The sequence below is a fragment of the Pogoniulus pusillus genome, chromosome Z (genome assembly GCF_015220805.1).
Source record: "Pogoniulus pusillus isolate bPogPus1 chromosome Z, bPogPus1.pri, whole genome shotgun sequence".
Lineage (NCBI taxonomy): Eukaryota > Metazoa > Chordata > Aves > Piciformes > Lybiidae > Pogoniulus > Pogoniulus pusillus.
In genome coordinates this window covers 87,467,437-87,610,997 of record NC_087309.1, presented here as the reverse complement: position 1 = coordinate 87,610,997, position 143,561 = coordinate 87,467,437, and the positions used below count along the sequence as shown (strand labels likewise).

General features: G+C 41.8%; 3 protein-coding genes across 11 annotated transcripts in view; all 3 read left to right on the top strand.

The window, feature by feature from the left end:
- Positions 1-43,702, top strand: part of SLC44A1 (solute carrier family 44 member 1) — a 79,957-nt gene extending 36,255 nt beyond the window's left edge. The window contains exons 5-17 of one of the 4 annotated variants that reach the window (XR_010301412.1): positions 10,574-10,667; positions 14,882-15,051; positions 16,746-16,835; positions 18,859-18,986; positions 19,848-20,034; positions 24,112-24,277; positions 29,796-29,952; positions 30,177-30,260; positions 31,233-31,370; positions 33,058-33,294; positions 35,069-35,149; positions 35,802-35,955; positions 37,410-43,702. Coding sequence is in view for 3 of the 4 variants with exons in the window: in XM_064140911.1 (XP_063996981.1) it covers positions 10,574-10,667; positions 14,882-15,051; positions 16,746-16,835; positions 18,859-18,986; positions 19,848-20,034; positions 24,112-24,277; positions 29,796-29,952; positions 30,177-30,260; positions 31,233-31,370; positions 33,058-33,294; positions 35,069-35,359 (1,742 nt within the window). In the remaining variant the exon portion in view is untranslated. Of the gene's footprint in view, positions 1-10,573; positions 10,668-14,881; positions 15,052-16,745; positions 16,836-18,858; positions 18,987-19,847; positions 20,035-24,111; positions 24,278-29,795; positions 29,953-30,176; positions 30,261-31,232; positions 31,371-33,057; positions 33,295-35,068; positions 35,779-35,801; positions 35,956-37,409 lie in introns of those variants that run through there. The other 3 variants (XM_064140912.1, XM_064140913.1, XM_064140911.1) reach the window with 3 other exon arrangements.
- Positions 43,703-61,156: 17,454 nt separating this feature from the next.
- FSD1L (fibronectin type III and SPRY domain containing 1 like) lies at positions 61,157-96,047 on the top strand. 5 transcript variants are annotated; one of them, XM_064176875.1, is made up of 15 exons: positions 61,157-61,260; positions 65,370-65,465; positions 66,280-66,411; positions 69,614-69,715; positions 73,101-73,123; positions 75,481-75,602; positions 76,997-77,206; positions 77,522-77,620; positions 79,487-79,610; positions 84,425-84,457; positions 88,204-88,301; positions 88,727-88,978; positions 89,311-89,399; positions 91,618-91,687; positions 91,778-96,047. In XM_064176875.1, the coding sequence occupies exons 1-15, from the start codon at positions 61,246-61,248 to the stop codon at positions 91,849-91,851; spliced, it is 1,539 nt and encodes a 512-aa protein (XP_064032945.1). In that variant the 5' UTR covers positions 61,157-61,245; the 3' UTR covers positions 91,852-96,047. The 5 variants fall into 5 exon arrangements, with proteins under 5 accessions (XP_064032945.1, XP_064032948.1, XP_064032947.1 ...); XM_064176878.1 differs by lacking the exon at positions 84,425-84,457 and having other exon boundaries at positions 88,207-88,301; XM_064176877.1 differs by lacking the exon at positions 84,425-84,457.
- A 189-nt stretch (positions 96,048-96,236) lies between these two features.
- FKTN (fukutin) lies at positions 96,237-122,147 on the top strand. Of its 2 annotated transcripts, XM_064139918.1 has the most exons (10): positions 96,237-96,256; positions 96,503-96,684; positions 97,792-97,851; positions 100,236-100,439; positions 101,783-102,060; positions 103,470-103,602; positions 106,368-106,497; positions 108,063-108,196; positions 112,745-112,872; positions 119,929-122,147. In XM_064139918.1, exons 2-10 carry the CDS (start codon positions 96,580-96,582, stop codon positions 120,140-120,142), a joined length of 1,386 nt encoding a protein of 461 aa, XP_063995988.1. In that variant the 5' UTR covers positions 96,237-96,256; positions 96,503-96,579; the 3' UTR covers positions 120,143-122,147. The 2 variants fall into 2 exon arrangements, with proteins under 2 accessions (XP_063995988.1, XP_063995987.1); XM_064139917.1 differs by lacking the exon at positions 96,237-96,256 and having other exon boundaries at positions 96,307-96,684.
- Positions 122,148-143,561: the final 21,414 nt, after the last annotated feature.

The following is a 143,561-nucleotide window of genomic DNA, read 5'->3' as shown; positions in this document are numbered from 1 at the left end:
CCTGTCTATGTACCTTGAAATTCTTTCACAAATTGCTGCTTAAGAACCTCTCCATTCCACAGAAACCCTCTTTTGTGCTTCAGTTCATCAGGGTATGGTATAGTAAAATCAAATACAGTTGTTTGCTTGATTGGTTTGTTTTTTAAATCTAAACAGCTTTATCAATAGCTGTAACATATTAAAACATACTTCAGCATCCTTACATTGATTAAGGAGGTATGATCCTTCAGCTAACTCAGCACTTTTAGTTCCTTTCCCAAATTGTGGCAGGCACTTGATTGGCTACACACAACATAACAGAGCTGCCAACGCCTCAGATTCAGAGCAGTTGTGGCAGAGCTCTTACTTAATTGTGCAGTACAGTTTGTATTTTTTAATAGGCAAGATTATTAATAAGCATTTTGGACAGACAAAATGCTTGCCTAAGTCATGAAGATAATTTCATGATAAAGCAGCCTTTTGGCTTTCTGAGTCAGTAATGATGTACTTGCTATTCTGCTGTAATTTGTAGAAAGAATCTGATTTGGTGAATGGTGCTGCACCATTTCAGGACAGTAACTTTATTCCAACTCCTTCCCCGCTTGCTGTGCCACAGTCAGGTCTGACCTTTACAGTATCTTCCTATCTCAGAAGAGGGGTCTGTCCCTCACAAAGCTTGCCTGACTTTTAAGAAAACAAGAACATGTGTACCCTCAGAATAGTTGATACTCTGAACACTGGGAACCAGCTGGAAATTTTTACAAGAAGGGAGAAGAGGGGAAGGATACATATGGGCAGTTGACCAGTCAGATCTTCAGCCTGTGCAGAGATGCAGGTTTTTAAATACAGGCATGTTCTGGAGCACTTCCTGGAGGTGATGCAGAAAGGTGAAGTGCTGGCTGAGAATATTAGCAAGTATAATGCCATTCTCACAACAGACATGCTGGTAATCGAATTGTAGAGCTATGGTTTGGACGTAATTTGAGAGTGGTGTATGTTGTGAACTGGCTGCTGCTAACCTCCCCAGGATTTTATCACCCATTAGAACACCTCAGGCGGGGAGTACTTGGAATTCAATGCTTTTGATGCTTTTGGCACTTAAAAAAAAAGATGTAATATGGCTGAAAAATGTTTTTTCCCAGAAAAATGGTTTGTGCAAAACTTTATGTCCAAAACACATTGATTGGCTATTTTCAAGGGCCTGACAAAGTGTTTTGAAATGTCATTGAAGATGTAATTCATACATGGCTGCGCCAAATGAACAGTGAAATGCCATTATTAGAAAGAAACACTCAACTGGTGATGATAATTTCTGTTGTGATTAATTCACTTATAATTGGTAACTGTGGGAACTAATATTCCTGTCTTTTGTGTAAATGACTGCTTGCAGATTTAGGAACCTAATGTGAAAAGTTCTATTTCCTAACATGTTGGCAGGTATCTTAGCTGTCAGGATTTTGTAGCTGGCTTGGGCTTGCTGAGATCTGGGTGCACTTTGAGTCAGAGATAAGGCTACATTGTCTGCTGTGAACATTGACCTGAAAGAAATCAATAAAAGAAATCATTCTGGCTGACTTGTAGCTCTCTCTGAGGTGCGTGAAAGAACAATAGCTGTCTGCAGATAATAATATCTTCGTGTGCAGTAATCAGAGCGTATCTTTGTAGTTATTCTTGGTAATTTGTCATGGGTTTAGCCAATTGAATCTGCTGATGAGTATTCAATACCATGGGGCCATCATGCCAGTTCTAAAATGAAACTGTTGGCTGGAGCAAGATATCTTGGGGCATGTAGCTGGAACATGAGAGACTTCCTGCTTTTGATTGTTGCTTCCTGTTTCCAGTTTGAGGATGCTGGTCTTTTCTGCTGGGCTGCCTGCAGACTTAGGGGCTTCTGCTGCTGCTCCTGCTTTTGTTTTTCTGTGAAATAGCAACAGTGGTTGTATATTGTGTTGTTTCTGTTAGGTTCTTATCTCAATCCATGGGGCTTTTTGTTTCTTTCACTCTCTTGATCATAGACATGAGTCTTGTTTAGAACAGACTGAGCTAAACCAGGGCAGTGCTATTTTGGTACCCCAATATGCAGCATGAAAGGGTTGAGCTAATAAGTGAGATAACAGGAAGATTCAGTTAAGGCTTAACAAGGAAATTGTCTTTTGAAGAATGCTGCCCCAGTTCCCAGTGAAAAATTGCCCAGAAAGTGCAGAAGAACTGATACTGCTTCTGATCCTCCTAAGGGGAGCTTTGCAGCATTGTCACATGGCACAAGTGATTCCACTTAGAATTAGAGGGACCCTGTCCTCAGCAGAATGGAGGAGGACAGTTGGATTTATTAGACTGTGTGGATTCCGTGGCTTGGCAAGTTGAACCCATAAAGCTGTAGTAGATACAGGCACACAGTGTGCTCTGCCATCAAACCAAGAGGAGTGGAGCAGAGCCTATTGCTATTTGTGATGTGACAGGGGTCAACACAGCTGAGTGTGCTAGAAGCTAAGCATTGAAGTGCAGGCCACCATTTGCTTTCACTTGCAGGGATAGAAGAAGTCACTGGAATTGACTGTCTTAGTGGTGGAAACGCAGCCTCTCCATTTGAATTGATCATAGGCTGATCCAGACTGTACTGGAAACAGGGTGGAGCTTCAGAACATCTGCAGTAATAAATCCGATGTATGATGTATATTGTTCAGTGTTAATTGCTGCTGGGCATAACATAGATGGTATAGTGGAAAATGTCTAGCCAGTTGAATCTGCTCATATGTATTCAACAGCATGCTGATGTTATGCCAGATTTAAAATCAAAGTGCTGGTTGGAGCAAAGTATCATGGGGCTTGAAGTTCAGATTCTAACATGAGAGACTTCCTGCTTCTGATTGCTCTTTCTGGATTTCAATTTGGGGGTGTTGGCCTTTTCCACTCATCTGGCTGTGGGCTTGGATAGTGGGGTTTGTATTATAGCTGGCTGCTGCTTCTGCTTCTGCTGTTCTGTGAAATAGCTAAGGTAACTGTATGTTGTATTTACATTTCCATTAAACTCCCCTTATCTCAACTTTTTGAGATCGACCTGTGGGGATTTTTGTGTGTGTCATTCATTCTCAATTGTGGGCATGTATCTTGTTTAGAACAGACTGTATTAAACCAAGATGTACTTTCCTTAGAGCAAATACACCAATTGCTAACAGCTTTTGAAGTTTTTCTGATGCTCCTGTTCCCCACTGTGTACTTTGTTTATCGTCAAAATATGCTGGTTAAAACTCAGTCCTTTGCTCGTGATTTTTATACAGGTCTTTGGGAACCTGTGTATGTTGAGTGTCATTTTTTGAATGACTGGAATAAAAAGTACGCTTTGACTGGGTTTGAATTATGGAGTCATCCACCGCTGCTCTGTCTTGTTAGCAGAATGTGCTGTTAGGCTTCTCTTGTGTTGGAAGTGGATCGTCTAGTCAACATGAATTAATTGCAGCAGAAAGTGGCTGCACATGGAGTCCTCCAATAATGTTGTGTGTGTTATTGATTATGTTAATAAATCATTTGGAAAGGGGGAGGAACAGTGAGGTATAAATCTTGCTGCAGTTATTGAATTATTTAGAATTATAGGAAAAGAACAACAACTGATTTCAGTTGCAGTGGAATAAATGTTGAATGAAAAAGAATACCTGCAGAATGAAGAGGTGAGAAACAACCACTGTTGTGCACTTGAAATTTTACTTAAAATGGTTGTTGACAGTTGGGAAAGAGATTGTGAAGCTACTGAGCATAGTGAAGGTATTAGATGGCAGCATAGCACTGGTCTGAAAGTATAATGTTTATCACTTGTGAAAAGAGAAAAATAGGGACTTTATTTTCTGTAAACTCAAACTCCATTGGCATTGTAGAGTCTGTGTTCTGGTCCTTCCTTGACAAATTATTTTCCTAACTTTTTAAAAACTTATACATATGGATGCATATGAACTCATCTGTATATTCTCAGTGTGCACACATACTGAGAAAGGAAACAAAGATACTCACAGGTAAAACCTGAATGATTCTTCTGCCTGGAAAAGAGAAAACTTGTCAGGAAGAGCAAGTGTATTAAAAGAAAAAATAACTTAGAGAAAGCTAAGAAAAGTATTTCTTGATCTCATAATCTGAGTAACATAAGATTAGAAGTAAAGAAATCAAATTATTAGGCATAAAAGAGACAGATTTTTTTTCCCCCACAGTAGTTACTGTTAATTTACAATACTTAGTTCTGTGTAGATATTTTTAGATGCCAAAAGATAAACTTAGAATAGTAGCGTTTGCATATTTTAATAGTTAGTACTCAAGTGTATCCTTTACCTATGTAAGTGGTGGGGACCTAGAGATACAGTAGGGGAAAAATCAGCTACTGGACTAGGTGGATTTTTGATTAGGTTGCAAAATAGCTGGTTTTGTTTGGCATCACAAAGTACTTACAGGATGGCTAAGGGATCAGGCCCAGCCAGCATGGCTTTAGGAAGGGCAGGTCCTGCCTGACCAACCTGATCTTTTATGATCAGGTTACCCATCTGGTGAATGTGGACAAGGCTGTGGATGTAGTCTGCCTGGACTTCAGCAACATCTTGGACACCATCTGCCACAACAAGCTTCTGGCAAAGCTGGCAGCTCGTGGCTTGGATAAGTTCACTCTGATATGGGTCAAGAACTGTCTGGAGGGCTGGGCCCAGAGAGTGGTGGTGAATGGTGCCACATCCAGTTGGCAGCCAGTCATTAGTGGTGTCTCCCAAGGATCAGTGCTGGGCCCAGTCCTGTTCAATATCTTTATTGATGATCTGGACAAGGGGATTGAGTCCAGCATCAGTACGTTTGCAGGTGACACCAGGCTAGGAGCAGGTGTGGATCTGTTGGAGGGCAGGAGAGCCCTGCAGAGGGACCTGGACAGGCTGGATGGGTGGGCAGAGGCCAATGGGATGAGATTTAACAAGGCCAAGTGCAGGGCTCTGCACTTTGGTCACAGCAACTCCAAGCAGCACTACAGGCTGAGGACGGAGTGGCTGGAGAGCAGCCAGGCAGAAAGGGACCTGAGGGTACTGGCAGATAGTAGGCTGGACATGAGCCAGCAGTGTGGCCAGGTGATCCAGTGACATCCTGGCCTGTATCAGGAACAATGTGGCCAGTAGGTCAAGGGAGGTTATTCTTGCCCTGTACTCAGCACTGGTTAGGTCACACCTTGAGTGCTGTGTCCAGTTTGGGACCTCCTCAATTCAAGAGAGATGCAACAGAATAAGGGGACAGTCTCAAGTTGTGCTCGGGGAAGCATAGGCTGGATGTTAGGAGGAAGTTCCTCACAGAGAGTGATTTGCCATTGGAATGGGCTGCCCAGGGAGGTGGTGGAGTTGCCATTCCTGGAGGTGTTCAAGAAAAGCCTGAATGAGGCACTTAGTGCCATGGTCTAGTTGATTTGATAGGGCTGGGTGCTAGGTTGGACTGGTTGATCTTGGAGGTATATTCCAACCTGGTTTATTCTATTCTAAATGTGTGAGTTGAAGAATAGGTAAATTAGTTCTTCTCTCAACTTCCTGTACTATTGCTAAGAATGAGGGATAGAGAAAGGCATAGTCTGAGCTTTTGAATTACAACCTAAATTACATGAAAATGAATTCTGGCTAGGATTTTAACATTTATTTTGTTTTAATGTACAATTGGTTGTAACAGCAGTTGTGCTTAGCCATCTCAATAGTTCTTTCTGTGTCTGCTGTTTTGGAGACTTTTAAAGCTCTAATTGTTGGGGATTTGCACTGGATTTTTCTTGGGAACATTCCTGGGGACACTAGAAGATACTTCTTCAGTCCCCAAGCTGTAATTTCTCCTGCCCTCTGGCAGTCGCCTTTTTAGACAAGTAATAGTATGTCTCTCTGCAAGAACTACAAGTTTAGATACATACGATCCTTAATTTGCTTTATAAAACCACACACTGTGCTTCTGGAAGGCACCAGTGGACAGATCTAGGGAATGAACCTTATTTTCTTCACTAAGAATAATAAATCTGTCATATTAATCAGAAGTCCTGACCACTAAGTGGACTATCTTTTCCCATCTTAAAGCATTGCTATTTTTTCTAGGCTCTATTAAGGCTCAGAAATTAGATTTGTGCCTGTCATATTCCTGTATTACTAGATTTGTGTATGGTCATCTGAATCCTTGTTAGGCCTTTTGGCTCTGTTCCTGCACCATTCGCGAAAGGCATACCTGCAATGTTTAGCTGTGTGCAGCCTTCTGATGCTTCCACATTGACTGCTACTGCTCATCGATGGCTATGTTTTCTCACTCTTTTCCAGCTCTGGTGCTAATTTCTGCGCAGCTAAATGCTACTTCATTCCAAGATAAAGCATCAGATGTGAATGTGTCTGCTTCTGGAATACTTTTGTTCTGAAAAAACCTTGCCGGCAAATAGGAAATTTATACAAGGCTAGGCTTTGTGCATTCTCAGTGCTTGTGTTCTGAGTAGAATTATTTCCTGTAGTTATGGGCAGGGTGTGTTATCTTTGGCAGATGAAGAATGAATGAAGACTAGTCAGTGTCTGTGTATTACTTTTCATGACAGCTTGAATCTTTTTCTCCTTGGCTGGAGTTTGTGAAGAGAGGGTGGTCTTATTACTCCCCATCAGCACTCTACTCTTTTTCTAAGGTCCTGTAGCGTTTGTTCTCCTACTGGCAGAAGTCAACAATGGATAGCAATTTATCTCCTTCTGTGGAAGAAGTGCTTGGCATCCTGCCTGTTCTGTAGCTTTTGGCTGTGGATTTTGCAGCAGAATTCCTTACAGATACATGAGCCAGCATCTTAAGCTACCACTTGTATATGACATGTTGCTGACCTGAATATGCTAGCATAATCTGCGATTATTGCTGGTGATATGATTCACATTGACAGTTTTGGGATGATAAAGTTCGACAGATATATTTGAGGCAAGATCTGGAGTGTAAAAAGTAGAAAAGAGTCAAGAAGGACGTCTCTGTTAGAGTCTAGGACTCTTGTCCTTCCTGAAAACCAGTTATCTCCACTTCTTGTCAATATTCAGCTGTCAGTACTTCTAGCTTGAATTGTATGGGTTGATCAAACATAATCATCTCCAAGTCATATATTCACAATGTTAGCTATATTTTATTTGATGATACTCATAAAACACATGGAATCCAAGAGGAGTTATCACTGAGCTGAAAGTAGAGAGGCTAGTAGTGCATTTAACAGTCTCATTCCTGCTATGGTTTATATACTTTTCTGTATCTGTGATGACCTGGAATTTGGTTCTTGTGTTACATTACTGGTGGACTAACAGGATGTTGCTTGAGGAGACAAAATACTTAAAATGGAATAAAATGTTGAGGTTTTTAACTATAATCTGTGATTCATGATATGGTCTTTTAGAAGTCAATTACATCATGTGTGTGCACAGTATGTGTAGCATCAGTCAGACTCTGGACTGTGAGACCATATATGGAAGATTATAAATTACCTTATCAAAACAGTAGTTTGTAATCTCTATCTGTCCTTTGCCATGTGTCTATGAGAAGGGGCATTCAGATGTTCTTGGTTATGCAATTTAGTTTTACATAGTCCTGTGAGGAGCAGAGAATTCAACTTGATCCTTATGGGTTGCTTCCAGCTTGAGTTACTCTCTTATTTGGTGGCAACTGCTTGGAGCCATGCCTCGCTTCAGTAGAACATGCTCCTAACATCCTAAGTAAACTGTTCTGTTCCTGATACTGAAGCTATCCCAAGTATCTCCGTGTAGTTCTCTATTTTCTGCTGAAATCATTGACTCTGAATGTGAGTCTGAACGTTCAGGCCTGAAAGTACTTATTTTAATTCCTACTAACAATGATGGCAGATGGGGAAGCACTACTGGGCAGCTCAGAATGGGATCCAGAACTCCTGTAATACTTTCCACCACTGTTGTTCTTTCAGGCAGTACTAATATCAGTGTTGTTCTGTATGGGCTAGTCCTCTTGGCAGATGATTTAGGAAGTTCTACTAGTTACCACTTTGTAAACTCTGATAGTCGTGCTGACGTAGCAGGGGTTTTGTGCATTTGTTTACACCACAGCAAATGCTGGAAGGAAAGCTGCACTGGAGCTCTGATTTCCAAAGGTAGCTTTGAACTTTCTATTTACTTGTTGCTGTGGAAAGCAGGAGATTGTGTCTTGTTCCGTGTACTACATCCTCTGAGTGCACAAGACCTTTAACAGTTTGTTTGATCCCCTACCGTTGTCCTGGCTTTCTATACTACCTTTATGTAATTTGTATTAACTGTACTCATTTTAGGAATGCCAGAGCTCTTCAGCTAATCCAAGACTAGCCAAAACAGAAACAAGGCTTTTAAAGGTAATGCTTGGCTGTTGGTCCTAGGGTTATGTGTCCTGGGTTAACACAGCCCACTCCCACAAGCCCACCTTCCCCAAATAGGAGGAAAAGCAACACAAAAAATAATAAAAATAAATCCTCTGGGCAGAAATAAGGAGTTTAATAAGATGCTATGGTGCAGAATTACCTTAGCATAGCAAAAGCAGAAGCAGCAGCAGAAGGCAGCAATATGACAACTCCCCTACCTGCCAGGCCTGCAATCAGCCCAGTGGGAAACACCAGTGCCCTGAAACAGGAAACTGGAAGCAGCAACCAGAAACAGAAAGTCTCTTGTCTTACAACTTAAAGCGCTGTGATACTTTGCTCTCGCCAGCACTTTTGTTTGATCTGGCACGACGTCAGCATGATAACAGAATATTCATCTACAGATCCAACTCAACCCATGACAGTTAGGTTAAGCTTAAGAGGAAAGTTTGTCTTTTAAAATACTTCACTTTAGTCATGGCCCTCAAATACTGTAGCAGCTGGAGCAACTCTGTTAATGTAAAAGAAACCGTGGAATAGAAGCAGTGTTGTGTCTTCAGGATACTCTTGTGTAGGTGAAAGCACCCCGGAGAGCACTGTGGGACAAGTAACCCTGTGTGTCCATCAGTAGCCCAGAAACTGTTGCAGTAAATAGTTTAGAAATATTTTTCTGCAAGATTATATGTTGGGATCCCAAAGCCAGTCCCTGTGGGGCAGTTTGGTGTTACTCACCTATTTCTCTGGAAGAAATAGGTACATTGCTGTAGGAAGGAAAGGGTGTCTTTCTTAAATTATTTATTTATTTGGAGAAATGTGTTCTCTGAATTCTTCTCACAATTTACAAGTGATAATAATTTAGGAATAATAGTAGTGTCTTGGGTAAAATAACTGTCACAGCCAAGTAGGTGATTTGAATTCTTTAAACTTTCATAGGTCTTGCTAACTCAAACAGTAGTATCAGAATAAGATGTTTTACCTGTACCTTCTCTTTGCACAAATCTGTTTCTTCGATGACCTGCTCCCAAAAGGCTAATTCGTCGAAGTGATGTTTAATTAGTTTTCCAGAGACTGAAAGGAATAACCTGTCAGCTGCCCTCTGTCTTCTTTGAGTCTGTACATAGAAGATGACTTTTCATAGAGGTAGCAGTGTGGCAAAGAAAACAAGATCTTTGCAAATAGTATTTTGTGCGACTTCTACAGATAATAACTGTGGTGTCACTCAGGCCAAGATAAGGCTGTTTGTCAGAAGTCAGGGTTTAATTTGGGCAGAGGTGTGTATGTATTATCCAGTTTGTAGAACTTTGCTACAAAGTACTACTACTGGAGGGGAGACTTTGACAATGGAAAGAAACCTACATATTTATAAAGGTGATGAAGTTGCCTGTACTTGATTATATAGGCAGAAAGGACACTAAAGGCTGTGGATTCAGAGACTTTACACTGGGGAGTGAAATCAACCTGTTGGGACACAATCTTGGGAAGAAACTCCTCTCTGGATAGGCAACTTGTACTGTTAGAGTACTTTCTCACTTCTTCCTGCATTTTCTGAGAGACTGCTGCTCCAATCTGATTCCTGGCAGCATTGGCTTGGATGTCAATGTTTTAAATATAGACAAATGGAAAGAGATCTGTCCAGGTAATATGCCTCTATCGTACAAGTGTGAGAGACTAAGGAAGCCTTCAGTTATTTTAGAGTTTTGTTGTAGGCAACTTGTTTTTTATTGTGCCAAACCAATTTGTTTATGGTTGTTTCATTAAAAGTTTTGGATAGCTAATACATAGCTTGTGCTGTTTTTCAGCCAAATTTCTAACTTAATCAATTTCCTTTTTTCCTATCCCTGGAGTTTATAGACTGGTTGTATTTTAAAACCAGAAGAAAAAATAGAGAAACACTTGAATGTTTTCTTTCAGTAATGAATGTTTTCTTATGCAATACTCATGCTCTGAAAATAAAGAAAAAGCATGCTCAAGTTGCAGGGGAGAGTCACTTCAAAATGCTTTTTTGTTCTTCTTTCTACTGCATTGTGAATTTGCTTATTCTACTCAAATACACAAATGTTGGAAGACCTAAAGCTAGATGAAGTCATTGTTAGCCTGAAGCCTGTGGTGGACTTGATTCACTGTTCAATTACAGAAGGAACTGTAGCATAATTTTGTGGTAATAATGTGAGAAGCTGCAAGTTTAATGCTATTTTCAAAGAACAGGAATATTTAATTTTTTTCCAATCTTTTTTTTTTCTTCCCTCTCAACAGGATCCACTCTGTGTAGCTATGAACTAACACCTTCAGAATACACCACAGACCCAAGAGCTGCCAAGTTGTGTCCTAAATACCCTGTTCCAGAGAGGTAATATTTACACCTTGTCTCATTGGGGTGGTAGGAGCAGAGATATTTGTTCGTGACAGTTCTTTGGAAAATATGCAAGACAGATTTGTTCTGTCATATAGGTGGATGTCTTAGTGTATTATTGCCACAGTTTTAAAAAGACTGTAAAAGCAACTCTTGAAGAAAAATGAGGAATATGCCAGGATGTATTACTGAGAATGTTGAGCTGGTATCTTCAAGTTCTGTTCTATCTCTGTAAACTGACACCGCTAAGTATCAACCGTTTCACTGTCTTTCACCCTATAGCCATCTGCCTGTCAGCAATGCAGATCGGAGACAGTTATGAAGCAGTTTGGTTCCTTGGGAAGAAAAAGGCTGTATTGAGATGCAGTGCTCACTTCTTATACTTCACTTCAGCAATTTAGCAAATTGCTTCATTTTCTATTCTTTCAGTCCCAAAATGACTGATACAAGGATGTTCAAGTACCAAAAAAAAAAGAGGGCTGTTTTACAAACAGGGCCATTTGAGTTTGTTTTTTTCAGATGTTATATTTATACTGTTATTAGGCTATATTGTAGTGTGGAAAAAATTCATACCCCATCAACACGGCTAGCTGTGCTGCTTGGAACCGTGGAGATGAGCATTGTTGAGAAAAGATGTGCATTTACTTGCTGCTGTGCACATTCTTTTGTCAATAATTCTGCTCACTTAAAAAGAATCATCTATTTTCTCAAAGTTTAGCTTCTCAGACATACTCAGACTGCTGAGTCTTTTCCTAGGCAGAGTTTTCTGTTATTTTAATTGATAATTTTGTCAGTCTTAAAACCTCTGGTTTGAGTCTCCCTTGTCTTCATTGTAACCTCTCCAGTCAACAATTTTATTACGTGGTAGTGACAATAAGGAGCAGCTGGAATATTAACTTAAAAAAAAATCTCCACAGCAGGGTAATATTCCATGCAGCTAACCAGCTGTTATAGCTGTAACACAAAATCAGATTAAAACTTCAGTGCCACCTTGCATGCTGGAAAAGCTTGTTAGTCCTAATTTTTGCCAAAATTACGTTGACTTTTCTCACTATATTATTAAATCTGAATGAGTATGGCTTAGTAAGAGAACAGAAAGCTAGAATGGTATGTCAGAGCTCTAATGATACTATGCACATTTCCTCAGCTACCTCAAGAGTTACTCTTCAGCAGCTATTGTATGGATGGAGTATTTCCAATTCTTTATTTGACAAAAATGAAATGTAAAATATACGAGTATTTCTGAGATTAAAAAGTCTGACCTTAATGCTCTAAGACAAAGCAGGGACAATGTTTTACTTATAAGCCACTCTGGTTTTCAGATTTTTATAGTTAAATTATATGACTAAATTAGTGTAATGTGGCGAGGAAACAGAATCCTGTGAAGACAATTGAAAGCCCAATGTCCTGTAGACTGAGGCATTCAGTGAGAGCATACCTGCCATTCATGTTCTCAGGCTTGACCTGTCAGAGGTATGAACTTATATCCATTAGGCCCATGGGCTGGAGGTAGCTAATGCTGTGAGGACTGTCTCTTGGTGTTTTGTTTGATAGCCATGCTTTTTTTCATGCACTTCAGATGAGGCTTCATATTTCAGCGGACTCTGATCCTCCAGTTTCAAGGCATTATGTCCAATTTTGACACAGCAGTGCAGTCTAGCAATGCAGCCAGTGATATATGTTTCTTCTGGAAACCATGCCTAGTATATGTCAGCCTCAGCAGAGCATAATTTCGCTGTTTAGAGGATTCCAGAGGAAAATCTATCCAGGTTTTCTCTGGAGCATTTATGTATCAACCAACTGTGCAGAGCTGTGCCAAGGGGCTGCCCTCTAGAGGTCCAAAAGCAGCTAACAGCGGTGACGTTCAAGCCAAGATCCACACACAACAGGCTTCTGTACATTTCCACCTGCAGTAGTAAGAAAAAGCAGTCATGTGAAATTTACTAACTGAACAATCAGATCTCTTAACTTCATTTGAATAATACTTTAGAAATACAATTTTTAACACCATCATTTACTGACTTGGACAGTACTCATGATTCAGCATCACTTTATTCTCAAAAACTTGTAATTCCATTCCAGTATGTAATACACGAAGTTATAATCAAGAAGCCATATAAAATGTCACAAGTCACAGAATATATCTATTATTGTGGAGTTTTTTTCTATGAAGTAAGACATCTTACCTCACCTACTCCTCCAGTGAGACCCACTGAAACAGCAGCATATCTGAAAGGTGGATTCTCAAGAGCCCTATTTACTCATTAAACCTTGTAGGAACCACTAACCAGATTTTTTTATTAATTACAACAAAGTTAGAAATGAATTATTGCACATGAAAATAGGTAATTTAAAATGTGTAGTGAAATTGCCTAAGGGATGTTAGATGAGTAATATAAACTGTGGTGCACAAAAACCATGTTCTTCTCTGTTGGATTGTATTTTGGATGCTATTTTAATCCGATTAGTTCTCCTTTTCAAAACAGATACTTTCATATTTGGATGCAGGAGCAACAGTCCTTAGCCTACTCCCAGCTCAGAATTTGAGCTTTGTTACTGATACTGGCAACTTCTAAATGCTCTAGGTTTTCTGCAAAGCTGGAGCAGTTAGCAATTAAATAAACATCTCAAATTCCAGTCTATTCCAGTATAACTGCTTATAATGAACTGCAGTATGCTTCATATTCCAAAACAGGCTGTTGCATAAGAGGCTGAGGGGGTACATGGGCTGCCTTTTAAATAGAGCAGCCACCATTATGGGTTTAATTTGTTTTTTAACAACTGTGACTATTCACAGTTACTTTGCTGTGCTTAACTGCTGTCTCCTTCACTACCCAAAAGCAGACCATCAATATGAACATTTCCAGATGCATTTATCTGCTCAGCACAGTAAATTTAAGTGTTTAATCTTAATCTTCAAGCACTTCAAACAAAACCCTATAAGCCACTAATTACATAGATATGACAAATGATTAAAATTCCTCCCAAATTCTGCACAGAGCAATTACACACTAATGGTTTCTAGCATGCTGTATTTTTTCCAGCAAAAACTTGGTTCATAGAAGGAGTGTGCCATAGAAGTGAGGCTGCTGGTTTACTCACTACATGTTTAAAATGGCAGAAATTGGGGAAGGCATGGGCTCAACAAATAGTTACCAAGTACAGAAAATTGCGGGGGTTTAGGTCATTGCAGAAATGAGGAAACCACAAAAGATGATGTGCATTGCTGCTGCAGTCTCTGAAATCTTTTAAATATGGAAAATTGGGCAGAGTGAAACAATTACAAAGGTTAGAAGAAAAGACTGGCTATATGAAAGGCTTTTCTTCCATCAGATTGAGTTATAGGAAGGCACACGTGTCTGAAGTGTAATTGGGAAGATTGGCCGAAAGATGTAATAGGCCACTTCAAAATCTAACCTGGTTTCTGAGCTACTTAATGTGAAGCATTTGAAAAACAAAATGGCACACTTTTCAAGTCAACTTTTTCCTCTTTTGTATCTTCCTCTGTTGGATGTGATAGCATGTTCTGCTGAGCATTCTGCAAAGTTTGAAGCATAGCATCAGTATTTTTAAGGAGGACACTTCCTAAACAGTTGAGGAGTAGTGAAACAACAGAGGCACCTCTGCCCGTTTTGCAAAGAATGTAGTGCACAGTTTTAAAGATAATGGAAATAAGCACTTCCTCAGTGTGAGCACAAGTTTCTTACGGGGAAAAACTAAGAATAAATATAATGGTTTTGCTTGGCAGCAGTTACATAAGTGCTGATGTCTTTTAGCATAAAAATGCATGCTTGCAAGGAGATTGTTCTCATTCTGGGATTTCTTTTGCTGCAAATATGGGCCAGCATTCCACTCTAACATGAGTGAAAGGCTTTGTTTTAGTTGCTGGTACACCACTTGGCACTTGAATGAAAGGTGTTTCAGGCGAAATAGATATTTTATGAGCCTTACTGTTTAAGGGTGGGAGGGTAATAATTTCCTACTGGACTGTGCACTCCAGCCTTACAGGGTTACTTGTAAGAACTGCATCACTTCCCATTGTGATCATCCTCATTCCAGCAGCACGTGTACATTCAACACATGGTTTCTGGTTGTGATGTTACGAGGGTGGAATGGTTGCATCTATTCACTTTTCATTTCTGTGTTGATGTGGCATTTATATTAAGTAGGAGTAATTTTTTTTTCTGATTTTTTTTTTCTTGTGTCACCAGTGCACCTATTCCATTCTTCCATCGCTGTGCTCCTGTGAACATTTCCTGCTATGCCAAGTTTGCAGAGGCCCTGATCACCTTTGTCAGTGACAGTAGTGTCTTACACAGGCTGATTAGTGGAGTTATGACCAGCAAAGAGATTATAATGGGACTTTGCTTGTTATCACTAGGTAATTGTTTTTCTCATTACTAGCTATTTCTTAGTACTGCATTAGGAGCTTGTTAACACCCTCTAACCCAAATATGAGCAAAATATATGTATGATAGCAATAAGGCCTTATAAAATGATTCAGACTGCTGCTCTTTTAAAATTTTATTTAACAGCTGATAAATTGTTCAGAAGCAATATACACATGCATTCCTTTTTCTTTTCCCCCCTCTTCCACTAGTTATGTCATTGAGGATGTGTGGCTGTTACTGAGCCAGTGTTATTTTTGTTGTAGTTAACACAGCATCCCCATTCTCCTAATTTCTGTGCTAGTATTCCCCATTTCTAATACCATCTTCTGCTAACCCAAGTTCAGACAAACCCTTTATAATTAAAAAAAAAGTCAGAGTGAGAAATGCACAACAGCACACTCTCCTAGAATTTAGAGGCTTTTGTTTGTTTCATTTAACATACTTGTGCAGGGATATGAGAACTTTCAGAGGAAAACAAAAAACTTGGGTGCCTGTTTGTGGTATTGTATGTTACCTCCTTCTTTCCTTTCCCCAAAATTTAAAAACTTAAGGTCTTTAAAATCTTAGCTTTGTCAGAAGACCTTAGAATTCCCAGCAGTATAGAGGTGCTGAATCATATTTACAGTTGTAAAATGCCTCTGTGCTATGGTAATAAATTGTACTACACTGAAGTGGTGTTTCAACAAAATCTTGTGAACTAAGGTGAAGTGCTGCTCACATACATAAATTACTTTCCTAATGACTCTGATGTACTCTTGTGACGTATAAAATCTGAAATCTAAAATGAGAGGCTACAGATATTAGCCATGTGTATGAGCAGAGTGTTGTTTAGAAAGAAACACTGCAAAACTGTACCAGATAAAGAAAGCTTTTAGTTTTAGTCTGCCTTTATGGTTCCAAAAGAGAGTGGTCAGCTGGTTAGCAGAGCTACTGTTCAGTTAGAATCAGAAGTTTGAGTGCAGAATTTGGCATACAGCTAATTTTAACAGTATTTTTTATAGCCAGAATTTATTTGTTTTTTAAACAACAGCTAACATTGTGTACTTCAGGAAGCCACGTTTCAGTGGGTTTCATGTAACTGCTGTATGCAAATACATACATGCATAAACATGCACGTGTGTTTACACCACTCACTAAATCTTAGCTGACAGAGATTGTAGAGGTCTGTTTTAACATGCAGTTCCTGAATGGTAGTGGAACTAAATGAATTCATTTTGGGAATGATGTCTTAAGTTTTTTACTTGTTACTGACATGACATTTTGGAATAAACAGACATCACATTATCTGCACTTGTTTGACAAGCATATTTGAGTGCAAGTTCTACTCTGGTCCTCAGAAGGTGTGCTTATGTTACCAGACTCTGGAGTACTGTCATGTCCTGTTGTCCGTTTTGTCATTGTCTAAATACATCTCTGTCTGTGTGCACACATTATGTCTTGTATTTAATGTATCATTTAAATGTATTTATACACTCTTTGTTTCGATCAACAGTATCAAAGCAGAAATTACAGAGGTGCCAAATTTTCTTAACTGTCTGTGCAGTGAGTTTGTAAGCCCCAGAAAAGAAGTCTCTGTCTAAAAAATTCTCTTGGAAAGCAGTTATGTTATTGCAGTGGGAGAATGAGGAAGTCTGTTTCTACTTGAAATAATTGCTCTGCTTATTTTATTTTTCTTCTTTTGCAGTGCTGTCCATGATTCTGATGGTTATAATCAGGTACATTTCAAGAGTACTTGTCTGGATTTTAACAATTCTTGTCATTCTGGGATCACTTGGTAAGTTTCTGAATGCACACTTCTAATCTTTGTGCTCTGTGTTCTACACACTGCACATATCTTGGGCTATGCATTTTCCTCTAGCTTTCCCTTGAATCCCTTGCAATTCCATACCACCATTCCATCCCTTGCAAAATACCATACCACCTTTGTAATTGCAGTCCTCTTTTAGAGAGCAAGTTGCTTCTTAAGAGACTTTCTGCACACCCTGCTTGGCTGACAAGCTTACTGTCAGTGTAGCCTACTAGAGCCCACATAATCAATACAGGATGTTCCTCACAGCACTTGTAGCACAGCCCTACACGTTCCTTGCTTCTTAATTGACCTTCCAAACATGTTAGCAAGGCAGCTAGGCTGAGTGTGTTTGACGTCTGTACCTAAGCATTGTGGAATCAAAGGGTAGTTGTTATTTAAGCACATCGGGGGACCTCAGGACAAAGATTTGTCCATGCAACCGTGGAATGCTTATCGCCACTTTCAGTTCTGTGAGGAACTCTCTAAGTGTATCTGTGATCTGTTCTTAAGGAGAGGACATAAAGATGCTTTTCTAGCATTTCTAAATCCTTGTATTTCTGTATGACTCAGTCTTGCATGACCTCTGTCACATATGAGATGCAGCCAGCTGTGCCATCTTGGAAATGGCCAGAGATCATGTCATCCAGAATTATACAGCTTGCATCAAAGTAGCCTTACTTTATCACATTAACCTTTACATTTGTAAACCCAAAGTTTTCTATTATTGGTACTTACTAGCTAAGCCAAAATTTATGAGCAGATGACTGTAGGCAAGGAACAAAAATAGAATAATTAAATTAGGAAGCATTAGCAGTGTAATTCTTGTAATTCATGCTCTCAAAGGATGGAAGAAATCAGCAGACCAACTGCATTTTTTTCAGGATCACTGGTCTCAGGACCACAGGAAAGCCAAAAATAGATTACTTATTTTCATTCTCTTCAAAATCTGAGCAACTATAGTCAGTGACAGATTTGAATGACTTATTTTGCTGCCATCTGTTATTACGTTCTAAAAAATCACATCCATTATGCAGGCTGAACAGGAACATGTCATACACATACTGCTTACTCTCTGTTGAGTTTGTTTAGGACATGCCAGGAGAGCATCCTCTGTTTTAGACCTGAGTGGAGTACCTTCAGCAAAGACTTGTGCTCTCTAGATGACTTTATGTGGCTGATTCAGAGATAACAACAGAACAGAGAAGACTACTCAGTGAGAGGGAAAAAAAAAGTTTATCAAAGGGGAGAGGTTATTTCCCTGAGGGAATGGAGTCCTATATTTGTGAGAAGTTTTACTTTGGAAAGATAGCTAGCATAGAAGGATATTCTGGCTGTAAGGCTAAGACTTTGAAACAGAGAATAGAAGAAAGTACCTTGTATTATACTGGCCTTTTCTGCCTTTCACTGCTGTTTTTTCCCATGCCCAAAAGACGTCTGAAGGAAATGTAGCTCTAGGACACCAATATGTGGTGCATGTTTTCAGCAACAGAGCTATTACTTCTCTCCTTAGTTAATCTTCCCAAGACTTGAAGGCTCCTTTTTTTCCTCCTGTAATTTTGCATCCTAATACAAAGGTCCCTCTCTGTTTCATGTCCTAAATTCTTACATCCCTACTCTATAGAAATACATACATCCTACCATATAACTCTTCATTCTTCTTTGTGTTCCTGTATTACCTGTCTACAAGGAGCTGTGATCTTCATTGTTCAGGCTCCCCATGGACTACTTCTTTTATGCATTTCACCCTAAACCACAAAAAGCTGGTGGTAAAGGGGTGAGGCTGTGAAAAGAGTATATCCACTTGAGAAAAGAGCAACGGAAGAGAACTAAACACTTCTCTGAAGTTCCTGCTAGGTTAAACATTCATGCTTTTCAGTATTCTGTACCAGACTGGACTTAAAAAGAAGAAATTATTTAGTTTTCTGATACTATGTAGCATGACTGTGTCACAGAAAACCATCATCTTTCATTTATCTCCTTTCTTTTCCTCTCTCTCTCTAAAACATAGGTGGTACAGGAGTCCTGTGGTGGCTGTATGCAAAGCAACGAGTATCTGTTGGTGTCGTTGAGACTCAAATAGCCAAAGACAATCTTCAGGCTCTCCTGGTCTATGCCATTTCAGCCACAGTCTTCACGGTATGCCATGCTAATGACTGCCTTATGTTTGTGTTCCGTCTGCCTGGTGATCTCTACATTTTTACTCAAGTGAAAGGTTTATATTGCAGACATCCTTGAGGAATTTATTTCTAATGTAAGCTCTGTTACAGAATGGGTTGATTTTTTAATTTTATTTTTTTTTAGCTCGTAGGCATTGTTCTCTAATATCTGGTTTTGAGTCAGGATAGAGTTCATAAGTCTGAACTATGAAACCTCTACTGTGAAATGTTCACATTCTTCCAAGAGTAGGCACAATACTGGCCTCATATAATTTCACTTTAGGATTTTTTTTACCTCTTAATCCAGTCCTTAGACCAGTTCTACTTCTGAAATTGGTTGTTCCCGAACTACTTCCATTTACAGAAGATTCGTTGTCAACTGAAGTACTGACACCAGTTACTGAACTGATTTTTATCTTCTTTAGGCCTTGCTGATCTTTTCTGAGTCACTGACTACTTCTAAAACTTCACAGTGTTTGACTAACTTCCATGACAAGACCACCACACCATACTCAACTATAAATATTAAATAGTGTTCTTTGTTAAATCGTGCTGGCTGGTTTGTAAAATATAACTGAGGATAGAATTTCTTCTGCTCTCATCAGTTTGAGGCTGCTGCTGATTCCAAATCCGTGACTATGAGACAGGAATTCCCCAAAAACACAATTTGGAAAGTGATTTCTCACCAAAAAAAACTCATTGAGGTTAGAGATCTTGTGATCCTGCGGATGGAGAATGTATTCATTTGGTGTGTTTTTTTCATGTCTAGCTAACTGTGAGAAATAACAGGTTGCTTATTTTTCAGTTCTTTAAAATATGATTTTGAAATTCCTCTCTCCAGGTTATCCTGTTCTTAATCATGTTAATTATGCGCAAACGAGTAGCTCTCACCATTGCGTTGTTCCACGTGGCTGGCAAGGTCTTCATCCACCTGCCGCTGCTAGTCTTCCAGCCCTTTTGGACATTCTTTGTGCTTGTCCTCTTCTGGGCATACTGGATCACAGTGCTGCTTTTTCTTGGTACTACAGGTAAGAGCTACTAGTTGGGTTTTTTTTTTTTTTGTTGTTGGGTTTTTTGTTTGTTTTTTTAATAAATTCCACTCTTTTTTGTATATTATCAGGCAGAGTTAGTTAAAAAGCTTGTGGCCATCCATAGAAAAAAAAATCCCACATACTGTGCTTGTGTTCTGGTCTGCTGTAGTGACTTCAGAACACTTGTCTGAAGGAAGTTGTGTGTTTATCAGTCTGCATGCCCGCTGTGTTGCTTGGTGCCTTTGGCTGGCTTTTATATTTGATGCAAATCGGTATGCTGCAAACCACGAGGCTCCATTAATAAGACTGCTGTCACAGCTTTTTGAGTAATTCACTCTAATTTTACACAGAGAGGTTAAAACCAGCCTAATCTTGCAGCTAATCTTAAAAGTTATTGTATCGTGGCCAGCACTCACACAGGTGAAGGCATAGTAATGAAAGACCTCTTGCATAAAATTAGTATTTCCCAAAATGTAAATATACTGGAATTAGTTTTCAGTGTTCATAACTTAGGTGCCAAATTTTCCAAGATGATTGGTGAGCTCACTGTCTTCTGAAAACAGTCAATATACTCTCAACTTCTATGAAGAGAGTGGAGAATGAGAGCTTTGTTTGTATTCAAGGTCTGACAAGACTGTCTAGAATTAGTTGATCCTGTAGGTCCATATCTTAGTTACTTTAACAGAGAGACCTAGCAACTGCTTTTACAAAATCAATAACATCTGTGTTATGCTATAAGAAACTATATTCAGTAGGACCATCATTCATTGTGAAAACCTTAGAATTTTGAAATATATTGTTTACTGCCAATCTAAATGTAGCAGTGTTTGAGGTCAGAGAGCTATTTCAGGATAATACAAGAGAAGTATTTTTCATAGCCTGGACTCTGAGCAGGAGATTGTGACAGTAGAATTTTTACGTTCCTGTTCTCATTGTTGAAGTTTTCAGTTTTCATTACATGCTCTGCTTTGTGCAGAAAAATCTTCACTTCTGTAAATGAGTTAAGACTCAGTCCTGTGTTTCATTCTTTGAGTTTAAGACCACTGCACAGGAACAGTATTTGTGGCAGAATTGATTCTTTATTTTATTGACAAAACTCCTCCTTTGGCCTTGATTCTGCTGAGACTTTTAGCTTTTAAAATGCTTTTAGCTATATTGAGTGCTTTCATTTGGTGCTTTCAGCTTTACATGCACTCAGTATCTTCACTGATACCAGTTAAACAAAACCTTTGTGTGAACAGGGCCAGATCTTTCAAATCCAGACAAGAATAACTGTCTATGAGAAGACACCTACAATTAGAAAGAGCTTGTTCATTAAACCCAAAATAACTTCAATAGTTCCATTATTCACAAGAAAATAATGTTTATATTAGAAGGTGGAGAAGGTGTTACCAGAGCTTAGCCTAATCAGTGTTTTATACACATGATGTTATTTTGGTACACTTCACTGAATCTCATCAGCCATTCATGAAGCACTTTTATAGAATGAAGCATCTCAATGTGGATTAGTGTGCTAAAATAATGCTTATCTGAGGAGAATTATGCCACAATTCTGTTTGCTGTCAGTCTCAACTATGGTGGTCTTCTGGATGAAGAGAGAAATAATAAAATATTCTTGAGGCATCTGGCAGAGATCTCACAGTTGCTGGCCCTTGTTCTTGTGGTTTACTTCAGGTTGCCCAACTTCTGCTGGAAATATCACTGCAGAGGGGCAGCAGTCTCAGAGGTTCCAAGAGTGTGTGGAGGATAACTTCCCAATACACCTGGTGAGGGAACTAACTAGGGGAGGATTTTGTGAGTGGTTGGGGAGCATCTTGAGCACAGTAGTCATGAAATGATAGTTCTCAGTTGTTGGAAGAGTAAAGAGGGATTTCAGTAGAATGATCACCTTGGCCTGTTTCGGAGACTTGGCGGGCAGTGTCTCTTGGGAGGTAGTTGTGAAAGGCTAAGGAGTCCAGGAAGCCTGGACATTCTTTAAGAAGGAAGTCTTAAGGATGCAGAAACAGTCCATCCCCATGTGCTGAAAGATGAGTCAGCAGTGAAGGAGACTGGCCTGGCTGAATGGAGAGATCTGGTTGCAACTAGGGAAGATAAGAAGTCTGTGGTCATGGGCAGAAGGGGCAGGCCACTCAGGAGGACTACAAACCTGTGAGAGCATGCAGAGAAAGGAGGGACAAAATCCCAAATGGAAGTTAATTTGGCTTCATCTGTTAAAGAGAACAGGAAATCCTTACACAAATATGTCATCAACCACAGGAAGGAGAATCTCTGTCCTTTGTTAGATGCAGGGGAGAAAACAGTGGGAAAGGCTGAGAAAAAGGATGAGGTACTCAATATGTTCCTTGCCTTAGTCTTTAGTAGTTAAACCAGTTGTTTGATGGATACCCAGCCCCTTGAGCTGAAAGATAGGGATGGGGAGCAGACGATCCCCAAGATGAGTTAGTTAGTGATCTTCTGTGCCACTTAGACGTACACAAGTCTGTGGAGCCAGATGGCATATATCCAAGGGTCCTAAGAGAGCTGCAGAAGTGCTCACCAAGCCACTTTTCATCAGTAGTCCTGGCTTAGTGATACCTACCTACAAGAAGGACCAGAATAACTTGAACTACAGACCTGTCAGTCTGACCTCAGTGCCAGGGAAGGTCATGAGGCAGATCTTGAGTGCTGTTATGCACTATGTGCAAGGCATCCAGGTGCTGAGGCCAGGTCCTGCTTCACAAACTTGATTTGCTATCACAAGATGACCCACTTGGTGCATGAGGGAAAGGCTGTAGATCTTGTTTATCTGGACTTCAGTAAAGCATTTGACAGTTTCCCACAGCATCCTCCTGGAGATACTGACTGCTTATGGCTTTGGATGGCTGGATGCTTTCCTAGGTAAACAATTGACTCACTGTCTGGGCCCAGAGTGGTGGTGAATGGAGTTAAATCCAGTTGGTGGAGGGTCACAAGTGGTGTTCTTAAGGGCTCAGTACTGGGGCCAGTCTTGTTTAACATCTTGGTCAGTGATCTAGATGAGGGAATTGAGTGCACCCTCAGTAACTTCACAGATGACACCAAACTGAGTAGAAGTGTGGATCTGTTTGAGGATGGGAGGGTCTGGAGAACAAGTCTGATAAGGAGCAGCTGTGGGAACCTGGGTTGTTTAGCCTCCAGAAAAGGAGGCTGAAGGGAGACCCTCTTGTTCTCTACAATGACCTGAAAGGTGGTAGTGAGGTTTTGGTCTCTTCTTCCTAGTATCAAGTGATATGATGAGAGGAAATTGTCTCAAGACTCACAAGAGGAGGTTTAGATGCAAAAGTTGTTGGGCATTAGAGCAAGACTGCACAGGAAGGTAGTGGAGTCACTGTCTCTGAAAGTGTTAAAGAACACATAGACATGGCACTTCAGGTGACGGTTTAATGGCCACAGTGGTGTTAGGTCAAAAGTTGAACTTGATGATCTTAGAGGTCTTTTCCAACCAGAAAGATTCTGTGATTCTATATTGCTGTTCAGATTAGGGGAAAAGTCAATAGATTTATGAATGTGTGAAATCGTATGTTTAGAATCTCTGAAGCTGCTCCTTATATCTGTGATTACCTTTAAAACTACAAGTATTGTTCAAATACATGCACAAAGAGTTAGTACAAGGAAAACAAAAGTAGTTGATGCCTAGATATAAGGAGCTATGAATTTTTAATACTGATTCTTACTGTATGACTAATATTAACAGAAAACCACACAGAAATAAAGAATGAGTGAAAGCAAGATTCTATTATGTTTGAAACATTTTGCTGCTTGATGGTGGTTAATTTTAGAAATCTTAACCATGTGACTGAGAAGTAAGAAGTGTTGTGGGATTTTGGGTATGCCCAGAAAACAGGTTTGTTTTTTTAGTGCTTTTTAAAAATGCCATTGTACTCATTGTCTCAAAAGCTTTCTTGTGAACAACCTTTATAAGCATGACATTTTGACTTACTATTAGAAGCCAGAGGGGTTCTGGTGTAGATGGTTATAAACTACTAATACTGCACTTCCTCCTTTTATGTGGTGATGTAAGCACTATTTCCTGTTTTTATTCTCATTTACTTCTAGGTAGTCCTGTCCCAAATGAAGAAGGATTTGTTGAATTTCGGATGGTAGGCCCTTTGAAATACATGTGGTGGTACCATGTAGTAGGACTCATCTGGATCAGCGAGTTTATCTTAGCCTGTCAGCAGATGACAGTAGCAGGGGCTGTTGTGACATACTATTTTACAAGGTGAGGACAACTTGGCTGTACTGTTGTGAGTAGGCCAGAATGGAAGGAGCAGAAATAGTAAGCTACAGAGCTTTTGGGGAGAATACTTGCCGTCATCCTGAAAACTGGAAAGCAGTTGAATTATACTGACTCTCTTAGGCAGTGTCAAGTTCTAAAATAATGTGGTTTGCAAACTATAGATGATATTCTTTGCATTCAGGACTTGGAAGTATTGTGTGCCTCATAACCTGTGCACATCATACAGACACGAATGGCTGCTGGCAAAGCAGGATAGCCTGGAAGGTCATCTGCAATGTTAATAATTCTGATAAGCTCTACAAAGATTAAAAAAATATTGAAAGCAATTTGGCATATTAACTGCAAGACAGTGCTCTTTAAATTATTTGCAGTGCTTTATATTTTTTTTTACACAAGATTACCTAAGGTTTTATTAGATTCATAATTTACATATAGATTTCCACAGTATCATGTACAAATAAAAAGCGATTCAAAATATATGGGCATTAAAGCTCCATCACTATTTGTGTACTAAACTGTGTATCATGGCATACTTTACACTGGCTATTCTGCATGTGCCTGCTAGCTGTTAAACAAGGTAATACTGATTATTATGCAATGGTTTTACCAACATTCAGGTGCAAAAAGTTTGCTTCATGGAGGTAAGAAAGCTGTCAGAACCTCAAGTTTAGTCTCTAGTATTTGAAAACTTCTAAAATTAAGGTTGCTTAAAATTTGTTTTAAATAAGTGAAGAATAAAGTTACTGGTTTAGCCATCTAAAACCCAGTTTTGGCAGAAAAAAAGTGATAGGGAGGATAAATGGTACTGCAGTGATCTGAAGAATGACATTTTGGTATAAAGAGCAGAACTATGTCAGTATTTTTAATAAGGAGGAAAAGCATATAAAAAGTAGAAGCATATAAAATAAGGATGAAAAGCATATAAAAAGCATATAAAGAGCAGAACTATGTCAATATTTTTCATAAGGAGAAAAAGCAAGTACATTAATACCTATTTTGTAGAAGTATAGTTTAATGAAGCTTCTCCATATGTCAGCCTAGATCTGGTAGTTCATGACCCTGGAAGTGAGAGAGGAAACCTGGAGGAAGGAAGACTCTGCACTGGTTGATGATGATCGTTTGAGTAAACTGAACATGCACAAATCCATGGGCCCTGATGGGATGCATGGATGTGTGTTGAGGGAGCTGGCTGATGATGTTGCTCTACCACTCTCCATCACTTTTGAAAGGTCATGGAGGATAAGAGAGGTGTCTGAGGACTAGAGGAAGGCCAATATAATGCCAGTCTTCAAAAAGGACATGGAAGGCCTAGACAGCTACAGACCAGTCACTCTCACTTCCATCCCTGGAAGGGTGATGGAGCAGCTCATTCTGGAGGTCATCTCTAATAATGTGGAAAAAAAGTTATTTGGAGCAGCCAGCATGGACTTACCAAAGGGAAATCACATTTCAGTAATCTGATAGCCTTCTGTGATGGCATGACTGAATGGGTAGATGCAGGGAAAGAAGTGGATGTTGTTTACCTTGGTTTTGTCAAGGCTTTCAACACTGTCTCCCATAACATCCTCGTAGGTAAGCTGAGGAAGCGTGGATTTGTGGAGTGGACAGCGAGAAGGATTGAGAACTGACTAAGTAACAGTTAGAGACCTAGTGGTGTTCCCCAGGTGTCAGTACTAAGTCCAGTGCTGTTCAGCATCTTCATCAAGGGCCCTCAGCAAGTCTGATAATACCAAAATGGGAAGACTGCCTGATATACTAGAATGCTGTGCTGCCAATCAGCAAGATTTAAATAGGCTGGAGAGCTGGGCAAAGTGGAACCTTTGAGTTCAGCAAGGGCAAATATAGAGTCCCTGCACTTGAGGAGGAGCAGCACCATGCACCAGTGCAGTTAGGGATTCACCTGCTGGAAAACAAGTCCGTGGAGAAGGTCCTTGGAGTCCTGGTGAAGAGTAAGGTGTCTAAGAGACAGCAATGTGCCCTTGTGTCTAAGGTGGCCAGTGGTGTGCATCCTGGGGTGCATCAAGAGAAGTGTGTCCAGCAGGTCTATGGAGGTTCTTCTCACCTTCTGCTCTGTCCTAGTGAGACGACATCTGGAATATTGTGTCCACTTCTGGGCTCCCCAGTTCAAGAGGGACAGGGAAATACTAGAGGGAGTCCAACAGAGGCTACAAGAACAATTAGGGGATTGGAACATCTGTCTCAGGAGGAAAAGCTCACATCTGGGGCTGTTTAGTCTGGAAAACAGAAGACTGAGAAGGGATCTTCTTAATGTTTACAAATATCTGAAGAGTGGATGTGAAGAAAAGAGGGGCCAGTCTCTTTTCACTGGTGCCCAGGTGATAGGATGAGGGGCAGTGGACACAAACTGGAACCCAGAAAGTTCCACCTCAACATGAAGAAAAACTTTACAGTGAGGGTGATGGATCACTGGGACAGACTACCCGCAGAGGTGATGGAGTTTCCTTCGCTATAGACTTTAAAAAGCAGCCTGGACATGTTTGTGTGTGGCTCTGCACTGGGTAGTCTTGCCTTGGCAGGGCAGTTGCACTAAGATCATCTCCAGAGGTCCCTTCCAACCCCTACCATTCTGCAATTTCTTAATAAATGAACAACCAAATAAAACCCCCAACACATTATTATTCAGGACCTAGTTAAGTAGTTTCATGTCAGATGTTTTAAAAATCATTTCCAAACAGTATAAATGCAACATCCATAGATAAAGAGCAGCATGAGCAGTGCATGTTGACAAGGTATTTATCAGTGGTCGTTTAGTTAAGAAAGGAAACTCCAGATGCTGGAGTGATGCCACTCCATGAAAAAGAATCGTTAATATCCTAAATACAGCTGTAGTTCAGCTAATGGTTTTTGATGTATGTTTCTAGCCTTTCTTGTGAAGAATACTGCATATAAAAAACTCCAGCAACCACATTCTATTCTTGCCATGTTCTTTTAAGAGTCTGTGAGTTTTAAAACCAAGATTTTAAGTAATACATGCAGATATTTTTCAAGTGTGTCATTCAGACAGCAAATATTTAATTAGTTTGTCCTTTTAATCAAGACTCTTATCAGAATTACATTTTGACTCCTTATCTGCCCTAGTCTTTAAAACAGTATCAAATACAAAGAATTAATTTATTGTGCTGAGAGAAGTTCTGCTATTCTATTAATGATGAAGTCATCCAGTTTACCAATGAAATGCATGTATGAAGTGATTGTAAGATGTTACAGGGATGTAATCTTGTGAATAATTTAAGTAAGTAAAGAACCAAAAACTTATTAATATTTCATATTGAAATAGATGGTTTGGCAATGTGCATGCTTCATCTGTAGGTTTGTGTTTTCTATCACCTGAGGGCACATGATTTTTCTTTTAATTTTATTGTATTACTCTGCACCAGGAGTCTTAAGTTAGTAAATACATGTTTCTCCCTCCTGTTGTCCTTTCATGCATTTTAAAGTACAATTGTAATCTGAAGAGTGACCTAAGGGAGGACATTCATTTGGGCTTCCCCAATATTTTGCACATTAGCAGCATTCCACAGCAAATGAGATTATTGTCCACAGAAAAGTGCTTTCATCATATAATGGGTTGGAAGGGACCTTAAAATTCATGTGCTTCCAATGACCCTACCATGGCCAAGGATACCTTCCACTAGATCAGGTTGCTCAAAGCCTTGTCCAGTCTTGCCTTGAACACCTCCAGGGAGAAGACATCCACAATTTGTCTGGTCAACTTGTTCCAGTTTAACATATGATTATAGAGTCATTCAGGTTGGGAAAAACCTCCAAGATAATCAAATCCGACACTGCTATGTCCACCACTAAACTATGATCCTAAGCACCACGTCAACATGATTTCTGAATGCTTACAGGGATGGTGACTCCACCACTTCCTTGTGCATCCAGTTTCTCCAGGAGAATGCTGTGGGAAACAGTGTCAAATGCTTTACTGAAGTCCAAGCAGATAAAATCCACTGCCTTTCCCTCATCCACTAGGCAGGCCAAGGTTTTTTCTCATAAGTGAGATGGATTCCTTTCAACTTGAGCAATAACCAACCCCAAGATGTTCTGCATGCAGATGCTTCCCTCAGTTAAATTTACTTCAAAACAAGAAAGTGTTCAGGTTGCCTGAGTGTAAGGCTTAGACCATTTATGTGATTGTGCTCCAAAGGGAATAGACTTGAGGGTTGGCTTCATCCACCTGAGCTCTGAAAGTGAATTGGAAGAAAATGTAGGGTAAACTATTTCACTGATTAGCATTCCAGTATTAAATGACACAAATGTTAGTTTTACAGAATGAAGGCTATAATTTTTTACCTTTTTTGAATTAAATTAATGAGAAAGTAACTGTCAAAGCAGGAAAATATATTGTGTTTGGAACATTAGCAATTTTTCCTTTAATATTTTTATTATTATGTCCATATTTATAATAAAGACTAATTATTCTTTAGATGTTGAATAGAACTTTCATTTGGGCAAGAAAAAGAAATGTGTGGTGAGTTAGGAACATTCTGGAATTTACCAGACTAGGTCAGATGGCTTGGAGGTAAGATGAAGCTATATTTACAGCAAAGCAAAATTCACAAGCATATATACCCATACAGTTACAAGTACTGACAATTATATATAAATTAGAAATGACACAGAAATCCAAACTCTCTTCCAGACAAAGGAGACTCCCCAGAAGAGGCTCAAAAGCTATCCTCTCTACCCTTTCCTTCTCCCTTTACTTTCCCAGACGGACAAACAAAAAACAACCAGCAAAGCTTACATTGTTATGTTAGTGGAGCAGAACAAAGGAGAAGAAAAAGGAAGCTGCATCCCAAAACAGCAGGACAAATCATTTACTTTTTATCCCTTTCAGCAAGCTAATGAATGATATGGACTTCATCATTATTTTATTTTTACAACCAATGATCTAATTTCTTGCATTAAAATTTTCCAGTTAGCCTCAAACCACCACAAAATGGCTTCCTTGTTAGGAAATAAAAGCAGAAACTTGACCAGAGAATTGCTTCAAATCTCTGAAAGCAAGGATTCATGTGATCAGCTTATTTTAAGGCTTAATACATGGTTCTTTGAGTGGTTATGGTGGCTAAACCATAAATGGAGAACATCTGAGAAAATAATCTGCTGAAGGAAAACAACTAATAATGACCTTTCAAAAGTCTTCATGAAGACCTCAAACAGAGCAGGAGAGAAGGGGAAGGCAGATGCATCAGTAGTCTAAATGAAAAAATAGTAGCTGCTAGCTAGCAATGGTGTTAATGCAGCCAATGATTAGTAAGACTACCCTTGAGACATAATGACTCCTTATCCTATTCCTGTTGCTGCATCACAGGCTAAACTGACTTGCACAGACTGCTAGTGTGGGGTGAACAATATACCCTGAAAGCTAGTGTAATACATTCCTTTACATGTTATTTTAATGATAATTTGTAGCACCTCTAGATAATACTATGTGCATACTGATCATTCTACTTTTTGTTTTTTCTAACAGGGAGAAAAAGAATTTGCCATTTACTCCTATTCTGGCATCTGTTAATCGCCTCGTTTGTTACCACCTGGGAACGGTAGCAAAGGGGTCTTTCATTATCACACTAGTAAAGATACCACGAATGATTCTTATGTATATTCATTCACAGTTAAAAGGAAAGGTAAGAGGAATAGATTCCATTTTCTTGCTGACAGCCCTGACTTGTTTACAGCTAATTTAATTTTGGAGAGGCTGAAGTCAAGTTTTGGACTTCAGAGGACCATAGGACTGGAAGGGACTGCTTAAGTTACCAAGCTGAGTATTACAAAAAGGAATACTTGTTTAATTAAGATCTGTTGATTTTTACTCTTTACCTCTGTTTTCCCACATTCTCTGCCTTCCTAGGAAAATGCTTGTGCTCGTTGTATGCTTAAAGCCTGCATCTGCTGCCTTTGGTGTCTAGAAAAGTGCCTGACCTACTTAAATCAGGTAAGACTCTTCAATATTCAAGTTTTATGTAAGGGATGATAACACATGTATATATTTCCAGAATGCAACCTGAAGCTGACACACAAAGTATCTTAATTTGGAACTGAACTCAAGTGATGGTACTTAAGTCTTGTCTCTGTTACTGAAATTACACTGTATTAGACTTTGTTTACTTTGCAAGGGTGAGAAGTACCCTGTGTTCATCTTTATGAATGTGGTACCTCACCTTCTGTAACAATTTGCTTAGTGGTTGGAAATGTGCTCTCTTATGTCCACTGTGTCAAACAACATTGGGGTTTGCTATAAAAAGACAGTGAAGCTCTTCTAGGTGTAATATTTATGACTCACGCAGTTGAAAAGCTGTACATAACACCAAATCATTGTCATCATCACCTACAAAATGGGAAAACAGAGGCAAGTTAGAACACACTAGCTGGTCAGACCCCTTTGTAAGTGAGGTTTTATTGGCCTGTAGCTATGCCTTTTCTTAAGTACCTCTATAAATATCCCTCTGATTTGTATTTCGATGTTGCACATTTTTCTTGTAGAACTATAGAAAATAGAAGGAAGCATTTAAAAATGTCTGGCACTAACCCTGAATGCAGTCTAGTGAAGTATCCAGAAATTGTCTTGCTGGACTTATATGACTCTCAAAGTCTTTCATTTTTCCAGGATATTTTTCCTAACTACTTAATTATTGTACTTAGACTACTGCTCACCTTCTCATGTAGAGAAATTGCAATTTCTGTTTAATGAGGGTTTTTTTTTAATACACTTGGTAATGCATAAATGATGTGCATAAATGCATAGTCTTCTGCATGCTGGTACACACTGCTTGTTTCAACAACTTCCAAGGGAATCTTTGTTTGTTAACATGACTTATTCAGAAGCCACATCTTTCCCCTCTCCTCTGTTCCAAATCCATCTGAAATAGCTGATTGGTCCGTGAGTAAACCTTTAATCTCTTCCCAGAATGCATATACAGCCACAGCTATCAACAGCACCAACTTCTGCACCTCAGCAAAGGATGCCTTTGTTATTCTGGTGGAAAATGCTTTGCGAGTGGCTGCCATAAACACAGTTGGGGATTTTATGCTGTTTCTAGGAAAGGTATGTCTGCTGTGTACCGTTGTTACAGACCTATAGTAGCAAGCTTTCCTTAACAAAGCCTTGCACCCCAAATACAAAATGCCTTAAAAATCCTCCTGCTTAGCATGCACCATATCACTTCTAGCTGCATTGTGGACTGTCCAGGATATGGAGGATAAACAGATTATCTACTCAGGTTAACTAAAATAATTAGAAAGGAATAGGTGAATACGACAACACCTTTTTGTTTCGTTTGTTTTTTCCCCAGAAGGTTGAGAAGATTGATTAGGAGTTCTAAGATTTGTATTGGTTTTGTGATTAAAAAGCAGAACTGTAAAGAGCAGAAGCATTTCCTTTAAATTCTGTTTAATAAGAGCACTCTAGGTTTGTGTTGGAAATTGACACGTTATTGATCACTGGTTTTGACAAAACTGGACTGGAAGATAGCACAGAAGCCTGCTGTGATGAACTGCCAGCTTAATCCACTTAGTTACTACTACTCTGAGAATTGAGAGACTAGCATATTTGCTCTGGTCAGTCAAGCTTTTGGGTCTCCAAATGATGAAAATGCACTTTATGGAAACTTAGTCCACTGAATTGTTCCTATCATTTGAAGAATTTTTACTAAAACTCTTAATGCAAATCCACTTATATCACTTGTACCTAAGCATCTGGACACTGGTTGGACCGAACTATCTTCTTTGTTACTTTACTTTCATTAAGACATAGTACAGTGGGCTGATTTTTTTTAATCAAGTAATTAGGTCAATAAAATGTGAGAGGAAATAAACACATAACCAAAATAGGTACTTGGGAGACCATGAGTCTTACAGGTGCTGTGGAGGAGTCTGAGAAGTGTTAGGAAACATCTTGGTAAAAAGATGTTCAAGTTATTAGAGAAATGGGCAGAGAACAGATATGTTAAAATGAGCAGTGCAGTATACAACAAATAGTGTCAACTTGAACAGTGCTGCCCTCCTGTCTCCTCTACCAGTCTGTCTTGGTATTTACATAATAGTAGAGCTGACCAATTTTACAATTTCCTGTTTAGCTGCAGTTTTAATAATAGGTTCAGAAATTATTAAAATGTTGTGTGGACACAACAATTGTTTTAAGTCTTTCTGTTGCTCTGAAAGACCAGTCTGTTATCTAGTGAAGTTTCTGCTAGGACCTCACGCATGGTGTAGTGTTTTGGAGACTGCTACATGAAGGATTTTATGTGACTTCTGATTTACCTTCCCCTGTATGGAGGCGAGACAAATAAGACAAGTTTGGAAGTCGTTTCTCTCATGCTATCCTCCTAAGACTTGTCTTCTTTCCCCTCCAACCAAAAAAGAAAATTACATGTTAGCTGATTAGTAGCATCAATTTCTGGAGTTTTAAAGTTATTTTTTACAGCAATATTGTGTAACACTAGAATTGTGACAATAGGTTATAAACATAACTTGATCTGAAAAATACCTTTTTTGTTGGATGTGGTTGACACTATTCTGATTTGCACATGCTGGGATAGATAAAATGTCATCTGTGGTTAGCAACGTGGGGAATCCAGGAGGTAAAGCTGTCATTACCACTAGGTTCTGTAACCTCTGGTTCTAGTTCTGCTCAGCAGAGCAAGAAGCTCATAGGTTAAGAAACCTTAATCAGACCAAATAAAAAATATCAAAATACTTCTGCCATCAGAGTTGTCTCATGTTTTCTTCTTCAGGTCCTGATTGTTTGCAGTACAGGTTTGGCTGGGATTATGTTGCTGAATTACCAACGAGATTACACCATCTGGGTGCTGCCACTCATCATTGTCTGCCTCTTTGCATTCCTGGTTGCTCACTGCTTCCTTTCCATTTATGAAATGGTTGTTGATGTCCTTTTCTTATGTTTTGCCATCGATACAAAATACAATGATGGGAGCCCTGGGAGGGAATTCTACATGGATAAAGTTCTCATGGTAAGTTTCCCCTTGATCTCTAAGTCTAAGGATATTATTCCACAAAATGGGTGTTTTGACAGTGGAATGAGCTGAATTTAATATGGTAACTTTTTACCTGGGTTACCTTGTCTCATGGCTTGAACAACAAGAAGTGTGGTTTGATGAGCATCATCAGGTAAGTAATGATTCTTTGTTCCCTTGGCATCACGGGTATTGGCTTCTATTTGCTGGCTGTTAGATGATCAGTCATCATGTGTAGTATTCTTTGGTATCATTTCTTGTAAGTGATACATTGCATAATGGAATGAAGCAAGACAGGGTAAGGGCTTGGGTTTTGTATTTTGCTAGGAAGGATCTCTATTGAAATGTAAAAGAAAAAATAATTATTCTGCTTCCAACACAGGCAGTGACCATACTGGAGTTTGTCATCTTTCAGGTAGACAGCAACCAGAATTTGGCTCTTGGTCTGTCATTCACAGAAACAACAGGCTTTACATTCTGTCCTGGAGCCTAGATGCTGTATCAAGGCCCTTTGCACAATTCAGTTCTTACTTGTTTGTTCCATCTTATTCCTTAATCACTCTAACTAGACACCAAGATGTAAAAGTTCTGCTTCTCAAGCCTTTCAGTTTCTTATCAAGTAGGTAATTCTCTTGATAATGTTTTTAAGTGGCAACTGTCAAATATGTCCCTATAAGATGTACTCTTATGAGTAGGCTAGAGGAAGACTCTCATGAGTTCTTAGCATAGCTTTGGGTTTGTTTTTTTTCCTGATTACTTGTTGGAAAAACATGCCAAAATTTAATGTTAAATATTTTGTAAAACACAACAGAATTTAGAGTGTATCATAAATAAAACAGTCAGTGATGGGGTTGCTTTTTAACACAGAGTGAAATGCCACATGCTGTTTCAGAAGGCAGCACAGATAAGCATGGTGGAGTTTCTTAGTCAGTTGTTGATATTACCAAACACCAGAAATTAAAAGTTTACTGAAATTTGCTACAGAATGCTCACTTTTAAGAGAAGGAAGAAAAAAAAAATAGCATCTGTGAATAGATGTTTGTGATCCAGTGAAAAATGTAAGACTTTTTATTGAGGGAAGTTAAGAAAATTAAAAAGACCTTGCAAGATTTATCTCAAAAGTGCTTCTGTTTAATGGAATTTTAACATTACATACAGTTCAGCAGATAGGATATAATAATTTTGGTTTGTTTCTGTAGGATATAAGGATATAATAATTTTGTTTTGTTTCTGTTTGTTTGCCTGGTTTTGTTCTGGTTTGATTGTCTTTTTAGTTGTTTTTTTTTTCTGGGTTAGAGATTTTGGTTTTATGGGGTTTGTTTCTGGTTTGGTTGTTTTTTGGATTTGTTTGTTTGAGTTTTGGTGGTTTTGTTTTGTTTTGTTTTGGGTGGTTTTTTTTTTTTTTTTTTTTTTTTTTTTTTTTTTTTTTGGTAACTGCCCTCCTACCTTCCTTTCCTATAAAGGAGAGTGTTTGTGTGCAAGATGTGAAAGTTGTGACAGCACACAAGGCAAAAAACTGTATGGCTTCCAGAATTAAATGAGAGAGACTCTTGTTGGCATTTGGCAGGCTTTTTTGATACTTGGTGTACCAAATATAAGCAAGAGAAGTAGGAGGAGCAAGTTTCATCTTGGAGATTGGATGTTTGGAGCCTGGTCTAGCCTTGAGCTCTGTGGTAAAGGGTTGGACTTGATGATCTGTGAGGTCTCTTCCAACCCTGATGATACTGTGATACTCTAAGAAAGCTCTTTTCACTTCATTTCTATTTTTCAGGAGTTTGTGGAGAATAGTAGGAAATCTATGAAAGAAGCTGGCCGAGGAGGTGGAGCTGAGGGCAGAGAGCTGAAACCAATGGTAGGTGCAGATGAGGAGGTGGCGATCCTCCAAGAGTTTCACTTTTACTTCTTCTCCCTCTTTGTCTTTACTGACTGCACTTCTTCAGGAGAAGTTTTTGTTCTCTGTATCACTCAAGATGTTCTGCTTTTTCTGTTTGTGAGCTTGCCTATCACCTGGATGGCAGAGTTTTTGTCACAGCTGAGACCATCTCCTGTAAAAGTAAGATGAAAGGAATTTGTGTCATGCAAAACAAATGCGATATCATTTCATTAGAATCAGTAATGCATGCTATGTGGTATACCCAGATAGCCCCAGTTTCTGAGTACTCTCAAAATAAGATGGCTCTGGAATTAATTGGGCTGTTTTGACTTAAGTCTTCTTTTCAGCCCAGAGCTTAACCATTTTTGTTTATGTTCACCAAAAAAGCCTGAGGAACACTACTGAGCATGTCCATTGTTGCAAAGTAGGGCCAGGCATTTAAAGCTCTCACCAAATTATTTTACACAAGGAATTGGATACAGTGATTCCTTTCAACCTGCTCAAATGACATTTCTCCTAGTTGTTTGTTTTTATTGCCAACTACTTACGTTGCTTGTCTCTTGTGTGCTCTTTCCATCTCACACTGTCAGATACACAGACAGTGAACAATGCATCATTTATGCTTCTGCAGCCTGTTTTACTTATGGTGTGGCTGTTAGGAAGGCGTTGCATGTCTGAGTAGCCTGGAATAAAGAACAGCTGTACATGGTACAGATAACAGATAGGAGGATGAGTTTGGAAGGTGGAGAACTGAGAGCATATGATGGAGAGCCAGGCTGGGCAAGGTATGACTTGTCATCATCTTTGTGAAATAAAGTATTTTTCTACCATTACTTTCTCAGAGCACTGTGGGCCTGACTCAGTTCCTTGCCACGGGGACATTTTTTTAAACCCAGTGGAATCTAAATAAATGTATGCTAACAGTAACCTTTTTTTTTCCTCCTCCCTCAATAACATATGTGAAGCCTTGTTGCATGAGCACTTTTTGACCAAGCTGGGTTCCTGCTGTAGAGTGGATAGATGTATAGCTTTGTGTGTTTTGCTATTTCATTATAGCAGACCAGTTTCTATATTTGCTTATGCCTAAATGCTGCTGTGTCTATACATCTGAAAAACTAATTATATGCTCATTTACTATTTCCTTTTGGGAGTAATTCTAGCTGTTCAAACAGACACTTATGTTGGGCATTTCAGAGTGGTCTAAATGCTGTAAATGTAAAACTGCCATTGAAATGATTTAGAATTGAGTATACAAACCCTATAGTCATATGCCCCAAAAAAATCTGAGTCCAAAGTTTCATTATGTTAACCTCTGATTCAGACATCTGGTCTTCCTTGTTTTCTGCTTACACTCTCATCAACTGCTAGCACAGACCACTGCTTCTGCTTTTGTATTGACTGCTCAAAGATTAAATGCTAAAACCCTTTTTTCACTCCCCTTTGTAAAGGGCAAACCATATACTTTTATGTCAAGGGTGGTCTCGTTCTTCCTGGGACTTGACTTTAAGTGCTTGAACATAGTACTGGCTGGAAGTCCTCCTAGGACTGCTGGAGAAGGTACAAAGCACTTGGGGCTTAGCCAGAGTGTCACCTGCTGAATTACTCCCAGTTCTGCTGCTCAAGTGACTGTGTCGTTTGGAATTGAATTTGGCCTTGCTTTCTTAAGTGATCTTCCATTCTCGGGTGTACAGCTCAATTTGGGTAGACTCTGAAATATTAAGATCTCCCTTGCTCGCAAGGATGGGACACAGCAGTTACCTCCATCAAATTTCTGATACCCATTCGCAAAGCACTGATAACAGGCCTCAGTTGAATCTGGAATAGGACAATGCATAGATCTGTTCTGTACTAGTAGCATTTACAGTCCCATAATTCGGTGTCTGAAAATGAAATTAATTTTTCTATTTCTTTTATTTCTCCCTGCCCTTTAAAAAAACAAAACAAAACAGACAGTCTTTATTGTTTTGCTTCAAGCTCCTTGAAATGCAGATATTTCTTAAACGTGACAGTTAGCCCTAGAAGTGAAATACCCTGAGTGCAGATGTGTTTTAAATAGGTGTTAAAAGCAGAGATAAGGAAGCATATAGGACTTTCTGTTCTTGTATCAAGGCACAAGAGAAATAAAAAAAACAACAAAACTTTTCACATTTCTTTGTGGTTTCCAGCGACCCCTTTGATTCAGTTTCTCCTTGTCCTTTGACATTTGTCTAAGACTGTACTGTATGACTTTGTTTTCTAGGCCTCTGGAGCAAGTTCATCTTGAAACTAGCCAGCCATATTGGAACCCATTGACATTCCAAAACAGTATATATATATATATACATATATACATATATATATATTAAAAAAATATATATAAATAAACAGCCAAAATCAGAGAAAAGGAACAGGGATTTAATACTTTTTTTAACAATTATTTTTGTGAAACATGTACTCTTTTCATACGGGTGGCTTTTACAAGCAGCTTTATCATTGTTCCATTTTTTTTAATTATTCATTGTGGTCATGGAAATGTTGATTCTTACCTGCTTGGTATTTTACAGTCTGGAGGAAGTGTCGTTGTAAAGATAATCTGAGGTGGTGAATGAGTTCAAAGATGGATTTCCCATGACACTGATGATCTGTTTAGAGTTTCACTTGTTTAGTTCGTTTAAGTTCACATTAAATTCATGGCAGTGACATGTGAGGAAAACTTTTGAATCAAGAAATGTCTCAAATTTAATTTTTCCAGGAGTGATTTCAGTGAGAGTTCATTCAGTTTGACTGGGTTTGTAAGCAGTCATTTTACCTTGTAGCCCTACCAGGGCACAGTTTTGTTTATCGGTATGAGATATCACAATAACCAACTCCTCAGGTATTCAGAAGTGTGGGAGCCCTTGCATCTGCTGTTAAAGAGAAGCTAAAAAATGGGGACAGATAATTTTTATATGCAATTAGCTTCCTGGTTTACCCACTTAGCGCTCATACGCATTGCCCTCTATCCTCCCTTTTGAGTTCAGTAGCCTCATTCACACTTCAGCAGTGCTTCTTCGAAGGGTGTGGATTCTCCATGTGAGCAATTGGAATAACAAGTCATTAAAGCTCAGTCTTAGCCATACTCATGATTAATTCATAACTAAATACAAAGATGCTGAGGGTGGGAAGAGAAACTAACCGCACTACTGTATGCTTCATTTCATTTAATGCCTTGAAAGTGGAAGGGACCATTCCTCACCTCTTGCTTCATCCATATTTGTGTGTACTGCAGTGTGTGGCTAGAACAGGAAAGGGCAGAGAAGCATTTATTTGGAAGTGTAACTGCCAGGAGAGTTATATAAACTTATCAATTAATGAGAAGAGAACATGCTTTTTAAAATTATTATTATTATTATTGTTAGATACTTATATTTCTTTTCTGTCTGGAAGTTCACCAGATATGAATGCTAATACTCAGTTGTTCAGCATATTGTAATGGTAATTGCTTAGGAGAGTATTTGCTAAGAATTCATGATCTGTCTATGCTATATACTCCTTTTGTTACAATTTTTTTAAAGAAGCTATTTTTGTTAATGTAAAGTTAATATTTCAGAGCAGACTTTTTAAACTTATTGCACTAAATACAAGCTCTGTACAAATAAATAATGCCTCAATGGTTCTATCACTCCATTCAAGAACACCTTTTGAAAGAGAAAAGCCCTTCTACAAAGCTTTGTGATGGAGTGGAAGAGGTACATCCAGGTGGAAACTTGCACAACTGATGTTATCAAGGTCTAGTAAGTAAGCGGTTATCTGTGCTTCCTTTCAGAGGATCAGACTTCTAAACTGCTGTTGAAGGTTTAAAAAAATACATAGTATCATGTAGCTAACCAGTGCTCTGACCTTTTTGCAGCAGTGAAGTACTTCGCTTCTGCTTCTAGAAGTCATCTGATAAATATGTTTAGTTTCCTTTTAGTAAGCCAATTAAAAGGATTTACTCTTTTCATGTCACCGAGTCCAAACTCTATGGAAGGTATGAAAGTAAAGATACATTTAGAAACGATAGCTGATAGGGAGTCAGGGAGACAGAATTATACAGTCCTGCAAGCACTTAGACGCTCATGCCAGTGAGCCATATCAGTAAGTAATTGGTATGGCACTAAATGCGTCCATGTAGGAGATAACTGGACTGGAGCTTCCACCTCGGGAGTAAAACTGGAGCACTGGTGAGGCCTCTCAGTGAAATTTAGAGGTCAAACTGTCTAGAAGAAGCACTGGAGCAGCCTTTAGTTGGTGGAGAGGAGGCATTCCTACTCTTCCAGTGTCTAAGACGGCAGTGGCACCGAACGATGATATTCATGTAGATCAGTGGGGTTTAGCAACAGAAACTTAAAACTGGCCGAGATTAACTCTATAAACTGGACTGCAAGGCTAAGAGACTTACCATTATATCCAGCTGCTTTCAGAGAAACTTAATTTCCATCTTGTGAGGAAGTTATTGGAGGTGCTTTGGAAGCCTTGCATTCTGGTCATTTTGACAACAAATTTCTGCCATGACCAGTTCCACAAGTTTGTGTTCTCTGGTGTTTGGAAGTCCTGAGTGGGGGCTTTTCTCTGTAATTGCAACTAGGACTGCAGTTGGAAACAAATTTTGTATTTTTGTATGACTTGACTGTGCACCATTTTTATAGCAGTTTATCCTGTTTTAAAAATAAATTTGTTTTACTTACATGGTGTTTAGAAGATACAGGCAACACTTTTCTATGGGTAGTTGTAATGTTTAAGTGAGAAAACTATATCATTACAAAGTTCTTAATAAAAATTGTGTGCACCATACTTGAGTGTATATCTAGCATGCAGAGTTTCTCGGTCATGCCCAAAAGGCATTCTGTCTACACACAGGCTTTCCAGTGCCCCTTTAAAGCTTTTGAATGTCCTTTGAAGTTCATTTACAACCAGACTACAAACTGCCCTCTTCCAGCACTGTCTTGTGCAAGGAGATAAGGACAAGACTGAATTCTGAAGAGACAACTTTTCAGGACAGATTTAGACTCTGTTTTCCTTCCCCAGTGGGGATAGTGGAGTAGGGAAATGCTTGATGTGTAAATCCCTAGTTGGCAGTAGAGGTGCTGGGGTCTGCCAGTTGTGATGGATTAACTAACTTCTATTTTGCCAGTTGGCTGTTAAAGCCAATGCTTTGTGGGAAGCAGTCTAGACTAACTAGAGAGTGATGCTGCACTGGGAATAATGCTGCAGAAGAGACAGCTGAAACAGAGAATTCATCTGCTTGGAAAGTCCACTGAGCCAAGTAGTACTTGAGGACTGGAGATTCAGGCTGGACAATGTGGATTTAAAAACCAAGCCAATGGGATTACTGGTTCCCAGCTTTTGGTTTCTGTAGGCTGTCTGTCATAGCCCCTAACCAGCTAGGTTTCAAAGGAAGAAATCATGCCATTCAATAAATGGTTTCCTTTTTTTCCCCCACTGTATTACTCTGTTTTATTTGTAAGCTGAGCAGCAGTGTGTTGTCTTTATTGCTTCTCCCAGCCCTAGATATTTTTTTTTTTGTTCTTTTTGGCTCTCATTCCTGTATTGCTTTTTCAGCAAAGGAGTGCCAAGCTACAGAGTGTCCTCCTTGTCCCACCAGTCATAGCACATACCATCTCACACATCTTGTCACCTTCCTGAGGCAATGACTTAAGATCTATGATGAGGATTATTTTTTGTGTTTGGGTATTTTTTGGGGTTTTGTTTTGTGGGGTTTTGGTTTTGTTTTGGTGGTTTTTTTTTCGCATGATACCACTCTGTTACTGCTGTGATTAGGAGTGCAACTGTACAGTTTCAGTGCTGCTCCACAGCTAGACTAAAGATATGGTATCGTCAGCTTAGAATTGCATCTTCAGCATTCCAGTAACTCACATTCACACTCCCAGCTGCCAAAACCAGGATGGGGTTTTACATTCAGCCTTAGCTTAGAATGGAAACCCAAGGGCTTTCTGCATTAGGAAAGCAAGTCCTGGTAAGGAAAACTTCAACTGGGAAACCCAGTTACACATTGTGGAGAGTTAACCCTGACTGGCACGCAAATCCCTACTCTTGTTGTGCTAAGTTCCTTCCTCCAGCAAGATATGAGAGAGGATTGGAAGGACAAAAGCACTGAGATAAAGACAGAGAATTAAGTAAAGGGGAAAAAAAGAAACCCAAACTGATGCAAAGGTACTCACCACCTCCCACCATTTTTGTTGCTGAGCATGACACTATGTTTGGAATGGTTTTTTGGTCTGTTCAGGTCAGGTGTCCAGACTGTGCCCTCCTCCTCTTTTGCCCAACCCCAGCCTGCTCTGCTGGGGTGGTGGAGTGAGAAACAGAGAAAGCACTACTCAGTAACCAGTAAAACCTTGTGTTATCAATACTGTTTTGGTTGCAAGTCTAAAACACAGAACCATTTGGGCTGCTGTGAATAAAATGAACTCCACCCCAGCCTAACCCAGTACACAGGTCCACTTACCCCAGACTCCTTGCATTTCTGTACAGCACCTTCTCAGGGTGGTTACTTCTTTCTGAAAGGGCTTTTTTTGCAGCAGGCAGTTAGCCAGCTTCACAGTGCTCCCTTTCATGGAGGGAACAGGGGATGCTAGCTCTTACTCTTTCAGCACAAAATGGGGATATAAAGCAAAAATGAGCCCTTTCTGTATCAGTGTTCTGGCAACTGAGCAGCCAGTGTTGGAGACAACATATTTAATGTGCCCTCAGGGCATGCACTTTAGCAGTTTGCTCTGAGTGGTTATGATGTATTCTGTGAATGTATGTTATAGAGTCAGAATAAAAATGCATGTAGCAGACATATTCTCATTGTCACCATCCAGTGATCATTTTGTTCTGAGCGCGTATTATATGCTGTATTGAACATGGCACGGTCATTTTAAGAAACACTTAAGATTTAAAAGTAGATACCTAACAGCTTCCCTGTTTTTTAAATCATGGCTTTGCCTGTGCAGATACTGTTTACTAAATCTAAACATGACTAGTCCATTGTTTCTTGAACAGCTTGTGTATCACATTACTACCACAGAAATCCCATTTCATCTTTGTGAAAAAACAAAGAACACACACACAAAAAACCCAAATGAAAAATACAACCCACCAAAACCCAAAACAAGACCCTTGTGTTTCCCAGAAGAAAACCCAACCGACCTATTTGAAGCATTTCTTGCACAGAGTTCATTTGTTGGAGCGATGGGAGTTAAAGTATTTAATTTTAAAATGCTCTTTAGATTATCTAATCTCTGCTGTTATTTCCATCACACACCAAGAGATTATGGAGACTAGTAAATTTGTATTTCTTGTGTTCTGTAACAAGTACCGTTCTCAAAGGTATTACTTTATGTATAGAGAGATGAGAGAAGGGGTATCTCTTGTGATGTGGGTCGTGTATAAAAGACAGAATTTCTGGTCTGGAATGAAGCTGTGATGTGTCTGCAAGCTGATGCAATCAAGCCAAAGCTCTTCAAAGACATTAGGACTAAGAGAATATTCGTAGGGACAACAGGCAGCACAAATACATCTAAAAATACCCACTGTGGGGCAAAGCTATCTGGCATTCATTGGACTGACGTGTTTAAAAAGAACTAGCAGAAGCTGATGACTCCTGAAACCCAGCAGAAGTTGGGCACTAAATGGAGTTCCTGTGAAATTAGTAATTTTAAACTCTCAAATAAGTACTATGAGCCTTGGTTAGGTCCCACACTGCTCAAACTGAAGAGGGAGAGCAGCTCCCATTAGAAAAAAGGGTCACAGACAGTGTGATAGTAGTGTCTCCTATGAGAGGGAGGAAGGAGAAAGTGGAAAGGCTGTTTTGTTTCTAATGTAGGCCAGAAAGCAGCTGCCAGAGGTTAGGTGGAGCTATGGAGAGCAGGCTTGCACGGGTAGAAAATAACTCACAAGGTCTTTGCAAGTAGTTAAGAAAATTCATATTCTCATTCACAGACATCTCACAGCAACATCCCATGTTTTAATTTTGCTCTGGAGATCTTCAGAGCAAGAAAAAAAAGGTGAAATTCTGTACCTATAGAAAGGATTCTTTCAATATGATGTATTGTGTTGCTGATGATAGCAGCTGCCCAAAGCAAAGAAAATAAAATCTTTTGAACAGATTTTAAAGGCTTGACAGTATTTGCATTGTCATAGTCCATCAAAGCTTCATCTGGAAATAAGTTTTTCATCCTCTTTTCATTCATACTTCTAACAGGGCAATCAAACCCTTGGACTGGCTTAGTGTTTTACATTGAACCAAGATCAACTAACAAGTGCTCCTTTTTCCAGTGGAATGCCACCTCCTTTGGGAAATGGGAAAAGTAATTGTGACACTGTTTATTGTTGTCTTGAGAACGTGAGATGTTCCATACTGCAAGCTGTGTATGCAGGAAGAGAAGGGAAATTAACAGTGCTGATCTAATCTTAGATTTTCTGTGTAAACTGACATTGTGCCAGGATACTGATGCAAAACTGTATTTTAGTCTAAGAAATGTATAGATTTTTTAATGTATCAAAATAAAGTTTTTCTTTTTAAGTAAGAAAGGAATTTCTCTGTCTTCCTTGATGAGTCCTAAGCCCTGGTTTCCTTTTTGGAATACTGCCTCGTGTTCCCTGAAAGCACGCAGAGCCCATCCAAACCCTTGCTCAAGCTTTGTTTTGCTCTGTGCATGCTCTTTAGCTGAGTATCTGCAGTAGTCATAGATATGCCTTCTACCCTCTCTCTGTCCTGCCAAGAATAGCATAATGATGCTAATAATTTGCTGAGTTGGATGAAGTGAATGGGGTTTTGTACAACAAAGGTGAGATGTTTTGTTGTCTTTTGTGTCTCTTACTTGTTCTTCAGTTTCTCTCCTGAGGATGGGAAACTGCCCCCTTTGTGGCAACAGTTTCATGCATCCCCAGCTTTCTTTGCCTCCCTGATATATAGGCTATGCGGCGTACTGAAAGATCGCTCCTGCACAGAAGTGGTTGCTAAAGCTTTCACAGTAGCAATGGAGGTTGCCATCACATGCATGTAGAATGCTGTGCTCATACCCAGGATGTAGGACTCTCAGGACTGACAAGGCTCTCTGGAGCAGACTGGCTAATAATGTATGCTTTGCTTTATAGGGACAGCTCAAGGGGGAATACAGAGTACGGATAGAGGCAGGCAGCCAGTCTGTGTCTGTATTATGAGTTGTGCAAACTGCACATCTCAGAGCAGCACCTCTTGTGAGGCCACATCCTTGTTCTGCAAGGTCCTGTGTATGCTCCCTACTCCCAAAGCAGGGCCCCCTGTCTAACGGGCCTGGATAGCTGAAGATGGATGGTGAATGGAAGCAATTAATAACATCAGGTCTTAATACCAGAGGCATGTGCCTCCCATGGGCACAGCAAGTGTCTGCTTTCTTTACCATCAGTTTTTTTAAGACACTAATAAGCCAAGATGAACCATGTGTTCTTGCTTGCATTACTCTTTGCTGCAAACCACTTCGGCACTGTGTTTGCATTAGATGTTTTATTTTATCTGGGCACCACTGTCATTCCTGAACCTGAGGCTGAAGCTGTTGTGGCAAATTGCTGACTACAGGTAGGATGAAAAGGACCAGCCAGTCCATCGGGCAGGACCCCTGCACACAGGCAAGGTCCCATGCTGTAGAACCAAGTGTTTTGATACATGTCTCGGTCTTCTGCACTTCCCCTGAACAGCAGTCCCCTTGGATTATTAAGGATGAAGCTGGTTGACTAGATAGTTAGTTACATAGAGCATAAGAGACTCTGGTGATGTCTTTCTTCAAGAGAGGTGTTAGAGGCATGGGGCAGGTTGTGTAAAGTTTAGGGAAAGCCTGTCAGGTTTCTACTGGGTTTTGCTGTATCAGAAATGCAAGACAGGTTCTTTGTCTCTTTTCACCCTCTCCAGTGATGAGAGACAGAAGCACTGTCTGACAAGAGCAATGCTGATTCCCAAGCTCTGAAACAAAGGTTTTGTGGCTTCTAGAGGAAAAACAAGAGGCCAAGGTGGGCTGGGAAGCCCCAGTGAGATAAGCACGTGCAGGGCAAGCAGAATGTGACATGGGGCTTGAAGTGAAAGGAAAACCTGAGAGCACTGGGGTGGAGTGGGCATGAAAACCTGGGAAACTGTTAGAAGCTGGGAGAGCAGGGACCTGGAAACAGAGGACTGGAGCTGCAGAAGCAGGCTTTGGCCTTTGGCCACACAGCTGTTCCTACTGCCAAGACAATCTGCATACAGACAGGGTGTCAGGTAGTGATAGGACCAATGGGAATGGATCCAAGCTAGAGGAGGGTAGATTTAGATTAGACGTTAGGAAGAAGTTCTTCACCATATGGGTGGAGAGATGCTGGAACAGGTTGCCCAGGGAGGTGATGGAATCCCCATCCCTGGAAGATTTGAAAGCCAGGCTGGACGTGGCTCTGGGCAACCTGATCTACTGGAAAGTGCCCCTCCCCAAGGCAGGAGGGTTGGAACTAGATGATCCTTGAGGTCTCCTCCAACCCCGAGAATTCTGTGATCCCGTGCTCATGTACCTCATGCTAGCCGCGGGGGCCACTTCCTGGCACTGGCAATTGCAGAACAGCACAGGGAGATGCCTCCTCGGATACTCCCTGCCTGAGCCACCTTGCTCTCCCACAACAGATGAAGGACCAGTCTCCTTGCTTGCTGAAGGAAAGCGCAGCTCCTCGGCTGCTGGAGGAGCTATTCTGCCTCCTACGGTGCCCGCTGAGTGCAGCTGTCTGTGCATGCAGCAAATTCGCTGCTTCTCCCAGCCAGTGAGGACAGATCCTCTGCTGATGAAATCTGGCACCACTCCTTTTCCCCACTGTGGGCCACTGAGGAGCTGACCCATTTTTAGTCGCTGGTATTTAGATGTTTAATGAAGATTAGCTAGTGCCCAGGGAGAGATTATTTAGAATTTTTAATTACTATTTAAATTATGAATGTGTGAAATGGATGGAGCTTGCACTCCCACACGCAGGCTGCCTAAAAAAGCTGTGTTTCTGACACCTACTGCCATAATCTCCATGTAATGCTCAGTCCTTATTTACCTTAGATATGCTAAAAAGAAAGTGGGAGAAAATTCTGGTGCCAGGATATATTTTCTGAGACCCTTGCCAGAGCAGTCGAAGCTAGAAATAAAGCCTATGACAGAAGCTACCTCATCTGACAGTAACCAAGAGGGAGAGAAGTAAATGGGTGAGCAGGTATTTCATACTGCAATACTTTGAAAGGATCACAGGCCTGAACCCTGTGCCCTGGGTGGGGGGAAGGAGCAGAAATCTGCTGCGGTACCAGAAACAGTGATAAGATGTCCTTTGATTTTAACTACTTTTCTGTCAGCTCTCAGCTGTATCCTAGTTTTAAGTATTAAGTTCTGAAGGAATACAAACCTTGGGCAAAAAAAAATCCAGTATGCTCTGGCAGTATCAGATGGAGCAGGGCAGTCTGGCAACCTCTCCTGTCTGGGGGGCCCACAGCATTACATACCCTGCCCCTCCACTCTATCATTGCTTCAAGGGCTTCTAGGTAGGTGAGGGACAGCTCAAAGGTGGGGATGCCTGCCTGGGGCCAACATGCTGCTGCTCCATCACAGTCATTGTCTATAGCCTGGGGCTCATGGCTCACTGTCGTTGTGCCTCCCTTTCCCTGCTGATGGAGATGCTGTAAAGGTGGGTATGTTAAACATTAGTAGGCACTCAGATATTGCAGGACAGATGGATTAAATAGGGGCAGGTGAGGCTATGCGGGAGTTGGGATATAAAAATGCCTCTGTAGCTGCAGGAGGAAGTGAATTAGGCAGAAGCTGCAGGGAGATGCTGGAGACATGGGCATCTGAAACTCATCCCTCCTCTGATGCTTAAAGATCTAAAAACAGTCCTCCCCTAGCAAAACCCCTCCAGTCCTTTAGTGGGCCTTGGTAGCTTATTAGATACAGCCATTTTGACATCCCTTTGCCATAAATCATCTACTGATTTGTTTCCAACACTTTGGCTTTCAGTGAAAGCTTTCCTGGCACAGGATGCAGTTCATTATCCCATGTTTTTCTGCATAGGGATTAATTGCCCTGACTTTTCATCAATGGAAGGATGGAATGGGAAGAACAGTAACAATGTCAGTCCGATGGAAAGGGGGAGGGGAGGGCTTAGAAGAATATCCCGAGAGAACTGAGGGGGTTTATTTTGTATTGTAAGCAAACAAACCATGCACAAAGCAGTCTTTGATAGAACTGGACTGAAACAAGATCTCTCAAATCCCAGGCTGGGAACACCACTGCAAGAGGCTGTTTTCTGCAAGGAGAAGTTCTCTTATTGGAAGATGCTGCTCTGTCCCTTCCAAACCTCTGCAAATTGCACTAATGACAAGATCAAAACTTGATTTTAATGCCTAACATTGGAACACTGCTAGAGAATGTAAAGGGACTTCAAAATGGCAGTTTGCTGCTTGCATCATAGGGCTTGGTAGGAGGACTGCAGAGGACTGCCTCCTTCTTAGGTACACAGAAGTCCTGCTGCCTTCAGGCAAGGAGCACCGTAGCTTTCTTTTGAAACCTCTGGTCTTCATTACAGAATCACAGAACGTTAGGGATTTAAAGTGGCCTCTGGAGATCATCAAGTTCAAACCCACTGCCAAAGCAGGATTACCTAGGGCAGTCCACACAGGAATGTGCCCAGGTGTTTTTTTCTCCTCAAGTAAAGGAGGCTCCACAACCTCTCTGGGCAGCCTGTTCCAGTGCTTTGTCACTCTCACAGTACAGTTTTTCGTCATGTTGAGCTGGATTTTCCTATGTTCCTGTTTGTGTCTGTTCCCCTCATCCTGTCATTGGGCACCAGCAAAAAGAGACTGGCCCTTTTTTCTTGACACCTACCCTTAAGGAATTTATGAACATTGATCAGATCCCCTCTCAGCCTTCTCCAGACTAAACAGGTCACTCAGTCTCTCATCATAAGACTGATGTTTCAGTCCCTTAATCATCCTCATGGCCTTCCACTGGACTCTCTCCAGCAGCTCACCATCTCTTGAGCTGGAGAGCCCAAAACTGGACACGATACTCCAAATGACACTCCACTAGGGCAGAATAGAGGAGCAGGAGAACCTATATTGACCTGCTGGTCACTCTTTGTACCATACCCTAGGACAGTATTGGCCTTCTTGGCAACAAGGGCACATTGCTCTCTCATGGTCATTGCATGATGAGATGACATGAGGACAAGAAACCCCAGTTGGGCCTGTATTGGAGCACAGCAGGAAAGCAGCCTGCAAAAAGAGCATCTGAGGTTCTTGATTATAATGAAGAAGAAGCTTGAGAGCCTTATCGAAGTAAAATTTACCCTCCCCAAAATCCCAGCACAAGAGCTTGCAGGTCTGAATTTCCCAGAAGCTGCACAGCTTGAAAAGCTAATAAGCTTCAGAGAGAAATGATGCAAATGCCAAACCTGAATGATAGGCACAAGAGACCTACACACAAACTTGATATGTATGTTTACATCATTTGTGTACATAGGTGAGGGCCCCCAACCTTCTCATGATCATAATTTGGATTTATTTAAAGAATAGCACATAATAAGGCAAGTAAAATGTGCCCAGTGAGTTTTTGAGCCACACCAAGAAAACTGTTATTTGAAGCACATTGAACATTTGGTTTTGTGACCACAAACTGCTGAGGCTCCAAAAGCATCTCAGCCATGGCTTGGAAGAAAATGGGAAGAAGAAAAAGAATAAATTCCTGACCTGCCAATGCTGAGGCAGGACATCAGCTGGGGTAAGTCCCAGAAATGGTGAAGCCTCGCTCAGTGTTCAGATAGCCAAACAACTTGTATTTGTACCTTGTAGTTATGCCCTTCCTTGTTGAGCTCTTGCAGAAGTTTCCCAGCTAGACCTTCTGAAGGAACAAAGCAAGAAAGGTAATAAGTAGCAAAAGGCAATGGAAAATGCAATAAATACAGAAAAGGCAATAAGCACTAAGTGAAATGCCAGAATAAAGAGTGTTTCTTCAGAAGTGGGCTGCAGGAAAGCTCAGAGATAATCCAGTAGCATTACCCATGCCTCAGTTTTGTCATCAGTGTGCTTTTTGTGCTTGTCTACTAATTACAGTGAACCTGAAAGGACAAGCTGTGGCCGCAAGCAATTAAAAAGAATTAGGTTGTCTTTGGCTGGAATTAAGCATTTGCATGGAGGTGTCTGGGAAAAGTGTATGAAGGCAGATGAGCCCCTGCAGTCTAAGGATCACAGGATTTGCAACAGAAGGTGCTTCTGGACAGACCCTTTCTTGACTGTCTTAGTTATGCAAGGGGGCAATGTTGTCCTTGCTGCCTGTTCTGACAAAAAGAAGTCTTATTAATGAGGGCCAGTAAGGTGGTGTATTGCTGGCAGGTCACGACACATGGCATCCTGCTGTAACACAGCAACAGCAGTAAGTGGTACCGAGCATATCGCATATATGCGGACATACCTATGGTGTGCTCGTGCAGGTTACCTAGTAGAAACTTAAAAATGATAAGCACTTCACACTGAAGTAGTCTATGACTCAAAAAAAAAAAAAAAAAAGAGAGAGAAAAGAAAAGCAGCTGCTCATGAGCCACAGGGATAATTTTTTACCTCTATAAAAAAAGCCCAGGCAAATACAAAATTAGTTTTTTCACTCTTCCAGAGGAGTCCTGCCAACTTGCTCAGCCTAAGGGCACAGCTCAGTACAAGGCAGAGGCAGTATCATGACCCTGAACAACTTTATCTGCTGTTCTTTTCCTTCCAGGGGGATTAAAAGTGTTCTGACTGCAGAGCCTACCAGCAAACCATTGTGATTCGGTGATGAAATACACAACTGCAGACTGGCAAGCATGACTAGCTAATATGGTCGGGGCTTTATTATAACACCATTTTAAATGGGCTGGTGATGGAGTAATTTTGACACCAAAACAGCATCACGGGAAATGCACATCCTCTGAAACTCATTGTGTTCAGTTAAGCAACCTTTAAAATAAGCCAGCAGGTGATTTTGATCATGAGATTTCACTGGGAGGAAATCCTATGCAGAATGCTGTGCTCAGGTTTGTGCTGCAAGCAAATTTTCTGTGTCATACACTTCCCCTAAGCACAGCCAGGAATGCATAGTTCCAAACGTTAGCTGCAAATATTTTAAGCTCTCTACAGCTCCCCCGTCACAGACCTCAGCTGGGAGAAGCATCAATGCCATCCAGCAGCACACTTGGCTGTGCAATAGCTTCCATAAACCAAAATTGGCTCACCTTGGCATGTGTTGTGCTGCATATATTCCTCTAGGGTACTGTAGGCCTGCTCTTCCCCCTGTGCTTGGAGATCAGGAAACCATACCAGCCACATCTGTTTCATTGTGGACCATTTCAGCGAGCTCCTACAACATGAACTTTGCAGAGACTGCCAGATCTCACTAGCAGCTCAGAGCTCATTAGGGAATCTAATTTAATGCCTTGGCAATGTGTGACTGCTTCCAACAGCGTGCATGGTTGCGTGGTGCTCCCTGGGTTTGTAAGAACCCTCAGCAATGTCCACTCTGAAAGGAAATTGCAACTTTTTTTTTTTTTTCTGCTCTAGTTTCTCCTGTGAGAGCAAAGTGGTCCCTTTTGTATCTGTTCTAGGCCCCTTAACAAACCAGCAAAAGGCAGTTGGTCTGCTGAGAGTTTATGGCATGAAATCTTTCACCGCAAAAATACCCTAGTGCAGGGAAATCTCCAGACTTCAAAGCCACCTCCTGGACTAGCTCCAGTTTAGAATAGCTCTGTTCAGAGATATGCTGCAGCTGGCTCCAAACGACCCCTCCTGTGACCTTTAACTGCAGTGCCCCCTCTGCCTTCTGGGCCAGCCTCAAGGGTGGGCTCCCATACCTGTGCCAGGATTGCTGTGTGGTTTACTACCCTCTCGGCTAAAGGATTATTGCCGACTTGATGACCTTGTGTCGGCCTCCTACCTCCCCCCACTTCAAGCAGGGGCTGATTTGTGTCAGCATTCAACCTCTCACAGCCTGTGGTCCAAGCATCTGGTGTGATTTCCATGCTGGAGGAAGCCAGCCTATAGGCACTGTGAGAAGCGTGAACAGATATTAGCTCACCTCTTGACTGGCCCAGCCCAGAGTCAGGAGATGGTGCACAAGGCTCTGGCATTGCTGGTACCTGACCTCTGCCAGCATCTGTGTTGCCTCCTCCAGCTAGCTTATCAGAGTGTGACCCAATGCAATGTACCAGAGGTTATTGCTCTCCAAGAGCAATAAGAAATTAGCCTTTGGTTCAAAGTTGATTTACTTTCTTTGTGTTTGAGTTAAGGTAAATGTAGGACAGGGTCAGAACACTCACTTCATCCTCCCCGGCTTCACATGCCCATTTCATACTCCCCAGCTTCATATGCTTATGAAGAGTTATTGCTCATCATGTGCAACTGTACTGTGGATTCTTCTCCTGCAGCCAATCTTCTTTTGCTGTGCAGCCAAGTTTCTCTGTAAGATACAGAAAGTTAAGGGGTCAGATCCATCATCCATTGCTGCTCTCCTAAGGAGTCATACAAATACATGGAACACTGCCTTCTCATGCGTGCAAAAATGTAAATTTCAACTCTTTTTTAATTCTCTTCTTGTCCTTGAGGCCAACTGCCCTGAATCACCTTTTAACCTCATCCTAATCACTGCACTCCTATATCTTTATATGCTTTAAATGTGTGCTTACAAATAAACTGCTGGCTTTCAGTAACAGATACTGGTCACCATGAGAGCAGTCACACACTGGAATCATCTCCCAGAGGAAGTGGTGGATTCCCTTACATTGGTCAGCTTTAAGACTCAGCTTGACAGGGTGGTGGGCCAGGTCATTTCAACTCAACTGTCACCCAGAGAGGTTGGATCCTTGGGGTCCCTTCCGACCTGGCATTCTGTGATTCATGTCACAGGTAAAACTCCAGTCTGCACATCTGATGTTCATATGATCATCTGCTTTCCTTCTCCCTATCTGCCTTACATCTCTTCTTTTCACTCAGCACCTCAGTTGATCTTGAGGTGTCACCCCAACACTTGCTCCTGCAATCTGGGATAGTGATCACCTTTTTGCTGCTGTCTCTTTCCTTTTTCAGTTTGTCTATCTCAGGATTTGAACATCCTGTGATCCTGTCATCTCTCAGGGAAATAAAGTGGAAGCCACTGCCATTCTCCAACTCTAGCTTGCCCTGATAACTTCAGTGAAGGTAGGCAGACGGATAATATCTTCAAATCTCTGTCCTGCCTTTTACAAGATCAGTGGATGACCATGCTGTTCCTCTGCTATTTTAAGCTTTAATCTCTCTGCGCTGTAGCTCAACGATGTCAAGAGAGAACACAGATCTGTTACTACCTCCTTTCACACCCATGCTACGGTTCTGTCTCAGTGTAGGTGCATCACTGTGCAGTCTTTGGTAAAACCAGAAGTCTCACTCCAGCACAAAACATTACTGGTGAGATTGATTTCAATTGTGCTTAGCTCTGCCCTCTCTTAACCACCCTGCAAGCAGAGTGGACAACAGAAACACACTTTCAAGTGCTTTTAAACATCTCACCCTAAAACGAATGAGGACCCAAAGGCCTTGTGGATGGTGGATTTCAATTTAATTCTTCAAGTAGCAGTTAAGTGAAAGGGCTAGATGCATGGCCCCTCCTCAGCACAGCAGTCTGCACGTGGCACCACAACCATAAATAAAGGCAGCAATTTGTTCAGCCAGAGACAGAGCCTGGACTCAGATCTTAACAACCTTAAAGCTTTTGTTTAAAGTGTATTTTATCTTGGACCCAGTTATAATTCAAGCACTGTATTTCATGTGAAGTGCTCCCTTTGAAAAAGAAAAAAAAAAAACCAAACCAAAACCAAAACAAGAGGAAGCTGCACACTCTGCACAGGCTCCAGGGCAGGCGAGACAGGGAGACTTGCATTGATTTCCACAGGGTTTCACTGCCCTTTTCAACTGAAACTCGAGAGCACCCTAATTCAGAACCTAGAATTTTGTAATTAAAGATTCCTTCAGTGAGTGGCATTAGTAGAGCCTACTGCTATGTGTTGTTACCCACCTCTACTCCAAGATACCACAGCTGGCAAGCAGAAGACCCCCATCATCCTCAGCACACAGACCAACATGCATGGAAGCTCTTCTAATGGCAGGTGTGTCCCTGCAGCTGTCTCATGGTGTCCTTTTCTGTATGAACCCTCAGCATTCCTGAGTGGGTGAGAGCAGTGGGCCACTGTGTTGGACAAGTGCCTGCAAGAGCAGGGACTGAGGGAGCTTTGGGCACAGGTGGGGACAGTGAATGCAGTGAACACAATAATGAGTGCAACTGATGTCCAGGTCAGGGGATGCCACACACAGCCTGGGAGGACATGAGTTCTTGCAAATTCTCCTTTGTTGTTGCTCTTCAAATATTTCACAAAGTTCCTCAAATGTCCTGAACAACTTCAGTAAATTCTCTTTGCCTGATCAAAATGCAGAACTTCAGAAAAGGACCTGCCCCACTATTAATTACAAATGCCTGTCTGTGACCAGGGAGATACCCATCTGGCCATCTGGCCAGCAAATGGTGGGCTCTACAAGCCAGACACTTCTAAATTGCATTAGCAGCAGGAAGCTCTTTCTGTAAAAGAAGGTATGCTTCACAGTGGAGCTTTACTGATCTGGTCTGCCATACCAAGCTGTGGAGGGAGCCAGCAGGCCACAATGAACATGGGATGTCTCTGCAGCAAGGCTCACCCTGCCCCACAGAGTATGCAGGTGCTGTGGGGAAGGCAACCAGGTCTGCTAGATTGTGAGGACTGAGTGCATCTCTTCCTTTGAGGAGAGCACTGGTGGTATTGGAGTGGAGTGGGAGTTTGCTGTATTTGGAAGGCAAGTGTAGGCCCCTGACCAGACACTCCTCTGGCTTTCAGACCACCTGCAACACCTCAGAGGAGACCCAGGAATACCATCTATGCCATGCCTTCAGCTCTGTTTGCATCCAAGCTATAGTCTCTATGTACATGAGAGCTTCCCCCTGTGCAAAGCCTTCAGACCCCACCATTCTACTCAGCAAAACAGTGGTAACTAATGGATAAAATTGACAGGTCATACACCATGTTTGGAGGTACAGCATTCCTGATGGACACTGATAATGGGCAGGTAATCCACTGCTCTCCTCTGGCCAGGCACACTGATGAAAACACAGTGCCATCAGCTGGGCGTTTGCAGCCACCTGCCTATCACCAGAGCCCAGGCAACTTACCTACCAGAAGGCAGGGGTTTCGTATCACCACATCTGTGCTCAGCAAGCTCTTTGAGGTGGACAAAAATACACAGAGAATGTATGCCTGTCTTATGTGAGGAGGGCAAACCTGTCTGCAGCACAAAAACAGGATTAGAAGGTTCTGAGCCCATTAAGAGGACAGAGTCTAATCCTTGCTGTGAAGAAGCTTTAGGAAGCCCTGTGTCCTCCATGGTATACCCACCATCCACCAGCACTTCCTTGCTGCTTGAAGGCAGGCATGTCAGCAGTGGTGCGCCTGGCACAGGGACGAAAGCCTTTGCCAGCAATTTGCTTTGGGAACCTCTCACAAAGAAAGTGGAGATTCAAACGGGAAAGTAGTATTCCTTAGCTTTTAATGACCAGACAAGTGCAGCCCAGAAAAGCATAGCCAGCCTTGAAATCCTTATTAATTGTGCTCCCCCTCTTCTGAACTAAACTTGGTCTCTCGACTGGAGTATGCCAGCACATCTCTCCCCGGAGGTTAGAGCTCAGAGTATTCATCATCTCTTACCCCCTGCTCCCTCACTCTTTACTGGAAAAATAAGCAGCAGAAGACACTTCTTCCCAGGTGCATTTCCTTTTATGCCATGTGAAAAAGCTCCCTTTCTCTGCTCTTTCTCCTGCTGTTGCCTCTGCTCCTTCATGATTTATCTCCTTGCTCTGCCTGCGCTCTTTCTGCTCCTGGCTGGCTGCAGGGCTTCTCAAAATCTAGTTTTAAAATGTGAAGTGACTTCTGGACTGTGTGGCTCTAGGCCAAGCTTTCATGAGCAGTGGCTAAAAACTTGTACTTATGCACTGCTTTTTGACATGGGTCAACGCCTGTTCCAATAGGCATTCTGGCATAAGGGGAGCAACGTCAGAAAGTGACAAAATTATGTGAGTTGAAGAACTCATCTTCATGGGTGGCTGACTCCTAAGCAATACACTTAACTCTTTTTTTCATGTAATGGCCTTCCATTTCATTCCAGAAGCTCTCATAAACTCCTATGCCCCTGCCTCAATCAAACGATGTGTAGGTATAACTATACATATATCTTCCTATACAGATGTATCCTGTATCCTGAAGAGTTCCTCTTGCTCTCTGGGGAAAAACAAACCAACCAACCAAACAAACCCCCCAAAAACCCAAATAAACAAAGAAAAAACCCCAACAAATAAAAATAAAATCACAGTAGTTACATTAGTTAAGTGAAACTGAAGGCCAAACTTGACTGGGCTGAGTCCTTTTGAAACTCACTCAACATAAAACACCAGTGGTATAAGAACAAAGCTTACAGCAAGACTGGGTCCCAGAGATGGCACCAACTTGCTGCCATGCCAAGGGACTGATGTGTTACCAGAGAGCTGGAACCAGCACAGGACAAAGGTCTGCTACTAACAGAACTGTTTTTGCTGGACTTGGATGCTCCCTTTTCTTAGTCTCATAGCTTATGTATTTTAAAGTAAGGCCAGTTTCTGGGTCAGAATATAGCTATTTTCTTTCAGTTCTAGTTGTAAGGACAATTCCTGGCACTGGAGGAGTAATTTCTGTAGGTTTAAGTGTATCCAAAATATCCGAAACTCTTATCTGTTCACTTTCCTCCGTGGACACATACAGCTCGTTTTGCACTCTACTGAGTGAACAGGATCCTACCTCAGGGCACAGCTGTGAGCCTCTCTGTGATACATGGGGCAACATGGCATGGGATGGGAGCAAGGGGGCTGAGGAGCTTGTCCCAAGGGAAATACACTCTACTGTGATGTGACAGATGGACTTCAAATACAGCTGTGCAATGGTCTGAGGATACATGGGAGAGTTGCACAAGGTAAAGGTACTGAAAGAGTGAAGCATAGATATGGGAGTGAGAAGTGGGATAAAAAATAAATGTGGAATTTAACAGTAGAAGGTACTACGAATAGGAACACAAGGTCTCTATCTGATTAGCTTAGGTATGATTTTCTTGTGTCTTCAGAATGTTTTTCAAGCAGGTTTTGGAGCACATACAGGAATGTGGGTTCTAGGTGTGTGTACAGGCCTGTTCACTGAAACCACAGAATTAATCTGCACAGGGTAGAATACTTAGGGCTTCTGAAAGAGGTTGTGGTTTGACAGCACACCAGCAACACTCTTTTCCTCAAGCTACACAACACATGCTGGTGAGCCTGTTATGCATGCATTGCCTTCTCAGCTAATTGTGCTCAGAAAGCCACGTTTCTACACAGGGAAACAGCAAAACCTCCAAAACCAAGTGCTGTGGCTGATCCAGGACATGCTCTGTGCCACATTTCTATTTTTTGTTATTTTTCCTTTCCCTCAGAAATATCCAAGCCTTGAACTTCAGGCTGCATGGAGCAAAGGGAGAGTGAGCCAGCACAGGCACTCTTTTTATCTGGAGCAGGATATGTCTTTAATGGATACAGGCTCAAAGCTCTTTGGCAATGGTGATGGTAAGCTTGAGCTAGGGTGAAAAATATTTCAACCTGCCTATCTTTATTTACTGTGTATAAAGTATTGATAATGATTTTTATACCAGTCTCAGCAAATTCGTTTCCTCCCTCCTCACAATTCAGTGCTACTAAAGACAATGCTAACTTACAGTGCTTAAAACAAGGAAAACATTAAAGAGCTTTAAAACATATAATCAACCAGGTTGGAAGAGATCTCCAAGATCATCAAGTCCAACCTAGCACCCAGCCCTGTCCAATCAACTAGACCATGGCACTAAGTGCCTCAGCCAGGCTTTGCTTGAACATCTCCAAGGATGGCAACTCCACCACCTCCCTGGGCAGCCCATTCCAATGGCAAATCACTCTGCCAACAACTTCCTCCTAACATCCAGCCTAGACCTCCCCAACACAACTTGAGACTGTGTCCCCTTGTTCTGTTGCTGGTTGCCTGGGAGAAGAGACCAACCCCACCTGGCTACAGCCTCCCTTCAGCTAGTTGTAGACATCAATGAGGTCACCCCTGAGCCTCCTCTTCTCCAGGCTAAACAACCCCAGCTCCTTCAGCCTCTCTTCATAGGGCTTGTGTTCCACACCCCTTGCCAGCTTCATTGCCCTTCTCTGGGTACCTCCCAGTATCTCAACATCTCTCTTGAATTGAGTAGCCCAGAACTGGACACAGGACTCAAGGTGTGGCCTGACCAGTGCTGAGTACAGGGGAAGAATAACCTCCCTTGTCCTACTGGCCACACTGTTCCTGATACAGGCCAGGATGCCAATTTGACACTTTATATGCAATAACATGGAAATATTAAATGGAGGGTAGTTCAAGTCTCAGGTTGTTGGGTTTTTTTTGGGAGGGAGTGTTGTCTTTGCTTCTTGTTTTGTTTTGCTTTGTTTTTTAATGAATGTTTTAGTGTGTATAAAACCAGGACCACAGTAGATTTTAATGTGCATTCCAGGGGCAGAATAAGCCATTGCTCAAGTTTCAGAACACATTTTACTTTCTTCCATTTCTAATTGGAAGACTACTAAGAAAATGCATCAAAAATCAAAGCCCTACTATACTAAGTATACCTATATGACACACGGTTCTTATCTCAGTTATATTTGTGTGCACATTTTAGTTCCATGGTTGCAGAGCCTGTTGAGACAATAAAGCAGATTTGGTAGCCACTGTGCTCTCTGCATGTGCATAAACAAAACCTCACTGTGCTTCCTTCAGTGCAGTGACTGATGCAAAGAGCAGTGGGAAAGTCTGATTTCCTCTGCCCACTGTCCTCTGTTCTTGATATGAAGCAGAACACTCTGAAAGAGGCACACCTTTACCACATCAGAAGTACCAAAGGGTATTGAAAGATTTTCTCAGTTCAACTGTTCAGCTGCAGCTGATACTTTGTTGAAAAAAAAACAAAAAACCTAACACGTTCAGGAGTAGTTAGTGTGAAGAAGGAAATGACACAAATCTTGCTGTCTTGAGTCATAAGAGAAACACTGCAGTAATTAAAGTTAACATAAAGAGCCATTACTGGACTGAATACTGAGGCTTTGGTGTTCACCAATGTAATGAAGCAATAATCAAGCACTGAAGGAGCAGCACTGTCATGATCCCTTGCCCTATCCACAGTGACTCCCAGGAAGTTGAGTGCATGGTCCATGAAAACCCTCTTAACCAGCCCCATTGGATAAGAGGAAGGAAAGGAATATATTACCACCCTTAAAGGCACTTTTCTGTCTTTAGCTGGAGGACGAGAGAGAATGCTCCAGGCTCAGCCTTTTCAGTCTGTGCTGTCCTTGGTCTGCAGAGAAGGTCCAAGGAGGGTGTTGCCAAGTCCTGTGACGTTTCCAGCGTGTGGTGTTTTCAGTGGAGTTCTCTCCTGTAGAAGAGTTCTTCTTTTCTTCTCTAAGCTGGCATAGCTTGGAGCTTTTTTATAATTTGTTTTTACCACAGCTTCCTCCTGGCCCCTCACCCTTAGTATGCAGATGTGTCCAGGTGTTGTCTCCAGAGAGTGTTGTGTTTTCAAGGGTCTGGTGCCATCGTGGGCCTTTGCCCCCACTATGCTACCTACTTCTTCACATGCACACTCAGGCTTACTGGGCGAGTGCTGTGGAGGGCCTGTAGGCCCGAAAGCAGGCTTATTTGTGCCTGCTCTGCCTGGACATGTCTCTCTGCCTGCAGCAGGGGTAAATGAGCACAGAGGAGCACAACAGACCGGGGCCATAAAGTCAGTTGCCCAGGACACCTGATTGTGTAAGCCCCCACACGCCCAGCTTGTGTCTCCCTGGTGCAAGCCCATGTGATCCCCATATTTGGCATAGTCCAGGCAAATGCCTTTTGCCTAGTATGGTAAGGTTTGGCTGACTGCCAACCTGATTGTCTATTCTAGTGGCCAAGGAGATCACTAATTCTTGTCCCACATTTAATAAATAGGGGCCCACAGGCTCACGTGCAGCCTTCCCCACATTACTTGTGGCTCCACCACGTTGCTTGCTTGCCTGCCTGCACACCCCTGGAGAGAGCAGCCAGCAGAAATCAGCAGCACAAGGTCAGAGACTGCCATTTCCCCTGACGCTGGAGGATTCCAGCCTTAAAGTCCACAGGCAGAGACCCTGAAGAATTGGACACTTGCAATAGGCTGTGACGTAGCCCCGGAGGGTGATTTCTTATTAATCCGAATTGTGAGTAAATACTTGAATGCCTCTGTAATTTCTGTTACCTCTGCCATAAAGCAGAAAGCAGATTACAGTATAAGACCCCAGGTGGCATTAAGCTGCAGGGAAAACTCTCTCTGTGTTAACAGTTTCAATGTTTGCTAGTTATTAATAAGCTTCTGTAGATACATCTTCCCATAATGTCTTCATAACCGCGTAAAGAACAATTTAATATTAAAGTTCAGTGGTTGGGGGTGGCGAGAGTTGGAATATTGGAAGTTAATAAATATATATATATATTTATAAATATCCTCTCACATTAATTAATTTCTTCCCTCCGCCACAACCAGTGTACGGGCAGAATCCCCCTCCGCGACAGCGAGGACAAGCAGATTCTTCATTGCATATTCCAAGGTGGTCTACCCACCACTCCTGCAGCAGGTGCTGTCTTGGTAAGCAGATCTTATCTTTTGTTGAGACATATCTCAGTTCTTGATGCAATCACGAGGTGATTTGCATCCAGGACTCGCTTCCTGCAGGTACTTGGCAAAATCTCCTCACTGTGATAAATCACCATACTAGATGCAGGCTCCCATTGCTGCACATCTGGTGTGAAATGCCTAAGTTTTTATTATCTGCAGAGTCCTCAAATCTGCCACAAAACTGTAACACTACGCTTCAGCCCAGTGGCTGTTTTACAGCTGTACCTCTGTGAAATGTCATCATTATGAAATTACTGTTTTTTTCCCCCAATATTGCAGTGACAAACTTTTTTTCCTTTTTTTAAAACGGGACTATCAAACTCTTGGGTGAAGCAAAGCTGTTTTATGGGTTGTCTCACCAAACACATATACATAATACAGGACCGCAATGTAACATAGCATCTGTTACCCCACTGCTGCGCTGTGGTGACCACATGCAATGCCTAGGCTAAGGGCACTGGCTGCACAGCCGCACAGCACCACCGGCCACAGGGGCGCTTCCCTACAATGTGCAGGAGGAGGCAAGTGCCAGGTGCCTGTGCAGGACCCGGGGCCTATCACACCTCCAGGAGTCACTGAGGCTTTTGGAGTGCATGCCCTCTGGAACCTAGTACCAGCCTTGCAGCGGGGAGACCCTGCTCTCTCCTGCCCCCTCAGAAACGTGGTGGCACACCTGACATTGTGAAAGAGCCCTAAGATCAGATATCAACCACGCCCACTGAACTGTGTTCTGAGTGTGCCCCGAGCTGACACACGCAATCTCTCTGTTACAACTACCACTGCCCGGGCCACAGACAAAGAGGCGACCACAGACAACTGCCAGTTCCCGCTAGACAGGACACAGCACCACACATGCTCGCCATGTGACTCTCCGGCCGCTGGCGAGGCTGGAACACAAGCACCCAGAGCCACCCACCGCCAGCCCCCTCCGCGGCGCCCAGCGCCGGCTGCGCTCAGCTCCCGCTGCGCATGCCCACAGGCGCGCTCTCGCGGGGGGAGGAGCCGCTCACAGGGCAGGGGCGCGCGCGGACAACGCCTGAGGCGGAGCCTGCCGGGCAGCGCGCATGCGCAGGCCGCTCTGCTCCCTGCCGCTGCGCATGCGCCAGGGCGCCGAGGCGGGGCGGGGCTGCGCGGGGCGGGGCTGCGCGGGGCGGGCTGAGGGCGGACTCGCCGAAGTACCGTGGCGGGGCTGGGCGAGCTTCCCGCTGCCGGCCCCAGCTGCTGGCCTCTGGTGCCGGCCCCGGCTTCCCGCGGCGGCTTCCCTCGCTCTCTCATCATGGATGAGCAGAGGGTGAGTCCTGCCGGTGGGAGCATGTCTCCTCACGGGTAGCGTCGGGCGGCTGGACTGAGCTGGCGTGGGCTGGGCTGGGCTGTTCAGGGAGGGAAGGCGAGCCTGGCCTCCTTTAGCGGCTTTGCCGCCGGGCTTTGGTGTGGAGGCTGCGGCGAGCCTTCGGGACTGCCGTTGGGAGCTGCCGAGAGGGCGGGTGGGGCGTTTCCTCGGCATGTCTTCGTTGTTCGGGTGCTCAGCTTGTCTGCCTGAGGAGATTAGCCGCTGCAGAGCAGGCGCCTGCCCATCTGGGTTGCTGCGGGACCTTGGGCAGGCCTCCTCACTTGGAGAGGAGCGGGAGCCAGGTGGCGGGGCGCCGGCCGGGACGGGCTTCTCCGTGTCTGCTGGCGCGACTGCATCCGTTGCTACTTGATAATGAAGTGTAGGTCTCCTCACTTAGTGTATTCCTGTCATAAGTAATTATGATGCGTACATAGGCCCTTCTGTTGGCCATTCATGTAATCCTGTGCTGACGGGAACTAATTAATAAAAGCGTTTTGTAGTTGTTGGGTGTGTTGTGTTTTTCTGGGTTTGAGTTTTGTTTGGTTTTTTTTGCAGTGACAGCTGCCCCGTAATTTCGTCCTCCTCTTACTTGCCATCTGCCCCTTCAGGGAAACCGCTGAGGAGCCTCTGCTCCTGGATCCAGGCTCCATATGCCTGGCCCAGGGATGGGACATTATAAAAATGATACTCTCTGCATGTAGTTCTGAGTCAGTCTTCTGGCTTTAATACTAGCAGTCGAAAATGGCTTAAGTTACACTGCCGGGAAGACGTTTATTCCTTACCTTGGAAACTGATTTGTGATTAGGTTCTGGATAACTAGCACTGCTAATGGGTTGAATTTTACAGATCACAGATGTTTGCTATTTTAGTTCAGGTGTTTGTGCACTGCCACTGCACACTTACCGCTGTTTTGGAATGTGAGATGTGGAGTGCCAAAGAAGTGTGCTTTTGGTAGATAGCAGAGTGTATCTACCACGATGTAAATGTAAATTTAGGTCTGTCTGCCTTTGCCAGCTTTATGTGAGAATAGTCTCTGTCGAAAGGCATAAATGAAGGTTGCAGCTGTTGCGATTGCTCTAGGTGGGCGGTCCTGAGTTCTGTCATTGATCATGTTTGAATTTTAGTGCTGCTCCGAGGTTCTGATTACAGTAGTAAAGTAGCGTTTGGTCTCATATTTTACAGTACTTTGTTAATTTGCTGTCATGACATGCATTGTGTCAAGTACTCCTTCAAACTTTTGCAACCGCAGAGTGTGGACGAATGCAAAGTATGTTGTTTTGTTTGAAATTTGATCTGCCCATGAAGGTTAATGTGACATGGGATTTTGTCTTAGGCCCGAGCCTGCTTTAGGAACTCTGTTCTGCATCCAGTTGTCATAAGACTTCAGTATGATCTTGAGCAAGTTGATAACTTGCTTCTTAAACAGAACGGGTGCAATTGCTTAATTTGTCGAGGCTGATTCTTTGACTTTTGCAAGGTGTCCATCTGTTTTAGCAGGTACTATATGATGTTACTTAACTGCTATTCAAAGAAGAGTATGTTGTCTACTTTCATGCTTTATGGCAAGACTACAATTCACCTCATATTGCAGGGCTTCTTACACATTTTCATATCATTTTATGCTCTGCATCCTCTGAGCTTGGTGCTTTTGCAGTACATCTATGAACTTGGTAGTTTTTATAGCATCTTTTTTGTTAAACGTGGGTGTGACTTTTCAGAGATTCCTATCAAGGAAAGAAATGGCATCAGTGCAGTGTTTTGAATTTGACATTTGTCTTGGTGTATGTGGACGAAAATCTATTAGTTATGTGGTAGTGAATAGAAAATTACACTAGAAAACATTGTATATTTATGATGCCTAAAAAACCCCCAACTTTCTGTTCTGTGTCTGGTGCATTGTTTATGGACAAATTTGGTCTACTGCTGGTGGATGTTTTTAGACTTCTTGCATCTGCATTTGTAGAAGACATCTAAATTTCGTGTACCAAACCTACTGAGATTTCTGTTTGGAGAAATTTGTAGCAGTAAAGTACTGTACTGATCCCTGTTGGGTCAATTGACTTCAACTTCAAGTGTGGTGGAAGTACTTGTTCGGCAGCTGTATTCCAATTGCTGCTATGTATTTGACCATGTAAAGGTTTTCTAATTATTCCTGACCTATGGATTGTTTCCTGTAGTTGTATGTAGCTCTAATATCCAAAACCATTGTTCAGTACTATGTACAAGAAGGCTAACATTTTTACTTGGTGTAAGCAAGCCCTAAACTCGTAACTGAAAGAGGATTGGGAGTTTTCTTCTTCATCTAAATTGACAGATAGGTTTATAGGATCTAAAGCTTAACTGTGGGCTGTGTGACATGTGAGAACAATTGCTTCTGGTCAGCATTGAATTTACAATCTGGACAATAGCATTTCATTTCCTAATTTAATGTGTAGAAGATTGTCTTTGAACATGTTCAGCTTTAAGAAGACAATGAAAAGATTCCATAATGATCAAATAATTGCTAACTGATCTAAAAGAAGCCAATCTGATCTTGTTTCTCCTCTTAAGAGTCCTAGTTTCAATCATTGCTATCTATTCTGTTACATCTTTATGTAACACCGTTACAATGCCTCTGGTAAAAGCAGTAAAACTTCACTTTCCTCTGCTGGTGGTTTAACTTTGTGAGCATAATGCGATGCTGATGAGTAATGGACCAGAGTACAAACTGCAGCTTCTTTGCAAATTTGTTGAAAACTGCCGAGGAAGAGGTCACATGAAACAGATGTGAACATGGCTTAGGACTGGTAGAGAAGATTCTGTATATCAAACAAAGTGTTGGTGTTGTGAAAGGATAAAAAAGTTTCTTTTTAGTAAACAAATGTGATCGAAGTAGTAAATGCTTAAGAAGAGGATCTTTATGGGTGGGACCTTTGCAATATCTTTTTTGTCTGCCTGTTTTCAAGGTGTGCTTATTAGCTCCCTATGTCTCAGTTCCCTAGATGTTGTCAAGTAACAATGTCAAGCTAAACAGTTTGAAACTCTGAGTCAAACTGATTATCAATGTCCTAATTGTAGTTAAGGCATGCTTTGCTTTTCTTTAGTGTCAGATCTAGCATTTTAGAGTTAGATTTGCTTCTATAATTTGTTATTGATCATCCTGAATTAAATACTAGAAAGCCTTTGGTTACTTTTTCAGCCTTGTCCTTTATTTTTACTTAGGTACCATGTTTTTGGTTGTTTTGTTTTTTTTGTCAAAGTTTTACAGTATGGGAGTGACTACTCAACAATGTTAGACTTGGTAGCTCTATTTAATTTAAACATACATTTTTATATCCCTGACAGTTTTGATTGCTTACTATTTGCCAAGCTTGTAAGTTGAATCTACTGCTGGAATAACACACCAGAGAAATAATTTTTATCCTTTCTCATCTATCAGTAAGCTTTCATCTTTGAGGACACTTTCAGCTGGAATAATGAATTATTTGCTGAAATATTTTACCACTTGTAGAATATGTTTTAAAATCACTGCTGAAAGTTCTGTTCTTTATATGGAGTAAGCTACCAGCTTAGCTGTTTTAACAGTAGCTTCTTTTGACAGTTTTTGTTCCGAGTTAGACTTTTACCAGGTCTTTGTTTTGGTGTGGGGTTTTGCTGGTTTTTTTTTTTTTTGGTTGTTTTTTTTGTTTGTTTGTTTGTTTGTTTGTTTGTTTTTTTCCTAATTGGTTCTCTATTTGGTTTTGCAAGCACTAGCTTTCATGTCTGGAGAAGTTGCATGTGCCTGAATATGTATCCAGTAGGTATAAATGGATTGGGAGTTGCAGTAACATAGGTAGCAAAACATTTGATAAAGAGGTGTGTCATAAACAAGATGCTTGATTTCTTTGAAATTTGTCTTACAACACTTCAAATCTTAAATCTTTGGTTTGTTGAAATGCTTGTTAAGACTTTTATATCCCTGTTTTCTGACAAAATGGGTTGAATTCATGACACCTGGAATGTGTATGATGCATCTCCCACATGCTGAAATGGTGATGGTTAAAAATATAAGGTTCTATTACAACTTCTCTCCTTTGTTTTTGTAATTCTAGGAGACTCTGCAAAGGATTGTTTCTACTCTAGCGAACAAAAATGATGAAATTCACAACTTCATTGACATGCTGAACCACACAATAAGAAATGTTCAGGTATAAGTGCATTAAAGCTTGTAAGCTGTAGCTGAGATAGGAGCAACTTTGTGGTTTTGTCAGTCTCAAGCTGGGTAGTGTATAAAGGATGTGTAATGAGACCTGAAACCAGATAGTAACACTTTTTTTCCCCCAAATGTGTTTCCAGTTAAAAAGTGTGGTGTTTTTGCTTTTAATGCAAAAAGCTGGTTTAGGATTTGATTTGTGTGGAAGTGAGCATCTGGATTTTGATGCAAGATCTCAAATTCTTGTTAGTTGAAAGCCGTCCATCTTTTGTGACATCTAATCTGCTGGGCAAACTGGGCAATGAGTCCATCCTAATACTTGAGAGAAAGTTCTTTGCTTTGTCTCTGTTCAGAAGTTGCAAATTGTTGGACTTCAGTGAAATTTGACCTAATTTTTAGAGTGTCTAGAGTAGGATAAGATTTAGGTTACTTTAGCCTATCAGTAAGATGCAAGGTGTTGTTTTCATGTTAAATCTGAGCCAGGTCAACTGGATAGCTACCTCATAAGGCAATACATATAAAAATGTAAGGGAATAAGGGCCTTTTGGCATGGAGCAAAGTTGCCAAGTATGTTGGCTTTGTGCAAGTTTGACTATCATTAAATTTTCATGGATTTCAGTCTTCAGTGTCCTGCTGTGAAATCTGCTTAGGCAGTATCCACCATGCCTAATGTTTTGTCCCTTTTTCCAAGGTGAGGAGCAGTGTCAAGGTACCCAGCTTTGTGGCAAAGCATGTTTAGTAAACAATGTCTGAAAGACTATCCTGCATTCTTCCAATACAAATTGCAGCTCTTTAAATTATGTTCTCAGGTAAACTCTTCTAATGCAATCAGTGAGTTGGATGAAGAATTTGATGGTCTGTATTCTATATTGGATGAAATGAAGGGGAGCATGTCCAGCACTATTCAACAAGAGGAAGCTCGTAAAATTCAAGCTTTACAGGTAACTGTATAACTACATCTGTAATTTTTTGTAGTTGAATAGAAGCAGTTTCAAACTCCTATTTTAAAATCTTAACTGAGAAGGAGATTTTGGTAGTGTTGTGAGAAATGTGTTTTCTTTGATGTAAATACTTTCTCACACATCTTTTTCTAGGATGCTTTATGGTCTGGTCTCCAGCATGTTTTGGGTTTTCATCATTGTTAGGTAGAAAGTATTATTACCTGTAGAGTTTACAGGTGGTGAGTAGCTGCATAGTAGCACTACTTACCTGCGTTTACTGCCCTCAAATTACTGAGTAGCCGCTGAACTGAAATTGGTTTCTTCATTCTGGAGTATGGTCACTGGAATGTGTTAGACATGCCTAAGTGATCTATTTAGTCTTGAACTTCAAAGTTGAGAAGCCGTGTATTCTAAGCACAAAGGCTGGTCTTTTGTTGGCAGACCTGACAGTCTTCCACTTGTTAACTTCAGACAAACTTTGTATGTGTGATGCACAACCTATGGGAACTGAGTGTGAACAGATGGTTCCTTGGTGTCTGCTGCTAAAGCACTTACATGAACTTTGCACAGCTTCTAGTTCTGTAACTTTTATACGTGAGAATCTATCCAATGGGTTTCAGAGAAACAGAAACAAAAGCTTAACTTTTTGAAGCACACTTAGTCTTTTGTTTTCCAGTAGTGAGTGCAAAGCTGGGCCTAGCTTTCAGAAAGTCCTCTTGCAAAGTCCAGTTGCAAAGCACAGCTGAATCTTTTAAGCAGAAGATATTTCTCCCACTTTTTTCTTTAAATGATCCTAGCTGCAGCATTCTTGTGTTTTGTCTTAGTGTCAATGCAAACTAATGAGGCAGATGATTGTTCTTGAAGACTTAACAGAAAAAAGTGTCCACAAGCTTCTGTATAAGGTCTGATTTACATTTATACTTGAAAACTGGCACAATTAAGCACTTAAAACATGGAGAGAAAGCGTATTTAAGTTCTCTTAAAGTTTTTCAACAGATCTGCCTACATCCAGAAACAGTTAGAACTTAGGTATTTGAAGTGCTCATCAATGAACAGCTCATAGCAGAGGTTCAGCTGTGGCATGTATCAATTGTTCTAGCTTCTAGTGTAGAAAATCAGAAGTTAATTTTGCAAGGAATGGTTCTGGTAGTTACTTTTCTGGCAGTTTGATACACCACTGAAATTTTATGTTTAATTTGTAGTATCTGTTAGACTTCTGATAGCTAATTTAATTTGATCAAGCTCAGATATGGTTGAACCTAATTTTTCTAGAGGCTTGTTAATGTAATACAACTGTATACAACTGTATCAAGAATGGCTGCCCCGTATCTTATGTTGAACAGCTCAGCTGCAACTTAAAAAGGATGAAGACAAGTGGAACGTTACAGATCAGTGACACAGTTGTTAAGTGCCCTACTTATCTTTCAGCTGAGGCTGTACTGTAACTATAGTCATAAAGGACGTTCTCTTTACTTGATGACAGACCAAGTTGGTCTGTAACTGAAGCACCGCAAGAGTATTTTTCCTGACAGTTAATCCACCAAACCTAGCTAAGAGGTGAAAGACATTGTGTTGAATATATTGATTCAAGTCATTATCTTTGTCTGGCACTGAAAATTTGCTTTATATGAGGAAACCTGAGAACTTCAGTGAGGTCTAAACATCCTGTCTAAAAGAATGGAATTGCTTAATTTGTTAACCTGTTAAAGTGCTTGTACTAAGTGTTCTGTAGTTGACTGGATGCTATTGTTGAGAATAAGCTGTAACTTAAAATGCTGAGACCACATATCGGTGAAAAAAGGGTAAGATTTTAATATTTTGATACTTACAAAATAATTTCCTTGGAATTTAAGGCTGAAAATCAGAAAACATCCTTAAAACTTTGCTTTGAAAATACTGCTTCATTTTCGGGCAGTGTGTTTTAATGACAGTTTATTTTTATCTCCTAAATGCAGATGCATTAGCAGAATGCTAATGGAAGCATCAGTTACTGTGCTATTTCTGCAAAGCTGATTGAAAGTGTTTCTTGGCATTTGCTGCTTCTTTTTTTGAAGTGTTTGCCTGGGACATTCTGGGAGTATTGTGGCATATCTAAGTTTGTCAGCACTGGATATTCTCCAAAAGGGAGTGCAGTTGTATTAGATGAATGATAAGTTGCATTAATGTGTGCTTCAGAAGTTATGTGGACGCTGTGTACAAACTTAAAACTGTTGAACTGTTTCCTTGTTGATATTTTATCCTTGAAATCTGAGGGGCAGCTGGCCCAGATCAATTCAGCAGACCTGCTGAAAGTAGTTTATCTTCTGGAGTATTTCAAACCAGTCTCTTATTGAAGTTGTTGTAACTCTTGGTTGCTTTTGAAATGTCTACTCTAGAGTAAGCTGTCTTTCCTGAAGATAAATAATTATATACATTTGACTTTTTCTACATTACTGTTAGCCATCAGATGAGTAGAAGAACAGCTGAAGCTTGAATAGCAATGCAAAAACTGCTGGAAGGTTTAAAATGCAGATCTTGTTTGACCTACAGGATGTTTTAGGATCCTGCAGTGGATCCTGCATAATACTGTAATAATTTTACAGTATTATGCTGTATCTTCCAGTATTATTTACTTTCAGTAAATAATACTGAAAGTTCTCTGCAATCTGTTTTATATACTAGAAACGGTAATTTACTAATAAGAGAGTTTTAGATAATACAGATAAAATTTATATTCTACCTTTCTTCCTCTACTATCCCCACTTATTACACAGATATATTATTTTTTAGTATTGTCTTGTGAGAGTTCTAGAGTGGTTGAGTATAAAATCATTGCCTTTTTCCAGGTTCCTGCATTAAATAGTAGCAGTTCACTGATGAAATGCAGTTCTGTAAATAGAAATTGTAGTGCACACAGATGAGAGCATGTCTTTGCTTTTGAAAATCTTGATGGTTGAAGAGATAGGCCTTAAAATTAAATCTGAGTTTTAAATCAAACTTCAGTACCTATCCAGCATTTTCTTCTTTGGAATTAGAGCATACACAATATGTCACTGTGCACTTCCCAAGTACAGTGAAGTTCTAACTAACCTGATATCCTAGAGGTAATAGCCTCAATTAGTTAAGGTAATAAAATGCATAGCAAAGCCACATAGTTCTAACTTGTAAATCACTTTTTAAGTGTAAATTAATGAAATTATTCTTATTTCTGTTTTTGTTTCAGGATCAGCTTAGTCAGTGTAGTAATGCCCTAGAGAGTTCTGAAGAGCTACTGGAGCTTGCTGCACAGTCGCTGGACATAAAGGATCCTGTGGAATTCTTAAAGGTAGAAAACATCAAATGGATGTGCATAAGGCAAATGTGGATATTTGTTCAAAGTGTCATTGGCATTACTGTACAGACCCTGCAAACTTACAAAAAATGCTGAAAGTAAGGATAGAGATGCAAATGAACATGTTGTTAATGCCCCACTGGGATTGAGTGACGCACTATAGTCTGAATTTTTATGCCATCTGTAACAAAATGGTTTTTTTGGCTTAGAGTGAGGGGGGAGGGAGAAGAATGTCTTCTCCTGGCAAACTGTCATTGTTAATCACACTTGCACTGATGCTAGGTAAGCAAATTCCGAAAGTGAGGGTAAAATAAATCTCTCTAAAATGGAACCCAGATTTACAAAATATGTGATGGCCAACACTGAAAGCTGTAGCAAGTGACCTTTATGAGAATCTTCAAGTGTTTACTGGCTGATGAAGTGCTTGACGTGAGTCAGCAGTGTGCACTGGTAGCCTAAAAAGTTATCTGTATCTGGGCTAAATCAAAAGGTGCTTCAAGGCTAGCAGGTGAAGGGAGATGAGTCTGCCCATTTGCTCTTCCGCATCCACCTCTGGAGTGCCCAACACAGGAAGGATATCGATTGGTTGAATAGGGTCTGGATGAGGGCCGTAAAGATGATCAGAGGGCTGGAGCACCTGTCATGTTGGGGGCACGCTGAAGGACTTGGCTCTAGTGCAACCTGGAGAACAGAAGGCCTCAGGGAGACCTTATAACAGCATTCCAGTACCTGAAGGAAGCCTACAGGAAAGCTGGAGAGGGGCTTTTTTTAAGGGCTTATGGTGATGAGACCAGGGCCAATGTTTTTAAACTAGAACAGGGTAGATTTAGATTGGACATTAGGAAGAAATTTTTTACTGTGAAGGCAGTGAGACACTGGAACAAGTAGCCCAGAGAAGTTGTGGACACCTCATCCCTCCTAGTGTTTTAAGACCAAACTGGATGAGACTTCATGCAAACTGGTCTAGTATGAGGTGTCCCTGCCCATGGCAGGGGAATTGGAGCTAGATGGTCTCTAATGTTTCTTTCTGTGGTCCCTGTATTCTGGTTGCATCTCTCTGTGAATGACAAGGTGTTTGTTCTGAGGAACTTCATGCAAGCTGTTTATCTTTAATTTGCTGCCCTGGATTCTGTAGGTGTCCTGAAAGACCTTACAAAACTTAATTTAAGGCAATTCCTCAATTCCCTAAAACTTTCTAATGCTTTTGTGTACTGTGTAGGCAAGAGCCTGGTTTGGGCCTGGCATTGTGACTTCAGTACAGATAATGTGTATTTTACCACAGTAGGCTTGTAAATGAGGCAACTTTAACTGGAAGAATATGCTTACAAGTTAATAAAACAATTCTGCATATACACCAACTGTGTACACTAGGCTTGCTGTAATAATCCTTGTGTTAGTAGTGGGGTCAGTCATGCCAAATTCAAGACCTAATTACTTTTGCCTTTCTGCATTTTAACAGGAGCAAGGACACAAATTATTCTAAAAGAGTGGGCAGGGAAGCTGTTCCATTGTGTCACTTATGCCTTTTGGCAATGTGTTTGTGTGCTGTCATGCATTCAGAGTGTCAGCTTTCATATATTTGTCTTGAAGAGTGACAATTCCTAAACTAGAGTGTTTGAGTTGTCCTTTCTGTTTTGTCATAGTGACATGCAAAAAAAAGTTGGCTCTTGAGCACTATGCAGAATATAGCTGTGTAAATTGTTTTTTTTTCCTAACAATTCTAATGCCTCTTTTTTTTCCTTTTCTATCAAATTCATTAAGTAGTGTTGTTAGACTGTTCACTTGCGGGCAAATCTCTTTGAATTTTAAGTCTGAGGCTTGGGATACTGAAGTCCAATTTAGTGAACTTTCAAATGTGCCTTCAGATACAGCATTTAAAGATAATAATGCCATGGCTATTAGCTAGCTAAATCTCTTGTTGTGCTCATAGCAATACCAAGTGTTCCAGCTATTAAGGATAGCTCTAGTCCTAACATCTTTTTGTTTGGAGAAATTTTCTTTGGATCTCCTAGAAAATGAATTAATGAGAAAAAAAGGCATAAAATGAAACCCTTTTTTTCCCTATTGTCATTTTTTCATTGCTTTGTTCATTTGGCTTACCTAGAAGATAGAAGAATGTGAATTTTAGCACACAGGAAGGTGGTTAGACAGAATGTGATTTGACATTGCTGGGCAGCTCATCTGAGGTGTGCTGATACCCTTCTTTGTGAGTAGCCTGGAAACAAACTAAATTGAAAAGAATTAAACTGTTTTGCAGAAGGCTGTTCCTGGGTACCGTGTATTTCTCAAGATGGCAGAGGTTATGGGGATGAGGAAGGCTTTTGTTTCTGAGTAGCTCTGTTTTGTCTGCAGTTGTCCTGTAGGAAAATCAGTCTGTAGTTCCTACAGTAACCTTGGTTTGAGGTAGAACAAAGCTACTTCTTAAGGTAAATTATTTCTAAAGGAAATGGTTCCCACTCTGAGAATATAAAATTTGTTTTATAGCAGAGGCAACTGTGATTTTTTTTTTCATTGAGTGTGTTTTTTATTTATTGAAAGTTTTGAAAATACTCCACTTCTGTTAGACTTTAAATGGAGGAGATACCTGATGTTCCCTGTCTCTTTTGAAGGGAAAATACCTCGACTAAGTTGGCAACAACTAAATTTAGTAGCAGTGTTCAATCATGATTTCAACAACTAAGCTATTACTACTTCCACAATAACATCTTGTCTTAGGTTTGCAGTTCCTCCTGATGAGAGACAGATTTTGTCTTTTAAAATGCCAGTTATTATTTCTTTGAAGTATAGCATTACCACTTCTGCATCTACTTGGGTGATATTGTTTAAATGCTGGGAAAAACTGTGTTCTGTGGTTTTGAATAGCAAGACATGGAGTGAGCCTTTTAGGAAATACTGTCAGAATAGCACAGTAACATTTAGAGAAAAGTTAAAGCAAGTCTTGTTTTTCAGAGTTTTGTCAGCGTATGCATCCTGTGATGTATAGCCAAACAAGTCAGATATGGCTACATGCTATTAATAAGGACTTCATAGTTTCACAGAAAATATCATAATTACATTTTACTGTCCTGGATGCACTGCTCTTTTTAAATGTGATGGAGAGTAATGGAACTGTTCAAGAGAAATATGTAAGGACAAAGTCACACTCAGGAAGTTAACTAATTTGGAATTTGGTGGGGTTCTTGAGATACCTTTTTCCCCGTGGTGATGCATGGTTGCAGTGATGGGAAAATTTACTTTAATGAAAATGTTGAACACGTTTTGATCTTTAAATCTGAGCAATACAGCTGACATTGTTCTCAGCCTCTTGCATGTTACTGCCATTGATACTTGCATGGAAATCCTAACTACTTTCTCTCTCTTCCTCCTGACATGAATCAAGGCTGCCAGACAGATCAAAGATAGGTACAGTACAAAGTCTATCACTTTTGTGTCTTTGAATTAATCTTATCCTTGAAAATCTATGTGGTTTGAAAGGGTCATAGTCAGCTTAAATCAACTTGATTTACTGTCCTTAAGTGTTTGTTGTGATGTCAGAGTTTTTGAGGGAGAACTAAAACAACTATGCTTGTGTTTTTTTGTTGCTGATTGTTGGCCTCCCATACCTTAATAGAGGAAGATGTTTTTAATGCTGGGACCTAGAGCTCTGCAGCAAATACTGTCACTATTTCTTTAAGTATGTAATGTGTGTATCATTAATACAGTATAGAATTTTTTATTAATAATAAACTTTTAATACCTACTGTCTGACACTTAATCATGTTTCAAGCTGACTCTGCCCCTTAATTATGAGAATATCATCTGGAGTGGTGAATACCTGCAGACTATTGCTAGATGGTTTTACTTTTGAATCTAGAAAGTCTTAGCTGTTACAGTATTTGCAGGGACATCACTCTGAGTAATGGCAGTGAAATAGCTGTTTCTGGTAGCTCTTTGAACTGTTTTAGACTGTTATTTAGAAAGCAAAACTTCAGTGTTCCAAAGTAAATGCTAAGACTGTTTTTATTCACTTGGAAGAATAACTGTTCTGAGAGCCTAACCTTCTGCTTCAGATTCTGTGATTCTATGTGCATAACATCTTGAAAGATAGCTTACTGGGTGTTTCCAGCCTGTGTTGATCTTATGGACCAAATAGATTGATGTTCTGTTTACAGGTTTTGAAGGAAAGATCTAATTGTCTGTTTTTTCTGAAAGTTTTTGTGTCAAATGAATTGCTAGAGAAATCTTTGCTTTTTCAAGAGTAAAGATTTACTGTCCTTAACACATCAGAGGGTTAGTCACAGTGGTGGAAATCTTTATACTTTTTATCTGTAATAAACATCCTAGTACTGTTTTATTTTCTTGAAATGCTGTGTTGTCTAATCCTTTGAATTAGTGGTGGCTGTTTCGCTGTCTAAGACTGGTGCCTAAACAGAATTTGAAAAGCCATCTGAAGCTGCCTGCTTAGTGTTCTCTTACTGCTAAACAGAGAATTGTGCTTCCTTCAGTAGATATTTGCTTTACTAGTCCAACCAAGAAGTAGAATTAGTTGGACAGCCCATACTGAAGAGCATCAACTCTGTCTTGGGAAACTAATTGACTTGTCTTTTATGATGTTCCTGTTCAGTCTCAAAATTAACTTATATCCCATGGCTTGCCATTCTTGCCATGCTTGCATTTTTAATATCAGCTTCCTATTTCTTCCTCCTTCTCCACTACCTGATTTTTTTGTTGTTGTTCTGATGTTCTCTTTTTGCCATTCTTTAATGGACCTGTAATTAGTATACAGTCTCTCTTACATACTGCTGAATTAATATGAATTATTTCTTGTGAGCTAGTAGGTGTTTAAAGGGCCCCCCAGATCAGTGGGTATAGATTGGATACACATGTCTGCAGTTGATTTTTCTGTGTTACTTTTTAGTGAGAATCTGTTTTTTAAGCAAGAGTTAGGACCTGTATGTGGTCCAAATTGATGTTAATCAAACTCTGCCTTGTGGCCTGCTGTCTTCAGAGTCACACAAAGAGTTACTTCAGAGTCCTTTTTTTGGTCATGTAGTTGATGGTGTACAGGAGTGTTTTAGAAGCATTCAGAATAAGGATTCAGCTAAGGTACCAGAAGTGGAAATGGAAGTTGTGCTTCAGGGTGTCATGTAAAACTGCTCTGATACTTGCATGTTCCAAAGCAATATGGTGTCTGCAACTTAAGTGTTTCTTCATCCTCTGATGAAATGAGAGGTACATATGAAATAAGAATATTCAGCTTGTTCATTGTTATTTCTAAATGCTTTATGAGGAATATTTAACATGTGAAAATGCAATTTGGAGGTAGTGAGTGGATGTTGTTGAGCAGAAATGTCTGTGGGCCCTTTAAAAGTTTAATTTTCAAATTTTTGAGTATATAAAACATCCTGATTCAACAGTGGTTTAAATATTTTTTTTTCATACTTATTGATTTAGTGTAAAGCAATACGAGTATCTTCTGTCTCATACAAGCTTTTTCACTGGTAAAATAAATTTAAAGTCACCTCCAGTGTTTCTTTGCCTAGTGATATAGAAGAACTGGGGTCACACACCATATTCTTTGAGACAGTCATGTTAGTAAACTTTCTATTTTGGACCTTGAGCTAAGTAGCAAACAGTTAGAAAAATGCTCTGGTCTTTGATCAAGTATTTTGGCTAACAGTTTGACATTAACAAAGCAGATTGTCTGGCTGCTGGTTTTGAAACTGGTTATAGGACGTAATGCCAAGTACATTTTACTAATGCTGCTGTCTTGATCTTAGAGTCACAATGGCTTCAGCGTTTCGCATCTCTCTGAAACCAAAGGTCAGTGATAGCATGACACATTTGATGGTGGACTTCGCTCTGGAAAGGCGCATGCTCCAGGCTGTGAAGTTTTTGCCAGGTAAAACTTGAATGCAAACAGTTTAATTTCTTGACATATGAATAACTTACTATATTAAAAAAAACCCAAACAAGTCCTCCAAAAAACACACTCTTGCACTCTAATGAACTAATTTTTCGTAGTCCTTAAACTCATTCATTGATATTAAGTTGAATACCTGGAAGGTAAAAGCTTTTTTTAATTGTATTGTCTTAATTTCTACATAATATAGCACTTATAAAATAACAATGGCCTAAAAACTGAGCATGAGTCTTCCTGACCATGCTTTTTTCTTGAGTTATCAGTTCCTTTGTACTTCCTGAAGTTAGCATAAGTTTCTCAAGACTGCATCTGCTAGCTTGATGTTTATTGATACTGTAAAGTGTAGTCATCTGCAGTAGTGTTACATGTGGAAGTGTAAGCTAGTATGTCACTTTAAAGAGTGGTAGTATGAACTAAAATGCAAAAGAGGAATAATCTACTAGGGTGGTGATAGTACCATAATAACAAATATATGCATCAATACACATTTCGTATGATTTGGAAGTGAACTTAGGTGCAGTGTGTATCCTTCAGATCTTTTTATTCATTCTGCTTTCCTATTTAAAACACTTTGCCCTTGGCCAATACCAAGAATATACTGACAAGAATACTACTGGCAGGATGTAAATTGTTTCATCTCTAGGTCACTAATCCAAATCCGTTAAGGACATGGCAGCATCAGTTTCCATTTCTGTGTGTTTATCTTGTATGCTGCAGATTCAGTGTGTGGTAGCAGGTGTACTGAATTACTAACAATATTCCTAGAGATGAGCTAGCAGTTTCTAGGCAGAGGTTAACCTTTTAGTTTTAGGCTTTGAAGGACAATCATTGCACTGTATTTTATAAGATAAAGAAGGTAGGTAAATTGATCACAGGACACCTGTTGAATGGGAGTGGGAGTGTAAATCTCTAATAGCAGGGATGGACAAAATCTTGTGTCTAGATGAAGATAGTTCACTATAATGCCAAGCTATCAAATTACTCTGACATACTGATAGCTAAAAATGTTGCAGGCAAAATTTCACTGAGCATTGGTAGACATTCATATAACAGGAAATACTAATGTCCTAGTGTAGAATAACTGATAGCGTTTGAAAGGGTACATCTGTACTTAACCTTCCAAGGACTCAGAAATAAAAGTTTTGCTTCTTAATGCACATCTTGTGTAGTGTTACTCTAAGTGTAAGTTTAAGTTCCCTGTACTCTGGCATGTCCTCCTAATGTGTGTCTCTATTTTTGTAAAATTCACATGAAGCCTAGTCTTATGTCATGGTGGGCCAGGGGCAGCTTCTGAACTTGGTAAATCCAAGAAGAACAAATTAATATTCAGTCCACTCTTACATAAATTGACTTCTGTTTTTTTTGTTCTGCAGTCCCTAAAGCTCCAGAGATAGAACTAGCAGCATGTCTGGTTGCTGATAACTGCATTACAGTATCATGGAGAATGCCTGAAGAAGACAGCAGAATTGATCATTTTGTACTGGAATATAGGAAAACTAACTTTGATGGGCTTCCACGAGTGAAAGATGAACAACGCTGGGAACTGATAGACTATATTAAGGCAACTGAATATACGTTATCAGGTAAAGGTTTTCTTATACTTCAGAACTAAGAATATTGATGTAATTCTTTATGCTTGGTAGCTTTGCAATGAACCGTGAAATTTGCATTGTTTTACATGAGTCTTAGGTGCTTTGCTTACTAGTGGCTCTGTCTTTTGTTTTGACCTAGAGGTTTTGCAAACGTGTTAGATGAAGTTCGCACTGGTATTTTAAGATTGGGTGGGTTTTTTCTTTTTCTTTTGAGATAATGGAAGATAGCTGTGTTGAATAGATCTTGTCTTATAAAAATAATCAGTAATTCATATCAACTCAAGTTTCTAAACATTCACTTTTTAGGTCTGAAATTTGATACGAAATACATGAACTTTAGAGTACAAGCCTGCAACAAAGCTGTGGCAGGGGAGTACTCTGATCCTGTCACTCTGGAAACCAAAGGTAAAGTTTGAAAGACCAACCTTAGATTTCATGTATGAATTTATATGTTAAGTTTAATTCTTCATGAGCATTGCTGAAGTGTGCTTCTCGCTTCTCGTGTGATAAGTGTAACAACCATTTCTGTAAAGGATTAAGTAATTTAGTGGCAGAAAGCTGGCTTTCTAGCATATGCATCACTAACTCATTTGTAGTGTTTAACAGAGGCTGACATCGGTTGCTTTGAACTGTGGATTGACAGTGTTATGTGCTGCTACATCATGCCAACATATACTGAGAAATAATTAATGTTGTGGCTGAACATGAGTAGGACTGTTAGGACATCTAAAAGTTCAGTCATTATTGGTACTTAGCACGTGACAGGTGTTAGCTTTCTGTAAACAGAAGATGCTGCAAAGGATTGGTTTAACTTTTTGTAGATTCTAATCACTGTCAATACTTAAAAAGAGATACCTCTAAATTACAGAAATTAAGTCGCTGTGTTAGAAATCGTCTGGTCTGACGATAGTGGCTCCTTAACATCACTTTGTAAATAAAATAAAAATAATTATGAGAAGTGATGCTTTGTGACAATGCAAATCTTCACTGCTGTGGTGGAGATAATGATCCTCAGGCTTTAATTAATTGTCCTTAAGAGTGAAGGACAAAATGACTGATATGAACTGGATAATTAAAATATACTTGTGAATGTTATTTCATAAGAACAAAGCTACATGCAATTTGAATGAGCTGACAAGCATTCCGTTAATTTTTCTTAAACAATTTTAATATTGCTTCTTGTTATCCAATATATAGGATCCATTTAATAGCCACTTACATTCCTTACTCTAGGACTGTTAAAGATCATAGAATCATATAATTAACCAGGTTGGAAGGGACCTCCAAGATCATTCAGTTCAACCTATCACCCAGCCCTATTCAATTAAATAGACCATGGCACTAAGTGCCTCATCCAGCCTCTTCTTGAACACCTCCAGGGATGGTGATGCCACCTCCTGCCTAGGCAGGCCATTCCAATGACAAATCACTCTGTGAAGATCTTCCTTCTAATAGCCAGCCTATACTTCCCCTGGCACACGTTGAGACTGTCCTCTTGTTCAATAGTTACGATCGTTTGGGCAGTTATCATACTTCCATATTTTTGCTGTTTCTGTATGAACATTGATCTCAGTTCGTTTACATATGAGTCCATATAAACTCACTATTCTCATTCACTACTCTCACTGGTTTTTAGACTTGTGTGCTGTTGAGTTCTAAACCCTTAAAATCTCAAGTACACTTTCTTTCAGAATTGGCCTGTAATATCTGATAGTATTAGGACACTTACAGAATGGGGAGCTTGACATAATGTATTCATTTTGGATGAAGGACTGCAACATGTACCAAGTCTCTTCCAGTTGTGTGCATTCTCAACTGTTCCTGTCTGCATTCCAGTTGTGTGCATTCTCAACTGTTCTTGTGTCTGCAGTTCAACACTGTCTGCCTCTGTGCTACTCTGTCTAACACCATATGATTAGTAAGGACTGGAAACTTGAAGAATGCTAAATTTACAATGTGGAAAACATGCATACCTGTTTTTAATCATTCATATTTGTTAGATCCTGGAGAGTGGGATGTAACTGTCTGAATTTAATTGCTGGTACTCAATCATTATAAAGATGAAAAAAATTAGTTTGATGCAATCTACGCAGTGGGAAGTAGATAGTTGGGATTTATATAAAGGGTACATTACCTTGATTAAAAACAGTAGGCTAAAATACGATGTTTCTTTGCTACAGTTTGATTACTGCTTCTGTAATTTTTTGTGAACACCCACTGTTGAGAGACAGCATTGTACCATTTCACTGTTTTTCATTTTGTCTTGATCAGCATTTGTGTTCAGTTTGGACAGTACTTCATCTCATCTGAACTTGAAAGTTGAAGATACCTATGTTGAATGGGATCCTACTGGAGGCAAAGGTCAAGAAAAAATGAAAGGGAAGGAAAATAAAAGGTAAGAACTCTGTTTTGTAAATGTTTGTTATCTGAGATGTCTCGGCTGACAATTAAGGGAATAGGGCAGGGAGGAATTAAAGCCCTTTAAAACTGAGACACCAAAGGAGTTTTCATTCAGAAGTCTTGCTTTGGCGGAAGTGTTTTTCTCTTGCTCTGTCATGCAGATGTGGAGACTGTTTGTGGAAGCTATTAGAAACGTGTCTTAATGATTAGATAGCATTTACTTAGTTTGAACATTACCCTAACAAATGTATTTAAAGGGTGCTCAAATAATTTGTAGGTGACTCTAGCCACCAGGCGTCCATTAAGCTGCTCTCTCAATTCTGTATACTTTGTATCACTGTACAAGTATCTGAGTGGTGAGTGTCAGGTGCATGGGGCAAGTCTCTTCTTTGATGGTCAGCAGTAACAAGACAAGGAGCAACAGCTACAAATTGGAACATAGAAGGTTTCAATGCAAGATGAGGAGAAACTTCTTTACAGTGAGGGTGACAGAGCACTGGAACAGGCTGCCTGAGGTTGAGGAGTCTCCTTCTCTGGAGACTTTCAAAACCTGCCTGGATGCATTCCTGTGTGAACTACCCTGGGTGATCCTGTCTTAGCAGAGATATTGTATTTGATGATCTCCGGAGGTCCCTTCCAGCCTCTAAAGTTCTGTGATTCTCCTCCTCAACTGGTCAGTGGGAGAGAAAGTATAATTAAAAGTTTGTGGGTCAATATAAGGACAAGTAGATAACTCTACTGTCATGGGCAGAACAGATTTGAGTTGGGGAAATTTACATTATTTTAATGCTAATCAAAAGAGTAGCATAATGAGAAATAAGAGCAAAGCTTAAAGTGTCTTAACCCCATCCCTTCCTTCTTCCCATGCTCCATTTCACACCTGAGTTCTCTGCCTCTTCCCTCTGAGCAGGTGGATGGGGAATGGGGGTTGTGGTGAGTTCACCATGCATTGTCTCTGCTGTTCCTACTTCCTCACCTTCTTCCTCTGTTCCAGTGTTGGGTCTCTCCCATGGGAGACAGTCCTTCATGAGCTGCTCCAATGTGGACCCTTCCCACAGGTGCAAGTCCTTCACAAACTGCTTCATCCTGGATCCTTTCCAGAAAATGCAGCCCTTCAGTAGTGGACTGCTCCAGTGTGCTTTTCAAATGGAGCCACAAGTGCTGCTGGCAAACTGTTCCACTCTAGGCTACTCTATTCAGAGGACTGTAGGTCATATCAGGAGCCTGCTTCAGTCTGGGCTCTCCATGGGCTGCAGCTTTCATCAGGGCACATCTGCCAGCTCCGCTATAGAGTCTTCCTCAAGCTGCAGGGTAGCTTTTTTCTCACTCTGCTCCCAGCTGCTCTTGGGCAGCATTTATTATCCTTCCTTAAATGTTATCAATGAGACTCTACCACAGTCACTTACTGGTTCAGGGGCAGCATCTGGCATTTTCTTATAGAGGTCACACCTGCAGTCCTCCTACTGCCACAGTCTTGCCACATAAACACTATACAGTACATAAAGAAAATGTCAGCAGGTAAGCAATTCTGTGTTTAGTAGTGTAGCAGGTCGGTACTGGTGAACAGACACCTTTTCTGCTGTCAAAAAAAGGAAACTGCTGGCTTCTTTGTCCTTTTGAAAAACTAAGGTTAAATAATAATAGTTGTGGTGGTTTGGTAGTTTCCTCCCCACTGCAGAGATTTACCAGACTTGCTCAGCTGGCTGGAAGTAAAATGAAGCTATGTATTTACAGCACAGCACTTATTTACAAGCACATATGTACACAGTAATTACAACTATATGCAAGTTAGAAGTAATACAGAAATTCAGAATTCCTCCCAGACAGACTGCCCGGGAGGGCTCCTGACCAACCCTCCTCCCTTCCACTCCACTCCTTATCTCAGAAATAACCAAGTGAACCTCCATACAGCTCATATGATAAATCTGCAGAGACCTGTTGGGGAGGGGAGATTAACTGATGTGAGATGATATGTTCCAAAATTAATATTGTTTATTAATTTTGATGTTCAGAACTCTCGCCACCCCTGAACACTAATTTTAATAATATTTCAATTCTTACACAGTCATGGAAACATTCTATGGATAATACCTACATCTAGTAATAACCAGCAAATACATATAAACATTAATTGAACTGGAAGAGAAGGTGCTTGCAGTCAATATGCTGCTTGCCCACTAGATGGGCTCAAGCTCTTTCTGCTCTATAGCAGAAGGCAGTACAGAATTACAAAGAGGCATTTAAGCATTTTCTCACAAATTATTATTATTACCCTCGTGGGGGCTAGCCACAGTCCACACAGTGCCCAAATGCTTTCAGGGGACTCTGTCTTGTTGGATGTTGAGACTTGAATCTTCCTGGCTTCTGGGAAAAAGATGCAGACAATCCCTGACCTTGTCTCCTGGCTTCTTCTGGATGATCTGTGTATATGTCCAGGAATTCTAAACAGGACTTTCAGGTGCAGAAGGCAGATGTTGTGCAGTCTCAGCATGATGTCACACTGGCCACACAGGCTGACCACGTGCAGGCATCCAGAGTCTGCTCCTTGTAACTCACGGCAGTGAAGTTTACCAGGCAAGCAATAAGGCAGTGTGCAATAGCAGCAGGGCTGGGCACAGCAGAGAGAGCATGGCAAAGAGCAGGGAAGCAAAAGCAGGTTGTTCACCTGCGTATCTCCTTTAGAAAATGTGGGCCAAGATTAATTGCCCTTTGAACACAAGAATAGCCAATCAGGACAGCAGTTAGCCAAACCATACCATATTAGGCAAAGCTACAGGCTCACTTTTCCCTAATTTGGGAAAAGCACAGGCCTTGCACTGGGCAGGCACAAGCTAAGTGTGTGTACCTTACACCACAGGACCCTGGGCAGGCCAGACTCTCTGGCTCCAAGTTTTGTGTCCGTTTCCTGTGCTTGCCTCTCTGGTTGAGCAGAAAAACATGCCTAAGCAAGGCAGGACATGTGTAAGCCTGTTTTGGGCCTATCAGGCCTACCACAACAAGATCTGAGGTGAGATGTCAAAAGCCGACAAGGAGTTAAAAGGAAATGGTTTGATCAGGCTACATAGGTTTCATGCAGAGAAGTTAAGTCAAGATGCAGCCAGGCACATGGACTGAAGAAGTGGTGCCCCTTATCTTTTGACTTTTTTTGTCTCTTAGCAGAACCAATGAGTGATATAGACACCACTATTGTTTTCTTTTTGCAGCCAATGATCTAATTTGTTTCATTAAATATTCTAATTAGGCCAAAACCAGCACACTAGTACTGCAGATTTTTTTAGTTTATCTCATAATCTCATTGACAGAAAGGTACCAGTGGAAAAAAAAGATAATAGAAGAAAATGGACAGTGGAATGTAACTCTTGTAAAAATGCAGCCCTTAACATAGTTACCAACTGTTTCCATCCAGGAAACATGCTTAAGGAACTTCAGCAGAGTTCTTGGCAGTTTGTTGAAGGTTAGGCACTTAGGTGAGTGCTGTTCAGAATCACTGAGTGTGATAGGAAGAACATTGTAAGATCAGTCTGCTGTGGCTGAGCCTTGAAAACATGTGAGAATGAAGAATGCCAGCTTGCTGGACCTCTCTCAGGCCAGCCTCATGGAAGGGCAGGAATACCCTGATACCTCACTGGGATTTCCTGTCATGCAGTGAGTATCAGGGGCCTTTGAGCTACCAGTGTGCACCCTTTCGAGAAAAGCCTGAATCAATCTTCTCTATGCCTTCCCATTAACATCATTAAAAACTGCCATAAGCTCTTGTCTGCAAGAAACTGAATTGTCTTCCTTTGAATCATATTGTTTGTCCTCCACTAGACTTGCTCTAGTATGTCGTTGTCAAGTCCTGAGGAGCCCAGACTTGGACTCAAGGCTTCAGACTCGGCCCAACAGGTGGAAAATCAAGAGGAACAGCCACTTGATTTTGCCTCCTTGTTGCTGTCTTGCTGCTACAGCCTAAGATGTGATTTGCCACCTCTGCACAGAGCAGTGTGATGTCTGCTATTGTCCGCCAAATCTCCCATATGTTTTTCTGCAAAATTGCTCTTCCTGATGTTGTCCCCTAGCTTGTTGTATTGTGTGGAGTTCTCTCATCTGGAAAACAGTATCCATAGCTGGGAGCTTGATGTTCAGCTGGTTCTGTACACCACCCACTACCTAGTTTATATCTTCTTTCTTGAGGATTGAGGTTACTGTGTGGAAAGTAGTCAAAAGCGTTGCCAAAGTCATGGTGTGAACAGTGTCCATTGCTCATAGCTTGCCCACAGAGCTGGCTACTTTTTCTTCGACTACAACAAATTGACTTTCAGCAGGGTGCTCTTTGGTGTAAAGAGCACTGCTTGAGATAATTTATGAACAGATATGTTCCCTAAAGGCATATACTGTCAGAAGTATGATAGAGGATGTTACATTGGCATCTCACAAGTAAGGATAATTTACTGTAGTAATAAAACCGGCTCAGAGGTGACCTCATTACTGTCTACAGCTACCCAAAAGGAGGTTGTAGGCAGGTGGGGCTTGGTCTCTTCTCTCAGGCAACAAGGGGACACAGTGCTGAGGGAAGTATAGGCTGGATGTTAGGAGGAAGTTGTTCACAGAGAGAGTGATTTGCTATTGGAATGGACTGCCCAGGGAGGTGGTGGAGTCACCATCCCTGGAGGTGTTGAAATCCAAGCCTGGATGAGGCACTCAGTGCCATGGTCTAGTTGACTGGATGAAGCTGGGTGCTAGGTTGGACTGGATGATCTTGGTCTATTCCAACCTGGTTGATTCTATGATTCTAACATTTGTTTAATGATTACTAATTTCTGTTGACAGTGGCCAGAATCTTCTGCTGAAGAGCAATAGAAGGTGATAATAAACTTCTTAATCCTAGGATCTAGCACCTAGTTTTGCTGGGAGTCCATGCTACTTTGCTTGATACAATGGGAAATAAGTCTAACAGCCTTTATCAGTAACAGTACACATTGTTATAAAAATTATTTTGGAGTTTGGTTTGGATTTGCAAAGATGATGCATTTATTTTCTAGTGACTAGAAAACAGCTTCTGTGGAAGGATGCATCCTAGTGTATGTGAAACCTGATTTGCAATTGTTGGAAATGCATTATACTATTTAGTGTTGATACAAAGATCCCTGTTATCTGAAGATATGTCGGTGCTTATTTAACTTTCTGGCACATGCTGGCACACTGAGTTGTTTACAAATGCAGCAGAGTTCCTTTCTGAGAACTGTGAAGTTATTTAGTTCTTATTTTTGAATCCTAAAACCATTTTGGCTCTGAACTTGTGCTATAGATTTTAATAGGCACGAGGAGAGAAGAAACAACTGTTCTTAATTTACAAAATCAAAGTTTAGCCTATTGGCATACATAGAAAGCTTTGTGGCAATTCCACCTGTGGATCCACTTGTTCAAATTAGACAGCCTCCTCTTGATATGTAAAGGCAGCTAAAATACTCTGCCATTCCTTGTGCAACTGTGCTTTTCAGTGTACTTTTTTTTTAAATTATTTTTCCAGCAAAACTCGTATTTGAGAAATTGCTTCTCTTCTGTTCTCTTGCTTTTTTCACTGGTTTAAAAGTTGCGGGAACAAAACAAATGCCCAGGGTCCTAATTTCTGGTAGGTTTTACTCTTCTGTTTATTCTTCAGGTGAAATAAGCTCTGGAAGCTGTGCAGTGTCAATACTTCTGCTACACAATGCATATCAATATCTGATTAAGTTTTAATACTGTCTTGGAGATACTTCCACTTAAGAAGTGGAGAGTCTTTTTGTACTTGTCAATAAAGAACGTCCTTGGTTCTGGCTTTTACTTTGATAGGAGAGCATGGTCATATACGTTCAGCTTTGTATCTCAGGCTGACCTTTTCTACCAGGAGATTTAGATAAACTTTGATTCTTGCAGGATGCTTTTGTACAGTGTTATCTGCATTAGATGGAGGATTTGAATCCAGCTCCATAGTTCATGGAAGAAGCTGTCATATAATTGTCTTAAACATCAAATGTGCAGCTTCCAAGGGTTGGAAAGACACAATGGCAATGAAATGCTTAATCATGTGCAGCATATTTATTGGACTAGAAGTGTGTCTCTGGGTAGCTTTCGGTACCTCTCCTTGATATTTCTTCTCCAAAAGAAGAATATTTATTTCTTGGAACAAGTTTTATTCTTTGAAATAGATAAGAAAACTGATACTGACTGCAGTGCTGAAGGCAACAATTGTATGCACAAGACCAGAATAACTGACTGCTGACCAGTGGCAGAAATGTAACAGCTGCTGAAGACTGCTGCATTGGAAAATGGGCATCAAACTGGCTTACTGTAATAAAGATCCTGCCTTTCTCTATTGGAAGGGACACTTAAACACTGTGGGAAAATAAATAAACAAAACCAACAAGCAAAACCCAAACCACCACAACAACAAAACCACCTCACCCCCTCCAAAAAAAAAAAAACACAACACAAAACCAAAACAACCCACATCTCAACCAACAGTAACATCCCAACAAATTAATTTTTTTTCAATTCTTTAGTGCCAGATTCTTAACATTGTTGTCTGAACTGTTAAAGGCTGTTAGATTTTTGAGTTGACAAAGCCCATGCAGTGGTCATTTATAGAAGACTTGAGCAAAATATTTTGAGGAACTTTTTGTCTTCCTCGCTTTGAGGGAATGCTATCAAAATACCTGCATTTTTCTTACAGCCATCTCTAAATGGCCACACTGCTTCCTGCATAACTCAGTCATTCTGAGTCTAATAGAAAAACTTGGGCAGCTTTTGTTGGAAGTGTGAGTGAATGATCTCTAATGCATTTGAAGCAGGATTAAATCTGCAAAGTGTGAAATTATGCTTTAATTTTTGGCTTTGGCTCTTTCCCCCCTCCCCGCCATGCTGCCGCTTGTTACCTTTTCTTTGGTAAGTAAACTCCAGCTTCTTCTTAAAAGTAGCTTTAGAATTTTATTATGGTACACCTGCATAAAACACAGTGAGCCCCTTCAAGTAGCTCTTGCAAGCAATTTAGAAGCTTAATTGTCTTCTGGCATTGGCAAATGTGGCAAAATGTTGGTAATGAAGTAGACAACTTTTTCATCAGTGATCTCTTGTAGATTTCTGAAACTGGAATAAACCACACTGTTATGAAGATGAACCTGAAATTCTAGAATAATTATGTATGACAACTTAATACCACTCAGTTTTTGATTCCCATTGTGACTGTATTTTAATTAAGGGATTAGGCAAAAGGAGTATTTCGTACCTCTTCAAGACCTGATCTTTGAGAACAATTCCAGAAAGCCTGAAAACACTGTTGAATGAATCAGAAAGGAAACAAGCTAAATTTCGCTGTACTGGTGGACGTATAAGTAGTAATTAACAAGTTGCAGCTGAAGGAAAGATTGTGAGAGAAGAGTGATTTGTACTTCTAAGGTTTTGTGAGATTTCTTGGGGGGTTTGTTTGAGTTGTTTTTTTTTTTTTTTTGGTCAGGAGAATTAAACTAGCTGTGTTTGAGAAGTTCAGATTCCTTGATACTGATTGTCTTTTAAAATAATAATCAGACATGATTACCTGATGTTTAATAGTCACTGTAATAGCCTCCATATTTAATGATTAAATTGCTAGGAATTCTTTCTGAAGGCATAACTGAGGTAAAGGGAAATGTTTTTGAAAACTTCATTGGAGTAAAATTATTCCTTTATGCCACTGATTGCTGATTAAATATTCTTCAAAACAAAGTGTGTCTTCATGGTTTTGTTTCTGCTTCCTGAGAATGCTTTTGAAAAGTATCATTAGAAAATCTAGGCCTCTCTTGATTGTGATTAGACTTAAATTTGATGATGACTCTTGAGGAGTTACTTTATGCTTCTCAGCACAATGCGTTGACAAAATCTCTGTTCTATAGTCTTAATGTAAGTGGAAAAAAGTCCCTATTCTGCAATATACTTTAGGTGTTTGGTAATTTTTTAAGAAGAAAAACAGTGGTTCTCTTTTTCTTAATATAAATTGTCTTCAGATTTGACGCTTTGCTTTTGCGGTGTTGTCAATGTGTGCATTTCAAAATAAAGTTATCACAAGTTTATTCCTTTTATGCTTCGTTAGGTATACTTTTTCTTGGTAGTTCACTTATTGCTTATATAATCCATACACGTTCTGAAAGACCTGGCTTTAATACAACTGATATTTTCCCATTTGCCAATAATTAAATGCCAGTGAAAATTAAGCATTTCAACATTGAGTATCAGCAGTGTACTCATTTGCATGTTTGTTTGTAGCTGATCTGTAAGACCTAGTGGAAATCTCATGCAGAAAGCCAGAAACAACAAATTTGAAGTCCAACACAGTGCACACCTTCATTCAAACGATGTGCCACACATCTGCTTTATTTTTTTTCCCTCTTGTTTAATTTCTCAGCTGCTTTGAACTATTTTTAAGTGTCTTATATTTTTTCTGGCTGGCATCTCTCAGTTTTTGTGCTTGCTTATTGTTAGAGCTATGAAGTGGCTGAGCTCCTGTGTAATTTCTGTGTGCTTATTGCACCCTAACACACCTGTGGAAACTTGAATGTGCATTTCTGTAATTGTGTCCAAATGTTCATGTCTTCTAGAAGTGGTGCACCATCTCCAAAGAGGACATCTGTTAGCACAAGATCCTCAGTGCGTAGCAGCAGAGATCATTTTACTGGTGAATCGTACACAGTGTTGGGTAAGGTGAACTTTTTATTTCTGGCAGATTAAATCAGAATTTGCATGAAAATGTGTATTGTTCAAGGCTATGTACTTGATGCTGTCCTGCACAGAGGTAGTTCTGTCTCTGTGACACCTCAGTTTTGTTCTACAGCAAGTGCAATCGAGTCTGTGGAAGCTCTTTACTACAAGGCCCTTAGTGGCTAATGTTCACTGCTATTAAATGTGAATTGACATTAAATGTATCCCATCTCAAGCAGTATTAGTAAAAAAGGTCTTATTCTATTTTCTTAATGCATTAATTTTCTTGGTTCGTTATATTTAGACTTTTCTATTTCTAAAACTTCACCTTGAAATATAAGACATCACTCATGTCTGTAAGGAAGCAATCATTGTAAGGTACACAATTATAGTGGCTAAATGTTTTGTTGGGTATTTTTGTAGGAGACACTGCTATTGAAAGTGGACAGCATTACTGGGAGGTGAGAGCCCAGAAGGACTGCAAATCCTACAGCGTGGGAGTAACGTATAGAAACCTGGGGAAATTTGACCAGCTGGGAAAGACTAATTCAAGTTGGTGCATCCATATCAACAACTGGCTGCAAACTACATTTTCAGCAAAGCATAATAATAAAACAAAGACTCTAGATATACCTGTTCCTGACAGAATAGGAGTATACTGCGACTTTGATGGAGGTAAATTGCAGTCTTAGAAGATTTAGCTAAAAACATAGTTATCCATGCCAAGCTGAAGCATGGATACAAGGCTGAAGTAGTACGTTACTTACAGACAGATTTAGTCTCTTAGGAAAGTAAGGCCCAGAGCTGTTTGTGTAATAGTGCTTGTAATGTCAGGTGACCTAAGTTCATCTATGTGACATATAGTTACTAACTGAGAATTTTACAGTTATGTGGGCAGCATTTAGTATCTTCTGGAAGCTTTTCCCTGTAAGAAAATCCATTTTACAGAAAATTCCATAGCAATAGCATTTAAACATGCATTTCAGCCTGTTTTCTGTCTCTTTTAGGTCAACTTGCATTTTATAATGCAAATTCAAAGGAGCTGCTACACACCTTCAGAACAAAGTTTACCCAGCCATTATTGCCAGGCTTCATGGTCAGTATCTAGAATATTTTATTCAGTCTATAGCACAAAATAAAGTTTACTGAAGACCATTTTGTTTTTTAAAGGAGGAAACTGGGAACACTGTTTTTTGGTGATAGGAAATGTTAAAAAAGTGTTCAGCTGTTCTTTCATGTAGTGCTTTAGAATAACAGTCCAGTAGGAGAACTCTGCACCTGGATGTGTCAGCTGTGTAAATAAAAGTAATTAAGTTTTGGTAAATTAGTTGTATGTTGCAGTAGCTTGTAGTTGTACCGTGACTCTGGTACAATCATTGATCCATACTAACACGGATGGCATCCTAAGTTGCTGCAAGATGTTAGAGCAGGTATCACAAGAGAGTAGCACCAGATGCTCCCCTCTGAGATGTGAGGCTCTGGCTTTCAAACCTTTAAAAGCTCAGTAGGATTTTCATGCCAGGCATTACTCTGCGTATTTTTTTTGTGGGTTTAAGCTTATCTGTGAAAACTTGCTTAAATTCTGAAGACTCAAACCTTGCACAAAGTGCACAAAGAGAGGATTTGTTACTGTGTACTGTTTTTTCTTTAATGTTTTCAATAACTTAAGTAGCTACATTTGGAAGCCTCAGCTGCATTATGAGGTGCCATCAAGTATGTAGGTCTGGGAAGACTTAGGGATCTGTAGGAGGCTAGTGTGCCAGTTCATACTAAAAGCTCAGCTGCCCAGGCACTGTTCTCTAGCCTCTTGTAATTCAGCATACAGAAGGAAACAGCAATTAGGCTGATAATAAAGTTATAATTTTGGGCACAGAGGAAGAATGGAAAATTAGTAACTTGCCTAGGCAGCCTTGCATCTAACATTTCCAAACACCTGGCTTTTCACTTTTATCAGGCAGAATCCCTTCACAGTTTCTATTGTTGGCTAGAGGTACTGACAAGAGGAGTCAGCTTTTGATAGCTGTTTATTTGGAGATGAGTAAAGTTGTCTTTCTGGTCATTTTCAAATATAGCAAACAGAATAGCTTCAGGACTGTTAAGATACATGCATTAGTCATTCCTCCAGCATTGCTGAGTCATTAAGTCAGTTCCTAAGGCATCCAAGGAAGTACTTATTTACCCACTTCAGCCTGTTAGTCTGCATCTCATATAGCCCCTAGTGCTTTGTGATAGCAGTCTTACAGACACTGTTTAAATTTCCCTTTTTGGAAAGAAAGGCAATGTTTACAGTAAATCAATGTGTAGTGAGAGAGAACCGACCCTATATAAGAGTATTCAAATTGTTAAGGTGGTTGGGCTTTTTTGTTTGTTTTTGGGTTTTTTTTTTGTGTTGTCTCTTTTTTTGCCAAGATGTAGTGCAGCCTGCAAGGTAATTTTGATATGCACGATATAAAAATGTAATTTAACACTTTGAAGTAATTCAAACTTTCTTCTTACTGTGACTTAAGAAAATGCAAGTTTTAGTTTAACTGATGTCCTGGATGAACTTAACATATTTTATGCTTAAAGGATTAATTTCTCCTATAATAGCTTGCACAGATGTCAGTGCTCTGCTGCTGACAGCTAGTCTGATTGTTGTGTTTTAGTAAATGGGAATATGAAGAATTGCCTTAAGCACTTAAGGCTCTAAAAAAACCCAAACCCAACAACTTTTTTTTTCTGAGGTAGTGTCTGTCCACTAACAATGTATTGGTGATGTTTTGTTGCCCTGTTTGTACCTGCAGCTAGAAATGGATGCGTGCAGCCTGTGAAGTTACTTTTTCCTAGAGTAATTCACTTCAGGGCCTGGAGGGTTGTCATTTAGCAATAGGTTGGACCTTTTGAAGGTCTGTAGTTTTGGTCTGTTGTTATCACAAAGTCATAATATGCCTGATGACTTTAGTACTCCCTGAGCTGCTCGGCTCTGGAGTTGATGCTGTTTGGTGGATAGACAGGAATTTTCTTATGCAGGACCAAAATGAGATTGATTTACTTAAATACAGATTACTTAGCAGCTTTTCAGAGTGAAAATAACTTCATAATAACTTGAGGAACTGAAGGTTTCCCTTGAGTTCTTCATATAACACAAATCTGTAGCTTTTGTGTTAATTTGTCATTGTAAGTACTTGCAGCTATAACGCTGGTCTCAAGAAATATTTTGCTATTAGAAGCAAGTCTTAGTATTAGCTCTTACACCTGACTATAGAGGCATGCCAGTGTAGTATGTGAAGCATCTTAGACTTCATGGTCGTAAAGATTAGCTTCTATGTTATTAGCATGTTTTACAGAGTGCTGTAACTGGAGAGCAAGAGAAGACAAATGGAGCTGCAGGACAAGTTTTGTTAGGTCAGTTGTGGGACAGGAGAAGAGAAATGCAGATGGTTCATGATGTTCAGAATATTTATTTTATTTTTCAATTTTTTTTTTCTCCCTTAGATCTGGTGTGGTGGGCTTACAGTGAGTACTGGATTGCAGGTGCCAAGTGCTGTGAAAACACTCCAGAGAAGTGAAAATGGATTGAGTGGTTCAACAAGCAGCTTAAACAATATTGCCCAGTAATATCTATTGAACACTTCTATTTTGTGAAAGGTTTTTTTCTGTGTAGCTGCTAATTCACAGATGCTTGTGAGCATTCAGTTAAACTGGGTTTGCTACCTGCTGCTGTTTTAGACCTGGGTATTGACAGTGCAAAGGTTTGGTGCTGAAGTGTTAGCAACTTAATGTGAATCCAGACAGAAATATCAGTCAGAATACTGAACTGTTGCCTACTTGAAAAATAAGTGGATGAATCAAGAACTGTAGCTATATAACTTTCTAATACGGTATTTAAACATTTTGTTATGGACTTGAGTATTAATTTTGTTATTTTTCTATGGAGAATATAACAAATCCACTTTCTTAGATCTCCTAATATGAATTACTTGACTGTGTATTTTATTATTACTGAGCTTCACATTAGAACTTGTGATACCAAACATCCTGTCAAAAGAATTGATTTGCTAGCCTAGCCTGGCAAAATAGCAGGATCATTTCAAAAAGCGAAATATCATACAAAGTTGTAGGCTTGCTATGAAAAAAACACAGTAAAAACAGTCTGATTATTTTTTCAGAATGCTCCTATTTCCCATTAGTAACACATTTAAATATCACATATTTAGAGTTCAGAACCTATTTATCACAAATTATGGCAAAGTGTAAAGATTTAAAGGTATTAGAAAACTTTGTTATCTCTCAGTGAAGGCTCAGCATGCTAGTGTGGCATTGAGCTAGGAAGTATTTCAGCTAAGAGGTTCAGACCCACTGCTCCAAAGCTTTTTAAAACTGAGCATGGTACTGCTCTTTCAGAAGCTCTTAATTTTGGGTCATTTCTTGGCTTTGCAGTCTTGTGACATGACTCCAGTTGAATTCTAATAATGACCAATTCACATTGTCAGCTGTCAATGACAAACTGAATATTTGTCTGCCACTAGCAAAGCTGCAATGCAGCTGAGGCTGGGAACAAAGGCAAGAGCGCTTCAGTTGAAATGTCTCTCCCTAGAGATGTTGGGGGTGCAAATGAGGTGCTGCTGAAACATATTCTGGCTTTTCCTCAAGCCATCTTCAAGGCTGCTGGTAGGGCAGTACTCTCTGAGACCAAGTACACATTTTTGCTGTTTTGACTGGCCTAGTGAGAATTACTGGATTACCGGAGAAGTAAAAAAATTTCATGATTTCCTTATCCAGCAGAAATGTAGCATCTACAGAGAGCATTCCAGTTTGTGCCATGTATGATGTAATATGTGGCTGTGAGCCTGCCTTTCAGAAGATCATATTCTTCCCCTTTTTTAAGGGCAGGGCAAATGTGGAAACTGAGCAAATGCTTTGCCAGCTAGCATGCATCTGCCAGATCCAGAAGCAGATCATATGTTTGCATTCACAAATGAACTGAAATGGTGAGCCTGGGTGTACCTTATCTCTGTTCTTAGTTGGAAGCTTTGTAACAATAGTCCAATGATTCCCAATACTGGGAGAGCTAAAATAGACACGTTATATTCTTCATGGAAAACAACCAATTTTGGTGAGAATTATGTATTGCAGACTGTTTAAGTCTGCTTTCATCCCTCTAATCAAGTCCAGGAGCCCAGAAATAATTTCAGATACACTTGAATCAACTGTTTCCTAACTGAAGATTCCTTTCCCAAGTATCACCTGAACCACCACCTGTGACCTGAGATAGATTATAAGGTCCTGCACTGGCAAGGCGGTTGGAATCAATGATCTCTTTGGGTCCTTTCCAACCGTGAACATCCTGTGAAAACTTTCAAATTCATGCTGATAGTCTGTAATGAATTGGCCCTTTCCCTGCATTTTCTTCTGTGTATCTTTTAGACTGTAAAAAAATATGGCCATCTAATCATGTTAAATCTTGTGAATATCAGTGGGTGCTTTGCATCTGTCAAGATTTCTCAAGAGGAGGAAAAATTCCTTGAAAACTTGTAAAAAAATGGTTTTGTTCAGAGGGAAACTTTCATTTTTCTTTTTAATACATGTTGTAGAAAGTTTTATTTCTCTTGAGAAATCATGAAGTTGACATGATGGTTGAGTCTTTAATGTTTATTTTGTATCTGAAATGTAAGCATCTCAAAATATTTGTATTATGAACAAAATTATATGTAATCTCTTGCAGAGGGAAGTGCAAAACTATACCTACTGTAGCTTTACCTTCCTCTGCCAGTTTCGTGTCTTGGATCTTGAAATGAAGGTACTGGGAGGTGATGTGGTTCTTAAAAGAACAATGTCTGAATCTGTTACGCTGTCTACAGAGGTCGTTATTAATCAAATAGTCGGTGTAGTGGTTTTGAGTATTTCTTTTTACTGCAATGAATACCTGGCTAGAAATTTTAAGTGCTCAATTGCAATGAATTCAGTGGTCTGTGATGGAGTGGGATTTGCATACTTGGACTCTGGCGGTGTTCATGGAGATGAGGATTAAGATGGTTGGTTCTTGCTTTGAGACTTCTGTTGAACAACCATGCTTAATAGGCATCAAAATAGCTTAGTAACTGTTCATGCTGCCCAGTCATTGGGTGTTCAGCTACAGTTCCTGTTTAAATTTCCCTTTGTGGAAAGAATGGGAACGTTTACAGTAAGTTTATGTGTGGTGAAAAAGAACCACGAGTAATTTCAAACCCTACATAGTACCATAGAAATTATGAAGGTTATGGGGGTGTTTGGTTGGTTGGGTGTATTTCTTTTTTATAGCAAGATGTAGTGCAGCCTGCAAGGTAAATTTGATATGCAATATGTAGTATTTCTTTAACACTTAGAAGAGAGGTTGAAGTACATCATACCGTGATGTTTTAGTTTAACTGATGTCCTAGACGAACATAATGTTTTTTACCCCTCAAGGATGAATTTGTTATATAATAGTTTGCACAGATGTCAGATTTTTGCTGCTAACAGCTAGTCTGATTGTTGGTTTTGGTTGTTTTCTTTTGGTTTTTTTTTTTTTTTTTAGTAAATGGGGATATGAAGAATTGCCTTAAGCACTTTAGTCTATCTTTTTTAGACTTACTTTCTGAGCTAGTGTCTGTCCACTACCAGTGTATTGGTGATATTTTGTTGCAGTTGGTGCACTGTTTGTACCTGCAGCTCGGGAGGGATGCATGCAGCCTGTGAAGTTACTTTTTCCTAGGGGAATTTGCTTCAGGGACTGGTGGGCTTGTCCTTTGGTGAGGAATCAGACTTTTTGAAGGTCTGTAGTTTTGCCCTGTCGTTATCACTAAGTGTAATATGCCTGGTGACATTAGTACTCCCTGAGCTTCTCATCTCTAGAGTTGATGCTGTTTAGTGGCTAGACAGTTTTCTCTTTTTAATACAGATTACTGTTAGCTTTTAAGAGTGAAAATAACTTTATAATAACTTGTGAGGAACTGAAGGTTCCCTTGAGTTCCTCATACATCAATGAAAGCCACATATTTGTGTTTTTATGGAAAGCTGAATGAACTGCATTAAGAGATATTAATGGATCGGAATGGATGTTTTAAAAGCATCCACGTGATAGGTAGTTCACCAAATACCAAATATGGATGGCAGAGGTTGACAGGTTTATTGCTTTAGCCGTCCTCTAAGCAGAAAAGAGGCTAACCTACAGATCCGGTTTCCTCCCCCTTGCACTTGTCTCATTACTATCACTGCATATTAAGACTGGGGAAATGAACTGGTTCCCTCAGGAAGAACATCTGACTTTTCGATGTTTCAGTCAGGTAAGACTCACAGGTTGTGAACTTGACGCATAGTTAGGCAATGAGTTCTTCTGATCATTGCTGCCCGCTGCCCCGCCTCACTGAACTCAAATAGCCTGAGTGCCCTGTTGGAAGGGGAAGCCTGGACGTGATTCTCCCTCACCGTCTCGACGCCAGGCCGAGCTGAGGTGCTGCTCCATCGCCTGGTGCCTCCATGCATCGTTCTGCCGCGACCGCCCGCATAGCGACGTCTCGCAGTGAGCAGCTGACGCGGCCTTAACCGAGCGTGGCCTGGCCCTACCTCAGGAATTCTCTCGCCAGCGCTTCACCCCTCGCCCCTGCGGAGAGCGCCCTGGGGAAGAAAGCGTCTCGCTGGTCCACACTGAGGGGCAGGGGTGCCTTAGAGCCTGCGGCGCATTTTGAGGTCTTTGACTTGTGTGTGATGCGAGCTTTTTGTATTAATACAAAAATCTGAAACCTGACGTGCCTCAGTTTCCCTCCTTTTCCTTCGCGGCTGGGGGCGATGGTGCGGCGGAGGGGAGCGGAAATGGTCGGGCCCGTAGAGGCGGCCAGGCCGAGACAGCTGCAGCAGGGGTGGTGCAGAGCGGTTCGGGCTAAGCCTCGACAAGCCTCCGCTGCGCATGCGCGCAGGCCGGCGGGCGGTGCTTTGCAGCTAGGAGGGGAGGCGTAGGTAAGTGCGGGGAGGCTGGCTGGAGCTCGAGGTGTCCCTGCGCCGCGGTTCGCGGATGGGAGCGGGGAGGGCCGGGCGGGACGCGGTAGCGCGGATGACTACTTCGTGTCCCGGCGCTGAGTCCCCGCCGCGGACTAGCGGGGCTCCTGTGGGCCGCCGCGGCGGCCGGCTCGGGCCTGCTGCCTGCAGCCGGCAGGTTGGCTCTGCCGCCGGCTCAGCGACTCCTTTTCCTCTGCTGGCGCGCAGGGAGGAACTGGGAAACCGGAGAAGATGAGCGATGCCGCAGTGTTTCCAGGCGGTGATCAAGAGCGCACCGAAGACTAATGCAGAAAATCAACAAGAACGTAGTCCTGGCGCTGCTTTCTCTGACCAGTCTGGTTTTCCTCCTCTTCCAGTTGTACTATTACAAGTTCTACTTATCGCACAAGGTAAGAGGAAGCAGTCCTGCGCAGGCTTGCGTTTATCTAACATAACGTGTCTGCTCTCGTCGGAGTCCTTTAGCAACCTTCATGCCGCCGCTCAGATTGTCTCAAATCGTTAGCGGTTGCTAGATGTCGATACACTGTGAAGCTGATAGGTAGCCCGAACAAGCTTTTGCCGGGTCAGACCAAAGGCTTTTCTGAAGAAACGAGGAGAGCAGCGTTTATTGGCTGCAGCTTTTTCAACAGCGTTTTTAAAAGGAAACCTTTTCAGCTGTTGTTTTAGTGCTTTGTGACTCAGTGTTCATAATTTTCTAGGTGTTGCAGATTAAATCTTGCTTTCATACCACCCATGACCATTTAGGTCTAGAGTATGACTTTCAGTAATGGGAAAAAAAAGGTCAATATTGCTATAAATGAAACACTGGCTTCTTTTACGCCGTAGTTTACAGCTGCGACACAGATTCAGCAAAAGAACTGATGTTATTTTTACAGAACTGCATAGGTATCATGTTTCCTGGGCTTGTTTTCTTTTCTTGAGGACTTTATTAATAAACAGAGGCAGCCTTAGTGTTAGGTGGTACGACAACCTTTGATTTTCTTTCTTGTAATTTCTGGTTATAAACATGAAGGCTGTGAATAGAAATTCTTCATACTTGTGAAAAGCTATAAAAGATGAGCCACAAACTGGCTTAGCTTTATGCTGTTTTTCACGTTTGATTTTCTAGGATTACATCTGGAAAGACTGAGACATACTCCTGCTGTCTTTCCCCAAGTGGTATTTGCTTAACAGTGTTTTGTCCTCTTTCTATTTTGCCTTTACTGGGATGTTGACTTAGCAACCTCAGACCTGATCATGCAGTCTTGGTGTGTTTGGAAGTTCCTAAGGCTTGAGCTGCCTTTCTAAATACAGTAATCCAAAACAATTGTTTATGATTTTACATTTGGTGCTGTAACTGAGTGACCAGAGGCATAATCACAGCCATAATTATAAAGTGCTAACTGAACAAACGCCTCTGAATATCCTGTTAAATCCTAAGCAAGAACTAGCTAAAACATACCTTTTTTTTTGTTGTTTGTTTTCTTTCACTCCCCTTCCCCTTTTGTTTTTGATAGAATGGATCGTTTTTTTCCAAAGTCAGAGGAAGCCAGTCAGGTCAAGACAGCACTAGATGGGTATGTACGGTGTCACTGGGGGAACTTGAGTATCTCTCCTGCAAAGAGAGACTGAGAAACCTGGGGCTGTTTAGTCTGGAAAAGAGAAGACTGAGAGATCTTCTCCATGTGTACAAATATCTGAGGCGTGGGTGTCAAATGGATGGGGCCAATCTGGTTTTGCTGGTCAGAAGCAGTAAGACAAAGAGCAGTGGCTACAAACTGGAACATAGACAATTTCACCTCCTCAAGGTGAGGAGAAACTTCTCTACAGTGAGGGTGATACAGCACTTGAACAGGCTGCCCAGAGAGGTTGTGAAGTCTCCTTCTCTGGAGACTTTCAAAACTGTGTTCCTGTGTGAACTACCCTGAGTGGTGCTGCCTTGGCAGAGAGATTGGACTTGATTTCTAGAGGTCCCTTCCAACCTCTTAAGTTCTGTGGTTCTGTGGTTGGTGCATACAGTTCTGCTGCAAGTCTGAGAGAACTCACAAACTCAGGGCCCAGTTCTCTTACTCTCAGTGGGGATTTTTTGATGTTAGGTACTAAGAGATACTTCCTTCATTGAATAAAGCTGTGATGTGTTTTAAAGCATCAGTTTAAAATGGAACTGAGTATTGGTCACAGCTTAGTGGGCTTTGTCAGTCCTAAGTATGGTTAATGTTTTAAGAAGCAGAACTTGTTCTTTCTGATGCAGAACTTTTGATCCATGATGTGGTGTGTTTTCAGACTGAGTATTGAAGATGGACTTCTTTGTCCTTCAGGTTGTTTCACAGTAGCATGGTAAAAAAAAAGGACTGCACATTATAGGTCACAGAATACCCCTTTGCTTGTTTGAGTATTGCTACTGAGTATTTTGTGTTACTTGGTTATGTTGGGTCATAAAGCTCTTCACAAACAGGCTGTATACCTGTTGCACAGCAAGTTTTCTTCAGAGTTCCTGTGTGGTGAGTCTGAAATACTCTATTTGAAGGTGTTTCTCTTAGTTGCTTGACATCATCACCATCTCATTCTACCAGTTATTTTTAAGTTTCAACTAAAAGCTTCTGCTTCCCTGGGGAAGCGTCAAGGGATAAAACAGTAGATATTTTTGCACAGATTTGCTTTCTATTCATCAGAATGATCTGTTAGTTTTACCTAAGGAGATAATGCTAGCACATCACTTGCTTAATCAGTTCTGTATAGCTGAAATCACTAAAGAGGGTGGCCTTGATTCTGCTAGCACAGTACATGTTGTACTGATGCCTAAATTCTACTTGTTGAGCCACATTCTATCTTCATAGTTTTCACCTCTCTGAAACAGAATCACATTATCAGAGTTGGAAGTTGGTCTGTGCAGTCTGATTAGACAGACTCAGTACCTGAAAAAGGTTTGAGTTTCAGTTAGAAAGCCAGAGTCAGCGTGCTGGGCAGGTACCTTGGGCAGTAGGACATTGTTTTCCCTCGCCACATGTGTTCTAGAAACCTTGAGATGTAACAGGAAGCCTGACACTGCTGTTCTAAGCAAATAATTTTTATTATTAGAAAAATTTATTTTAAATCATTACATTTAACTGTTGCTTTTAAATGCATCAGCTACACTTTTGATAGCATGGTAGTTCTGACTGCAGTAAATGGCTTCTGCATGCCATAGGCATTTAAATGTAGTTTATTAAAATTTTTCACTGAGTCAGTTTAATAAATCTCATCATGCACAGGACCTTCTTGCTACAAGGTTACCGTGGTTGAGTGCCCTGAGTACATTAATATCCAAAGACTGCATAGCAGTCAGTTCCTACTTTCTCAGTGAATCCTCCTCCATGTACAGCAGACATCCCTAAAGCTGAGGCATGACACTGTTTGGAGTGGGTTAGAAACCTTGCTGAAGTCAGTGTATGAGCAGTGTCCATTGCTCTTGCCTGGCCTGGAGACTTCTTCAAAAACTGTTGGTGTGGTTAGGTGCAGTTTGTCTTTATCTGTCATTCTCAATCACAGCCATGTCTTTCATGTGCTTGAATGTAACTTTTCAGGGACTTTTGCTCCAGAACCTTCCTGAAGAATGAGACTAAGGTGACCAAAGTTCCCTAGAGACTTCTATTTTGAATATGGCATGGTGTTTGCCTGTTCTCCATCTTGAGGAACAGCTCCTCACCACTGTGGCCTTTCAAGGTGCTGCAGTGCCATCTCAGAATGACATCAGCCAGCTCCCTTAGCACCCACATGTACATTATATGCTATCCTATAATGTCTCTTTTATTGAAGTGCTTTCCAACTCAGTTAGAGCTGGAAAGAATCAGAAGTTTAGCCTAGAGTCTGTTCTCAAGCACTCTAGAGTGTTGGATTATTTTTCCTTTTGTCAAAGAGTTTTTAACTTTTGTATGCTTAAAGATGATGTTTCTGACTTATAATTTTATCCTCTGTCAAACAGCATGTGGTTAGAAAGTTCCTAGGCTTAATATCCAGTCACAATATACCCGTGTATTTGATCGATCCTTTGATTCTGGGACTGGTGGATAAAGACATTGATCAGATCAGAAGTTCTCCTGATGGCCCTAGTTCAGAGTGCAAGTACTTTTGTGCTCCAAGAGACTTTACTACATTTGCACTGGTGGATAAAACATGGAAGCAAGAAGTAAGTGCCTTTTCTTCAGTTCATGTTTGTGTGTTGTAAGGCGTTCAACTGTTCTGAGATTTTGTGATGTAATGTTTTCGTGTTTATTCTAAGGCCTCTGAATTAGTTGTGTATAAGTCTTATAGAAGTGTTGGGAGAAGAAACTTTTGAAAAGTTATATCAAAAATATTAGATATATTGAAGAGTCATTTACAGATAAAAAGTTTATAGATGCTGTCATCAGAGTTCATAAACAGCTAAGTCTGAGGATCTAGTATCAGTGGGACAAGGATGGAAGGATTATCATAGCTTGGTGGTTTACATTTCTTCAGTACAATAACCACCATCTTATTTTGTCACTTAGTGCACTAGTATAGCTACTTTGGTGTTCTGAGTTTTTAAAATCACTGTTAAAAGTAGAGGTGTAGCATTCGATGAAGGACAAAATGGAACCCAAGATTATTTCACCATGTATCATCTGGATATATTTATTGGGTTAATTTTTATAGATTAAAGATGGCAGTGTGGAAGAGTTCAGGGTTGTGTTTGTCTGGCATGTGTGTGCTTGTTTTCTTTTGGTTTTTTTTTCCCTTTTATTTTTAAAGCAGGAGTCAAAATAGTCTGTGACTGTTTTACTGAAGGAGTCTCACTCAAGTAAAGAGTGATGGCAGTCTGGATCTGATCATGCAGTTGTTTTATCTATAGCTGCAAAGGAATTTTAAAGAAAGGGAAAATAAGGTTGTGTGGCAGTATGCTAATATAAAGCCCTCTCCCCATTCCTTGATGGCTCATTCATAGTATCTGTAGCATCCAGAGGAGAAGCTGGTATACCTATATAAAACAGTTCAAAGACAGTAATTGAAAGAGTCTTCAGATGCTTCAGGTTCTTTTTTTTGTTAGCCATAATTTCATTCCCTTTTCATATGAAAGTACAAAAGCCTGTTACCTAGTGCAGAGCTGCACGTTTGAGATTTAGCAAATATTTATCTACAGCATAGAAGATTTTACAGTACACGTTCTTGTGTTCATGGTGTCATTGTTTGAGTACTTAAAAATGCCAGGCTCAGTAAAAGAAAAACTTTAAAGAACAGTTTGAGGATGCAGAGATGGGTGCTTTGGCAAAGGAACAAACCTAGTCCAAGCATCTCCCACAACACTTACTTGCTGTTGTATTTCATTGTTTGCAGTAGAAAAATTAAGGCAAGGAACTACAGTGGTTGGAATTGCTTTAAGGTTTTGGAAATCTTTGAGAAGTATGTGCTTAACTGATTAGAAAATTAAAGTAGGAGATCACACCAGTTGAAAATAAGCATATAGCATTCAGTCTTGGTTTCTCTAATCTTTTTCTCTTCTTTCATTTTTAGGTGAGTCTTTTTAGAGCTGCTGAGAAAATGGGGTTCCAATGGCTCAAAATTATAAACAAGGATCCTCGCTTGGATGGAATGGATGACCTGTCTGGAATTGAAATTCCACTGCACTACATATTTAAACTGGCATCTCATGCCATTCACCTTGTGGTATTCTATGAGAGGAGTGGTAATTATCTCTGGCATGGCCCCCTGAGACTCAAGCAACATATGGACAGAAAGTTTGTGCCTTTCCGGAAACTCCACTTTGGTCGCTACCCTGGAGCATATGAAAAGTGAGTCCAAAACAGAGGAGGGACAAAGCCACCATTGGCACTCCCAAAATAGCTTCTTTTTCCTGTATGTAAAATTACTGTGTTTTCTAAAATCAGGTTGTACAATTTAGGTCATGTGTAGCTCAGTCCTCAGAAGTGGAGGTGAAGTACAGTGTCGAGGTAAATGCAATTCTCTTGACCTGAAAAGAAGAGCTTCCTACCACTCCTAAATTAAGAACCGCATTTTTGAAGCGGGTAGAAAGATGAGAGAAGTCAGAAGTCATGACTGTGGTTGAACATACCAGAGGATTGTCTGCCAAGTCAGTGGTTTACCATCAATGTATTTAGACGTTTGAAATCTATTGATGGCCATCTGTGCTATCCACATAGACGTGAAGTAGAAGCAGTAAGAGGTGTAGTGCTAGGTAATATTTTTTTGCTCCTTTTTTTTGTCACAACGTGCATCCAGAAGTTGAATACAGGTATGGAACATTAAACGAAAAGGGGAAGCAACAGAAATCTCTTCAGTGTCAGTCTAAATAATCAGTATTAACTTGAATAAAGAGAGTTAGCATCTGTGCCACAAAGAAGTGTGACAACTGTTGCATCTAACCCATGCCCTTAGCATGATGAGGAGACTCGTTTTTAGCATAAACGTTTGAATTAGTGCTGGTGTTCATCCATAGTTTTATGCTTAAATTTTGCATTGCATTGGTAAAGTTACTATAAGTACCTGCCTTTTCCTACACTTCTTCCAGTAGCATTATTTCAGGAGGTACAGATCGTGGCAAATCTTGTCACTGTTTCTAAAGTCAAGCACATAGCACTGGGCTTTGAGAACGGTGTTCCTGTAGGATATGGCGTATACAATATGCCATAAATCAAAATTAAAACAGCCTAGCATTTTGCAGGTCAAAATAAATCTGTTTAACTTTTCCCTCGAAACTGGCACTGTTTTCCCTTCCTCTTAAAACACAGAATCTGTTGCAGTTATGTGCCTAGACATTTAAATCAATGGTTCATTCAGTGTGAAGGGTGAATAATTTTAACATTTTTTATGCAAACAGCCTCAAACTACAGGGTAAAATTCAGCTCTTAAAGTGTAGCATATACTTTGGCAACTAAATAAACAGCCTGAATTTTCAAATGCAGTGAACATTTGCTGTGAGTCAGTAGAAGAGTCAGTGATATGTAAAAAACGAGAGCTTAGAGGCGCAGAATTTCTTCTTAAACAAAATTTTGAAGTGTATGGGGATTTATTTTTTTTTTAAGCTCTTGCTGCTCTTTTTATGATGAGTTTTGAGCTTATTTGGCCAGAGGTATCACTGCCAATAGTAAGCAGATTTTAACCTGAGCTAGAGGAAAAAAGTGACTTGTGTGGTTTGTTAAGGAATTGAATGGGGTAATATACAGTCTTTCTTTCTCTGTAGGCCGGAACTTCTGCTTGTTTCCATTGATGACTTAAAAGTTCAAATTCCAAAAAGTCCATCCAGCTTTCTAGAGGAGATGTCACACTCTAGATTTATTGAATGTAGGTACAGAGAAGCTCGGGCTTTCTTTCAGGTCAGTGGTAATCAGATTGTGTCTCTGAGATGTCATAAATGTTTTCGCTCATTGACCCAAACCTACTAACAATTTACTGTTTGTGGTTTGTTTTTGTTTTGTTTGACCAAAAAAAGAGGACTTCTCACATGCATAAAGCTAAATGAAGCGTCTGAGACTCAGTCCATAGAGTTTAGTAAGTGGTAACAAAACTAAAACTTTAACTGAAAATCATGGTGTATCTTTTCCAATTTGTTGTGATGGATTATGGAAAATTAATAATCTCTATTGATTTTGATATCCAGGTGATAATTGTTGGTAACTATGAAAACTGTCTATTAGCATTAAAACTTGCCAGAAACTTATTCACAGGTTCAAAAAACCTGCAGGTTGGAAATTTAGACACACAGGGAGCAGATAATACTCGATCACTTATTTCTTAAAGTGGCAAACATAAATACTATACTGAAAGAGGCTTTTAGGTATTTACTCACGAAATTATAAATCAGACAGTACCCAAAGCATGTGGAACTCTGTCTTGTTGGCTGCTGAGACTTGATTCTTCCCAGGCTTCTGGGAAAAGGAGGCAGACAATCTCTGACCTTGTCTCCTGGCTCCTCTGGATGATCTGTGTGTCTCCAGGACTCGTAGTCTTAGCAGGAAGACTTTCAGGTGCAGGCAAGATGCTTTGCAATGTGCAGTCTCAGCACAATGTCACACTGGGGGCTATGCAAGCCAACTGTGTGCAGGCATTTGGAGCCTGTTCCTGGTAACCTCTCCAGGCAAATTCAGGATGCAAAATGAGGTGGCAGCAGCCCCCTGTGCTACCTGCTTATCCCTTTTATCCGTGCCCAGCCCGTGACTAGTGGGGCATTGGACATAGATTAGCCAATCAGAATGGCACTTTGCCAGGCCTCACCATATTAGGTGAAGCCAGGGCTTTCACTGTCTCCTCCCACAGTTGCCTCCCCACATGACAGGAGGAGCAAAGAAACGGGAGCATGTCTGGGAAAGCCAATATGGGTAAGCCCATGTTTGCCCCATCAAGCTTACCACTACCCTTTTTTTATCTATTTTCCAAAATTTTGAAAGGAAGAGGTGACAAACATGTCCATAGTTCTTCCACAGTGTTACTGTTATGCAGATTTCATGTGAGCAAGATTGTGTGTGTCTTTGTGGTTGAAGATTTTTCTTACGGCACTTCTCAAAGTTTTGGGGGTTTTTGGCATTATTTTGCACTCTGTGCTGCTTTTCCACATTTCCTGGTTTAGCCTATTTGAAATGGCATCTTCATTCTGAAATTACCTGTTTAGTTGTTTTTTTGACCATGTAAGCTAATGTTTTCATCATGATTTAGAGCATTACTTTTGGAATACTGCTGCCTGATTTAGAACCCAGTAGAACACTTTCTGCTGCAGCATGGGGAGCATTTTGTCCTAACTTGGAGAGGACTGAGATACAAAGTGGTCAGAGGCTACCATAGTTAAGACTGTGGAGTCAGAATCAGGTCGCTAAACTTGAGCCATCTCTGATTTCATCTTCAGACATTTGAGGTCTTGGGGAATCACAGAATCATAGAATCAGCCAGGTTGGAAGAGACCTCCAAGATCATCCGGTCCAACCTAGCACCCAGCCCTATCCAGTCAACTAGACCATGGCACTAAGTGCCTCATCCAGGCTTTTCTTCAACACCTCCAGGGATGGCCACTCCAATACCTCCCTGGGCAGCCCATTCCAATGGCAAATCACTCTCTGTGAAGAACTTCCTCCAAACATCCAGCCTATACCTCACCCAGCACAACTTGAGACAGTATCCCCTTGTTCTGTTGCTGGTTGCCTGGGAGAAGAGACCAACCCCCACCTGGCTACAACCTCCCTTCAGGTAGTTGTAGACAGCAATGAGGTCACTCCTGAGCCTCCTCTTCTCGAGGCTAAACAACCCCAGGGAAAGAAAGACCATCGTTCAGACTGTTAAGCTGTAACTCTCCATATGTGCAGCAGGAGGGTTACTATACCCGAGGACATAGTCACTTTGTAACAAACAGAAATTTTAAGCACGCTCCACATCAGCTTTAAACCCCCCAGGCTGAATTTGCCACAGACAGAACAAACGCACCTTGGAAGTTATATCGTGCTCTGCTGGAATTCTAGTGTTGAAATAAGCAGCTGTCATCTGTTTGCAAAAGTACACATTTTAGCTGTTTGTTGGCCAAGAGTTCTTAGTGGAGTCAAATTGTGAGTGGTGTGTTGTGGGTATGTTTGATGTGGTGGTGCTTGCCCGGACTACCGTGTTGGTTTTGGCTGTCTCTAGCAGAAGATCCTGCCACAGTTGTAGCTGGAAGGTAGGCATGATCTTTGCCTGGCGCTGTTTCTGCTCCGTGGATCTGTCAGTGTCCACTTGTAACACTTGGTGGCGCCAAATAAACTCCTATGCTGGAACCAGACCCCGTTGTTCCCTTGGGCTCTGACTACAGCCTGTGCAGAACTAGGGTTCGTCTGTACTGCTGACAGCTGCTGGGAATCGCTCTCTAATACATAAATTATTCTTGCGCTATTTTACTGTGACTTTGCGTTCTGCTGCTCTGGAGAAACTGAAGACTGGTGTTTCAGAGTTGAAATTTTAACTTGGCATTCCCAGTGCATGTTCTCAAACTGTATATGTGATAAAAGATAACTGCTCAGATGTTAAGTAAATTTTTAAAGGTCATTTCTACTTAGTGCACTGAGAAATGAAGAGAGAAGTTTGCTTTCTGGCAATAGCTTGTTTGTTCTTCTTTGCCTTCCAGTTGTATCCTGATGATGCCTCTCTAGATGCAGTGGAGTTCAGAAAAAAAGCAAAGTCCTTGCTCCACCTGGCTGCCTTGACACTGAATAGCTTAGGAGTAAAGTTCTGGCTGAGCAGCGGAACATGTCTTGGTAAAACATTTGCCTTACATTGCATTTTTAAACTCGCCTGAAATTTTGCACGTTTCATCCTCTCTCGCTTGTGATGTCAACTGAGGTTAAATGTATCAAGCTGGAAGGTAATGTGTGGCATTAGCTGTATTGAAATAGGCCTTTTGCTCCTGACAAGGTGCTTTTCTGTTAAAAACTGGAGCCTTGGAGATGCTGAGCAAATGCCAAGTGAAGCTTTTAGTATTGTTAGCAATTGTCTGTGTTGTACTGATCACTGCTTAGAGAGTAATAAGCAGTTCCCTGGGCTATTTGACTTGGAATTTACTGAAATGAAAGTTGGAAAATACAGTAAGGGGCAACTTATTTGTAGTATCAGTGTAGACTCTCATCTGAATTTTACTCCCTTGCATTTTGTTGCGTATCACTGACTTTTGAAATACAGTTTACATCTGCCTGTTTTTGTTTTAAACACTTCCTTTTAATAAACAGCCAATTAGAGCAGATACCTCAAGTTTTCAGTTCTGCTGGAGGTGGTGAAAGTTCTTGAAATAGGTTGTGAGAACTCTTGTGCGTGCACATTTCACTTGTGTTTGTTTAGTGCTAGGGAATAAAATTTTCAGAATGAAGGGTTAATAAAAGCTGCTTTAATGATACAGACAAAGGATGCTTGAGCGTGTCCAGAGAAGGGCGACGGGGCTGGTGAGAGGCCTCGAGCACAAGCCCTACGAGGAGAGGCTGAGGGAGCTGGGATTGTTTAGCCTGGAGAAGAGCAGGCTCAGGGGTGACCTTATTGTTGTCTACAACTACCTGAGGGGTGGTTGTGGCCAGGAGGAGGTTGCTCTCTTCTCTCAGGTGGCCAGCGCCAGAACGAGAGGACACAGCCTCAGGCTGTGCCAGGGGAGATTTAGGCTGGAGGTGAGGAGAAAGTTCTTCACTGAGAGAGTCATTGGATACTGGAATGGGCTGCCCGGGGAGGTGGTGGAGTCGCCGTCCCTGGAGCTGTTCAAGGCAAGATTGGACGTGGCACTTGGTGCCATGGTCTAGCCTTGAGCTCTGTGGTAAAGGGTTGGACTTGATGATCTGTGAGGTCTCTTCCAACCCTGATAATACTGTGATACTGTGATATCCCATGTCTTGTGTTACTGTTTTGCAGTCAGTAGTGATTGAAAAATTATTGACATCTTAGATACTTTTAAAATAATAGGTTGAAATTTCAAGCACAGCTGTAGAACTGTACACTGATGATTAGATTTGGCCCTAGATAAAGAAGATTTTTCTTTAAAGATACTTAATTACAAAACTGAAGACATTTTGTCTGCAAAGGAGTTGGTGTTTTCTCTCTCATTCTTGGCTTTCTGAAGGAAAGATCCGACTGTAAGTGCAGTAATACTTGTTTTCTTCGTTGTGGTTCACTTTACACTAGAGAATGACAGAAGTCTTGTTTATGGCCCTATGCAAAGGACTCTGCCTGGTGAAATAATAGCGGTTAATTTTTATGTTGCTTTTGGTCTGTTGATGGGTTTCTCATGTTCCTGAATTAACTAGTTCTTTTTTTGTCTCTCTTCTTTTTTATTCTTTTACCTCAGGCTGGTACAGACAGTGCAGTGTCATTCCTTACAGCAAAGATGTGGATTTGGGAATCTTTATAAGGGACTACAAAGCGGATATCATACCAGCTTTTCAGAAAGCAGGGTTACCACTGAAGCACAAATTTGGCAAGGTACCTGGAAAAGGAACAATTTGATTCATGTGCTGCAGATCATTTACATGGAAGTGGGTATCTGAATTCTGCTTGGGAAGACGAGACTTAACTCATTAGGATTTTACCTAGCATATAATCTCGTTAATTCTAATTAATGTGCCCTCTTGAAAAATGTGTGAGAAAATAGTCTGCTTAATAGCTTCAGCCCTGCTTAAACAGCCTAAATTCCACCTCAGAAGACGTTACTGAAGGAGTATAATCTGTGTCAGTGGTGCTAGGGAAACTTAAGGTAGTAGTATTCAGTCTTGATAGGCCTCATCATATGAGACAATTGATTCAAACCTCTGAGAGAATCTGTAGTGCTGTGTGTAAAACTAGCAGAAAGGGAAGGCTGCAGGAGGTGGACACTGGGCTTGTTAATCGTTAGCTTTTGTGAGTCATTATTTGGCTTTTTCAGAGTGTAGGTTGCAGAATGGTAAAGGAAAAAGCCAGGAATATGAAAGTCTGGCCACAGTTTAAGTGTTATATCATTATTGGTGTAACTGAGTGTTTCATCATAGAGGAAGTGGGTTAAATGAAAACTGCTTCTTATCATGTGTTTTTTCACTGAGGGTACTTTGCTTGTGGCAGAGGACAAGGCAAAAGTGCTGAAGTTTTTTTGATTAAAGGGAGGCCAGGCAGAGAGAGACCTGGGGGTACTGTTTGACAGCTGGCTCAGCATGAGCCAGCAGTGTGCTCAGGTGGCCAAAAAGGCCAATGGCATCCTGGCCTGTATCAAGAACAGTGTGGCCAGCAAGACCAGGGAAGTCATTCTGACCCTGTACTCAGTACTGGTTAGGCCACACCTTGAGTACGATGGACATGTCCAGAGAAGGGCAACAAGGCTGGTGAGGGGGCCAGAGCACAGCCTTATGAGGAGCAGCTGAGGGAGCTGGGGTTGTTCAGCCTGGAGAAGAGGATGGTCAGGGGAGACCTTACTGCTCTCTACAACTACCTGAATAGAGGTTGTTGCCAGGTAGGGGTCGGTCTCTTCTCCCAGGCAACTAGTGACAGCTGCACTGGGACAGGTTTATAGAATCATAGAATGCCAGGGGGTGGAAGTGACCTCGAAAGATTATCTGGTCCAGCCTCTGACATTCTGTGATTCTTTACACCTCTCCCAGTACAGCTTGAGACTATGTCTACACTTGCCACTGTTGAACTTCATTAGTTTTTTCCCTACCCAGCACTCCAGGCTAAGTCTCTCTGAAAGGCAGCACAACTCTCCGGTGTGTCAGCCACTCCACCCAGCTTGGTGTCTACAGCAAACTTGCTGGTAGTGCCCTCCATGCCCTCATCCAGGTCATTAATGAATACATTGAATAATATGGGTCCCGGTACTGACTCCTGAGGGACTCCACTAGTTACATGATTCCAGTTAGACTCTGTCCCACTGACCACAACTCTCTGACTTCTTCCCTTTAACCAGTTCCCAATCCACCTTACTACTCCATCACCCAGACCACACCTCCTCAGTGTAGCTATGAAGGTGCTGTGGGAGATGGTGTCAGATGCTTTACAGAAATTGAGGTAAAGCACATCCACCACTCTTCCATCACATATCCACCTGGTTACATCCTCATAGAAGGTTATTGGGTTGGTCAAACATGACTTCCCCTTTGTGAAACCATGCTGACTGCTGCCAATGACTTTCTTGTCCTTGATATGGCTAAGCACAGTGCTGAGGATAAGCTTCTCCATTATCTTTCTGGGGATGAAGGTGAGGCTGTCTATAGTTACCTGCATCCTCCTTCTTACCCTTTTTGAAGATTGATGTTTGCCCTCCTCAAATCCCCAGGCACCTCTCCTGTCCACCATGACTTACCAAAGATGATGGAGAGTGGTCTGACAACAACATCTGCCAGCTCCTTCAGCACTGAAGGGTGCATGCCACCAGGACCCATGGACTTATGGATGTTCAGTTTACTTAACCATTGCCTGACACAGTCCCCATCAGCCAAGGAAGCCTGCTCTTTAACCTCGTCTCCCTCTGTGGCCTCAGGGCTGTGGGGCTCCTGAGTATAGACAGAGACCAAGAAGGCATTCAGCAGCTCTGCTTTATCACAGTATCACAGTATCACAGTATCACCAAGGTTGGAAGAGACCTCACAGATCATCAAGTCCAACCCTTTACCACAGTGCCCAAGGCTAGACCATGGCACCAAGTGCCACATCCAACCTTGCCTTGAACTGCCCCAGGGACGACGACTCCACCACCTCCCCAGGCAGCCCATTCCAGTGCCTAATGACTCTCTCAAGGCACCCATCCCATTCAGCAGTAGGCCTTTATTGCCTCTAGTGTTGGTTCTTCCTGCAATACATTTGATGAAGCCCTTTCTGTCTTTGGCCTGCCTTGCAAGATTGAGTTCCAAGGAGGCCTTAGCTGTCCTAGTAGCGTCCCTACATCCTCTGGCAACCATCTTATACTCCTCTCAGGTGGCCAGTCCCTCCTTCCACAATCTGTGGACTTTCTTCTTTCACTTGATTTTGTTCAGCATCTCCCTACTTAACCATGCAGGTCTCCTGACTTCCCTTCTTGATTTCCTACTCACTAGGATGCTCTGATCCTGAGATTGGAAGAAGTATTTCTTGAATATTAACCAACTATCACAGGCCCCTTTGCCTTGTAGTACTCTGTCCCATGCTATTTCCCCTAGTAATTGTTTGAAGAGGCCAAAGTTGGCCCTGTTGAAATCAGGAGTTGTAATCCTGTTAGATATTCTTTTCCTACCACTCGAGATCCTGAGTTCCACCATCTTGTAATCAGTGCAGCCAAGGCTGCCTTCAACCTTCACTGCTTCAACCAGACCCTCCTTGTTGGTGAGTGTCAGGTCCAGCAGCACTCCTCTCCTAGTTGTCTTCTCCACAATTTGCATCATGAAGTTATCATTGATACACTGGAGGAACCTCCTGGACTGTGTCTGACCAGCTGAGTGGGCCTTCCAGCAAATGTCTAGGTAATAAAAATCTCCCATGAGAACCAGGCCTGTGACTGAGAGGCAGCAGCCAGCTGTCTGTAGAAGGCCTCATTAACTTCCTCATCCTGACCAGGTGGCCTGTAATAAACACCTAGAACTGTATCAGTTCTGCTAGCCTGCCCCTTGATTTGTGCCCACAAACTCTCTACTTGCTCCTCATCCTCCCCTAGGCAGAACTCAATACATTCTAGATGCTTCCTCACATAGAGAGCAACTCCACCACCTGGCTTTGTTGACCTGTCTTTCCTAAAGAGGACATAGCCATCCATGATCACGTTCCAGTCATGTGAGCCATCCTACCAGGTCTTTGAGCACACCTGGACTTCTGACTCCTGCTGTTTATTCCCCATGCTTTGTGCACTGGTGTACAGGCATTTCAGAGATCGAGCTGAACATGATGATTTTACCCTGACAAAGTGGGAGACTCTATGAGACTCTGACTGTTTTTCTGTGTTCCTGTCATATTGCTGGGCAATGGGCTGAAGGCCCTTGCTAGCTTCCCTTCCATCCAGCCATCCTCCAGCTTGTCACAAGGAGGCCTGATTGCACCCTCATTCTCTCTGGAGCACCTGGTTTCATCTCCACCCACCTTCCAACCACTGGCACCTCCAGTGGTGTGCCATCCCCCAGCTTGTCACAAGGAGGCCTGATTACACTCTCATTCTTCTCTCTGGAGCACCTGGTTTCCTCCCCACCCACCTCCCAATCTAGTTTAAAGCCCTTTCAAAAACCCCTGCCAACTTATGGGCTAGGATCCTTTTGCCCTTTATAGATAGGTGGGGCCAATCTGGGTCTAGCAGGCTAGGTGCAGTGAGAGTTGACCCATGATCAAAGAACCCTAAATTCGCCTGGTGGCACCAGCCCTTGCCCTTGAGCCATTCATTGATAACATGAGTCCTCCTGTTCCTTTCAGTATTCATCCCTTCCACTGGAGGAACTGAGCAGAACACCACCTGCTCTCTTGCCCCATATATTGATTGACTCAGAGCCTTTAATTCCTTTTTAATTACCTTAGTACCCTTGTCAGCCTCATCATTGCCAGCCTGGATAACCAGCAGCGGGTAATAATCAGTAGCCTGAATTAGCTTAGTGTCCTCTTGATGTCCTGCACCTGGGCCCCAGGGAGCTTAGGCTGGTTGTTAGGAAGAAGTTCTTCAGGGAAAGAGTGATTGCCATTGGAATGGGCTGCCCGGGGAGGTGGTGGAGTCACCGTCCCTGGAGGTGCTTTAAAGGAGACTGGGTGAGTCACTTAGTGCCATGGGGTAGTTAATTAGAAGGTGTTAGGCAACAGGTTGGACTCAATGATTTGAAGGTCTTTTTCAACCTGATTAATTCTGTGTTTCTGTGAAGGTAACCCTACAGAGGTGCAGAATTTTTTTCAGTGTTCTCAGGGCATGTAAATAAAAACAAAACCAGAGAGCTAGTGTATTTTCTCCAGTTAGGAGTCAGTCTGCATACCTGACCAAAATAAACCTGTTTTCTGACACCTGCTGACATACGTAGTTATGTACTTTTATGAGCAAGTACAATGCATATTTTTGTCTTGCAGGTAGAAGACAGCTTGGAACTCTCTTTTCAGGGGGATGGTGATGTGAAACTTGACATTTTTTTCTTCTATGAAGAGGATGATCACATATGGAATGGAGGAACTCAGGCTAAATCGGGCAAGAAATTTAAGTATGAACTGGATTTGTACCTCTCATAGGAAAGAAACTGAACAAGTTCTTGTCTGTTTAGTGTTGGCATTTTGTGCATTATGTGTTGTTGCCTGGCAAAGTCTGTGTTTGTTTGTGGGAAAGGCACTTACCAGAGGAGAATTTGTGGAGATTTTAAACTTTTAAGACTGGAGGAGTAGAAAGAGAGCAGTACTGTGCCTTACAAGAAAAGAGCTGGCCTGGTCAGATGTCAGTGTTCTTATGGAATCAAAGCAATGCTGGCATGTCATGTATCAAGCAGATTTTGTCTGAACTTTGGCAAGCTCTGAGTCAAACAGCTGAGAATGAAGTCTCTAAAATGGTGCTTATTGCACAAACTATTTTATAGTAACAAATGAATCCTTAGGCATTTGGCATGGTGGCAGAGTGTTACGGCAGAAGGTATCAACTGTCCTTGCAAAGTAAACCTTAGAGTCTTGGGTTTTGAGGTGATGATTTGGAATGCTTTATTGAGTGTAATGTGACAGCACCACAGATGACTACTGCAGACCTTCTTCTTGTTTTGTGTTCTGAAAATGGAATTTTAAATAGGATCTCACATTTCTTGCCTCATACCTTTCAGTATTAAATCAGCAAATAAGTACAACATCCTAATCTACTTAGCAAACTGAATGTACATTTTGATAATTAGATTTGTTTCTTTCCATCATCCATCTTAGCTCAGAGACAGTTGCAAGCTACTTGAAAACCTTGTTGATTTCTATGGGATTTCATTGTCATTTCTATTTGGCCTGAAATGTCTTTGCTTATATGTAGCTAATGGGAACTTAGTGAATACTGTCACCCAGATGATGATAAAGTCTGAGTCCTTGTCAGTTATCTCTGTTGTGAAATGATAAAGATTAAGGAAGATAATTTGTGCCAGAGTCAAAAAGCACACCTATAAATAGACTAAAGGAAGAGCTCTTGCAATATTCCTACAGAAAATATGGTGTTGCAGACTGTTTTTCACGGAATCAGAGAAACATTTTCTTAGAATACAGCAACAATTTCATAATGACTTTTCCAAAGCAGAGTCAAAGTCAGGCTTTCTGTACAAGTTTGCTGGGGGATTGTGACAGTTTGGGTGTTACCCACCCCCCCCCCACTCTCATGCAGTCACCCAGACTAGACTCAGCTGGCTGGAAATTAAGAAATGAAACTTTATATTTACAGCTTAGCACAATGTACAAGCAGATAGTTACAATATATACATCTCTAAACAGGTTAAAAGTAATACAGAAACACAGTACCCCTCCCAGAAACAATCAGGAGGGGTCCCAATCCAATCTCTCCTTCCCCCTTCCTCCAGAAATAACCAGACCAACCCACATATATCTCACATGATAAATCTGGAGATCTGAGGCAAGATGTCAAAAAGATGACGAAGAGGTTAGAGGAAAAAGGGTTAGATCAGTTTAGAATTAAGGCAGAGGCAGCCACAGAGACCAGACCACCAGAAAGAAGACACAGCCAGAAGTGAGAGCTGAGCAGTGTCTTATCTATATTTTGACTAGTTGTGTTTCTCAGCAGAAGAATGGGTGATATGGGGTACATGTTTTCTTCTCTTTCTTCTCACAGCTAAGAATATGGTTTCTCTCAGTAAAATATTCCAGTTAGTCTCAAACCAGCACAGGGATTTTGAGTCATAAGTTCCAGGGAAGAAGCTCAATGCATTGCTTTGCTGTTTGTGTTTCTCTTGCATCTAAAATCCAGTAGTTGTTTCCATGCCAGTGGATTTGACACGTTCTTTGAAAATTCCATTGTAGCATCAGACCCTAGGTACCTAAGAGCTAGGGTCTTTTTTAACCCTTTAATATGACTGGCTCAATGCCTATGAATAGAAAGCAGATGTGAAGCTGTGCTGTGCTTCATTTCTTGTATCTAAGGCTATCACAGCTGTTTTGGAACTACAGCTTTCATAGAGCATTTTCCTTTTCTTGGTAATTTTTCAGTGGTCTTTTTTTTCAAAGTTTACAAACAGCTTTTTGGTTCAGCAAGACCTGATTTGCTTAGACATAGCAGGCATTGGAATGGGGTGCCCAGGGAGGTGGTTGAGTCAGCAACCCTGGATGTGTTTAAAAGCCATTTGGATGTGGTGTCTGAGATTATGGTTTAGGGTGAACCTTGTGGAGTAGGGTTGTTGACTGGACTTGGTGATCCTGAGGGTCTTTTCCAACCAGAATGTTTCTGTGATAAGGAAGCTCTAATTCTGATCTGTGGTTCTTACATGTAGTTTGCTGTACTTAATCCATATAGAGAACAAGGAAGAAACTTGTTTGTCATTATAAAGACTCTGAGCTCTGACAGAATATGAGTTTTCAGAATGCTTAGCCAAATAATTCCAGATGTGTATTATTCCACATAACTTCTCAGAAAGATAAAAAACCATCATGACATTTTAGCAGTGAGATGTAGTGATTTAGCACGCTCGATCTGAATGACTGCAATATCAGTGACCTTCAGTTTTGCTTAGTCTTCAGCCCTTTCAGAATTGTGGGAGAAGGCAGATGTGAGAAGGTCAGTCAAAACTGAAGGGATGGTTTAATCCTGTTGAATCCTAAATACACTTTTAACAAATTTGAAGGAAGTTTATGGGGTGTCAGAAGAGATTCTTCTTACTAGATCATCACATAAAACAGAGTTCTGTTCCAGGACACTTTAAAACAGCTTCCAAACACAACTTCTCTCTAGACTGGGGAGACATAGATTTGATGTTTGAACTACTTGAGTAAGCAATTGGCTGGATGGTCACACTCAAGCCTTTGTCTTCAGCTCTTTTATATGTCCAGCTGGAGACCAGTCACAAGTGGCCTCAGAGGTTGGCAATGGGGTCAGTGGTGTTTAACAGCTGCTTTGGCAACATATACAGTGGGATTGAGTGCACTCTCTACCATGCTGACTTGTATTATTGGCATATCTGAGGGAAGGGATGCCACCCAGAAGTTCCTTGACAGGCTGAAGAGATGGGCCCATCTAATACGACAGGCCCATGTCTCTTTTGTGCTGGGGGCCCTGGATCTGAAACAGTGCTGCAGCTGAATGGAGTAGAAGGGGAGAATCACCTCTCAACATGCTGGCCACACTTCTCTTGATGCAGCCCAGGTTACAGTTCACCTACCTCATGAAGTTCAATGAGTAGGGGGAATCCCAAGCACATATACAGCCTTAGCGTTGTGTAGATTGAGGACAGCTCTGCAGAGAAGGGCTTGGGGATGTTGGTGGATAAAAAGCTCAATTATGAACCAGCAGTGTGTGCTCACAGCCCAGAAGGTAAACCGTAACCCGGGCTGCATCAAGAGAACCATGGCCAGCAGGTTGAGAGGCGATTCTCCCTCTCTACTCCACTCAGCTGCAGCACTGTTTCAGCTCCAGGGCCTCCAGCCTAAGAGAGACATGGGCCTGTTGTATCAGAAGGGCCATGAAGGTGCTCAGGGGGCTGGAGTTCCCTTCCTATGAGGACCAGCTGAAAGAGCTGTGGTTGTTGAGCCTGAAGAAGAGAAAGTTCCACATGGGACTTTACAGCACCCTTTTGGTACCTGAAAGGGGCCTACAGGAAAGATGGGGAGGGACTCTATCAGGGAGTGTAGTGATGGGATGAGAGGTAATGTTTTCAGACTAAAAGAGGGTAGATTTAGCTTTGATATAAGGAAGCAGTTTTTCACAGCAAGGGTGTTGAGACAGTGGAACAGGTTGCCTTGGGAAGTTATGGATGCCCCCTGGCCTTCAAGGCATGGGTTTCATGAGGCTCTGAGCAGCTTCATTTAGTAGGAGGTATCCCTGCCCATGGCAGGGAGTTGAAACTAGATGATCTTTTAAGGTCCCTTCCAACCCAACCAGTCTATGATTCTCTGATTTTCTTCAGAAGGCTAAATATTTGCATAGACATGTACTTCCTGTACACGTTGAGAAATAGAAGTACCAGGAATAAAAATACTTCTCATTTACCTTCTGAAATATTTTCCATTAGTCATTTTTATTCTCTGTCCCTTTGGAGAGCTGGTTTCTAACTCTTACAAGCCTTGCTGTGCAGTTTGCATTTCCATGTATGCAAACACTTTCTCATCCTGCAGACACAAGCATGCTCATTCTTCTTACTTTGTCTTGACATTATAGCAGTTGAGACCACCTGTTTGTTTACAAAAGTAATGCTGGACACTTGTGTTCTTCAGCAGTGAAGAAATATTTACAGAATAGGAATTTAGGAATCAAATCTAGACTGTGCTCCTAAGTCCTTAAAATTACTTCATTCTTTAGGTTCTTTAGGAATTTAGGAATCAAATCTAGACTCTTTAATCCTTAAAATTACTTAATTCTGTAGGTTCTTAATGTGGAGGACTTTGTGTAATCCTAAAGTCTTTTCAGTACTTTTATGTCCCAAGATTGATGAGACTGCATTTGGAGTTAAAAAAACAAAAGTGAGTAGTGTCTTTTGTACAAGTTCTACATGTGGAAGTGTGTATGTGCCTTATCCCAGCTACTTGAAATGAGCAAACAATGAGCAAGAATTTCAGTAGCATGGAGCATCACTGAAAACTGCTTGGTTTCTTTTTTGGTCAGTGAATGTAAACATTTGATTTTAGTGATAGTTAATTACTTTGGTAAAATTTCCAACAGACATTTTAATTTGCATGTTAGTTCATTTAAATGACCCATTCATTCACCTAGAATTATTATTCAGGTGTCACTATCAGGTGTGCTAGTTTGAAGCAGGGTAGAATGTTTTGGTGAGAAGAACTAGGTCATAGGCTGTGAGAGGAAAACAGTGGTGATGTCTGCTTCCCTCAGAGTCTTGCTGAAGAAGAAAGGAAAACATTAGATAACACTCTGGCCATTTTGTCTTCACTCTTGGGCTGGGCTTTGATTGAGCTGCATCGCCCTAACCTCACCTGCCACTCACCTTTGCTTCTTAACCTCTTGGCTGAACCTCTATTCTTCCTTAGGCCTGGGGTAAAGTTGAGAGGGGCAGGGGGAAGGTGCAGGGGTGGTTGAGAGCCCCTCCTGGGGACTCAGGTTTCTGGGAGGGGAGTTGTGTTTCTGTATTACCTTTTACCTTGTATATTTCTGTCTATAACTGTATATACTGTAAACATCTGCTTGTATATTGTGCTAGCTGTAAATAAATAGCTTAATTTATATTCCCAGAGCCAGCTGAGACTAATCTGGGTGATTTCTAAAGTGTGGGGGGGGGCAGGGAACACCCAAACCATCACTTCAGGGAATTGATAATTTCAGTAGTTTCCTGATAGCTTTTGCATGTCCATCCCCACCACAGCTCTGATGGGTGAATGATCTCTGGATTAATAAGAACAAAATAGCTGCTGTTTGATGATGATAGGCTCATTGATGAAATTTGTATACCTGGTTTTCAGATTGGTAGGTGGCACTGTTTTTTCTTTTTGAAAGAAAGACTAATCTGTAGTCTCTGGATATACCAACGAAAGCACTCAACCATTTTCCCCTCTGCTTCAATTTAAGGCCTGAAAGCAAAGTTGGCATTTTCTTTTTCGCTATTTCTGATACAATACAGGCACTTACTTAGCACTTCAAAAATTCACTTTCTGCTTAGAAGAGCACAAAGAGCTTGCAGTTCATGCAAATGCACAAATCTTTTAACCACCTATTTTAGCAAGTTGAAGTGTTTTATTTTAACTTTTCAAGATTAATTTTAAAATCTTTTTTTTTTCTGTGTAAGACTTTACAGCTTCAGAAGTAGGAGTGATCCTCTGCAGGAATATCACATAGGCATTGATATTTACCTGTTTAAGAAACACCAGCTCTGACACCATCTGTCTGTAGAGGGACATTGAGATCAAATTGTGAAATTTACCTGTGGACTTTCACTGGTGTAACCATACAGGGCTTATGTTGGTCCTTCTAAAGAAAACAGGTGCAGAGCAAAGTCATTTGGGAAGAAGAAAGTGGTTTTAGACTTTGAAAGGGATGAGAAGGTTTCTGTCTCGGTTCTAATTTAAATTTTCTGTGGACTCAAATATATTTGATAGAACCAATAACAATTTATAGGATGCCCTTCCTTCTTCCCCCTTCTTTTCCAAAAGAAAAGGAATTAGATGGAGAGAGAAGAAAGGTAAAGCAGACCTGAATAAATAATCTCACTGTGATTTGGAAGTTAAAAGAAGGAAGGTTTAACAGTAAATAAAAGGTATATGAGGTAGGGAAGTTACAAAGGTGTAGGGAAGGGAAAACAAGGTACAAAATATGTAAATACACAACCAGGTTTGATGGCAGTGGGTTTTGTCTGCCTCGTGGTGATGATGGCCACGTGGTAAGACAAAGAGCAGCAGGAAAATAGGAATGGTGATTCTGGCAGGAAGGCAGAGTGTGAGAACAGGAAGTCTCCCCTGCTTTTATGGATCCTAGACAGGAAGGGGGAGTGGGCTAAACCACCATCACCTGGTAGTGTTCAGACCCACCCTGAGGAGGAGACAAGACCACCTGGAGTCAGGTTCAAGACCACTCCCCGAGGTAGGTTAACCCTGTACGTTTTCAGAAAGTATGGAGTGGGCACCTCTGTCTGAATTCCATGCAGCTGCTGGCGTGTTTAAACACAGATCCTGATGGGAAGTAGCATGATTTGCTTGGTAGGGTTGAAGAAGGTTAAAAACTTGGTTTTAGAAATGGCTTTCAGTAATTGATGCTGCTTTTACCAAAATCTCCCCTACCAAATAACATGAATCCTCCTCTTGATACCCTTCTAAATGATGTCACTTTTAAATCCAGTTTGCAAGTGGAAAAGCAGACACAGAAACTAAGTGGTTTTCTGGAAGTGGCAGAATGATATGAGAATAAGGAGCAAAAGAAGTAGAAATGCTCCTTCCTAAGAACATGTGGCAAATGTTAACCAGTCATTCTGGATAATAGCACCTGTGTAAATAATATTTCATAGATAGGAAGTTATGAAATAAGTAAGAAAGAAACATTACAAATGCAACATGGCCACTCGCTGCACTTGTTTGCTTCCTCCACAGTGTATTTCAGTCTTCTAACAGTGACCACATCTTTTTTTTCCTTATGACAGGTATCTCTTCCCAAAGTTTACTCTGTGTTGGACAGAATTTATAGGACTGAAAGTACATGTGCCCTGTGAAACCCTTCAGTATATTGAAGCCAACTATGGCACAGACTGGAAGGTTCCTTTGAAGACGTGGGACTGGAAGAGCTCACCATCCAACGTGCAGTACAATGGTGTCTGGCCTGTCAATGAATGGGATGATGTCATTCAAATCTACTGACCACCCTGACTGCTAGAAGAGCATGCCTGCTGTCCTTGAAACTGTCAAGTTGTAATTTCCTGTTTCCTGAAGGCGTCAAGGTCCATTCCTTCATTCCTTTCTCCTTTTTTCTTTTTTTAACAGGTGTTTTTTCACCTTCGTGTGAAGGTGAATGAGTAAATGCAACTGAAGGGAAGTTGAAAGAAAAGCTGTCCAACGGGAATAGAGAAGGAATGTTGCAGTAAACTTGTGTGCACTGTTTATATGTAAACAGTAGCCAGGTGGCTTAGACTTTTCTTGAGATTATCAAAACCTTGGGACTGTTGACTTATCCAGCTTAAGAGAGGGATGGCTTGGGAAAATCTCAGAGAGCAGTTCCTGTTTTACTGAGGAGATCCTGTGACTATTCATCTTTTAAACACCAGAGTTAGGAGTTCCTCAGATGTGCTTGATTTGAGACTGGTAGATCTTTACAATACGCAGAAGGGGATTTTTTGGCTTTTTTTTTAAGAACATGAAGGTATGTACTGTAGGGATGTCAGTCCCATTAAAAAAGTCTGGGTCTATGTCCTAGTTAGTGTATTCTCCATGTGAAAAATTGGACTGTATTTTAAAATATTAGAGCTGCTCCTGCTTTCTTACAGGCAGATAGAAATGAGAGTATTGATGATAGTTTTCTGATTAACACAGACTTGCAGAACAGAGTTCTTAGAATCACAGCTTCTTTCTGTAGCTATGAACAGAAGTGTGTACAAACACCACTTGTTCCATCAAACCTGGAGTACCATGATTGCAAGTGAAGTGCTAGTGTGATGTTAGGCTTTGGATGGGAAGAAAGTAGAAGCCTGGCAGCTCTGTTGTCCTGCTTCAGCTTATGCTTTTGGTCAACGAAGTAAGCTTTCTTCTTCAGTGTTTTGGACAGAGATAGTAGTTGTCATGTGAGCATGTTGTCTGTGCATGTTTGTTCCATGTCCATGTTTGTTCCAGTCCTGCTGTGCAAGAATGATGAGGACTGAGCTGTGACTGTACTACACAGTGCAGACCCAGAAGTACCTGTGAACCAATGTTGAGATACTGAAGGGATCTCATGGTTACTTGCAACACTTACAGCTACTTGCAACAGACCTGTATCTGTTCTTTCTTTGCCAAAACAGAAGGACCGTCTTTGAGTCCCATCTTTTCCACCTCTCACTAGGTAGGTGTAGGTTGAGTCTATGGTTTGTATTGTGTTGCCCTGTAGCTTTTGGCTTTATTCAGGCATGTATGTTCTGGAGAGATGAAATAGCTACTGCTGTGCAGTTGTTTCACTACTGTATCTTTCCATGTGCACTCTGTGGCTTCCCTGCTGCTTTTGTCCTGGAGTGTGCTGCATGCTTTTTTGTGCAAGTCCCCTCAGTCCAAATGGTCTCCAGCCACTGAAGCACTGGAGTAAATTACTCAGTTTCTAGTGACTGCTTCTCATGCTGACCCTTCAGTTGGTATGATAACTTGAGAAGAGAGAGATGTACAATCCTTCTAATGCCATTTACTTGGTAAGGCAAACTTTATGACATGAGAGGTCATTTCTCAGGTAGAAGTATTTTGTAATTTTTACTTAAAGCAAAAAAAAAAAAAGTCAATGCCCTGATGGTTTTTCATGTGTTCAGAACTCTGTTGTCTTGAACTTGTTTGACAAGGTACAGTAAGCCTGTAAGTTTCTTTCAGTGTCACAGCATGAAAGAAAAGATTCTGTCATGAAATTATAATCCTGTCAGTTTGGGGTTTTTTTACTTTGTATCTGTAGATGGAAAGACTAATGGGAAAAATGCATGGGAGGATGACTTTAAGTATTTGGTTATACCTGTAAGTTTTTCTCCAGGTGAAAATCTTTTCAGAAGGTACAATTGTATATTTAACACTGATTGGAAGTCTTAATTTGTAACTTGAGATCTTTCATCCTTTGTTTTGTCATCTTGAGTGAATTTAACACACTTCATCGCAGTTACTGTCACATAACTCACAGAGATAAATTTTGAACTGTTTCTTACACTGCTTGCTGACTTTTTTTTTTAACAAAGATACTTGGACACAGCAAAGTTACTTGGAACAAAGAGGGTGTCTATGTGTAGAAGAAAGGATCTTGCAATTGCACAAGTACATTGCACTTCTGTGTGTCGTCTTTATGCATTGTCCTGGTTGCAGATTTCCTGGTTGTAGGATCACTCTTTTAGCAGTGATGTGAACATCACAGAGTTGGTGCCCTTTGAAGGCACACTGCGAGGCTGAAGACTTAGTGTTTCCCACAGGAGTCTCCTGAATTGCTTTATCCGAGACAGAGTCTTCACCCTGTGTTACTTTCTGAAATACCTTCACTTTCAAAGTGATCTGGAGAAGAGGTGTTCAAGGGAAGACTGGGTGAGGCACTTAGTGCCATGGTCTAGTTGACTGGATAGGGCTGGGTGATAGGTTGGACTGGGTGATCTTGGAGGTCTCTTCCAACCTGGTTGATTCTATGATTCAAAATTCTCTTAATGGTGTGCACTTAAGGTCCTTAGGCAACAACATTCCAAGTGCCTTCACTTCCATGTATCAACGTTACACATTGTAGCTGTTAGGAGAGCCTATTGAAGGAGTGCCTGTGAGCTGAGAAAAGCATAGCAAGATGTTCAGAGCTCATGAACAACTGCAGCAGAAAGGGTAAAGAAATAGAGTTGCATGAAGAGAGGGCACCATAAAGACCCATTTTCAGAAACTGTAGAAGATGGTTACAGAAAGGAAGGGATTCATGTGCTCCCTTTCCATGACTGGTAGGAGACAAGTAAGTGGGAGGAATGTAAATTCAGGCTGCTTGTGTAGGATACTGATGTATTGCACATTTGGAGATGTGGGAAGCCTTTAATTGTGGGTGTCTCTGAGAACACATCAGACAAAAGTCAGCCAAGTTTGACTGTAATTAGGACTGACTGTAGTTCATCCTACTTTACAGCTGAAGGAAGTTCCTGTTTTCTTGATTCTGATAATTTTCATTAACTTTCTGCTTTACAAAATGAAAATGGAAATAATTGTATATGAGTTTAATAAAGGTTATGTTTCTAGAATCAGACACTGGCATTGACAGAGAATCACTACCTCAGTGTGGAAATGATAGGATACTGCAGCATCTCTGACATCTGAAAAGTGTAATTGTTTACAGGAGTACAGTGTGGTTCTTCTGAAGTTCAGTCTGAGCCAAACTGAGGCTGCAGGACAATCTTGTAGTTCCTACACAGAACAGATGCTATCTGACCACACAGGGCAGTGAGCGTCTGAGGGAGATGCAGACACTTTTGATCTATCTGGAAAGAAGCTGATAAAAGGACCTCTGTGTGTCCCACCCCACTCTTCTTTTAAAGTCAGAAATTGGAGGTAGACAAAACTGTGATGATACAGATAGGATAAGTCCTGAAGATAGGGCTGGGTCTTTCTGTGATGTCAAATGGAAAAGAAGTAGCTAGATCTGTTATGCCCTGTCCCTTGAAACAGAATCTGGGAGATGCTAGTTCCTGATGTTAAACGGTTTGCACCCTTTGCTACTTTAGAATTCTCCCCCCTCCTCATAAGTCTAAAGCCTGTCAACCTAAGGGAAAAACAATCTGTTTCTCACTTCCAGTTGAAATCAGGATTTTTGCATGTATGAATGAGAACTTAAAGGAGTAACATTCCAGAGGAGTAATACAGATAGCTTCTTTCCAAGAACTGACTTCTTAGGATGCAGTGACTTTTAGGAGCTTAATTCTGTCTGGGCTTGCTTGCTTTCTCTTCGTGTAATTCTATCATGTCATGTATTGCAGAAGAAAATGTGGGAACTTGGGAGTTTGTATGGAAACATATAAAAGACTACCTAGCATTTATATTTAATAATCTGCATTCTCTGGTAAATAGGCACCAGCAGCTGCTTTACATCATCTGAGTATCTTGCTTAATAGCATTTGATGACCTAATGGTGAATTCTCTGTTGAGGCTGGTTTTATAAATAAGCGAGTGCCCTATTGATATAAGCTGCAGCAGAAGAAGCTGAAGGAGGCTTATCAGCTCCAAGGCTCTGCTGCAATTAAAGGGTGTTAGTAAGAGCTTTCCCCTTAATGAAAGGAAGGAAAAAATGAAAATTTAGTTCTTACAGGAGATAAATTAACATTGTTGTGGTTGTGTGGTATCAGGCTTACCCAAAATAAACATTTTTTTCAGCTTGAAAGAGAAGTGATATATTTGATCCAGAATTTACTAGGTGAAATGTCATGCCTGGTGCTTTGCAAGTTGTACTGCATGCTCGTAGTCTTCTTCCTTGAGCCCTAAAGCTTCTAATACCTTCTTCTATCATCAGAGTAATCACAGAACATCATGGTTTAGAAGGGACCTTGAAAGGGTTGGGATTAGGTCGTCCAACTCCTCTACCAGAGCAGAATGTCACACAGGAATGCATACAAGTGGGTTTTGAAGGTCTCCACACAAGGAAAGCTGCCCAAACTCTCTGGGCAGCCTGTTTCAGTGTTTTATCACCCTCACAATGAAAAAGTTTATTCTTATGTTCACATGGAATCTCCTATGCTCCAGCTTGCACCTATTACCCCATGTCCTGTCATTGGACATCACTGAGAAGAAATTGTTTCCCTCCTCCTGACACTCACCATTCACATATCTATAAACATGAATGTGGTCAAAAGAACCCCAGATCCCTCACCTCACATAAGGCAGATGTTCCACTCAGTTATCTTTGTGGCTCTGTGCTGGACTTGTTCAGGCAGGTCTTTTTCCTTGAACTGAGGGGGACAAGAACCTCTCTCAACCTACTAATTACATCCTTTCTAATACACTCCAGGTTACCATTAGCCTTGGCCACACGGGCAGATCACTGGCTCGTGGCCATCCAGTATTCCTGTGTTTCAGACTGCAGGGATACAGGATGTTGGCATCACTCAGAGTGGTAATATGTTTGACACTGTACTATACTAGGCAGAGATACTCAGTTCCGAGGGGAAGCAGTTTAGAGCTGCAGTTGTAAAAAATTGATAATGTTGTGACAAAGGACGTCAAGGGATATGTGGAAAGAGTGCCAGCATCTGCAGCAGGAGTGAAATGAAATCTTTGTTGCTGTCCAGCATTTCGGCTGGTATGTAGAGCTCAGTACAGGCCCTCCTCGCCTGTTAAGGTGGTAGACCATTTGGGGAATATCAAGAAGAAAGTAGCAGGTTCTAGGAAACCACATAAGACACTGAAAGAACCCGGGTTGTTTAGACTGAGAAGGATGTGGCAGGGAGTCCATCCTGTTTGCTCTGTTGATGGACTGAAATTTATGTAATTTAACCAAGGAAGATCAGACTGGACTGTAAGCAAAGTTTTTGGAATTGAAGGACAAGGTAATAGTTTAGGGAAGAGTGTAGTATCTCTAGCCCTAGAAGCCTTCAAGGATGTGGTCCATAAATGCCTGGGAGAAGCAGCATTTCCTTGCATGTCTTCCTGGAAAAGGGCCTGACTGAGTTTAGGAAATTATTTTGTGTTTTCTTTGCTATTTCAGTTCACTGCTGTAAGAGTGATTAACAGTCCTTGCTTCAGGAAGTGAAGATTTGTCAGGTAGCATGGGGCAAAAGGTTACAGGTAGGTATGTTGGACGTGGCACTTGGTGCCATGGTCTAGCCTTGAGCTCTGTGGTAAAGGGTTGGACTTGATGATCTGTGAGGTCTCTTCCAACCCTGATGATGATACTATGATACTGTGTCTCTGACTTGAGACAAAATCCTAGGCTCACAGGGTGGTGTAGATTGGACAAGACCTCTGGAGGTCATCTGGTCCAACTCCCTTGCTCCAGCAGGGCCACACACAGCTGGATGCACAGGACTGTGTCCAGGTGACCTTTAACTATTTCCAACAATGGAAACATAACAAACTTCCTGGACTCCCTGTGCCAGTGCTCTATTATCCTCTCCAATTAAAAGATGATCTCTCATATTCAGGAGGAACTTAGTGTGCTTCAGTTATTGCACATTGCCTCTTGTCCTGTCTGCTCACCACTGGAAAGAACCTGGGTCCTAAGTGCTTTCACCCTTCTTCAAGTATTTATATACATTGATGAAATTTCCTTTGAGGCTTTTGAATAAAGAAAATTTACTCCTCCTTATAAATCACCAAATCAGAGAATCATCAGACAGTTTGGATTGGAAGGGACCTTAAAGATCATCTGATTCCAACCCCCCTGCTATGGGTAGGGACACTTCCCACTGAACAGGTTCCTCTGAGCTCCACACAACATGGCCTTGGACACTTCCAGGGAAGAGGTGTCCACAACTACCCTGGACAACCTTTTCCAGTGTCTCATCACCCTTATTGTAAAGAACTGCTTCCTTATATCAAAGCTAATTCTACCCTCCCTGATAACAAGTGCCTCCTCATCTTTCCTGTAGGCACTCTTCAGGTATTGAAAGGCTGCTGTAAGGTCCCTTTGGTGCTTTCTCCAGGCTCAACAACCTCAGCTCCCTCAGCCTGTCCTCATGGGGAGGGTGTTCCAAGCCTTCTGAGTGTCTTTGTGGCCTTTCTCTGGACCTGATACAACAGGTCCATGTCTTTTTCTTGCTCCAGATGGAGTCTCACAAGATGGGGAGAATCACCCCATAGCTGCTGACCATACTTCTCTTAATGCATCCCTGGATATGGTTGGCCACCTGGACTGTGAGCACATATTGCTAGCTCTTAATTCAATTCTTTTTTTCCACCAATATTCCCAAGTCCTTCTCTGCAGAGCTGCTCTGAATCTACTCAATGTTCAGGCTGTACTTGTGCTTAGGGTTGCCTCTACCTAGCTGCAGAACCTTGTTGAACATCATGATGTTCACATGAGGCCACCTTTCAAGCCTGTCAAGGTTCCTCTGGATGTTGTACCAACCTACCAGTGTGTTGACCACACCACACAGACTTTATTGCTATGTTCAGGTGAGGGGTATGACCTGGTCACTGTGCAGTGTCACTTTGCACAAGCAGAGATGGACCATGCAGCAAAGACATCCCAGGCTCCTGAAGCATACAACGTGCTGGAGAATGTGCAAGAATGTCACGTAATGAAAGCAGGCTGAATGCTAATCAAATCTCAATGATAATTTCCATCCTGAAGGAAAAAAGATGATGAAGAGAAAGGTCAAGAACTGAATTCATGTTAGCAAATCATACCCAAATGTCAGGGAACTCCGAATGTGACAAGTAGAAGCCACCACCATTTACATCCCACCCTTTAATACTACTAGTAAAAATCAGATCTAGACTGCTACTGAGAGCCTCCTGGCCTCCTCCATGGCTGTCAGCTCTACAGCTTTTTTTCCTGCCAGGTCAGAACAAGCTCCCCAGCATTTCCCTTATGGCTTCAGATCATTGGTTTTCAAAACTAAAGGCAAGAAGAAACTGGATTTCATCTCAGCAAATCCCACACATACACATGGGAAGATCCTGTGGAGATGTGGTGTTGCAGTTTCTGTGGGCTGACATGTTAGAAAACTCCTGGTCTGCCTGTGGCCCATGGTACTCTCTTTTTGTGCACTGCAAAGGATGCTGGGGCTCCACACAGACCTCCCTGAAAATCACCAGTAACACTCCTCCCAGACCACAAAAGAGTGGGCATGTCTCCAAGGATTAACAGCTCCACTTAAACCAGAGCAACCTTGACAAAGTGATACCTTCTATCAGGGAAATCGGAGCAGAGAGGTTTGTGCCTTGTCTCCTCTGTGGACGTGAACATCACCTGGTCTCCTGCTGACATTCCTCTGGCCTGTGGTATAGAAGGACACAGAGTGGGTGCACTCTATCCTTTGAGTAGCCCAAGTTCAGGACACTTGAGTTCTGTAGCCCAAGAACAGGACACTGCTGGTGTCAGTACCAGACTGCAGGCTGTGTACCAAGTTTAGAGTCATAGAGTCATTTAGGTTGGTAGGGATCTCGAAGGTCAGCCAGTTCCAACCCTCTGCCATAGGCAGGGACACATTCCACTAGAACAAGTTGCTCGAGTCCTTGTTCAACTTGGCCTTCAACACCTCCAGGGAGGGAGCAGCCACAACCTCCCTGGGCAACCTATGCCAGTGTTTCACCATCCTCACTGTAAAGAACTCTTTCCTAACATCTTGTTTGAATCTCCCCTCTGCCAGTTTAAACCCATTTCCTCTTGTCCTGTCATTACAAGACCTTGTCAATAGTCCCTCCCCAGCCTTCCTGTAGGTCCCCTTCAGATACTAGAAGGCCTTCTCTCAGATACTCGAAGCCTTCTCTTCTCCAGGCTGAAGAACCCCAATTCTTCTAGCCTGTTCTCATAGCAGAGGTGCTGCAGCGCTCTGATCAGCTTCATGGCCTTCCTCTGGACTCGCTTTAACAGTTCAATGTCCTTCTTGTGTTGGGGGCTCCAGAACTGTACACAGTGCTCCAGATGAGGTCTGATGAGAGCAGAGTAAAGGGGGAGAATCCCCTGCCTTGCCCTGCTGGCCACACTTCTCTTGATGCAGCCCAGGACATAGTTGCTGTCTAGGCTGCATGGGCATACTGCCCCCCCCCCCCCACTTAAGAAAATCACCCAGGCTAGACTCAGATGGCTGGAAGTTAAAGAATGAAGCTGTATTTACAGCTTAGCACAAATATGTACAGTTATATACAAATGAAAAGTAACACAGAAACACAGCACCCCTCCCAGAAACAGCCAGAGTCCCCAGGAGGACTCCTGACCCAAACCTCTTTCCCCCTCCCTCTTTCCCTCCCTTCAAAAATAACCAGATCAACCCACATATATCTCACAGGATAAATCTGGAGATCTGAGGTGAGATGTCAAAAAGAGACGACAGGGAGGTTAGAGAAAAAAGAGTTTAGGTGGATTAGAGAGTTAAAGGCAGAATCAGCCAGAGACCAGACAGCCAGAAAGGGTTAGGTTCATAGCCTGAAGTGAGAGCCAAGCAGTGTGTATGTGTGTGTGTGTGTGTGTGTGTGTGTGTGTGTGAAGTGCCTGTCTTATCTATATTTTGACTGGCTGCATTTCTCAGCAGAAGAATGGTGATATAGGGCACATGTTTTTTTTTCTTTTTTTCTTTTCACAACTAAGGATTTAATTTCTGTCAGTAAAATATTTCAGTTAGTCTCAAATCAGCACACATATCCTTCCCAGTTCTCCTTTTCTCACTAATATACCTGAAGAAGTTCTTCTTGTTCCCCTTAATGTCCCTAGCCAGATTCAATTCCAGCTGTCCTTTAGCTTCTTAACCTGAGCTCTGGTTGCATGAACAATTTCTTTGCATTTGTCCCAGCTCACCTGTCCTTGCCTCAACTCTCTGTAGGCTTTCTTCTTGCATCTAAGTGTATCCAGGAGCTCTCTATTCATCCATGCAGGCCTTCTGGCATGCTCACCTGCCTTCCTCTTTTTTGGGATGCATTGCTCCTGGGCCTTGAGGAAGTGATCCTTGAACACTGACAAACTTTCCTGGACCCTCCTTCCTTACAGATTTTGTTCCCCATGGCACCCTGCCAAGGGGGTCCCTGAAGTGGTTGAAGTCTGCTCTGAAGTCCAAAGCAGTGAGTTTGCACTCTCCTTGATGCCTTGAGGATCTTAAACTCTACCATTTCATTGTCACTGCAGCCAAGGCTACCCTTCAGCTTCCCTTCACTCTCCAGCCCCTCTTTGTTGGTGAGGACTAGGTCCAGCATAGCACCTTTTCTTGTGGCTTCCTCTATCACTTGAAGGAAGAAGTCATTATCAGTTAATTCCAGGAACCTCTTAGATTGCTGGTGCTCTGCTGTGTTGTCCTTCCAACAGATATCAGGGTGGTTGAAGTCCTCCATGAGGACCAGGGTCTGTGATCATGAAGCTTCTCCTTTTTGTTTGTAAAGGGTCTCATCTGCTTTGCCTTCCTGATTAGGAAGTCTGTAGCAGACTTGACTCTGATGTTACCTTCCCCTGCCTTCCCTTTAACCTTTACCCACAAGCTCTGTTTTTGCATTTGCACTTGTCCAGGAGGAGCTCCATGGACTCTAGCTTATCACTGATGTAGAGAGCAACACTCCCTCCCCTTCTCCCCTGCCTGCCCCTCCTGAAGAGTCTATAACCTTCTATCCCCAAGCTCCAATCCCACCACGTCTCAGTGATGCCAATGACACCATAACCCTGTAGACTTGCACATATTTGCAGTTCTTCCTGTTTGTTCCCCATGTTCCTTGCGTTAGTGTAGAGGCATTTCAGTTCTGCCTCTATTGGAGCTGACTTACTGACTGATTTTCCCTTACCCTGATCTTTGGGAACTCTTTTCTCAGTCTGTACTCCAATCCTAGGGTCAGATCCCATCTGTCCATGCTCTGGCACCTCTATGGCTGTCAATCTATCTCTACCCCTCATGTCATCACTATCATAAGATGTTTTCCTGTTGGCAGCTACTACCTGAAGGTTTGCAAGACTTTTGGGAGAAGGGATAGTAGGGACCAGTAGGCACTTATGGGAACAACGGTGCAGCATCAGGAAAAGGGAGAGAAAGCAGCATAGGTGAGGATAGCAATGGCACAAAGACTGAGGAGACTTTTCCTGCAGTTTGTCTTTCTTTTATTGCAAACCAATCAGTGTGGGGGAGGGGCAGGATTTCTTGGGAGAGCACTCTCCCAGTGTCAGTGATAGTGATCCTTAGGATTGCCAGTCCTCCTGTTCAGGGATTGCTAAGGCTTCTCAGAGAAGCACTGGCTGCCCTGGCTGGTAATAGAAGGCCTCAGCATGGCCTCCTCCTGAGGCACCTTTTGGTCTTCCTGAGTGGGAATGGGGTCAGGAAGGGCACTGCCAGTGCATCCCACAGCAGCCAGAACAGGCTTTCCTTGCCCAGGCTAAAGAGGTGCAAGCCGTAGTCATCTCTGCTGCTGAAGCTTCGCAGCAGCCACACCTGATGATCAGCTTCAGTGGAAGCAGTGGGGGCAGCAGAGCCTGAACAGGTCTTGGAAGAGCAATGCCCAAACTCTGGGATGGAGGCTGCCCACAGAAGGCCTGGGGCACCAGCACTGCAGCTGCTAGCAGGAAGGATGCAGGCTGATGGGAGATTGTGGGTGTCTGTCTGGGTGTCTAGGAGCTTCTGCTGCTGACTGATGAAGCCACAGGTGATGTGACAACATGCTCCTCAAAGTCACTGTCCTCCCACGCAGAGTACACACTGGAGGTGACTTTCCTTATGTGAACATGTGAGCTTGCTCTGAGCTCACCACATGGCACACGCACAGCAGAACTGGTGGAGGCATGGCATCGTGCAGGACAGCCTCCTCCCAGCTGCTCAAGTGTATTGGACGCTGCCTGTTTAGCTCTGCGGCCATGCTCTCCACTTGCTGTGGTGGGCTGAGGAAAGCTGGGGATGATGAGCTGCTCCCTCTTGCTGCTGCAGCAGCAGCGACTGCCATGCTCGAAAGGGAAGAGAGGCCCCAGCCATGTGCTAAGCCTGAGGAAGGGTAGAAAAAATGCCTAGATCACTCAAGAAAGAAACCCTCCCAGCTCCCCAGGGAGGTGTCTCCTCCCTGGTCACCTGTTTTGCTGTGAATGTGCTTCCTGGGTGCCCTGCCTACCTGAGGCCAGCTGGGTGAGGGGAAAGCACAGAATCACAGAATTAACCAGGTTGGAAAAGACCTTCAAGATCAACTCCAACCTATCACCCAACACCATCTAATCAACTAAACTATGGCACCATGTGCCACGTCCAGTCTTTCAAGACAATTCCAGGGACGGTGACTCCTGCCCCCTCCCTGGGCAGCCCACTCCAATGCCCAGTCACTTTTTCTGTGAAGATTTTTTTCCTAAAATTCAACCTAAACCTCCTCTGGCACAGCTTGAGACTGTGTCCCCTTGTTCTGCCACTGCTGGCAGAACCTGTCTACAACCTCCTTTCGGTGGCTCCAGAGTCAGACATGGAAAGCTGCAAACAACAGCTCGCTGAATACAGCACCAGTTCCAAAGGCCTGGCTCAACACTCCAAATCTCGTGGACTATCTCAGACGGAGTCTGGACATGATCCTTGGTGAGTGAGGCTTGCACTCGAGTGCATGCAGCAAGGGACACACAGTCACAGCCCATCACATCACAACAGCTCACCCTCACCCACCAGCATTTGCCCCTGCCAGTTTGGTGTCATATGCAAACTTGACACTCTGGCATGGATTCCCTCAGGACAGAACATGCCTCATGACTTCCAGAATCTGTTCCAGAATCTGTTCGAGGAAGTTCTATGACTTTGTTGCCATTTGCTTTAAGCCTTCAGAGGGGGCTTATAACCTGGAGCCCCAAATGCTGTTCTTTGAACAGCTGTAGTTCTTCAGCCCCTTTGCTCAGCCTGTTCCTACCACTTCAACACCTGTATAAAACAGGTGTTGTCCTCCTAGGCATAAAGCAACTAATTGTAGTGCTTTTCACCCACTCACCTCCTGTCAGAAAAGTCAAAACTCTTTTGAGTATAGAAACTTCCACTTAGAGCTACTGTTGAACACTGTGACCTCTCCTCTTGAGTTGACAGTAGCCCTTGTTTATCACTGTCCAGAGTGGTATCTCAGAAGCCCATCAGGCAGCAGGAGCATCTTCTGCAAGAAAAATGTACATGTTCGCTCTTTGGGAGCTTGTAATCATCTCACATTGTCAGCATTTAGGCTTGGTCACCTAGTTAGCAACAGCTTTTCCAGCTGCACTGAAAGAGAGGGATTTCTGAACAAACATGGAACAGAGAGAAGATAAATAGGTAACAACAGCCAGTGAAGACAGGAGCCAGGCCAGAGCTGGGGGTGGTGGTGGTGGTGGTTGTTAATTATTTTGTTTTGTGACGCCAAGATGCACTCATGGCATAGGCAGACAAATGATGCCTTGTCCTTTGGGAAAACTGTTTGTCTACACATATGGCTGCCTTGCAAACTTACTTTTACACGTTCTTTTCCAGTCACATTCACAGAGGAAATACACAGAAATTCCAAGGTCTTGTCTCTGCCGAAGAGACTGTTTGAAGAAGGCAGAAGTATTCCCAAGGACACCTGTTATTACAGTGATCATACTGGCATCCAAGTGTCTATTTCAGAGCAGATATGCTCCAGCAGGAAAGGCAGTAAAGCAAACATGCACTTGCAATGTGAACTTGCATTCTGGTCCACAACGCAGGAGCTATACCAGTGCAGATTACACTCCTGTACTCCCCCCAGGTAAGGGGATGCAGTGGGTTCTTGTGCATTAGTTGGAAGAGAAAGAGGCATTACTCTTGGTGTATGCCTTCTTCGGCACCCGTGCAGCCTTTGCAGCTAAGGTACACAGCATCCCGCTCCATGCTTGGAGAGAAAATGCACATCTATGGGACTTGTAGTCTTATCACAGACAGGGAAAATTGTTATCAGTGGAGTTTTTTGGCTGAGGGTCAAAGGTGACTTTGTGGGGGTCTCGGGTGTTAGCATTTTGCTCTGTGAGCCTAGCAAAGACATGTGGCACACCTGGGAACACAGACATGCTACCAGTGAAAGAGCTTGGGGTCCACCTCCCACAGAGACCTTGACACATGTTACCTGTAGCCATCTGTGGTGACTTCTCTGCACTGATGATGCTTTTGGCACCCTGTGGCTGCTTGCTTGTTGTAGCAGCTTCCCTGTGTTAGTAGCCTCTGCAATGCGTTCATAGTTTGTTCTGAAAAAGAACCTCTCTTTTCCTGCTGAGACCAAACTGGTGCTAAGGGACAATGTGCTGAGATCACTGTCAGCACCTCATTACTGGTCTTGTACAGCCACTTCATTACAATTGGCTAATGAAATTAGCCAGTAAGTGGGCTGCCTCCTCTCAAAGATGCCTTTCCCTGTTGAGCTTTTGACCTGCTCTGGCCTGGGAGTAATGGTTCACAACCTCTCCTGCAAACAAGCAAGGGTAGGAGCCCAGAAAATAACATTACCTCTTCTAATGTTGACCACGCCTTCTTCCAAGTCCTCCCCCCAGTATCACTTCTGAACCTTTATGAGTGTTAACCAGTCCTTACTAATATCTTGTCTGGCTGAATCACAGCATTACAGAAGGCTTTGGACTGGAAAAGACATTTAAAGGTTACCTAGTCCAACCTTCCTGCTGTGAGCTGGGTCACCTTCAACTCGATTAGGTTGCTCAGATCCCTGTCCAAGCTGATTTTGAATGTTTCCATGGATGGGTTATCTACCACCTCTCTGGGCAACGTGTGCCAGTGTTTCACCACATCCATTCTAAAAGATTTATTCTTTATATGAAGTCTAAATCTAGCTTCTTTTAGGTTAAAACCATTACCCTTTGTCCTATGCTAGCAGGCTCTACTGTGGGGCTTGCTTCCTGAGCCCTGGCACTCAGTGAAAAAAGGGAGTTCACCAGCTTTGGAAGGGGCAGGAAACTCAAAAAGAGTACAGGGATCCAGTTAGGTCATGCAAAAAGAACATCAGAAAGGCCCAGCCAAAACTCAATTTGGCCACTGCTGTAGGAGATAATAAGACAGATTTTTGTTAATAGATTAAGAACAAAAAGAGAACTAAAGAGAACGTCCATCCTTTATTGGATACTGGAGGGAATATTGCCACCAAGGATGAGGTTCTTAATGCCTTCTTTGCCTCAGTATTAAAGAGTTTGACCACCTATCTTGAGGTATCCATCCCCCTGAGCTGGAAGTGGGGGCACTGAGAGCAGAACAAGCCCCCATAATCCAGGAGGAAGTAGTGAATGACCTGCTCTGGCAGATGAACATTCACAAGTCTACGGAGCCAGATGGGACCTACCTGAGAGGGCTCAGGGAGCTGGTAGAGGAATTTGTCAAGCCACTCTCCATCATCTATCAGCAATTCTGATTAACAGGGTGGATCCTGGATGACTGGAAGCTTGCCAGAGTGACAGCCTTCTACAAGCAGGGCAGGAAGGAGGATCCAGGGACCTACATGTCTGCTCTCAATCCTCTCATACCCCAGCCTCCTTTGCTACTCAGGATTGCCCTGAGCCAGGTGCAGGACCTTGCACTTGGCTTTGTTGAACCTCCTGAGGTTCACATGAGCCCACTTCTCAGTACTGTCCAGGTCCCTCTGGATGACATCCTGTCCTTCAAGCATGTCAAATTCAGCTTTGTGTCATCTGAAAGCTTCCTGAGAGTGTACTTGAACACAAACCTTATGAGGAGAGGCTGAGGGAGCTGGGGCCGTATAGCCTAGAAAAGAGGAGGCTCAGGGGTGACCTCATTGCTGTCTACAACTACCTGAAGGGACATTGTAGCCAGGTGGGGGGTGGCCTCTTCTCCCAGGCAACCAGGAATGGAACAAGGGGACACAGTCTCAAGTTGTGCCGGGGTAGGTACAGGCTGGATGTTAGGAGGAAGTTCTTGCCAGAGAGAGTGATTGGCATTGGAATGGGCTGCCCAGGGAGGTGGTGGAGGCACCGTCCCTGGAAGTGTTCAAGAAAAGCCTGGATGAGGCACTTAGTGCCATGGTCTAGTTGACTGGATAGGGCTGGGTGCTAGGTTGGACTGCATGATCTTGGAGGTCTCTTCCAACCTGGTTTATTCTATGGTTCTATGATTCTATGATCCCACTGTCAGTGTCATTGATAAAGTTATTAAACACCAATGGTCCCAGTACAGACCCCTGAGGGTCATTGTGATCATCATCTGGACATCAAGCCATTGACCACTACCCAATGTGACCATCTAGCCAATTCCAAACAGTCTACGTATCAAATCCATACCTCTCCAATTTAGAGAGAAGAATGCTATTGGGGGACCATGTCAAAGACTTCACAGGAGTTCAGATAGAAGACATAGATAGATCTTTCGTTGTCCACTGATGTAGTCAGTCATACAAGGCCGCTAGTTTGGTCAGGTAGGACTTGCACATGGTGGTTGTTTTGAATCACTTTCCTTTCCTCCATGTGCCTTAGTGTCATGGAAGGTAGCAGAGCCGTCTTGCAAAACCCTCATTAGTACACAGGGTTGTGGCTCACATAAAGGCCTGCCATCGAAAAAGTCAAAACATTGCTTTCTATCTGCCTGTATGACAGCAGCTGCTGTCCCAGCAGTTGTACAGCCTCTGGGAAATCTCTCCCCCAGAGGGGCAAAAATATAAACATAGGCTATTGTTTTGCAATAAGGGACCTTGGTTCTCATGCACTGTGACCACCCAATGAACACCTGTTGGGGGCTGACCCCTGGGTGGTGCCACAGGTTGTTTTTGGTGAAAATTATCCAATGTATGAATTGATTATAACTTTGTACCAATCTGTGAAGTTCAGGTAAGTCCGCCTGAGCTGGCTGAACACACCTCTTCTGGACACTATAAAAAACGCTGCATTTGCCTTAATCGGGCATCTCTCTTCCCCTTTGCACCTTGCACCCCTCTTCTGCTCGTTACCCTGCTTGCTGGCACACACACGCAGCGGCACTCGCTCGGCATTCGCACTGCAGCATCGAAGTTACAGCCGGCTCGGGACGGAATGGAACTTGGCAGCGCCTGATCCTCGTCAGCCTCGGAAGCCAGCATCCAGCTTGGCCCGGACCCTCGGAGGCTCGGACAACGCACCTTAAATTCATAATACTCTAAGACTTCTCTGAACTGCATTTGGACAGTGAGTAACTGACAAAAATTGATTTAGAGACTGAATAATCTGTCAAGACTCAAATGAACTCTCTTAACTCACAGACTCTCTTTGTTTCAGTCATTCTGTATTTTAATTCACAACCGCGAACCAAGAACTTTCGTGGGATAGTTATAAATAAGTTTGGGGAAGGGGATTTCTAGTGTTTTAGTAACAAATCATTGAAACCTTCATAAAAATCGGCCTCGCATGTCATGCCCCAAAACTCCCCAAAACTCCTCTCCACAATACTTAGTTTAGCTTCCAGGAGGATCTTCCCAGGCACAGAGGTGAGGTTGACAGGTTGGTGGTTTCGAAGGTACTTCTTTCTACCCTTTTAAAGGACTGACATGAACCCAGCTGAAATCTGGATCTGGATGTTCTTGATTTTGTCCAGAGTGGTGACCAGACTGACATATTTCCCATTTCATTTCTTAAAACATGGACTTTGTCACTGGAGCCACACAGGCCTAGGTTTCACTTAGATACAGGCCTGAAATGGAGGAATTCATGTTTGAAATAAGGGTAATGCAACCTTTGTACATGATCACTGGTGCTCACACAGAGAGTTGGAGTTTTTAAACCAAAGGTTTGAATAAGACAGAGTTGTTTCTCCTTGTAGAACCAACTGGTGAATTACTCCACAATGTCAGCAAGTGCTTTAGTAGAAGTGCTAAGCCTTACTGGAGCAGCAATGACAACTGGCAGAAATTACACACAGATTACACACATTAAGTGACTTTGTAATTGTGCTTGCTGTTAAAATGTAGAAAAGTTTGTGCTGTTAATACTTTGTGTGACTGCCTTTCTCGTGATCCAGAGTGGACTGGAGATGGACTTAATCTGAATTGAATCATGTGATACCTGAATAATGCTTAGGGCTGGTGCAGAAATGGGCATCTACCTCCTGGAAAGGCAGAGCTGTCCCAGCAAAACAGTCTTGGGTCTGGTCCATTAGCTGCTACTGCTGAAGATGCTGAGGACAAATATCCTTGCATTATTCAGCAAGGTTGGATGCCTGGCTAAGCCCATTTTGTAGAGGAAGGAGAGAGGGCTGCTAAGGATGCAGTAGTCTCTTGTACTTGGAAATATTAGGGGGCATTTTCCTATGCATGAGGACAGGGGAAGAGATGAAGTAGAGGGAAGCATGTGTCCACTCCCAATCTGACCCTTAGCTGGTACTAAGCATGAAGGCTGCTGATGCCAGCCAAGCTGCTCTGGTTGACACCAGAAGGGGAAAATGGAAACCACCCACCAGGTGATCATTGCTGCCCTTGCAAACAGCGTGAATCAGGACCAGTGATCAGTTTCAGCTGGGAGGTTTCAAGCTATTCTTCCTTGTCCACTCCAGCCCTTCCCCATCCCCCACTGCTTCTCATCCTTAGTCTGCGCTGCATCTCAGAGAGCTAGGACACAAGCAGGGAGCTTTATTTACAGGAGGGGAAAAAGGTGTCAAGGGAGGCAGGCAAAAGGGGTGTGAGTAGAAATGGGTTGCTCTGATAAGCCTTCTGACTGTATTTTATTTTACCGAGGTTCTTAACAAATAATCTATATGAAATGCAAACCTGGCTTATCAGGCTAATGCAGATTGTCTGAAATCCTTATCTCCATAGGCCAGTTAGCTGGAGTGATTCCCTTTTCACAATGAACAGAGAATGAAGAGCTGCACACAAGCCTGCCCCTTCCTTCTTCCAGTCGTTGCCATTTGCTGGCAGCGAACCGAACGGCTCTGATTTCCAAGCTCATAAATAACGCCGGGGGTCCGGAGCTGAGCTGTGCTGCGTCTCGCAGCAGCCTTTCAGCCGTGCAGGGCTGGCCGGGAGCTGCCGGGACGGGCACCGCGGCGGGGCTGCGAAAGGCTAAGAGAGAACAGAAACCCCTGGTTTGTTGCACATTCAACACTGACGGCTCAGGCCAGCTTCTAACGCTACAAGCAGAGCCATCTCTTCACATGCACAAACCTGTCTCCTCCTCTAACTGCTGTCAGGGGGTCTCCCTTTTGCTCCGTAGCTTCGCTGGCTGTGCGCTGGGGAGAAACTGTGGCTATTTGCAGGTCAGCGATAAGCGGTAAGGTCTGTGCCTGCTGATCAGGGGAAAGTTTTTTACTTCATTCCAGTCATGCTGTGTACTTGTTTTATTCACCTCCTGTGAGTCAAGTTTGTGTACCTGAGGAAGGGATGGCTCATAAATGGCTCTGCTGCCTGCCTTGGGGACAGAAGCATCGAAAAATCTAAGAGCAGCTGTGGGGAAGTTTTATTGTTCCGGCTGAGGAGCTCTGGGGATTATATATAAAAGTCCATCTCTGGGAACACATGATGGAGAAACAGATGCTGCTGTTGTCTTTGTATGTCTGTGATCTGTGGCAACATTCTCCCTTCCTGGGGCACCGTGGGGTGCCAGATGACATGTGCCAGGTCCTAGCTCTCTAATTCCAAAATACAGAATAGCACAGTACTTAAGTGACAAAATGAGAGTGAAGAAGGGACGTGATTTTGATCCACCAACTTGTACAAGCCTCCTCACCTCTGTTTTGCCTCTTTCCCTTTGGAGTGTTTTTCTGCTCAAGAGGCAAAGGTAGAACGGTCAGTGCAAGCGGACCTCACTAAGACATAGCCATAATGACAAAAAGGATCAGTAGAACAGAGTTTTCCTGCAGCATGCAGCACAGAGATGTGCTAGTTTAAAGCTAGCTAGAATGTTTTGGTGAGAAAAACATCACGAGAGAAATGATAGTGGCACTAGGTCCTTTCCTCATTGCTCTGGGCATATGGGCAGATGCTAGTATGAGTGATTGTCATAGAGTCATAGAATCAACCAGGTTGGAAGAGACCTCCAAGATCATCCAGTTCAACCTGTCCCCCAGCAGATTGTCATAGCTGGTACCTAAAGAGCGTGGGCTTAAATGTGCAGTGTTTGCAAGGCAGCTGAGCAGGGAGAGGTAGCAAGTCCTGTGATGGGGAAGTGGTGCCCCTCCTGTGGCACTTCTCTGCTCTGGCTCCACAGAGAGGCCACTAGCGTGTACAGAAAGGCCATGCAACAGTCATGGCCATGGCAGGAGTAAGCTGACCCCTGAGGGCTCCCTATGCCCCCCAGACTTATTTTGGGAACTTTTTAAGAGAGATAATGCACATGCTCAGCAAACTCTGCCTGAGTGGAAGACTGAAAGGGACTGGAGACTATAAAGAGGCAAAATAAGCTAGGCCAGGCTGGCTCCCCATCACCTGGGAATCCTGGATCAGAGACCATGCTGCATGATGCAGGAACCTAGGGTGGTGACCTTTCTCTCCTTTTCATTATCTCTGGCTTCTTTTTTCCTCCCCTCTTCCTCTCCCTCTCCTTCTCCCTCTCCCTTTTCTGTTAGAATCATCGAATCATAGAATCAACCAGGTTGGAAGAGACCTCCAAGATCATCCAGTCCAACCTAGCACCCAGCCCTGTCCAGTCAACTACACCATGGCACTAAGTGCCTCATCTAGTCTTTTCTTGAACACCTCCAGGGACGGTGCCTCCACCACCTCCCTGGGCAGCCCATTCCAGTGGCAACTCACTCTCTACATGTAATACCAAAAAAGCTGAATAACACTTTATTTGCTGCATTGATCTTGCAAGGAGTTTGACTAGGTTCAATAGTTGCTTGGCACTGTTGTCTGTGGGGGATCTCAGAACCCAGTGTGACCCTACTGCTAAGCCCAGTTTGAGGCTCAGGTCACATCATAGAGATTAACTGCCTCAAAGGAGGACAGCTTTTGTACCCCAGGATGCAGTTTATCTGTTTGTATTGATACTGGTTCACTGGTAAATCCAGGAATATGAACTACAGCAGAGCATGTCTAGCTCTACCATGAAGCATGAAGATGTCACTGACATCTGTACATTGAGTACTGTGATCAGTATGCTGCATCTCAGAGCTGCAGCTGGGAAGGAGTTATTGTTTACAGGTAGCACTAAGTTTTAAGCCCTGGTCTCTGTGCAACATACAGTGGACAGGCAGCTCTCTTTTCTCCTCAAAAACACCCCAAGAACACTAAGTGGAGATGACTGTGTGTGTGCTGTCAGCACACAGAAAGTCTCATCTGATGTTTGCTTCCCAGTGCTTATTCTTGTGTTTTCCCACCAAAAGTCAGAAGTAATTTCCCCTTCTTCCTTCAAAAGAAGCAGAGAAATTGAAGAAACAAAAGAGCAAGGTGACTTCATGGTACTCTGCAATTGCCCTGCTTAATTCGACCACCATGTAGCATTATTCTTTCACACTGCTGCTGGTAGGAGCAAGAAAAACACTGCACTGCAAATCTGTTTAGGTGGTATCATGAATGGCAGGTGTCACGCAGGTCTACAGAGAATCCCCAAATACAGAGCTCCCAGATAAATACAGCAGGCATGAGTGAGTATGTAAAGCAACACCAGGATCTCAGACATAGCTGTGAGGATGGAATGTGCTTCTTGAATAAAAACCTCATAATCAGTCTTGGGTAATTGCAACATTCCTATTTAATTGTGTCTCTTCTAGGAAGTTCAGCTTTTGTTTCCTCAGAAGGCACATAAACCTCTTACCTGTCTGGCCTTACATATGTGCCTCTGTACAATGGGAATGTTCAAACTTCCTTTCCCCCTGGATTTGATATGAATGTGTGTGAGGGTCCAGCTCATACTACATGCGATTTCTCCAAATCTGGAGATGTGTGTCTCCAGTTCTTTCCATTCTACAGTTAACATGCTTCTCAGCTTGAAGCTTCATCTTTTCTTTATGGGTAAATGTTTGGGGTACAGCTCTGGTTCTGTCAAAACCAGGAGCTGAACTCTTCTTATTTTGCCAGGGCCTTAAATTCATCCATGTCCCACTCTTGGGTGAGCTTGACTTAGACACAGGCAGGGCCCCTTTGTGCTGCTCAGTTTTGTCCAAATATATATGATATCCACCTTCTCTGCAGACACTTTTTAGCCTGCCTACTGACTTGCTACAGAAGACTTAGCTACTCTTGTGTATGAGAGGTCTTGGACTGTGCTTGGGGAAGGGTGGCTTCCCCAAGCTGGCACTTCAGCCAAGTCACTGAACAACTAGACCTCATGGCAGCTTGTGGGCAATAATAAAGTAACATGTTGAGTGTGAAGCTTCATGAGCCCTGAGTTTACTCATCACTATGTCTCTACATTGTTCTGAGTGGGGAAGAAGTGTGTACTACAGCTGAGAAGCTCTCTAGTGATGCTAGAGCAAGGGCTGAGTCTGGTTTGCTCCGAGCTGACCAGGCAATGACAGGGGAAACTGACTTTTTGTCTTTCATGTACAGGACCATTATAACCAGTTTCCTTCTGCAGTAGGTCTGGATAGGCCTCACTGACCTAGCCACAGGGAAACCAGGAGGAGCCACACAAGCTGGCCCTTTTCCAAAATTGATGGCTGTTCCTGATAATGCCAACTGGCTCAGCTTTCATTTCAGCTTCCTGAAGACCAGTGCAGACAGATCAATTAGGGACTGCATGCAAGAAGCTGCAGCTCCTCAACCCTCCCCCAGATAATAACAAAAATACACCCCCGCTTTTCTCCTTCCTTGAAGTCCCCAGGAGAGAATTAGCTGGTGCTGCAGGTGCAGCCATCCTGCAGGGTGGTGAGAGCAATGAATAGTAAGGTTTTAGCTCAAGCACACTAAGGCTGTTCAGCAGCCATTGGATAATCCTCTGATAATCAGATTATGTAAATTACTACTTCAGCATCCCTATCCTATCTCTTGTCCCCCTGCTCTCCAGGCTGGAAATAAAAGGCACTCTAAAAAGAAACATTTAAACTACCAAAAGGCAGTGTTGCTGAGAGGGGTGGGCAGAGGGTGCCGAGACAAGGGCAGAGCTTTATTTCTGTGCAGATGGACATTCCTGCTTGGCAAAGCAGCAGGAGACACCAGCAAATCAAAGGTCAGTGGTGGGCATTCAGGTTGGAAAAAACTCCCAGGAGTCTACAAGGTTCACCCCAAAGCACCACATCCAAACAGCCTTTAAACACATCCAAGGTTGGTGACTCAGCCACCTCCCTGGGCAGCCCATTCCAATGCCTGATCACTCTTTCCATGAAAAAATGTTTCCCAATGCCCAGTCTAAACCTACCCAGTCACAGCTTGAGACCATTCCCTCTTGTTCTATCACTGTTTACCTGAGAGAAGAGACCAGCAGCAACCTCTCCACAACATCCTTTCAGGTAGCTGTAGACAGTGAAGAGGTCTCCCTTCAGCCTCCTCTTTTTCAAACTAATCAGTCCCAGCTCCTTCTGTCGCCCCTCGTAAGATTTATTCTCTGAATCTCAGTAGCTGGTAGAGGAGACATTCCTGAAGGGCAGCACTTTGCCTCAGGTGTTCCTGTTGATGCACTGAAATAGCATCCCTCACCTCCTTGGAGCAAACTGCCTATTCTTTGGGGTTCATGATATGTTAGGAGTTTGCTTATTCATAAACTCCAGCACTCCAGACAAGGTTTGGGTTGAGAGGTGCTGTCAGCAGTCTAAGCTGTAGTCACTGAACACAGAGACCACACTGAACTGAAGGGATAGATTACCAAAAATGGCCATTGAAGTTGTGTCTGTAAAGCCTGAGATGCAGGCACTGTATCACTCAAAACCTGCACTTGTGCTTTAGTGCATGCAAGGTAATCACATCCTCCAGCTCTGGGTTTCTTTATACGATTATAGGATGTCTTCTTGAAACATTTGTCAAGAGTCTGGGAAGTCACAACAGCCTATTACTCAATTTTCATTTGTACTCAAAGCGTGGTTTATGGCACTTGTCTCTGAGGCTGTCACATTTCCATCCAGTTAGAAGTGGTGCTGGGTTTCTGTTTGTTTGTTTGGTTCGTTGGTTTGTCAGAAAGCAGAGGAAGGCAAGA

Coding starts and splice junctions, on each gene's coding strand:
- FKTN (XM_064139918.1), top strand. CDS start 96,580: ATGCAGAAAATCAACAAGAACGTAGTCCTGGCGCTGCTTTCTCTGACC. Junction 100,440..101,782: donor ATAAAACATGGAAGCAAGAA/GTAAGTGCCTTT, acceptor TTTCATTTTTAG/GTGAGTCTTTTTAGAGCTGC. Junction 102,061..103,469: donor TACCCTGGAGCATATGAAAA/GTGAGTCCAAAA, acceptor CTTTCTCTGTAG/GCCGGAACTTCTGCTTGTTT.
- FSD1L (XM_064176875.1), top strand. Junction 66,412..69,613: donor GTAAAATTCAAGCTTTACAG/GTAACTGTATAA, acceptor TTTTTGTTTCAG/GATCAGCTTAGTCAGTGTAG. Junction 84,458..88,203: donor CTGCTGAAGAGCAATAGAAG/GTGATAATAAAC, acceptor CATGTCTTCTAG/AAGTGGTGCACCATCTCCAA.